A 144,179-nucleotide genomic window follows, 5' to 3' on the forward strand; every position below is an offset into this window, starting at 1 on the left:
AGCAAGTATCTAACACCCCTCCCCTCTTGGATGGAACAATCCTACTAGTTACGTAGTCATGCATGTAGGCAGGCTTTTGGGTAGCTCTGCCTGACTTGCGCAGTTCAGTAGGAGGAGTTTCCTTGGACAGTTTGGACGGACCTGTTTGCTCCGCAGCTCTGCTTGGTGGAAGCTCCTGGAACCTTTCACAGGCCATGGCTGGAGCTTCTAGAGCCAGTTTGCTCGGAGCTCGCTGCAGGCCTGCAAAAAAACCAGATAAGTTTCCCGGTACCCTCGGGCTTGAGCTGGCCATGGAAAGAGTGAGTGTTTGCTCCGTTTGGGCTGGGCTTTGGCTAACTCGTGCAAGAGTTACCTCTGGTTGTCTAAGAGTGGAGTTGGAGAGGCGGCCACGGAGTTGGTTAATATGTCTTCTCCAATTCCCACTGTCCTCGAGCTGTAGGACGTAAGAGCGAGGGCCGGTGATGCCTATCACTGTGGCAGGAATCCACAGAGTTCCCCCGGCGTAGTTGTGAGCGTATACTGAATCCCCTATGCTAAATGTCCGAATCTTGCTTGTGGAGTCTAGGGCCGATGAGGCAGAATATTTGGGGTGTAGCCGGTCTAAGTGGGACCTTAGCCGGCGACCCATGAGAAGTTCGGAGGGGCTTCTCCCTGTAGTGGCACTGGGTGTGATGTGCTGAATTAGCAAATAGTGGTCAACCCGTATTTGCCAATCTCCTAGGCCCATCCTAGAGAGGGCCTCTTTTGCAGATCTGACCATTCTCTCCACCTAACCATTGGAGGCCAGATGGAATGGCGCGACCACGGCATGCCTGATTCCCTGAGCTGCTAGGAAGGTCTCAAATTGCATGGCTGTGAATTGGGGCCCGTTGTCAGAGACCAAGACATCGGGCAAGCTGTGCGTGAAGAAAAGTCTCCGTAGCACCTTGATGACTGCTTCTGGCATAGTGGAGGTCATCAGGACTACCTCTAACCATTTCGAGTAGGCGTCCACAACTACAAGAAATGCCTAGCCGTGAACTGGGCCAGCAAAGTCAATGTGCACCCTAGACCATGGTGCTCTGAGGGAGCTGGTCTGGACTCCTGGCACGATGTGCAGATAGCCACACATTCTTTGATCTCCCTGTCCATGTTAGGCCACCACACATAACTCCTAGCCAAAGACTTCATCCTGACAATTTCAGGATGCCCTACGTGTAAAGCCTTCAATACTGCAATGTGCAGTTTGGGTGGAACAACAACCCGGTCCCCCCACAGTAGACAGCCATTTACAACCGATAACTCATCGCGTTTGGCAAAATACATTTTGAAATCAGCCCCAACAGGCCCCTTGGGCCACCCCCAAAGTTCAGAATTTGCTTGATGGTGGAGTTCTTTGCAGAGTGATGGGCAACGTTACTGGACAAGACATGCCCAGTCTCCAGGCAGTCAATGAGGAGGACTGGCATCTCGGGGGTAGGGTCAATGAGAAGTTCAGGCAGCGAGCAGCGGCTGAGAGTGTTAGCGTGCCCCAAAGTGGAGCCTGGTCAGTGGATGAGACAGTAGGAGTAGGCAGCTAGGAAGATGGTCCATCTGGTCATGCAGGGTGATAATGACACTGGGGTAGTTCTGTCCCCAGCCAGTAAGCCCAACAACGGCTGGTGGTCTGTAACCAGTTCTAAATCCCGGCCACATAAATACTCATGGAACCTCTTTATTCTGGCCACTGCTGCCAAAGCCTCACAGACCAGCTGGCTGTAGTTCTGCTCTGTGGCGGACAAGGTCCTGGAGTAAAATGCTATAGGGGTTTCGGTTCTGTTGGGCATGCGATGGTTGAGGATGGCGCCGACACCGAATGGGGAAGTGTTGCAGGTCAGCACCAATGGCAGGGTCTGGCTGTACTGAACCAGGAAGGAATCCGCCAACTGGAGTCGTTTTACCGTGGCAAATGTGGCTGCCTCTGCTTTGCCCAGGACCACTTTGCATTCTTAGCCAGGAGACAGTGTAAGGGCTCAGCAATGGTGGCTTTTTGTTTAAGAAAGATGCTGCATAAATTAAGGAGCTGGAGGAATGCCTTCAGCTTGGTTTGATTGCGAGGTGTGGGGGTGTCCTGAATTGCTTTGATTTTTTGTGTGGTCAGGTGAATCCCAGAGCCATCGATTAGGTACCCTAAGAATCCAACCCTTGGCAAGTTAATTTGGCATTTCTCCTTTTTGAGATGGAGGCCTTTGTATCTAATTCGAGCCAAAACTGTTCGTGCACGTTTTAAAAGCCTCATTTGCAGCCGATACCAAGATGTCGTTGAAATAGGGGATGACTCCTGGTATCCCCTGCAAAAGCTGTTTCATGACGCTTTGGAACAGTCCAGGAGCGATACTAATGCCGAATTGCAGGCGGTGACATTTGAATGCACCCCTGTGCGTCACAATGGTTTGGGCCTCTGCCATAATGCCATCTACAGGCAATTGTTGGTATGCCTGCGCCATGTCCAATTTAGCGAAAAATTTTCTGGGGCCTAACGAATGAAGGAGGTGCTGTACAATGGGTACAGGGTAGGCACTTTGTTGTAGCACTTTATTTATTGTGCACTTGTAGTCCGCGCAGATGTGGACAGATCCGTCAGATTTGACAGGTGTCACTATAGGGGTCTCCCAACGTACATGATCGACCGGCTTTAGGATTCCCTGGCCTATGAACTTATCAATTTCCCTGTCAGTTTTGGGGCGGAGAGCAAAAGGCACTCTCCTGGGCTTTAGCCTTATTGGGGCTATGTTGGGGTCCAAACTAAAGGAAATTGGAGTCGCCACATACTTACCCAGACCGGTGCCGAAGATGTCCTCGAACTCCTTAAAGATGGCTTCAGCGCCGTCGTCTTTCAAGGCGTTGATAACGGTCACCTCTAGGCCCAGGGCTTGGAACCAATCTAGCCCTAGGAGGCTCTGCAGATTGCCGCTGACCACTGTCACTGGGAGTTTCCCGCTGAACTGCTTGAACTTCACCTGGAAGATACCTTGGCCCACGATGGGGACCTGGTTTCCCTAGTAATCGCGTAGGCGGATGTCAGGTGTGCGAAGATGCTGCTTCTTTAGGCTAGGGATAAACTGCTTCAGGGTAGACCATGGTATGATGGTCAGTGATGACCCGGTGTCAATCTCCATCTCACATGGAGAGTCCTTGATGAAGACTGTGACCTTCAGCTTTTTTGGCTGCCTGGTACGGACTTGGCCGATTGACATGTGGTGGGTGACTCTATTGTCACCCTCTGAGCAGGTGGTGGCTTCTTCCAGGCCCCTTGGCTGGGCCTCTGTTGGCGGTTTGGTGCGCTTCTAGGCTGCCAGGTAGTGGCAGGGAATTCACTCTGGCACACCTTGGCGGTGTGCCCCTTTCGCTGGCAGCGCTGGCAGGTTGTGTCACGGAAACAGCAAGCCGATCTGGCATGGTCTCTTCCGCAGCTAGCGCAAGGCGGGAGACACGGTTTGAAGTTGCGCACCAGCTGGGCGCGGCTACTGTGCATGCAGCAGCTGTTATCTTCTTTGCCTTCTGAGCTCTCGGGCTCTGCAGCCTTGCAGTGTAAGTGTGTACTCTTTCGCGCGTCTTGTAGAGCACTTTGGCGCTGCAGAGTCTCAGTTGATTTGATGGCTGATTCGGACGCCCTGGCTTCGTCCAAGGCAATCTGTAGAGTGAAGTTAGATTTAGCGAGTAACCTCCTCTGTAGGTTAATGTCCCATATGCCGCAAATTATGCAGTTCAGAATCAGCTCGTCCAAGTCTTGGAATTTGCAGTATGCTGCAGCCTTGTGGAGCACCGCAATGTACTCGTTAATTGACTCGCCCTCCTTCTGGTTTCTGATGTTAAATTCATGCAGGCGAATGTGCTTGGGACAGCTTGAGCGCATAGTGAGTCCTTAGCGTCTGCTGAAGCATGGACTGATTGTAGTGGTGTCGGCTCAGAGAGGTCTTTTGCTGTCTCGAACACTTCCCGGCCACAGTACCCGAGGAACATGTTCTTCTTGCGGCCTTCAGAAAGGCCAATGAGGTCGTTTGCCTTGAGGAAATAGTCAAATCATAGCATGTACGAGTCCCAGTGCTCGGTGACTGGATCATACGGAGTCGGTGGGGCATGCATGGTCATTTTGTGTTCAGAGGGCGTTTTGAGTTTGCTGCTCAAAAATGGCTGCTTGAAGCCACGCTGCGCTCTGGGCTGGATGTACTTGCTGGATTGCTACGCTCTTCAGTTTGCCCAGTTGCCTTCCAATCCCATCCTTGTCGCCGGTGTTAGATTGGGTAATGGATAGGCACACACAGGCTTAACGGTAACAACAGCTCTTTATTAAGTACAACAAGTGAGAACAATCCAGCAAAGGTTGAGCCATTTTATAGGGAGCTGTCTGACCCTTCGATCAATAGGATTAAACCCCTATTCCCGCCGGAGCAGAGGATTTTGGTGGAAACCACTGTAGTTAGAACAAGTATCTAACAACCACCCTTTTATCACTTACAGAATCAAGGACAAATTTAAAATGAATTCCATTTTATGCATTGCAAGTGACTGCCTGGTGCCTTTACAATGCCTTGTTCTCACCAATTTGTTACTCTATATTAGGCCTTTTTGGGCAACAGAACCTATTAGTTAAATAATAATAATTCCCCATGAAGCACTAACTTGGTCTGGTTGAGGGACTTGCATGCTCTTAGGAGGGCGAGAGCTATTCCAGAATATTCAACCATACTGGGCAGATCTTATCAGAGGAGCCAGAGACAAAAGCATCTTTCATCAACAAGGAAATTTCTCAAATAGCAGAACAAAAGATCAGCTCTTAATTAACAAGATGATTTTGGAAAACTGCAAGAAGATGAAGACCAACTTGAATATAACTTGGATTCATCTCCCTACCATGTGATTGGATAATCAAGCACCTAGAAATAACAGGAGTAAGTAGAAACATCAAAAGTTTTGTGCAAAGATCAACGGCACAATAGAAGACAAGAATGGAAGGTATTGGAAGAATACCCGAAAGACACTAAAGAAGATGCACTGAAGCTAGTATACTATGAAGGCTTACTGAGTATTGAAGAAACCAAACTGGCCTACAAGAAAGACCAAATAAAGAATAGAAAAGAAACACTGCAAGGCAAAGTATTATATGAACAGTACATTAGAAGAATAGCAGGCCAAGCATGTACAACAAAGACCTTGCAAGGACTAAGAGCAGCAAAGTTTTAATGATAAGCTATGAGCCAAAACTCTATTCCAAGAAAAAACATGAGATATAATATTCTCCACTTCTTCCACCATTAGTGAAGGGCAGAAACTTATGGTGTTGCTATCTATTAATCTGCAATTTACTGTCAAAGTGACCTCATGCCTTGTTTTTCTGCTGCAGTTCTGAAGGACATTATATGATGTTTATTTATTTGAACAATGCATTATTTATTAAAATAGCTTATCTGGATGCCCATCTCACTGCCATAATTCTTATGTTGACTCAAGCAGTCTTGTTTCTGATAACATGCTTCAGTTTGTTGCAGATTAACCCTTGCAATTCATTGTTTACAGAGGCTTGAATGTCCTTTCAAGTGAATCGGTGTTTGCCATAGTCTCTTAGAGCTTTAAAAAAATAAAAAGGGAATACAGCATGTGCATCATTTTACTGCAGTAGGACTTATTTGGGAACTGAGTGTGACTAGAAAAATGATGAAATGGTTTGTCACTGATTTTTTTTAATACAAGGAAAATTAGACAACAAATAGCAATTGTTGAAAAAGCAGCTTGTTGTCCTTGCAAGTGTGTGCATTTTAAGACTTTATATTGTAGAAAATTAAAGTCCTAAAATGTGCTATACTTTGTATAGGAGGAAGAGCCACTATGATACCAATGCAAGAATAAGATAAAGCAGCTTGAGCCCATTCCAAGAAGCTAATTTGAGTAAATGTTTCAGAATTCCTATTTCATACACAGATAAAATGAGCGGGAGGAGCACATTCAGACCAGAGGTGGGTTGCTCCCAGTTCAGCCAGGATCGGGCAAACCGGTAGTGGTGGCAGCAGGAGGCTCCGCCCACCCATGTACGCACGAGCGAACTGGTAGTGAACAAATGGAAACCCACCACTGATTCAGCATCTGAGAGTCCGTTTCTATGGTTGCTACAATAACATTTATATCCCTTTATTACTTTACAAGGAAGTCAAGACAGAAAACATACTGTTGGAAGAAATATCCTTCTGGGTTCGGCTCCAAGTGGGGAAAAAGACACTGGAGACATGGAGGCTGCTTGGAAAGATGGTTTTAATGGTGGACAGGACTTCATGGCTTGAGCCCTGAACAGAAAAGGTGATCACATGCTTCAATGTTGGCGGAGAAGAAGAGAAGGCAAAGGAAGGGAAGAGAAGAGCTGAAGAAGGGCTTGCAGGGATTTTTATAATCTGTTCAGCCCCACCTATCTGTTTCCTGTTCCTGTGTAAGAAATGTATCCTGATTGGCTGTCAGACTCACATGGGCCCATGCAAGGGCAACCCTCTAGGCTGAGTTTTGAATCCAGGTTTGATTGAGTTCAGATGCCATGTGGTCAGTTGAGTAAAGGCTTATTATCATGCCTTCATTCCCATCCCCCCTGGAGCTGAAGGGGAGAACTCTTTATTATGTAAAGTGGACTAGCTTGGCCTTCTTAATGGCCCATTGACAAAGTGGGGATGGGCCGGAAGCTGCAGGAATTTACTTTGTGTTTAAAATGTGTTTCTCCCTTTTTCACATCCAGGAAAATATAATATTCTGCCTTTTCAATATTCCTAGGATATTTCATTTTTCTGGGAGAGGGCTGGGTGATAACTTCCTACTTGAAGTAATAATCCCTCCTCCTAAGTGGCCCAAAGTCACCCAGCAGCCTTTCATACCTAAAGTAGACTAAAACTCAAAAGTCTTCTGATTTCTAGTCCAGCACCTTCACCACTACATCAAACTGGTTCTGATCTCTAGGGCACTATTTTCTTAGGCTAGACTGTTCATGGTGCCCCACAGGAAAGAAAGCAATTCCTTTCCAGGAACAAAAATTTGGGAGGACATAGCAGTGAGGGAGCTGTCTGATGGGAGGATGCGGTACTGTTTTTTGTTTCTTTGTTTGAACTGAACATCTTGCAAGCTGTTGCAAAAAATAAAAATCAGTCCAGAGAAGATATTCTTCCATCCTTTTAGAGTTGAGCTCACATGAGCACAGGAAAGGAACAGTTTCAATGTTTAGTGAAGATATGCTCTGCATCCCACTTTGAATAACTTAAGATCTAGAGTGATACACAACAAAACTAATCTTCATATATATTGCTATATGAGAATTTGAGAGGCGACTGTATTAGTTTGTCACATATGAGTGGGAATGGAAATTGAACTTATTCCACAGAGAAGCAGAAGGTTGGTGCAGTGGTTAGGGTACCAGGCTATTAAAAAAAAGAAGATTATCAATTCTAGTTCTGCTTTGGACCTGAATTCAGATGGGTCCTTTGGCTAGTCCTTCTCTCTCAGCCCAAGGAAGGCAAGGGCAGATCAGTTCAAAAACCTTGTCAAGACAATGGCATGGAATGATCCAGACAGACACACAGGCACAAAAGCCAAAAATCAAATTATTTATAGAGCTTAAGAATAAAAACTCTTTATTTATTTTTTAGAAAAAATTTTTAAAACACAAAAAAACCCATTCTTCATTACATCTTGTAGAAAGCATGTCGATTGGTTACAAATGAATTTTGTTGGTTACTATACATCCTTCATATTTTTAATTTACATTTTAAAATTGAAGATCTTTATGTATTTTACTATCAATGTACCATCATTCTCATTTAGCTATAATTATTTAAATATGCTTTTATCTAGAATCATTTGCACTTGAAGACACAACCACCTACTGGCATTCATTAGCTATTCCTATAAACCTCCAATAATTACCCTTTTATAGCATATTCCCTTTTTTTTCCAACTCACTAAGGCTTATATCTAATTGCTTTTACCAATGAGGATAAAAACTCTTTAGAGTTCCTCTTACTTCTTTTTTTTTTACCTCTATGAGTCATGGGAAGGATAATAATTATTTTAGTAGGGTAGAATGCATGTATAAGAGTGTGTTTATGCATACATTTTTTTACTTTAGGTATGTGGTATGTGACCAATTAACTTGATATTCCTTTTCTTATTGTCAGAGCAATACCTCCTCTGCGTGATCCATTTTAATGATTAATCTCACAGCAACTGTTTGCTTTGAATAAAGAGCATGTTTTTATTTTGCATTAGAGATAATTTTGGAAATAATTCATCAGAATTATTAGTGTTTAATAAAATAGGAACTTTTGTTTGCAGGGCACTATTTAGAAGAAAACAATGCAAAGATTTTACACAAAATATACTATTATATTACAGAATTACATTACTGACTTAGGTAATTATCTAACATCTCTTCTGTTTACAAATTGAGAAGACTCCTTTACTACGGCATGTCTCAACCAGATAATTGAACTAGATAGTTCTTGCTTTACTGAACTGATGAAGACAATGCAGTCTTTCTTTGCACACAAAGCTTACTCATAACAGGAATTATGTCAGTATCAGGACTTGCCTCTTGGGGTAAATCATACAGGAATCACAGCCAGATGAGCTAATTCTACTTTATTGCAAAGCTACATTGATAGAATGTTGAAAGACCAATCCCTCCCCCATCATCTCCTTTACAGCCTGAGAAACTAGGGGAGGTCTCTTCTCAGCCTCATGCCCCCCACCCACTATCCGGTTGCAGGCTTTGCTGCCCTTTCATCTGACTACTGTTAGTCCTTGCCTTACAACAGCTCATTTACTGATCGTTCAAAGTTACAACAGCACTGGAAAAAGTGACTTATTACCGTTTTTCACACTTATGACTGTTGCAGCATCCCCATGGTCATGTGATCAAAATTCAGATGCTTGGCAACTGACTCATTTTTATAACCGTTGCAGTGTTCCTGGGTCATGTGATCCCACTTTGTGACCTTCTGATGAGCAAAGTCAATGGGGAAGACAGATTCATTGAACAACTGTGTTGCTAGCTTAATAGCTGCAGTGATTCACTTAACAATGGTGGCAAGAAGGGTTGTAAAATGGGGCAAAACTCAACAAATATCTCACTTATCAACAGGAATATTGGGCTCAATTGTGGCCATAAGTCGAGGACTACCTGTATCCCCTTGGCAGTGTCTCTGCTCTTTGTCTCTCTTTCAAGATCTTTCCCGGATTCGACCAGCAAGACAGACAGGGGAGGTGTGGGCTCCGAAGAGCCTCACATGAACTCTGACAAACCAATGCTGAGATTCTTTTGGATCAGAACCTCCCTGGGTGTGTGTGTGTGTGTGTGTGTGTGTGTGTGTGTGTGTGAAGAAGAGACAGCATCTCATCAGACCCAGAGGGAATGCAACAGGTCCTTCGTAGGCTGGAGATTTGCCTTCTTGAATCGGCGTCAGGGAAGGCAGCATGGCAACATGGCTGCACAAGAAGCTGCTGGCTTCTGGCCAAAGCACCCGAGCAGGAACGTGTAGGAGATAGAATGAAAAGCCTGGTAAGAAGATTTAATTAACCCAGAGACATACATCAGAATTTGGAAAAGGTAAAGAACCTTGAGAGTATAAATAATATCGATGGAGAAATCTGGATTTTGGAAGAAAGAAAGAAAGAAAGAAAGAAAGAAAGAAAGAAAGAAAGAAGGAAGGAAGGAAGGAAGGAAGAAAGAAAGAAAGAAAGAAAGAAAGAAGAAAGAAAGAAAGAAAGAAAGAAAGAAAGAAAGAAGAAAGAAAGAAAGAAAGAAAGAAAGAAAGAAAGAAAGAAGAAAGAAAGAAGAAAGAAAGAAAGAAAGAAAGAAAGAAAGAAAGAAAGAAAGAAAGAAAGAAGGGAAATCAAGGGTTAAATCACTAACCCCAAAAGAACTACTTGCCTTAAACAACTTGGAGACAGAAAGGAGAAAGCAGAGATGTGACAAACCCATTCAAACACAAGCTTGGAATTTCGATTTGAATTTGAAAAGACTGTCTTTAAAAGAGATTAGGAGGCTTCCTTCAAATTTCTTCTAACAAACATATCTTAAGCAACTGTAATTAATGAGAGGTGGAATGTAACAAGGGGAAAAATCAAGAAAAAAGCACTATTTTTTACTTATAACCTAATCTTGTCTGTGTAACGAATGGAATGTGAAACCTTGAGCAGGAAGTTTTAATTAACCAATTGTCATAAATCAGAATTTGGAAAAAGCAGGCGGCAAAGAGAAACATGCCAAGGAGACTTGCTATGTTTGAGTTCATTCTAATTAATATATTTTAAGCAACTCTAACCAACAAGAGGTGGAAAGTAACAAGGGAAAAAATAAAATAAAATCAAGAGCTGGGAAAATACGAAGCTTTTTGCCGAAGGGAGAACAAAGAAGCAAGATGGCTCCCTCTCTTCTTCCTCTCCACATTAGCTGAATAAGCTAAATTTAAGATGGACCAGAACTCTGAAAGAAGAACTCTATAACTAACTGCAATTTTGGAACTGGACATTATGGAAAGGTGGGAATTTGAATGTCAGTGTTCCAAATATCATCCAGAATTAAATCAGAGTTCAAGACATAACTTTCATCAAAGTTCCAATTTAATAAGACAGACATGTTGGTACACCTGTGGAAACCCAAATCTGAAAGCTTCCTGGATTTCCACCCAGTTGAAAGTTCATGATCTTGTCCCCACACCCACAAGTTCATCACATGGTCCAATCTTCCTCTGCCATGCTGGCATTTCCACCCATCTAGTTCCGGTCAGATGTAGAGATGCAGAGACAAAGAATGACCTTGATTTCTAGAAAGGAATTTTTTATTTTGAAAACAACCACATTCTACTCCTTACTATTCCCCACTCCCAATTCCCCACTATTGAATAGCATAGTAAAGAAAGAGAGAGAGTGTGGCAGGCCAAAGATCCTAAAAGGATTATAACTGCAGGCCTGACATTGAAGAACTACGTGAAATTATAAAAAATATGCATAAATCATTAAAATCAAGTCTAAATAGAATTTTGAAGTTAGATATTAAGGAAGTGAAGGAAGAAGGGGGGATAATGAAGTGGTACCTTGTTTCCCTGAAAATACGACATGTCCTGATAATAAGGCCAAGCCACATTTTTTTGGGTGGACAAAAATGTAAGCCCTCCCTGAAAATAAGCTCCTTGGACAACCATCCCCCCAGCCCACAACGATAGAGCGTACTCCCAAAGCGGCAACTGCCAGAAGACTTGGCATCCTACCTCTGTGCTTTGGAAGCTGCAGAAAAAGCCATGTGGCACCGGCAGCAGAAAAAATGCCTTGGATCTACAGGGAGAGTTAGGCAAAGGAATCGTGAGCCTGGGAGGCGCGTGAAAGGGGAGCAGAAAAGCCGCTCACGCAACCCCCCTCTCTAACCATGCAGAGCCCCATTCACTGACCTAGGGGCATTCTGAAGGCGCCAAGCTGCGGAAGCTGGAGGGCGGCGAACGGGTGCTCTTGCGACTTGATGACACCCCTAGGTCAGTGAATGGTGCTGTGCCCAGCTGGAAAGGGGGGTTGCCGGGTGGCTGCTCATGAGCATGGTCACTTCATGGCTGCTGTGTAGTGCTGCTGCGACAGTGCAACACAGCCGTTCGACCCTGAGGCTGTGCCTGGCTCTTCGGGAGCCCACTTGCAAGAGAGCAGCTGCCCAACAACCTCAAAACAATAAGCCCTCCCCTGATAATAAGACCAAAGCCATATTTTGTGGGTCAAAAGAAAATAAGACCCTTAACTTCATTGGGTTTGACAGTGGTATAGGGAAAATTGAAAAGAGGGGATGTGTCCCAACAAAAGGAAATTAAAATTAGACAAAAGATCTCACTGAGTTTGACAGTGGCATAGGGAAAACTGAAGAGGGGGGTTATGCCCCAATAAAGGGAAATACAAAAGATTTCATTGGGTTTGACAGTGGTATAGGGAAAATTGAAAAGAGGGGATGTGTCCCAACAAAAGGAAATTAAAATTAGACAAAAGATCTCACTGAGTTTGACAGTGGCATAGGGAAAACTGAAGAGGGGGGTTATGCCCCAATAAAGGGAAATACAAAAGATTTCACTGGGTTTGACAGTGACTTGGCAAAATAGAAGAGGTGTCAGGCCTGTAGTTATGTTCTTTTTAGGATCTTTGGCCTGCCACACTTTCTTATAATTTTCTATGCTGTTTCAATAGTGTAGTAGTTGGGAGGGGGGAATAGAAAGTAGGATTGTGGAATGTATTGTTATGGATTTTCTTAGAAGCTCAAGGTCGTCTTTTGTCTCTGCACCTCGACACCTGGCCGGAAGAAGATGGGTGTACATGCCAGCGTGGAAGATGATGATTGGAACATGTGATGGATTTGTGGGTGTGGGGATAGATCATGAACTTTCAACTGGGTGGAATTTCAGGATGTACATCAGAGTTGGAATTTTCCATAGAGGTGCTAACATGCCTGTAGAATAAATTGGACCTTTAAGGATGTTTTGCCTTGGACAATGATTTATTTCTGCATGGTATTTAGAACCCTAACAAGAGGTTGGACATGTCAAAACAAAGAAAAGGGAGAAGACAGGAATAGAGAAGTGGGACAAAAGACTTACTAGGAAGAAATCAGATAATTAGAAATTGTTATATGGGAAATACAAAGCTGAGAAATGTGGTTTACTCCTATATATAATTAAACTGTTGCTAACTGATTGAATATGATAATGGAAAGATAATTAAATAAAGGTTAAAATATATGGAATATGGACAAATATGAAACTGTTATGCGGAGAATACAAAGTAGAGGTATGTGATTCACTTTTATACTGGATAATTAAACTGAGTTCTTAAAAGATTGAATATGACAATGGAAGGACAATTAAGTATAGATTAAAATATATGAAATATGGACATATATAGAACTCTTAAGATGATGAACAAAGTGAGGTGTGTACTGTTTGTTATTCTACATAATAGATTAATGGAATTGTAATAAACATTGAACAGTAAGTATTGTTATTTAAAGACAATTAAGGGTAAGCTAAGTCAAGATATGGAAAAATTGAGGGGGAACATGACATACTTATAATGGAAAATTATTGAGATTTTAGAGACAAATCTACAAATTTGGGGCGTGTAATGATGTATAACTGTATAAATATAATGATGAAAATAACTGGAAATCGAAAGTCTGCATCCTGGCCAAAAATAGGCTGGGTTTATATATATATATATATATATATATATATATATATATATATGTGTGTGTGTGTGTGTGTGTGTGTGTGTGTGTGTGTGTGTGTGTGTGTGTGTGTGTGTGTGTGTATTTGTGCTGATAAAATAAATATTTTATTAAAAATAAAAATATGGGTTTCTGCCTGGATGGTTTTCTGTGATGAGCCGAAAGGACAGAAAGAGGGAGGAGTGAGCTCCCTCCCATGTTTGGTCATACCAGGGGTTGTAACACAAACATATATATATATATATATAGATATATATATATATATATATATATATATATATATATAAAATTCTATATATGTATACTTTTTTTTCGTTCAAAAAAGGAGGAGGATATATGTTAAAATTAAATATATATATTGAAATGGAAGTATAAATACTTCCTCAACATAAAATGGAGCTCGCTCAGAGGCTGAAATACACCAAGTAAATGAGATGAAGAGTGCGGAGCAGAGGAGAAAGATAAGGGAAGAAGAGAGGGATAGGAGAGAGGGCAGGGTGGGGGAAAAGGAGGAGAGAAAGAAGAAGTGGAAAGGGGAGAGAGGAGAAGGAGAGAGGAAGGAGAAGTAGAGAAGGATGACAGAGGAAAGAAAGGAAGTAGGGGGAGAAGGAGAGAGGGAAAAGAAACTGATGGATAGGGTATAAATATGGCGCATGGAGAGCAGAAGAGCCAATAATCATTTTTGAGGGTTGATGATAAGACGAATCAATGTAAACATTTAACAATATAATATAATGTTGGTTATGTAATAGTATACATGTGATTATTTGTTATGAAAATGAAAAATAAAATAAAAAACTTAATAAAAAGATCTTTCCCACATACCATTACAGGATTGACCATTTTTCATTCATTGTTATATTCAATAGTGCAAAGGAAGATTTATTATTGTTTGTAAATTCTATTACACCTCATGTAACTATGGATGCAAAGATTCTGGTTTGACTCCCAAGGCATATAATTGAACACTCAATGGGGTTTTATACTGTTCTCATTAACATAGTGTCTTAATGTCTGTCATTAGCACTTTAAGCAACATTAACATTCTATATAAATGGAATGAAATTAGGATTACTGGTTAAGTGTCCTAATTCTATAACCACAACCGCTTATTAATTTATACAGGATAATTATATACAGGTAGTGACACATTGGGTTTGTTCAAAAAAAGTAGAGATCTTACTTCTATGTCACTTTTAGTATCTTTCTCTCATATATGGATTTGTTCAGTATCAACGGATATGGTGAAAACTGTAATTTTCCAACAAAGCCATTAATGTTCATTAACTATCAAAACTAAATAAAGGCTGGCATTTTGCATACGGTATTCACATAATTTAAGAAGCAAGGGCGGACAATAATATGTTCACAAGAAAAACAAAACCTCATAGTTTTTTGTGAATTTGGAAATAATTTGATTCTAGAGCAGGTGCAATCAGAAAGCTACATAAGCGGGAAGAATTAAATGGGAAGTGCAATGAAGGAAACCTGATGGATTATTGTAAAAGTCATATTTTAAGATTAATTAACAGTTCATTGTTTAAAACAGCACAGTATAATCACATTAAACTTGGGCAGCTTTTGTATTTATCAATGTAGCATGCCCAAAGTCCAGCAACTGCTGTTATAGAAAAGTATGAGAGGTTATTGTAGCCAAATAAGTAGCAATAAATAGTCCAACTAAAGAACCACCAAGACCACCCCCACTGATAGGGCAAGGCATTATAATATAAATTGAGAGCAAACCCCACTCCTTACTAACACTGATGATGTTACCTAGTTTGGTAAAGAAACACCTGCAAGAAAATTACCAAGCTGAGACACCCCCCCCCCAGTTTAATACTGAGCTGCAAATATTCTCTTCTATTGATAGAAAACTGTATTTTATAAATAACATTGTGTTACTGTATATTACTGCAAGGAAGGCTCTTCAGGTGAAGTGAGGCTTATAATGACTGACAGTGAAGCTGTCATCAGTGCCATGCTTAACATTTTAGAACGAGCAAAGAGCATTCAAGTCCTCTCAAATTCACATTCCTCAATACAAATTCTATGGAGATTCTCGGTTATCCAAGTCATGGTTATCCCAAAGGTGGTTTTTCAAAAGGCAACTGGACTTTCTGTGTGTGTGTGTGAGAGAGAGAGAGAGAGAGAGAGAGAGAGAGAGAGAGAGAGATGTTTTGCTTCTCATCCAAGGAAGCTTCTTCAACTGAGCAGCGAAACATCTTCAAAGAAAAACCAGATACTCCAGTTGCCTCTTGAAAAACCACCTTTGGATTCCTCAACCCATGAACATATCCACCATGCAGCTTACAAAGTGCGATCAAATTAACTTGACTCTCCGCATCCGGCTTTAAACATCAACTGCTTACGAGCTGCACTCATCTTTTTGATACTTTACAACTAGGAGACAGGCACACACGTGTCTAGCACAGCATCGTAGGCTGAACTCGCTTTCCTTCTTCCCCTTTCCAAACCATCGTGGAAACATTGCTCCCGCAGCCGGTATTGTCGACCCAACCTTCCTTCCACCAGTAGGTGTTGCCCTGATACCAGATTGTAATGGAGAAACAACCGCATTCCCGAAATCCGAAGCTACAGACCCATCACGGTCAGATTCCTTTCCTGTAAATAGTGTCGAATATATTACTAATATTCAAAGACATTTCAACTGTCTAATTATCGTCGAACGGCCTCAATGGTCTATATATAAAGATGCTTCGTTGTTCTCCGGTCTTTGGGGGGGCTCCGGCGAAAGACGGCGGCTCCTAGCCTTCCACCCCAGGGCTCCCTTTGTTCTCAACACAAGCTTAGCTGTCTGGGAAAAGAGACCGATGAGCACGAAAAGGAAGGCCAAAGCAAGGTGTTTCGGGCGGGACGTCATCGCAAAACATAGACGACCTAATGTCACCCCACTGCTAACACCCACCCCAGATGGATTACGCCTTTCACTGTAGTCATCTGTAACTATTGAGGGCCGCTACTCGCCCTTCGCTTCAGCAGCTTTGGCCCGCCCCGCCTTTCTCTCCCAGTTCCTTTTCGCTTCGGACGACAATACAAGTTTGTGAAGCGCCAACTGGACGGGGCAGGCGGAGAGGCATCCCCCCCTACCCTACCCCCACCACTGTTGCTGGCCGCGGAGTGGATAGGTACCAAGCGACTCCCGTCCACATAGCCAGGTGCCCCGGAGCACGTGCTCTCCCGCCTACAATGCCCCGCCCTCCATGTTGGCAATTGTCTATGGCGGGACCGGGTTGGGCCGGCCGGGGCGGAGAGTCACATGAGCGGCTGCCTGAACTCGTCCTGCTCGGTTGGCGAAGAGCTTTGCCTGGCGGGGGCGAGGCTTCCCATGGCCGCCAATTCCTGCTGCCTCCCCCACTGGCTAGCCACAGGTTTGAGGGAGCAGCGGCGAAGCGACCACCTGTGAGGAGCATGCGCGCCACGAAGGTAACCTCCCTCGTTGAAGCTTCTGCGGCTCTGTCGTGGGGGGGGGGTTAGAACCTCACCCCACCCCAAACGTTGCTGCCATGAGGAAGTGTACACGAATGGATGGGTCGTTCTGGGTTGTGTGAGGGGGTTGTGGGTTAGCCTCTAGCCAACCGTGAAGCGGGGCAGCCCCTCTCTTCTGGAATAATTCGCCTCTTTGGCCAGTTCAGAGTTAGACCAAGAGTTGTCCAGAAGGGAAGACTCAACCAAGTACCCATTATAAGAAAATGACCTTGAGTAGGGGGGAACACCCCTCATTTTCTGCCTCCGTGTCAGAGAGATGATGGTCCAAGTGGGGCAAATGTTAGCTGTAAATTTCCGCCTATTCATTTGCTTGCCAGAAGGGATGGGGTCACAGGTGCTGTAGAAGATCAGGTAGACTGACCTGTTGGATGTCTTTCTTTCCTTAAAGGGAAGATATGCTGCCTCAGTTGAGGAAGCAACTGCTGTAAAGTATTTTTCTTTGAAAAAAGATTTTTTTTCTTTGAAAAATACACTGTATCCGTTGTTTGGCCAATCCAGGTAGCTGGCTCTTGGTTTTGGATTTTAAAATTTCATGAGTACCCTTAATATATAAATGGTAAATATTTCCCCCCCCTAAAAGCTTCTTCTGACCATGAAATCACATCTTGGGTTCATAGCAAATATGAGTAGGCAGACTCATGGCAGAAAGGGACTCTTGAAATGTCTTACCAAATACAGTCAGTCCTCAACTTAGGATCATTTGTTTAATAACTTCAAAGTTATGATTGCACTGAAAAAAGGAATTTACAGCTGGTCCTGCACGTTGACTGTCACAATGTCACCGTAGTCACATGATCAAAATTTGGGCTCTTGCCAATATATATTTACAATGGCGGCAGTGTTCTCAGGATCAAGTGTTCATCATTTGTGAACTCCCCAGAAAGCAAAGTCAATGGGGCAAGCTGAATTTGCTTAACAACTGTGGCAAAAAGGAGATAAAATTGGATGGAAGTCACTTTTAATGATTGCCTTGTTTAGCCATGGAAATTCCAGTCCCAGTTGTATTTGTAAGTCAAGAACAACCTGTATTATCAAGATACAGCCCTGCAATTTAGTTGTGCAGACGGCACAAGTTGTCAAATTAAAAGGAAAAATATGGGTCAACGAAGGATTGTGGGGGTGTATCCATGAATTGTGGTAGGGTAAATCTTTCTTTGCCTTTGTTGTGGTTTTATAATGCTTGTAATTCACAGGAGGCCTTTTCAACATTATTGAAGTAATTTTGAGCTGCATTTAGCACCAATGTGGGGAATTGAGCAGGAATGTCTTAAAATTTTATTTGCTAGGATTTTTAATTTGGAATCACACTGATTGGAACCTCATTGTATTGTTACCAATTTTAATTTTGTTTTTATGAAAAATTACCAGTTTAGCTGCTAATCATATGCTTCCAAGTTATCAGTATTATATACATCTTATCTTTATTTGCTAGTTACTCAGCAGCTTAAAAAAATAGCCTATCAGTATACAGCTATTATACAAGATGTTAAATACAGTGATTTATTTCATTAATTTAGTTCTTGCAAACACTGGAAGCAATTTCATTTATGAGGGTTTTGCTTATGGGGATGATTTACCAGTTCTTAGTACAGGGCTACATAATTATTCCTATTTAGGTGAACTGAATATTGCTTAAATGAACCTTCTTACAAATGTTAAAGTTGTATTTCTATTTTAAAAAATAAGAAAATATGATTTTAAGTGATCAGTGCTTTTTGTAGTTTTCAATCCAGGACTGCTATTTTGTCACAATGTCAGAAATTCTTTGTTACAGCGTTTCTTACAATAACTATACAACAAGCTCTTTGGCTTAAAAAAAGAAGATGCTTAGTCCATGGAGACATGAATGTAGTCCCTATTTACACCTTATGAAACCAAATGTGTGCTTTCTTGTGATCACACAACAGGGGACAGTCACCGAATCTGGAGAAAAGATGGAGGTACTTTAAAGAGTGCAGATAGGTGTTATGTTCATTCAACTTCTGGGCTCCAAAGCACCTTTTTGTCTTCACACCTAAAGAACAACCCAGTTTCTTACATGGGACAGAATATTTGGCAGTGCTTCTTAGTGGTGTTAAATTGCTTAATGTTATATGACTTTTAGAGTTACAGGCACCTTTTCCTATGAAAATATGATCATGATCAGTAAATATTAATGCTGCACACCTGGTATATTACAAGATTATTGAGTGAATTATGTTCCTTACCATGTTATAAATTCTGTGCCATAGCATAAAACCAAGAAAGAAGGTGTAATAAATAGTTCAATCTGTGCCTTACAGTTAACATTTCTTTTTTAAAGGAGGATGTTCTGTGAAATCCTAGGAAATGTATCTAGTCTCTTTAAACTGTTTGCTTCAACAGCCTAATGGAAGAGACTTTCTGAAGATTGGGACAGCATTTTTTTTTAAATTTTGAGCTTCTACCTGCTATGGAACAAAGTGAGAATCAACAAGGATCCTCATCAGAGATTCAAGATGAAAGCAAAAGCAACACAAGACTTTTGCCTAACCTGGCTGCTGCTGTCAAAGGGGAAATAAAGAAATATGCAGTTACAGATGACTATAAAATCTCTAAACGGGTTTTGGGCCTTGGTATTAATGGGAAAGTATTGGAATGTTTTCACAAAGTGACAGGACGGAAATGTGCTTTAAAGGTATGTAGCAGATGATTCATCGTGATTTAGCTGTTAATTTTCCTTATTTGATGTCTAGGCTAAAAGCAATTGTTGAGGCCTAGGTAATAAAGTATTCATATTAGAAATTCTAAATTTCCTTCCCCTGGCTTCTACTGTCCAGAGGTGTTTCAATTCACAACAAGCACAGCCATAATTCATAGCCAGCAGAGTCAAAGGTTACTTTAGCAAAACCAATGGAATATTCAGATTCCAGGATTCCTTCAGATCAGCATCTTTTTTTAAAATTTAGAACTGAGCCCAAAGATAATTTTGTTTATAGACACTAAAACAAATGCTGTTGCTTGCTTTTTTTCTGTGATAATTAAAATGCCAGCAATTTCTTGTGGAGGAATTAATTTTGAAAATCTGTATATTAAATTAGCCCATGTTAAGAAATAGAAAATGGTTGAAATTGCTTTTAGAGAAGCAAAATGACAAAATGTAATAGTTTTTTTTAAATTGCCTATAACATTTGTTTGGAATAAGATTTGGTTGTAGTTATTAAATAATTTCTGGTACTTTGGTTAGAATACTTACATTCATATTGACAGACTAAATATTGTGCTGCATTATACATGGACAAGTGACACTGAGGTCAAAATAGGACCATGATTAATAACTCAGCTAGATCCTTCGTGATAGTTAAGAATAATGAGAGTAAAATCTGAGAATGTGTACATTACGCTTTTATGAAACTTAATTATAAATAAAATGGCCCTCAGCTGTTAAGTATATGCAAACATAAGTTAAAGTTGTAACTGTACTGAAATATAAAGCAGGATGAATAGAGTGGGAATGCAGATTTACATGTTCTCTTACAAGTAACCCTATTTGAAGTTTAAGGTTTTGGAGAAAATTGGATAAAGCAAGTCATGAAGAGATGTAACTTATTACACGTTGCCCTTTTATGACCAACTGTGTATCTGGTAGACCAGTATGTATCATGAATCCTTTTTCTTACTGTATTACTCAATCTTAGTAATCTCCAATATTTGAGTTTATTTGCCTAATGATAGAACAGTGAGGCAGGTTCTATTGATATACTCCCTATCACACTCCTCAAGTGTTTCCCTAATTGAACTACAAGGGATTGTATTGATACCGGTTCACACTATCCTGGCTGTAGGTAGGATTTTAAAATTTGCACTGTATCTTACCTTGGGAGGTTTAGGAGCCAGATTTCATTCATGTCAAGCATCAGTATGTCAGTGAATATCTGACTATTTGTGGCAGGCTTTACATTCTATACTCATAGTTGTCATTTAGCATATAGGCATCTTTATGAAGGTTCAAAAGTATGGGTAGACTAATTTAACAATAGTAATTAGGACAGGATTTTTTGTTAAGTGATGTACTCATAAAGCTCTATGTGACATGATCACATGACTTAGCAGTATCAGTTCTGTTGGTTCCCAGTTCCCATTGTTAATCTAGGACCTCATGTGATCTTCTGACTTCCTGCTAGCTTCCTCATTGAATTTGCTTGTGGGAATGCCAAAGGAAAGCTTGCAAATCAAGTTGCATGACCAAAATCTTGATTAGTTGATGAATGCCAGATTGCATTATGACGGCTAAAACGTTGAGGACTAGTTGTAATTACTGTTTTTTAAATGTCATTGCAAGTTTGAACAGTTAATGAACGAGTGGCTGTTAATTGAGGACAACTTGTACTTAACATTATCATCAACTGATCACCATCAAATACGATCTCTTAGGTTTATGTGGATTGAAATGTCTGTAATAGGGAATTGTTACACTTATTCACAAATGAACTGTGAATTAAAACTAGCAATCTTATCTCAATCTTCAAACCTGATTAATCTGTGAAAAAAAGGAATTGGTGGTTATGATATATTGATTGGGATCTTGAGCTGAATTTTCTTAAATTTCCAGTAAGTTTTGGGTGGTGACATATCTTAATAAATTGTGAAATAACAATAGAGGAACTCACCTTTGTAAATATCAGTTAGAGCTATTTTAAGATCTTTACTATATAAGGGCACTAAACAAAATTCTATAATGTTATTGTTTTTATTTGGTAAAGGGAACTTTGCACACTGAGGGCTGGATAGAAAGAAAAACTTCATGAACTCTAATATTTTAGGTTTGCCAGATACTTTATAAGAAAAGTCTTTATTATTAGCTTTGATTTAATTTTTTTCTTAGTAAAACTAATAACAGATGACTGAAGTGCCACTTTGCATAATTTAGATGGATGAATTTAATTTGTATTAATTGAAAGTAAAGATAAGATGGAAGTGTGGAAAGAGGCCAGCTATGAGTTCATTTGGTTGATGTCCACCATTACTTAGAAAAGCTGCTCATTGGAGATTATTTATAAATTGTTACTGAAATATTCGGAAACTGATCAAGTTAAACATTGTATGCAACAGTGGGAATTCCAGGGGAAGAAGAATATTTAATTTATGGTGATATTACATTCAGACTTCTTTTTCCATTGATACAGTTAGTAGTTATTGGTATAATTGCACCTGTGTTGATTGCCAAACTAGATAATTATGTTTTAAAAGATATTGCAATAATCAAGTTGGTTTATTTTTTAAAAAAGTGATGCTGAATTAAATTTAGCTTATAAGGCAGTTATAGGCTATACTTCTGCACATGGACTTCTAAAGTTTGAAGTTGTTCTATTGATATCTCTGAATGGGATAGCATACCCCCAAGTAGAATCGATACATAGTCTGGGAGTCAAAATCTATTGTCTGTACCACTTGCATCTTGTTTCTCCTAGGCCCGTGATCGCGAACCTATGGACCGCGTGCCAGAAGTGGCATGCAGAGCCATTTCTCCTGGCACGCGGAGCCATCACCAGTTCCTCTTCTGGGTTCGGGCGCAGCAGCCAGCTGGTCTTGACACGCATTGGCGTGCCAGAAAGCAGAAGTGGAGCCGCCCGGTGCGCATGTGCACGCCAGGAAAATGATCTTTTTGTTTCCAGGGTGCACATGCGTGTCGGCCATTTGGTGATCTGGTTCCTGGCACGCATGCACACCAAAAACCAGCAACAGGAAGAGCAACGGCTGCGCGTGCCAAAAGACACAGAGAGGGGTTCCTGGCCATCGCTTCTTAGTAGAGCTGTGGTCGGGGCTTCCCTCCCTCCCCCGCCTGAGTGGGCTTTTTGCATAGAAGCAACTGGGCAGCCACCGGCCGGAAGAAGCAGTGCAACAATCGCCGTTACCAGGGGCGAAGGGGTGGCAGAGGCGAGAACGGGCGACCGCCGCCCCTTCGTCTCTTCACCAACAGCGGCTATTGTGCTTCTGCTTCCAGCTGGGATTCTGGCGGAGGAGCTGCTGGCGGGGAAGCGAGCTACCTGCATCAAGAGGCCGCCAAGGGTCTGGCAGAATATATTCCGGCTGGAAGTGGCAGCACTCCGGACCGCGGATCCTCATCAGAGCTGCAGGCTGGAGCTCTGAAGACGTCTGCTCGGGCAGGGGGGGACGCTTGTCCTTGCCATCGCTACTCCTTTGCTGTTGTGCTGCTTCTTCCAGCCGGGATATATTCTGCCAGACCCTCGGTGGTGTCTTTATGCGGGTAGCTCACCTCTCCGCCAGCAGCTCCTCTGCCAGCATCCCGGCTGGAAGCAGAAGCGCAACAGCCGCTGTTGGGGAGAGGATGATGGGGCGGTGGTTGCCCGTACTCTCCACCGCCACCCCTTCGCCCCTGGTAACAGCAACTGTTGCGCTGCTGCTTCCAGCCGGGACGCTGGATGAGCTGCTGGCAGGGAGGCGAGCTACCCACATAAAGACGCCGCCAAGGGTCTGGCAGAATATATCCCGGCTGGAAGTAGCAGCGCTCGGGTCTGCAGATCTTCATTAGAGCCACGGGCTAGAGCCGTGCAAGTAGCCCGCTTGTGAGGGGAGGGAGGGAAACCCTTGCCCATCCTTGCCACCGCCACCCCCTCACCCCCAGCAGCTGTCACAGTGCTGCTTCTGGCTGGGATGCTGGAGCAGCCAAAAGAAGGAGAAGCTGCCGTGGGGGAGGTGGGCGGGGCAGACACCGATTGCAAATGCTTCTCCCCCAGTGCAGTCCGAGAGACAGCAAAGAGCCTCGGGAGGGTGGGGGAGGTTATTTTCACCCTCCTCAAGCTCCTCAAAAGATTCTCGAGCCTGGGGAGGGTGAAAAACAAGTCTATTGCGGGCCAAAAGGGAGGGGTCACACGCATGTGCAGGGTGTGTTTGCGCGCATGCGCAATGGGGGGTCGCACACATTGCATTATGGGTATGGCACACCTATGTACGACCCCCTTGCGTTCTCCCCGCTTTTGGCACGGGAGCCCAAAAAGGTTCGCCATCGCTGTCCTAGGCGCTGCTTGGAGTGTCCAAGCATGGGTTAACTTCAGCTTGCTGCCCAAGGACTGAGTTCAAAGTTTGTGTAGCCACACCTCCTGCTCCCTTTAGAGGCCCAGTTTAAAAAACTCAGTCGCCCTAAAAGGACGCAGTTGGGGAGATCCAGTTCTTGGACAGCAAGTTGGACTCTCAAAACAGTCTAATGTAGCCTTTTTTTTGTTGTTGTTGTCAGTGGACAGTTTATGAAGCATTAGGTTTTATTATTATTTTTCCCTGCAAGTGAAAATTTCTCATATAGCCTTCCTGACGCACGGAACAAGCAGCTTGGAGCGAGGCTGCCTTCCATGACCACCGCGGTTGAGTCACCACCGGGAGGCTTGTCAGCGGCCGCTGGTGAGCTCAGGGGTCAGGTAGGAAGGTTAGGGAGCTCCCAGAAGCTGTCAAGAATAAACGGACAGCATCACGTCCCTCGTGTGTCAGATCTGGAAGTCCAGGTCAGCGCCTCTTGTCACGCTAGCCCAGCTGCTGGAGAAATTGATCTCGTGCATCGCAGTGGTTCCCTGGGCACGACTGCATGCATGGGAGCTTCAGTGGTCCTGCTTCCGATTCAGCGACGCAAGGCCAGCAACTAGAAAAGGATGGTAAGAGTTCCTCCACCGGTGCTCTGGTCACTCAGATGGTGGCAGACAGCGGTGCTGAAGAAGGGGTCTCTCTTCAAGGAACCAGAGCGCCTGGTCAAAACAACAGATGCCAGCTTGTATGGTTGGGGCGCCCACCTGCAGATGCACATGACGCAGGGCAGATGGTCTCCGGCAAAGCTCGCCCACAACATAAATTGGCTGGAGCTCAGGGCTGCCAGGTTAGCCCTGTGCCACTTCCGGCAGTTCATCGAAGGATCCCATGTCCTCCTATTGACGGACAATATTGCCACCAAGGCTTACGTCAATCACCAGGGCGGAACTCAATCGAGGGCCCTGATGTTGGAGGGAGAAGCCCTGGGGCGGTGGGCAGAGCGTCACCTTCAGTCCATAAGGGCGGATCACATTTCGGGGAAGGAGAATGTGACAGCGGATTAGCTTAGCAGAACGACCATCAGCAATTTGGAATGGTGACTTCATCCATCTCTGTTTCACCAACTGACCCAGAGGTTCGGTCTTCCGATGGTTGACCTATTCGCCAGTCCCGAGAACACGCATCTCCCCTAGTTCTTTTCAAGATTCCAATGTTCTGGCGCGGAAGGGATGGACACTCTTCGATGCCGCTGGCCTCCTGGCCTGTTATATGCATTTCCGCCCCTCCCACTGATACCTCAGGTGATCAGGAAGATCCTGCTGGAGGGCGCCGAAGTACTGCTGGTCGCCCCGCACTGGCCAAGGAGGTCCTGGTTTGCTGACCTTGTCAGGCTGTCAGTGACCAAACACTGACACATACCTCAGGAGCAAATCTCCCTCAGCCAAGGGGTCATCCCACACCTGGACCCTCAATGGCTTCAATTAGGCACTTGAGGGGGACCTCTTGAGACAGGACAGCTTCTGTGACAAGGTCATCTATACCATCCAGGCGACCTTCTACCGTGCGGATCTATGACGCAACTTGGGCTATCTTCTACTCTTGATGTTAGTCCCATCACATCAATTGCACAGCAGCGACAATCCCACAAATTCTGGACTTCCTCCAGGAGGGGTTGGACAAGGGCCTCGCCCCCAACACCCTTCAGAGACAGACGGCAGCCCTATCCACCATCTTGTCCAGGAACGATTCTCAACCGCTCAGCAGACATCCAAGGGTTCGCAGTTTCCTAAAGGGGGCTACCAACCTATGCCCTCCGATGGTACACCGTTACCCAACTTGGGACTTACCAGTTGTATTGCAGGCCTTAACATCAGCGGCATTAGAACCAATTCGCTCTGTTAGCCTACGACATTTGTCGTTCAAAACCGCCTTTCTTGTAGCCATCACTTCAGCACACAGAATTTCGCAGTTAGCTGCGTTCTCCGTTAGGGAGGACCTCTGTATTATACACTTGGACAGAGACATTCTGCAATTGGATCCAGCATTTCTACAAAAAATTAACAATTTATTCCACAGAATGCAGGAGGTCATCCTCCCCGACTTCTGCCCGCACCCCAGTCATCCCAGGGAGCGCATCTGGCGCAAATTGGATGTGTGCCACGGTGTGCGGGTGTACAAAAAGAGGACAGCTTCATTTCACAAGTCAGAATTGTTCTTCATATCATTCCAGCCCATCTCCATGGGCAGGAAGGTATCATCTTCCACCATAGGACGTTGGCTGCATGCTTGCATTAAGCTGACTTATGGGCAACAATCCAGACCTGTCCCTCCTTGTATAACAGCACACTCCCCGAGGAGTGCCGCAACTACGGCCGCCTGGACCACTCAAGCGCCTATTGAAGAAATCTGCAGGGTGGCTACCTGGTCCTCGCTGTCACCGTTCATTCAAAATTAAAGACTGGACTCTTTTGCCTCTGCAGAGGCTTCATTTGGAAGGAGAGTTTTACAGCGAGTCCTCGCGGCTCCTGCTAACCAGGACATTCCTTCTTCCCACCCTGGGACTACATAGCTTGGGTATGTCCCATGCTTGGACACTCCAAGCAATGCCTAGGAAAATGACCGTTGGCTTACCTGAATGGTCATTCTCTAGGCGCTGCGGGAGTGTCCAATCCCGCCCTGGGGTCTCCTACGGGTGCGTGAATTATCACCTCCATGGCATAGATATTACTCCTTACAGCATCCTTCCAGGTCTCATACCTTCGTTTTTAAAACAGAGTCTCTAAAGGGAGCAGGAGGCATGGCTACACAAATTTTGAACTCAGTCCTTGGGCAGCAAGCTGAAGTTAACCCATGCTTGGACACTCTCACAGCACCTAAAGAACGACCATTCAGGTAAGCCAACGGTTATTCTAGATCAAACAGTTCTGCCAAAAATTTCCTTTTTTATAATGAGTTTCAGAGTCATACAATAAAATGCAAACTAATAGAAAAGGAATGACAAAACACTGAATGTGAAGAAATCCTGTTTTTCCCAATATAATTGCAGCCATTTCCTCTGGTCCTGTAGAAATAAGTTGAACAGCCTGAATCACTAAATAATTTGGTCAATTTTGGTTATCCTGTTTGTGAAGTATAGCTGTTGCTGAAAGGAGAGTAACCTTATACAGCATCCCAGATGTAGACCATTAGAGCTTTATAGGCTATACTTCACCTTGAAGCATGGTGGAATGGAATCAACAACAGCACCAAGTGGTGATGTGAACATGCATTCTATATATTTGCAATACAGAAAAGCTATTGGTTCTAATCCACTTATGTTAATTTGTTCATAAATTTTATAGAACTTAATTGGATACATTAATCACACGATAGTATCTTAAGCCATCTTTATTTCAGTAGACTTAGGTAAGGGCCATCGCTGTACAAGCCACTGTTGTCTAATAATCTTTTCTAATTAGAACATAGATTCTTTTTATTAATTCATAGAAAAATTGTTAGTACATAAAACGTTAAGAATTTACATAATGGATAATGTAAAAAGAAGACTATGGATTTCTAAATTGTTATAATATAATCATTACAAAACAGATTGTAGGCTTAACTTCCATTTCTAGATTTTAAACAAAGTTAAAATGGGAAAGGTCAGAGGCAGGACTACAATTATGTAAAATTGAAGTGAACTTTATATATTATCTTAACTGTAACAGATCTACCAACAGCCACATTTAGGATATATACTGTTTTTATTATTTGTGTCTATATTTACTTTTCAGCACATTTTCCTCTATGCATCATGTATTTATGTTACCTGATGATTAAATTACTTGATGATAATGTTGATAATGATGATAATGATGAAAATAACAATTTTCGGGGAGAGGGGGTGGTCTAGAAATCAAATCAAATAAATAAATAAATAATAGCAATTACTAGTATTCTTACACCAGAAATTTTCACATTTGTGAGAAATTTCACATTTTCACTTTTATCTTTATATCAATTAATTGCACAAGTCAACCACAAATATAATTAATATATTTTCTCAGTTACATTTTCTGCTAGACAGTTTTCTCTGTCCTGGAGCCTTGATGATTACACTTCAATATCCAGTTATTTTGACCCCAACTATCTGTAAGTTATATATTCTCCAGCTTTGAAACCTTACATTCTTTTCTTTAAAAGCAGACTCAGCAAAATCTCCTCTGGTAGCCGTTCTGTGTCATCAAAAAGTGAACATAAATAATAGCGATTGCAGTTATTGAGGAAACACTCAAGAAATCAAGAAGAGTAAAATTGCCGTAGTGAATGGGGTACATTTCATTCCTAGAGGTTCAAACACAGAAAGAGTCAAGCAAAAACTGACTGGGTATTTAATCCTGGTTGTATATAGAGGCAATTGATGCTGAAGAAAATCAAGGAACCAACTAGGAATGACAGTTCCGCTTTCAGTTTGAGAGTTTTGTTTTTAAAAAGCAAGGTATAATCTTTATTTTGTCTTTAGTCTAATGTCTGGTATGAAGAGTAAGCCTTCTCTTCCCTGTAGACTAGCTGAAAGCCAAGTAAGAAAAGAAGCACCATTCCTTAAAAATCATCCAAAAAGAGGTGGCAGTTTTTATACTACGCATTAGGATAAATGAAACTAAACTCATGTTGGATGTTACTGTATTTTATTGCCAGTGATCAGGGTTCTTGTGGCTTTGTTTTAATTTTTTTTCTTGATCTCAGTCTCTTTGTGTGATGAGTGAGATCTTAGGCCAGTGATGGCGAACCTTTTTCGCCTCGGGTGCCAAAAGCACATACGTGCGCGCTATCACACGAACTCGAGTGCCGACCCACATAACGTAATGTCCCCGCTCACCTGTGTGGACCGTGCATTATTGCACAAGGCTTCCTCGCCACTCCCTGCTCTGGCTGCTTCCCCTTGGCTAACACCCAGTGAGGGGAGAAGTTGCTCTGCCACTAATGGGCAGAGATTGGGGTGGGGGTGGGGGAATGCTCAAGTGTGCTCCTGTGTCAAAAAACCTTCCCTTATCATTCTCCTGTGTAAAGATTGGGCTCTTTTTACAATGGCAGGTGTGAGTCCAGTTGCTAAATTCTCCCCTTCTATTAAAGAGGATCCTGGGCACTACAGTCAATAGACAAATGAGGAAGGGAGCGGCTGGCACAGGGAAAAGAAAAGCAGCAAGAAAAGAAGAAAAAGCAGCTTTTTCCCCTCAAGGTGGCTGCTCTGTTCCCCCCCTCCCCCGTGCTAGCACAGAGGATCCTGCCTGGTCCCTGAAATCCAAAGGGAAATGAGGAAGAGACCAATCTGCATGAGGGAAAGACAAGTAGCAAGGAAATAAGGAAAAGCAGCTTTTCCCCCCTCAAGGTGGCTCCTCTGTTGCCCTTTTCTCCATTTCAGCACCACTCCATGGAGCCTGCCCCACCCCCCATCGCCCAGGTCCTCGCTTCTCCCAAGCATTTCTTTGCCTATTTAATTTCCACTCCGTAGCATTTTTCCATCGTGTGTCTTGCCGTTTTGGACAGGAAAACAAAGTTTGTGGGACTAAAAAAAACTCCTTTCAATCAATCAATTCCAACTTTGCGAGATCTCTTCCCCCTCCCCAAGTTGTAATTGATTGAAGTTTTTTTTAGTCCCACAAACTTTGTTTCTCTGCACACGATGGCAAGAAACGCGATGGAGCTGGAAATCAGGTAGGCAAAGAAATGTTTGGGAGAAGCGAGGACCTGGGCGATGGTGGGTGGGGCAACCTCGATGCCCTAGCACTGAAATGGAGAAAAGGGCAACAGCAGCCACGTTGAATGAAAGAAGCCTCTTTTCTTCTTTCCTTACTAGCAGGGGGGAAGGGGGAACACAGCAGGCAGCACGGGGGAAAGAAGCCTCTTTCCTTGCCGCTTGTCTCCCCCGTGCTGGCAGCTCTCTCAGCGATCGGGCAGGATCCTTTTTAGTAGCAGGGGGGAGGGGGGAACACAGCAGGCAGCACGGGGGAAAGACAAGCGGCAAGAGAAGAGGCTTCTTTCACTCGTGCTGGCAGCTCTCTCCCTGTGGATTCAAACGATTGGGCAGGATTCTTTTTAGTAGCAGAGGGGAGGGGGGAACACTCAGGCAGCACGGGGGAAAGACAAGCGGCAAGAAAAGAGGCTTCTTTCACTCGTGCTGGCAGCTCTCTCCCTGTGGATTCAAACGATCGGGCAGGATCCTTTTTAGTAGCAGGGGGGAGGGGGGAACACAGCAGGCAGCACGGGGGAAGGAAGCCTCTTTCCTTGCCGCTTGTCTCCCCCGTGCTGGCAGCTCTCTCAGCGATCAGGCAGGATCCTTTTTAATAGCAGGGGGGAGGGGGGAACACTCAGGCAGCACGGGGGAAAGACAAGCGGCAAGAAAAGAGGCTTCTTTCACTCGTGCTGGCAGCTCTCTCCCTGTGGATTCAAACGATCGGGCAGGATCCTTTTTAGTAGCAGGGGGAGGGGGGAACACAGCAGGCAGCACGGGGGAAAGAAGCCTCTTTCCTTGCCGCTTGTCTCCCCCGTGCTGGCAGCTCTCTCAGCGATCGGGCAGGATCCTTTTTAGTAGCAGGGGGGAGGGGGAAACAGAACAGCCAGCAGGAGTGAAAGAAGCCTCTTTCCTTGCCGCTTGTCTTTCCCCGTTCCGGCAGCTCTCTTTGCATTGGGCTGTTTTTCGCCCTTTGGAGGCTTCAGGAAATCCTCCGGAGATTAAAAAAAACTATCGAAAATCAGCTGGCCAGCGGGTGCATGCGCACTGGAGCTGACAGGGCAATGCCTCGCGTGCCCTCAGAAATGGCTCCGCGTGCCGCCTGTGGCACGCGTGCCATAGGTTCGCCATCACGGTCTTAGGCTAAAAAAGCAATTGAATAGTCTTCCCAGAAGCTAGTATTCATCTCGTCTCCTTTTCCCCCTTTCTCTTTTAGTGCGCTACAACTTTCTTCTAGTTTTTTTTAACCTTGATATATATGTTTGTAATAAAGACTTGAATTCTTAAGTGGTATTCATTCTGAAGAAAAGAATCAGCCTCTAGTGCTTGGTTTCACATTTAGGGAACTTCTAAAGGAAGGAAAGTCACACGTGTCTCTTCCTGAATAAACTAGGGCAGACAGTATTTATTTGGAGAAAAGCAGCTAATACAGTGTGGGGAAATAGAAGCATTTCTGTAGTATTGTTGTGGCTGGAGTATTTCGATACATAACTCTAGTGTCCGGTGGAGTAAATTGAAATACCTTATTCATTCTGCGATTCCCATTACATTTGCTTTAATTTATTTTGGGGCATTACAAATATAGGATTTGGAGGGAAATATTTATACAGGTGGTTCTCTTTTAACAACCAGTTCTTAAAGTTGTGGCCATTGCAGCACTCCCATAGTCACGTGATTGTGATCTGGCAACCAGCCAAATTTCCAGTCTTCTCAGCATCATAGTCATCATGATTTGCAATCTCCCCTGCAAGCAAAGTCAGTGGGGAAGCCAGCAAGAGATCAGAAGTTACAATTAGAGGAGGTCCTCATTTAATGACCTGCCTAGTCCTTTCTTAATGATGGTAACTGGGGGATTGCTGGAACAGCCATTGTTAAGTAGCACAGCCATGTGATTTACTGCTTTATACTGCATTGCTTAGTGATGGATATTCTAGTTCCAATTACTATTGTTAAGTGAGGACTACTTGTAAAAAATTGTGACACTGTGCATAACTGTGCTGAGATTCTCTTAAGTATTCCTGTTATCTCAGGTGACCTCTTTTTTGAGAAAGCTGAGGTATAACAGAGTTCCAGCCTCATCCAGTTTTCTCCACCCAAGCTTTTGTGTTCTTCACAGATGGCGTTTTACGAAAAAATATTTTGTCTACTATGTGAACAAAATTAAAGCAGTCTGGATCTGGACAGATGACTCAAGGGAAAGTTATAGTTAAATATGTGATTTTAAGATTCTTCAAAAAGCTTTCAGGAAGACTTACTCACAGAGCCATATGTTACTCATTCAAACTGCTAGTAACTGGAAAGTCCCTGTCATGTCCAATAATTCCTATTAATGGAACTCCTCAACATTTTGGCTAATCACTTTTGTCTGGAAATGTGAACATGGTATCTCTAAAAACACTGTAGGAACTTCAATAGTTACTTTAGTTATTTTCTCAAAGTGTTTAAGTTGCTATGCTAAATATAATAAATTAAACTATTTATAATGCCCTTCTTAGAAATGGTGTTAACCTATTTCCATGCAGTTGAAATGCCACATGCATTGCTGCCATATTTTAGAAAATTAAAACTGGGTATTTGGTTTTAAAACAGATTATTTGAGAGGCAATGCTTCCAATGGAAAGAATGCTCAGATTAAAAGGGCAAATTGTATGTTTTTCAGAAAAAACTATTTTTCTATTATTTTTCTAATACCATACATGTGATGATTAAATAAACATGAAGAAAGCATGTGTATATTCCAAACTATAATTTCTCTCAGCATCAACATTTTTTTAGAAGTGATAATGGTAGATTTCTTGAATGCCTGAAGTGTGCTTTAATTTTATGAGATCAAAACTTGCTCCCTTTCAGAAAGTTAATGTATTGTGAGATAATTACTTCTTGTAACATAAGGTACTTTGTTCTGACTAGTTTTATTCTGATGAGCATGTCTTCTCCTGTTAGGTTACCACTGAAATCAAAAGTGAACTTTCAGTTGCTTTACAGTACATACTAAAAATTCCCACAATTTTAATATATAAAGAATGGAGTAAAATCTAATTTAAATAAGGGCGCCTTGATACTCTCTGGGTTTGGTTGTTTTCTTGCAGAGGTTTTACTACCCAAACTAGGTAACATCATCAGTGCTAGTAAGGAATGGAGTTTGCTCTCATTTTATATTCTGGTGGCTTACCCTGCCAGCATTGGTGAGAATAGTCTTGGAGAGCTATTTACTGTTAGCTTGTTTGGCAATTCTTTGATTGGGAGATTGTTTGATTCTTGCTTGTTAGTCTAATGTTAATCTTGATGTTAATCTCTGCTCATTTGGGTGTCTCTTTGTTCCCTTTTTGGCTTGTTGATTGTCTCTTTTGAATAAACAAGAATATTATTTAGATGGAACACAAATACACTGCAGCAACCTGGAACATTTGAAAGAGGAAAAAGATCATCTGTGCAACATCTTCCAACAAAACATATGTCCACACAACTTCAACAAAAAAAATGCTTGCACACTCAATCCAATATAGAACAACGAATCAAGCTGTGGAAAGGGTAATGTTGCCATGCATCAAAAACATCTCAGAAACCACCAACCAACAATTACAATCATACGGCATCAGCATACAACCCAAATAAAGCCCTTCAAAACATTGTAAGTAAACCAAAAGACTCAGCAGACAGAAGAAAAAAGATTAGTCACCTACAACATATAGTGTAAAAACTGCAATAGCCACTGTGAAGAACAAACAGGCAGAAGACTAGCAGAGCACATCCATGAACCCCAACTAGCAGTTTAAAGACATGATGAAAACTCCATAATTTCACAACATGGATAGATTTAGCCATAAATTTCAACTGGGAACCATCCTAGACCAAGTCAAGTCTAAAAATGCTAGATAATTCCTGGACAAATCGGCCATCAACAGGCATATAGACATAAGCAACATCTACATACCATCCAAAAGAGATCGTCAACATGCCAAAAAGGGAATAAAAAGACCATGGCCTCACCAGCAATCCACGCTCAAATGAGCAGAGATTACACCAAGATTAGCTTTAGATGAACAATCAAGAAGCAAACAATACTCTCTTCCGGTTCCGGCAGCCACCAGCGACGAGCAAGTGTTTGCTCGCTCCGGCTCCTCGGTGGGCTTCCCCACTCCTTGGGGGGCACAGGACGCCCCGGAGAGGCGTCCTGCCAGAGGGGCGACATCGCAGGGGATCCCTGGATCGGCGGTGGCCGGCGGGAGGTCCCCCGCTTCGCCCAAGGCACCAGGGAGCAGATCGGAGGACGCGTGGGCGTCTCGCTGAATGCTGCGCGGAGAATGAACAAGCAGAAGGAAGCAGCGGCGGTGTGGTGAGGCGCATACCCTCCTCCACTCCCTTTGTTGAATTGAACTTTTCAGCAGTTTAAAACTTTTTCTTTCGACTAACTTGGGAGGCGCGGCTGGAGGGAGGGGGATTTCCCCCCCCTCAGATAGGCGGCTTGGAACAATTTTGCTCTCAGCCCCAGGGGAAGGAGGAGGGGGGAGAGCCAACCAATGATGCCACACCCTTGCTTAAAGTGATTTTCTTTGAACTTAACCCCATAATATATTGATGATCTGAAAACTTTGGGAACTTTGAAAACTTTGTTATGCCTCTAAACCCGAAGCTGGCAGGGCAAGATGGCACACTTCCGTTGTCTTCATGACAAATTCAGGTTTCATTTAAAAATTCAGGTTTCCGGTCTTTGTCTCCGTGCTACTCAGATAAATCTCTTGTGAATTCCTACTCTTTGAACTCCCTGGGGTGAAAAATTTTACTCTACTGCCAGGCTGATTAGAGAAATTCTCTCCTGCCTGGACCCTCTGCCTCCTGGACTCATCTGGCTGCCCTGCCGACCTAGCTGTCCATTCTCTACACTGACTGAGCTCTTTATTCTATAAACAATGTCTCCTAAAAGACCACCTCCTGGAAAGCCTGGCTTTGCTACCTCTGCCCCGACATCAGCAACTTCCAGTCCTGCTACACAATCAAAGATAACAGACCTGATGCAACCTAAAAGTACAGAGATGGATTTGCAACAAATGCTTCAGCAACTTCTACAGGGACAAGAGGAAATTAAGAAACAATTAAAGGAAATGAAAGAAGAAATTAAAGAGAATCAAGCCCAAATTTATAAGAACTCACAGAGACTGGACCTTGTGGAGGGTGGGGTGGCAGAGATGAGGGAGGGGGTGGAGGCGGTGCAGAAGGGAAACAAAGAACTTGATACCCAACAAATGAAAACAGAATTTGAGAGAATGTCCTTTTATCTTAGATTTCAAAACGTGATAGAAGCAGATGATGAAAACATAAGGGACATCATGATAAACATCTTGGCCGAATATACCCATAAAGAAAAACAACAGATGGAATGGGAGATAGATCTGGTTTATAGAGTGAACTCAGCCTATGCCAGAACACACAATGTACCCAGAGAGGTACATATTAAATTCCTCAGAAAAAGCACAAGAGACGAAATTCTGGGTGCACAAAGGGGGCAAGCCTTGACATACCATGATAGGGAAATAACCATCTTGAAGCAGATCCCCAAGAAAGTTAGGGAAAAAAGGAAAAATTATTCGCAATTAGTGAATAAATTATACCAGAAGGGGGTGTGGTTCAGATGGTTGATGCCTGAAGGTATGTTAATATTCTGGGAGGAGACAAGAATTAGAATCAATACACCCATAGAGGCACAGGCCTTTATGGAAAAAAACAAAATACACCTAGAAAAAACTGAAGATCCTACAACGGATATGCAGGACACGGGAGGGGCCGGAGCTCTGCCGGCGGGGGGAGATGGGGCAATACCAAGAAAGCTCAAATCACAAAAATGAATAAGAAAATCTTCTTGACATAAACTGATCGAAAGTATTAATGGAATTAACGTGGACTATATACTACTATGTATTAAATTGATTGAAAGTACCAATAGAATTAATATGCTGACTATATATGACTATGTATTAATGACTTCTACACAGATGTATACTATGAGTTTGGAGGGAGGGGGCGCCTACCACACTTTGCAACTGCCAAAATTTGTATACTTTTTCCACTACCTTTTCCCTTGCAAATCTTAAAAAAACCAATAAAACTTTGTTTAAAAAAAAAAAGAAGAAGCAAACAATACTCCAATCAAGGAACTACCAAACAAGTTAACCATAAACCAAACAACCACCAAGACCACTCCCACCAACTTTGACAGACAAGCCACTAGAACAAAAGCAAATCCCACTTTCTACTAGCATTGATGATATTACCTTGGTTGGGTAATGAAACAAATACCAAGTTCAGAGGGCATCAGAGACCACCTCATTTCAGCATTGAGACACAATATTCTCTAGTTTAACTATTGGAAAGATTGCAATGTATTTAGAAACACTGACTGGAAATGTGTGCTATTCAGTCTTTTGAAAACTATATCATAAGTTATAATCCACATGTCATTGTTCAATAATATATTGGGAAATACATGTTTACTTTGATGTGTGAAGTAGACTTCAGAAATAAAATTCTCTGATAAAGTAATTATGTACATATATTGTAGAAACATAATCATATATAAAGCAGCTTTTAAGTGTCTCTCTTATAATGATAGGTAAATATGTACAGAACATACACTGTTTCCCTGAAAATAACACCTCCCCGGATTATAAACCCAATCGGGCTTTTAACCACATGCACTAAAATAAGCCCTCCCCCCAAAATAAGCCTTCCCTGAAAATATTGCAACATAGCAACAGCCATGGGGTGACCATGCTGCCGCCTCCTGCACCTCAAAAATAAGACCTCCCCCCAAATAAGGCCAAGTGCTTATTATGACAGTCAAAAGAAAATAAGATCCTGTCTTCTTTTCAGGGAAACGTGGTAGTATATTTCAAAGTGCATTAAAATGATCATTTTATATCTTCTGTTCTACCATTGTTTTACTGCTGTTGGAGTAAATTCATTTATTATAAAAGAGTTTCAAAGGTGTTAATATTTTACTGATGGGGTAAGGCTTACAATGCAGGGCAATGTCTGCACAGAATTTAAAATTTTGTCTTCTGGACACTATCCTGTATATCTAAAATCACCAATTTCAATTTTTCCTTTATAATGCACAGCTGGAAATATATCTGGTGTTCAGATACAATTCTGTTTTGCTACTTTCTGATGATAATATGGAAGCCATTTAATGAAGTAAAATTGGTTTGGACTGGACGGGGTATTATTTATTTGAGTGCTTGTAAATTGGCTTGTTCAAGAGATCACTTGAATAGTTTCTTTGATTATCCTTTTAAATGGTAGTGGTTGTCTTTCTCTTTGGTTTTAAAATGGTAGTTCTTGTTAAAGAACAATCATGTAAGTAAGTGAATACTAACTCATCAAAATTTGGTAAGTGGAAATGCAGGAATTAGAAAAAGGGGGGAGGAAAGTACAGCATAATCATAATGCATCTTTGTAATACAAGCTGGGTTAGTGCTGCTCCCTTTCTGAGTCATTTCCAAACTGCCAACAATCTGAAACAAGTCTGTCTAGATTTATGACATAACAAAATCTCATTAAAGATTGCAATATTATTTTATGGCTTGGAGGCAATTTTTAAAAGCATTGAGTTACATTTTGCTTGTTGACTCTGTATACAGTTGTGATGATTAATGTTAGGGTCAGGGTTAGGGTTAATCTAAACTAATTCTGTTTATTGATACCCCTGTTAGATACTAGTTTAACAAAAAATTCCTGGGTGTTAAACCACGGTTTTGGAAGGTGGTTTTGTTTGTTGTATTAACTGCAATTTCAGGTGGGGTTGCTAATTTGATTAAAAAGTAAATCTGGAGCTGAGATGGATTAATGTTTTTGCCATATAAACTTGCCTCAAAATTATTTAAATGCTATAAAAAGGCAAGTGAGAATGCTTCCACATCTGAATTGTTAAATATGTGCCATGACATTAGAGCAGCCTACGGTTTGAGTTATAAAATGTAGCAAATCAGACTTATATACATATATATGTTTATTTAGAATATGCTTGCTGTGTTGTTTTTTGCACAAATTAATATTGTATGAAGTATGGTAGTAAGCCTTTACAACTAATTCTTCCTGATTCTAGAAACATCACAATGTTTCTAGCTTGGTGGATCCAGAATAGGCATAGAGTATCCAGTGAAAATTGAATAGGATGCAGCCTTTTTATTGAGATGGAAAATTGCAAGAACGTTTCCTCTTTTACCAGTTTTCCTTCCTCTAAACTATAGATACCTGGGATTTGGTTGTCCTTGCAATTTCCTTCATAAATGAGAAAGCTTTGCATCATCCTAAACAGTAAAACTATGGTGCAATTCTCTTGCATTTCAAATTGTATTTTCAAAGTGTTGTAGTTCAGCATGCAAATTAGCTTGGCACAGCCTACGATTCTTCTCTTTGGCAGTATATGCAGGCAAATCATTTTTATTGAATAATACTGAGAAGTGGCAAATATATTTTTAATAAAATTGTACAAAATGCTTACAAAACTATGTGAAAATAATATATTAAAAGATCAGTGAGCAACAGTGAATGAAGCAGTTGAATAGCAGATTTCCCTTAAAATATTTTTTTAGTTTGCTGTATGCAAAGAAGTTATGGATACAATACAATACAATGTTTAGCATCAAGGTAATCATTGGATTTGGAAAATTGTAATCCCATTCTGTGTTCAGTTACAGTGGCTCCCCCCCCCTTGCAGTAAATATACAGAAATAACAGATGTTAGTTTAAGTGGATAGGGTATCTTAAAGTACCCTGAATAACATTTGCTCCCCACAACTCATTTCCACTATGCTATTGGCTTTCAGTGACCTTCAGTTTTTGCATATTTAAGAGGAAATTTACATAATTTACAAATTCAGATACTCTAAAATATATCAGAAACAAAGAATGATATCTAATTAAAGACAGCCTCATTTTTAAATCTCTAATTAACTCTTCTCATATCTATAGATCTAGAAAAGTTTCTGTAGGAGATAACACAGACAGACAGATTGTTGTAATTGACAAGATTAGAATCCATATCTACCCCCTCATAATCCAACACTATAACAACAATATCACAAATAGGCAGAAGCATTCTTTAAAGCAAAGGCATTTTTACTTCTTTCAGTAAGTTTCATTTCTTGTAGCACACTAAAAACACTATTTTTTTAAATCAGCATTTGTATACCCTAAAACTTTGACATCCATTTTCCCATCATCTGTAAACATTCTACTAAGATGCACATCTTTATCTACCTACTCTACTTCTTTTTTCAATTTATGTATGTATGTATAACACTCTCCATATTTTCCTCCATAACATGTATATGTAAGATAACTGGAGATAAGATAACTAGACAGAGAGTGACTAGCCCAAAGTCTCCCAGAGAGCTTCTGTGGCTAATGGGGGAATTGAACCTGGGCCTCCAGATTTCTATTTTAGCATCTTGATAGCTTGAATAAATAGGCTAACAGGATGAAATCTATCATTCTTCACAAAGACCAAGTTCCTCATTTAGGAATCGGAAATCAAATTTTGTAAGTGTAGATTTGGGCCACATGGCTTGGTAAAAGTACTGTAAACAAATTTTGGAACAGTGGTTGATTTTAAACTGCAGAACAACAGCAAGATACAGATTCCAAAAAGGCAAGTGACATTTTAAACCATGTTAAAAGGGGTTCAGTTACCAAATCACTGGAAGTCATTTTCTGTTTTCTTCAACTTCTATCAAACGCCACTTGAAAATCTGAAAACAGATTTGGAGAAGGGTGTTAAGGATGATTAGGGACTAGAAATGAATGTTATGAATAGAGATTGAAAGATCTGGGATTTTCTGATCTGGAAAGGGCTGAAGGGGAATATTCTTCAAACACATGAAAGAAAGTTACAAGAAGGCAGAAAAATCTGGCTTTTGTTATATGTGAAGTTACCCAGAGTCAGTAGAGGTAGGTGGCCTAGAATTTGAAATATACTGTATTTTTCGGAGTATAAGACGCACCTTTTTCTCTCAAAAAAGAGGCTGAAAATCTGGGTGCGTCTTATACACTGAATGCCACATTTTTTGCCTCCCGAAATCCTGCCTCCTTCACCAAAATGGCTGTGCAGAGCCTGGGGGTTGGGGAGGGCAGAAATGAGCAAGAAACAGGCCATTTTTTGCTCAATTTTGTTCCCCCAGCCCCCAGGAGCACTCTAGAAGCCTAAAGGCTATTCATGCCTTTAAAAAAAAACGGGCCCGTTTTCACGAAAAATGAGCCATTTTGGGGAGGTCTGCAGAGTGCAAAAACTTTTTTTTTAATTTGCCTCTTCAAAATCTTGGCGCATCTTATACTCCGCTGTGTCTTATACTCCGAAAAGTACAGTAAATGAATAAGTTACAGAAAAACCTCACAGAAAGGACACTTTGACTGTGGAACCGATGAGCCAGAACTAAATGGATAAATGAACAGTCTTCTATTGCAGGTGCTTTAACTGGGTTACTGTACTGAGCAAGGCCCTGTCCAGTCCTGATTCTAAGTTTCACGTGCTTCCAAAATTTTAATCCTAATTTTCTTTTGAGACCCATTTTTTCAGAAGGCTTTCAAAATTCCAGTTTCCCACATGTTGCTTTCAGATAGTTGGTTAGTGTGGCTTTCCAAAAAAGAATCTGGTTGCCACAGCAACTCATTTGTTAATACCAAAGATGTCATGGTTTGAAGGGGGTGGGTGGGTTTCTCTAGTTTCAGCAAAAGCTTCCACTGCCTCCATGCTATATTATAAGGTACCCATGAACTGCGGCAAGTAAAAGTCTTTATGGGTATTTCCCCGCTTTTGCTTTAAAACAGTTTATAATCTTGTTTGGAAGGAATCTGGAGGAGATACATTTTGACTCAGATTGAGTTAATGTGTAAAACTCAGCATGCTAAGAAGTCTGGAGTTTTTCTTGGGCAGGTCAAATTCAAATGGCATTAGATATAATTGTATGCAACTGTCTCCCCCGCTAATCTGCATGATTATTAAAGCAGGAATTGGATTCAGAAGTTACCTGCCCATGAATTTAGATTGTGGCTATATTTTAACTTTTCTGAAATACAGAGCAGTCTTCCTGGGCCTGGTAAGAGATTATGCAGATTGATCTGGAATATGCAGGTCAGGAAAGACTGATAACATGGAAAAATACAACTGGCCAGTCTTGCAATGTTCACCTCTACCGTACAAATAAATTCACTTCAGGATCTAAATTCTGAGTTTTAGTGGCAACTATTCTTACCCTTCCCATTTATTTTAATTTACTCTGCAGAGTACTAAATTTGCTCATAGTATTGTCTCCATATATAAAATAAGTTTAAAAAAAAATCCCTGGCACATTAGAAAAGCATACACTGTCAGATAAGGAACCTTGTTTAATAGCTCAACTGATGGTTTGCAGTTTTTGCTGCAGAAGTTCTTAATTTAGGAATATAAAAGTTGCATTGTGCTAAATCAGACTATTTACAATGCAATACAATAGTAAAGTTGGAAGGGACCTTGGAGATCTTCTAGTCCAACCCCCTGCCTAGGCAGGAAACCCTATACCATTCTAGACAAATGGGTATCCAACATCTTCTTAAAGACTTCCAGTGTTGGGGCATTCACAACTTCTGGAGGCAAGCTGTTCCACTGATTAATTGTTCTAACTGTCAGGAAGTTTCTCCTCAGTTCTAAGTTGCTTCTCTCCTTGGTTAGTTTCCACCCATATTTATACATGTACTCCATTAAAGTACATGCTATTCTGTTTTCATACTAATCTGTAGTGTTTCAGGCAGAAGCCTTTTCTGTCTTCTGTTACTTTATGGGTGTACAATATAATACTATAATAATGCTTAGTGGCCATGTCAAAATAGAGTTCTGGATTAAACATGCAAAAGGACAATATAATAAAATAGACAATTGTTATCATGCTTTTAATAGATAAAAAGGATCAGAATGCAAAAGTACTGGGTGGCAAAGTGTAAATTAAACAACAAACATTAAAAGCATAATATTTTATGGTAATTCATATAATAGAAGTTAACCATTATAAAATATACAATATGAAACCACTTTTATTATCCATTACAAATCCAATGAAACAGAAGTAAACAATAGATAAAAAAATGAAGTTTGAGGCTAACACTCTCAGCAGCAAATAGTTTCCATTGAATGTGACGTTATTTCAAAAAATATTAATATTGTAAATTTACTTAAAATTGCATATGCTAAGTTTCATTTGGTTCTAGAGCTCAGGAACCACACTACCCCCTATAAAGGAAAAGGGATTTATTGAGGAAAAAATAATTTATTAAATATATGAAAAATACATCATTGGAGTAAAATTTAAAATATTACTGTATATACAGGTTAGTGTAAAAACATATTGGTAAACGTTTTTTAAAATGCAATACATGTGCTTTAGAAAGTGAAGTGCAACTTTTAAAAATACATGATTTATAATATGCTGTGATTTTTTTTCCCAGTGGCATTTTCCCCATGACTCACGTAAGCAATTTCGGTAAGCTAAAGGATGTCACAGTAGATAAAATAAAATGATCCATTTCTAACTTTTTTGCAGACCATAAAGACAAACTGCTACGTAGATTAATTTTACAGAGGGATTTAAAGACTTAACTCTTAAACCTTATGTTATATAGTAAAATTAATGTGTATTAACAATTCTGTAGGCATTTATTCCTATTAGGTTAAGATGATAAACACGGTTCTAGCAGGAATTATTTTTATGACAATTACAATACGTGGAAACAAATTCTGCTAGCGGAAAATTCTACTACTAGAAGTGATGTGCTATTTCGATACTATGCAAATATTAACACTAATTTGGCAAATAATTTTTATTTACTCCTTCAGTGTCAGAGTTTATACTTCTCTGTCATCATAAAAAGCTTAAACCAAGTAATCTGTGGAAACATATCTTCCCATATTCTCAAATCTAGATGAATAAGACTTTCATCAAAAAGTCTTCTCCAGTTTTTCCCACACTAATGGGGTATGGAGAGTGCAAACAAAAAAAATGTTATTTTCAGAAATGGCATCCTGTTTCTGAATCTTCCTCTCCAGAAAAGCTTGTTTGGTACCTGCATTTATAGTCTTTTTGGTTTCAGGCAAAGACTTTTGTATTTTCATAAACATTTAGTAAGATCTTATCTACAAATCTATCACAACTATTATTACTGTAAATCATATATTTTGTCAAAAATTTACATATTTTTGTTCTATATTCTATTTATATTTTATTTTTATTATGTATGAGCACTGCCGAAAGTGTGATTGATGAGCAATTAAAACAAAACTCATAAAACATAAAAAATGTCTAAATGATTTTCCTGGATATGTATATGTATGTGTGTATATGCGCATGCAGGCGAAGTTTATATTTACATCTGTACGAAGAAACCTTTGGGATTTTATAAATTTATAGAGTGCTCTGCTTTCATGTAATTTTAAATGATTGATGTGGAAATCTTAAAAACCCAAAGGAAAACATAAAACAGTTGTGGCGCTTTGCAAGTCATAAGGATTTGCATAAAAAAACCCAACAAAAGAGTTTTAAAAATTGGAACTTGCACCAGTAGAGAGACTCACAGAGTATAAGATATTCAGAGGTTATTTAGTTCAACCATCTTATCATTGTAGGACATTGATGGACTTGTAGGACCTTTTCGGCACCGAATGCTGAAAATGTAGCACGGAAACATCACGCATGCACGCTTGTCAGGGCTACACTAAAGAAAAGCTGAACTTCTGGGTTCTAGCATGCATACACACCCAACAATCAGCTGGCTGGTGCATATGCAGAGGCTGGTTTTGGCACTGCTGCCAAAGGGATCATACTCCGGAAAAGCTGAATCTTTAGGTTCTGGCATGCATGCGCCCCAACAATCAGCTGGCTAGTGCAAATGTGCACATTTGTTTTTGGCACTGCTATGCGCACGAAGGACAGCTGTTCATTGTGTGTGCATGCGCAACAGAATCCCCTAAGACAAACAGGCAAGGCCAGGCATGCCAGGCGGCTTTGTATGCCACTTTGGGCACGCTTGCCATAGGTTCACCATCATAGTTGTAGGATGTATTTTTGGAGAGGTGTTTACCCAGATTCTGTGGACTTTCAGTAAAAGAAAACATGGCATTTCATGAGATAACCTGTTTTACTGATTGAAAATTTTTATTCTTAATAAATTCCTTCTTGAATATATATTTTGAATTCATATATTTCATTCTAGTTTCAACTAATGCTTCTGGTCATATCTTCTAGTGCAGCGATGGCGAACCTTTTTTGGCTTGCGCGCCATAAGGGGGGAAGCGCAGTGTGGTTGTGCGCATGTGTGCCGCACCCATAATGCAACACGCGACCCCCATGCGCATGTGTGCATGAGAGGCGCTCCCCCCCATTTTGTGCATGCTTTTTTCGCCCTCTCCAGGCTCCAGAGGCTTTATAGGAGCCTTGGGAGGGCGAAAACAGCCTCCCCTGCCCACCCTCCCGGAGGCCCTCCGGAGGCTTCAGGGACTCAGGAGGCTTCGTTCCTGAACTTCCGGGTTGCCCACAGGGCTGTTTTTTTGCCTCCTGGGGGGGGGCGGTGAGGCTCTTTTCACTCTCCCCAGACTCCTATAAAGCCTCTGGAGCCTGGGAAGCGCGAAAAATGGATTTTAAAAAGGCTGAACTCAGCTGGCCAGCGTGCGCATGCGTGCTGGCCAGCTGACAGGGCAACACCTCTTGTGCCCTGACAAATGGCTCCGCGTGCCACCTGAGGCACATGTGCCATAGGTTCGCCATCCCGGTTCTAGTGGGACAGGGACTGAACCTGTTCCCTCCTTTATATGACAAACCTTAAGATACCTGAAATCTACTATCATATATCCCATCAGACTTTTCTTCTATGGTCCATACAATTCCTTATCTGTTCCTCATAGGGTTGTGATGGTGAACATATGGCACGTGTGCCACAGGTGGCATGCGGAGCCATATTTGGTGGCACACCAGCCGTCAGCTCCAGCACATGCATGCGTGTGCCAGCCAGCTGATTTTTTGACCTCCCCAGGCTTCAGGAAAGCCTCTGGAGGCTGGGGAGGGCAAAAAATGCCCTCTAGTGGGCCAACCAGAAAACCAGGGGAGGCCATTTTCGCCTTTCCCAGGCTTCAGAAAACCCTCCAGAGCCCTGGGAGTGGCCGTGAGCACATGCATGGGGGGGTGTTTATGTACGCATGCACAGGTGGGTGAGGAGATTGAGTGGGCATGCACACTAGTGCGTGTGCAATTTTGGCACCCCGTAAGAAAAAGGGTTGCCATCCCTGTCATAGGGCATGGTTTTTCAGGCCCCTCACAGCATTGAGGCCTTTTCTGAATTTCCTTCAGTTTGTTTGTATTCTTTTTAGATTTAGTTGCCCAGAATTATACTACAACTTCCAGATCTACAACTTCCCAGGTCCATGTCTTTCCCCAATTTAAAGATAGGGACAACATTTAGTCCCCTCCAGTCTTCTGGGATCTCACCAGTTCTCCAGGTCTCCAAGATTATAGTCAGTGATTCTGCATTAATTTTCTCATTATTTAGGGTTGTCATTCATCTGGCCCTGGAGACTCAAATTTATTAAAATTCAGTCTATCCTAAACTGCACTTCCCTCTTTCCACCATTATTGTGAACCCTATTCTTGGTCTTAGTCTTAGTTGTTACTACTACTACTACTACTACTACTACTACTTATTATTATTATTATTATTATTATTATTATTATTATTATTATTATTATTATTATTATTATTATTAATGTTAATCTTTGGTGAGATTCACAGCCTTTGGGGCTGGTTGGTAGCTCAACATCTCGAGTCCTAACCAAGGACCTAGGAACTGTTAAGGTAACGTCGGAGGATCTAAGTTGTTCCAAGTAGGGTGGTTTTTTTGTAGAGTCAGAATGTTCAAGTCAGGTAAATTTAAAATTTTCAAATAGCGAGGTAGCCCTTTAGGTATTGCTCCAAGGGCTCCAATTACAATCGGGACAACACACGATTTCTTTTTCCACAGTCGCTCAACTTCAATTTGCAAGTCCCGGTACTTTGTGATTTTTTCTTGCTGTTTATCTTCAGTTCGTGCATCTCCAGGTATTGCAATGTCAATGAACCATACTTTTTTCTTTTCAACTATTGTTATGTCAGGTGTGTTGTGGGCCAAGTGCCTGTCAGTCTGGATTCTGAAGTCCCACAAGATCTTGACTTTCTCATTCTCTAAAACCTTCTCAACCTGATGGTTCCTGTGTTTTTTGCTGTACTCAAATCCAAACTTTTGGCACAATTTCCAGTGAATAATCTTAGCAACGCGGTAATGGCGTAGGTAGTCAGTTTGTGAAATTTTGCTGCACCCGCTGATCAAGTGGTTGACTGTCTCATCTTTCTCATTACAGAGGCGACATTTGCTGTTGGTGGTAACGTTGAATTTTTGCCTTCATGCAGTTTGTGGCTAAGGCTTGTTCCTGAGCTGCCAAAATAAAGCCTTCTGTTTCTTTTTTCAGTACTCCTAATCTTAACCAGTTCCAAGTTAGTTTTTGGTCAGCTTTGCCTTCAATACTTTCCAAGTATTGGCCATGCATAGCTCTGCTTTTCCAATTTTCAGCTCACTTCTCAATTACTTCTTTCTTATATTCAGCTTTTAACTTAGTTGTCTTCAAAAGGCCTCCTTTATTTACTTCCTTAATCATTGGTTCTTCACTTTTCTGGATGTAATCATTCAAGCTGTGTCTTTCTTCTTTCACAATCTGCTTTACTTGTAGGAGTCCTCAACCACCCTCTGCTCTTGGTAGATACAATCGGTCAACATCACTTTTAGGGTGCAAAGCATGATTCCTTGTCATAAGCTTCCTTGTTTTTCTGTCCAAATTGTCCAACTCCATCTGGGTCCAGTCAATTATTCCTGCAGAGTATCGAATTACAGGTATAGCCCAGATATTTATGGCTTTTCTGATGTTTCCTCCATTCAGTTTGGACTTTAATATCTTGCGAATTTGTCGAATGTACTTGGCTGAGGTTAATTCCTTCACTTTATTATGCATTACGTCAGAGGCCTCTAAAATCCCCAAGTACTTGTAGCCTTCTTCTGGTTTTACTGCCTTTATCATTTCTTCATTCTCAAGTTGTATTCCATTATCTTCTAGGACCTTGCCTGCCTTGGTTGCCATTGTTGCACTTTTGTCAATTCCAAACTGCATACCAATGTTTTGGCTAAATTATTTTGTACTTTCAGTTAATAAATTCAGTTCAGCTTTTGTTTTACCAAACAGCTTCAAATCATCCATGTACACCAAGTGTAAAATTTTCAGTCCTTTCTTTGCAAGTTCGTATCCACAGTTCACCTTCTTCAAAATGGTTGTTAGTGGTAGCATTAAGAGTATAAAAAGTAGGGGTGAAAGGGAATCACCCTGGAAAATGCCTCGTTTAATTTCAACTATATCTATTGTTGTTGTTGTTGTTTGTTTGTTTGTTTGTTTGTTTGGATTTATATGCCGCCCTTCTCCCAAAGGACTCAGGGCGGCGTACAGCATTAAAAAACACATATTACAAAAGTTAAAAGGAAATTAGAAACAATCCAAAAAACAAACCCAATTAATATAGCACTAACATTTAAAAAATTAGATAAATTAACAGGCCAGGCCGGCTTGCTGGAAAATATTATTATTATTATTATCTTCTAACCCATTATTATTATTGTTGTTGTTGTTGTTATTGTTGTTGTTGTTGTGACACATTCTCTACGTGGAGCTGCCCCTGAAAACAACTTGGAAGCTACAGCTGGCTCAAAAGATAGTGGCATAAATAGTTACGAGAGCACCTTGATGCATTAGTTTGTGAGCTGCCCTGGTTATTGGTGGGTTCTCTCCATTAAAGATGCTGCAAAGTTCTTCATGACACAAGGCCCAGATACCTGCAGGACCTATCTGTCTCCAGTTATCTCTATCTGTTACTTAAGCAGTATTGTCTGACACGACCCAGAAAGCATGACCTGCGAACAGCATTCTATCCAAGATCCAGATGGCCTCAACCCAACCTGTCTTGCAAAGGACGTTGAAGACTATACCACCTTCCCCAATTCTGGGTTGGGAGGTTGATAATCTTGTTTTTCATCCTTCGGTGAGTCTAGTAATCAGGTTGCTGTTGAACCAGATTCATTTAGACTACAGTCATCAACGTGAGTGTATAAAGTTGTCCAGTTCTGTCCATCCTTAGAAACTTGAAAAGCCCAATTTCTGAGAGCAGATCGAACCACGAGCATGGCGCAGGGTGTAAGCTGATGGTATCACCCATTAGGGGTATCTCCGTTGGGAGACAGAAAATAGCGCAGCGGAATGTACAGCTAGAGAGAAAGAATGTTGCTAGTAGAAAAAACACATGAATAGAGTTTCAGACACTGCTAGTAAAAAACAAGTAGCTTTACTAATAATAATTGCTTCACAAGCAGTAATAGTAGATATATGTCCAAACACAATTCAAAGAACAAACAATTGCTTACAGTCGCAGTTCACGTTCCAGTCATCAAGCGAGCAAGTAGTTATCAAATATAGGACAAGCAGAGAGAGAGAGAGAGCTTTCCTGACTCCCTCTTATTGTAGAGTTAATTACAGCTGATAAGTACATTCACCCATTTAAAGCAACAATGACCATTTGTTATTGTATATAGATATATGTTGCCTACCCAACACTAGGAGTATACTCCCAACAATCCATATCGATTGTTTTTAATTTTTCTGTTTGATTTGAAGTTGCCCAGCATAGTACGTTTTCCTGTGCACCGCTTGGAGAGTCCAAGCAATGGGTTAATTCAGTCTGGTTGCCCTGGATACTGAGGAACTTTTTTTCTCCCTTTAACCACACCTCCTCGTGTGATTATTGCCAGAATTAATTTCCTCACTGCCCAGATCGGATGCATATTTGAGTTCAGGCTATTAATCCTTGGCTTGGACTCTCCAAAATTTTGGGAAAACCTTTTCCTCTTCAAAACGAACTTTTCTCCTTGCCTTTTTATTCTTCTGCAATCAACATCAGCTATCTCGGAGACCAGGAGGTAAGCGTGTGTGGGGGAGGTTTTTTCTCCACAGCCTCGCACTCGTGCAGGCTTGGAAACTTGCCGCTTGCTCCCAGAGCGCGGCAACAGCGGCGAGGGGGTTTTTCCTTTATTTTTGGCTCGGTTCCCTCCCCGGTTGTTATTTTCCGGCCTAGTTTTTTCGTTTTTTTGACTCCCCTGCGTTTTTTTCCATCCCTCAGCCGCCGTGGAGCAACGAGCGGCCCGGATTGATCCTGGCTGCCGCTCTCCTCTCCGCCCAGCTCCTCGCTGTTGCGGTGGCCATTTTTAGGCACGAAAAGTTCGCGCCTTTAAATTTAGGCCTCTGCCGCTCAGCCACGCTCATGCAGGAGGCCGCTTGGTGGCTACAGGGCCTCGCCGGGCTTGCCCAGCGGACCCTCGGCCACCACTCACTGGACATCAGCGGCGCTGGTAATTTGGCCACCACGTGTCCTTTGCACTGGCACAGGGAAGAATTTTTTCTCTATCCTTAAGATCTGGCCAGGCCTTCGCCCTTTTTTTGAAGCTCTAGTTCCCTGGCCTACTGGCTTCCCTGTCTCTCCTGCAGGGGTTACTGCAGCCTGAGCTGCGGGCCCACCTCATAGCTCAGCCTCCTGGGTGTCCATCCTCCCATTTGGCTACTAGTGTTAGGCTGAAATGGATTTATTAAGTTTTCCTATAGCTGTATTATTAATCATAATTGTCTTTTTTCTTTATGCCTTTCAGTGTAGCCAGTCGAATTCCGCTGCAGCCTACCCGCTTGCCTGTGTTTTCTGCATCATCCTTGTGCGGTCATTGGCATGGAGCTCCCCCTCCATCAGGTTCCCTTGAGGCTAGATCCGGCCCATCTCAGACCCCTAGCAAGGATCCCCCTTCCAGTAGGGGTGGGAGTGTGGGCAAGGGCGTCTCAGGGGACACCCATAGGCACCCCGTCAAGGCCCCGTCTGCAGCTGAAACCAAGGACGCTGAGAGGCGCCAGCGGGCCCTTGATAAACAATTTGAGAAGGCCCGGCGCCAGGCTGGGACAGGGTCCTCCCCAGAGGTGGCCCCCGTTCCCCCATCCAGAGGTGATATCTTGGCATTGCTGAATGAGGAGGTAGAGTCTCAGGATCTGTCCCCGGACAGATCACTGGCGGAACCAGCTTCTCCTGCCCCATCCTGGTCATATGAACAGGACCCAGTCCCAGAGGGTCACACCAGGGCTCCCCCGGCTGGGGGCTCCCACTACCACCTCCAGGACCCCAGGGACCCGGAATCAGATTCTGATCAGGAGTCAGAGCTGTCACCCCGCGTGCAGGCCTTGGTCGATCGTGCTATCGCCAGAGGCATTGCTGAGGGCCTCCAAAAGCACTCCCCCTTCGGGGCCAGGGACCACTTCCCGGGGCCCGCCGGCCCCTCCTCCAGCCAAGCGTGCCCGCCATCCGTCCCTTGAGTCATCCGTGGTCAGCGAAACCTCCGCCATCGAGGACGCTGACCAGGACGGCCTGGAGCTATCTGAAGACGAGGGCCTCCCCCCAGACGCCCCTGCCTTTTCCGGACTTTTCAAACCCACTCTCTTTAAGTCCATTCTCCGCAAGGCCAAACTAGCTACCAGGGTAGGGATTAAACCTAAGCCGGTCCAACCTTCGGCCGATGCTGTTACCGAAAATCCCAATGCGGCCATGTTCGACATCCCGGCCCCCCAACAAGAGCTGGTCCCGGTTCCAGGCTTATTCCTGGACGTAATCCAACGCCAGTGGGCCCAACCAGCCACCTTGTCTTCCCCCAGCGGGGCAGACAAGAAACTTTACTCTATGGACCCCACCTTGGAAGACCTTTTGGTTCTCCCAGCCGTGGAACCACCTATCACTGCCCTCACTTCCAACTCCTCCCTCCCTGCAGAACTGCTGGATGGGCTCAAGGCGGAAGATAAGAAGGCGGAGAGGGTATGCCATAAGGCCCACCTGGCGGCTGCCTGGGCCATCAAAGCCTCCTCTTCCGCCTCCTTTTTTAACAGGGCTTCCGTTATATGGCTAAGGGAACTGTTGGCCAAACTCCCGGCAGGAGACTTGCGCCTCCGCCAGGATATTTCAAAAATTATTGCGGCCTCCCAATATGCGGCGGACGCATCCCTTAACACCTCTAAATTTGCTTCTAGAGCCTTGGCGGCCAATGTCACCTCACGCCGCCTGATCTGGCTCCGCCACTGGCAGGCGGACCAGAAGCATAAGTGGAAGCTGGCCTCAGCCCCCTTTAAGGGCGCCAAATTATTTGGGGAGGCGCTTGAGCCTCTCCTCATTGAATCCAAAGATAAAAGAAAGATTTTACCTTCCACCACTAAAAAGCAGGACCGCAAGTCCACTCCATACCCCAGGAGGCAGCCTTTTCGTGCCTCTGAACCCTCTACCTCTACTTCCTTCTCCCCGCCCTACCGACCGGCCGGTCAGTCAGGGGACAGGTTCCAGGACAGGTCCTCCTTTAAGGACAGAGGTAGACAACAATTCGGCTTCCGTAAATCCAACTGCGGAGGTGCCTCCAACAGGCCCTTCCGCAAATCTAAGTGACTGCCCGGGCCTGTCACCCATAGGGGGGGCGCCTCCAGCTATTCGCCCACCATTGGGCCCAGTCCCACGGAGGACGCCTGGGTCCTCCAGATTGTGAGGGAGGGCCTATCCCTAGAATTCCTATCCCCCCCTCCCCGGAACTTCATCCGGTGCCCCACTCCTTCCTGCCCTCTGAAGAGGGAGCTTATGAACCAGGAGATTCGCCATCTCCTGGAGATAGACGCGATAGAGCAGGTCCCCCCCCGACCAGGAGGGGAGGGGGTTCTACTCCATCCTCTTCCTGGTACCAAAGAACTTGGGGGGCTGGAGGGCCATCTTGGACCTAAAGAACCTCAACAGGCACATTGCCTACCGGAGGTTCAAGATGCAGTCCCTCCAGTCCATCCTGTCGGGGATCCGTCAGGGAGACCTCCTTACCTCTATCGACCTCAAGGAGGCTTACCTACACATCCCCATCCGTCCCCAGCACAGGAGGTTCCTGTGCTTCTTTTATGCCGGCAGGCATTTTCAATACCGGGCCCTTCACTTCGGCCTGTCGTCGGCCCCCAGGACCTTCACCAAGGTCCTGGCAGTTGTGGCAGCCCAACTGAGGCGCAGACCCATAAGGCTCCAGTGCTACCTGGACGACATCCTGATCCAGTCGTCGTCCAGGCAGCAGGCCTTGCGGGACCTCCGCATCACAATGAGAACCCTGAGGAGCCACGGGTTTTCCCTAAATCTGAAGAAAAGCCATCTGGTTCCCACCACCAGACTTGTCCACCTGGGGGCGGTCATAGACACTTCCCTGTGCAGGGTCTTCCTATCCCAGGACAGGCTAGACAGCTTAGTGGCCATGACCCGCAAGGTGATGCTCGTGAGACAGGTACCGATCGTCCTCCTGTCACAGCTGTTGGGAAAAATGATCTCTTCCATCTCGATCGTCCCATGGGCTCGCCTCCACTCCAGAGCTCTCCAATGGCTCCTCCTTCCTCACCAGAGGGCCTCAAGGAGCAACTCGAATCGACTGGTGAGCGTTTCCCCAGCAGTGAAGAGATCGCTCCGCAGGTGGACGTCCCCTGCGCTCCTCAAGGGCCACCTGTTCAAGGAGCCCAACCGGTTAGTGGTCACCACAGACGCAAGCCTCGCCGGCTGGGGGGCACACATGGGTCATCTAGTGGTGCAAGGCAAATGGTCACTCGCAGAGAGCTCCTGCAGCATCAATCTTCTGGAACTGTGTGTGGCCCGCCTAGCACTCCGGCATTTTCGCCAGGACATTCACCATCAACATGTCCTATTGATGACGGACAATGTGGCCACCAAGGCCCACATAAACCGCCAGGGGGGCACCAGATCCAAGACGTTGATGAAGGAAGCGGAATCCCTGGGGCGCTGGGCGGAGAGGCATCTGGCATCTCTTCACTCCGACCACATTTCGGGAGTCGACAACACCCAGGCGGACTGGCTGAGCAGGACCACCATAGACCCGGCAGAGTGGAAACTGGATCCGGCTCTGTTTCGCCAGCTGTCCCGCAGGTTCGGCACTCCCGCGGTCGACCTATTCGCATCCAGGGAAAATGCTCAACTTCACCGCTATTTCTCCCGCTTCCAGTCCCCGGGGGCGGAGGCGACGGATGCCCTTCGCTCCCCTTGGCCCCGGGGCCTACTTTATGCCTTTCCTCCTCTGCCCCTGATTCCACAAGTCATCCACAAGTTCATCGCGGAGGAGGCGGAGGTACTCCTCGTGGCCCCGCACTGGCCCCGCCGTTCGTGGTTCGCCGACCTGGTCAGCTTCTCCCTGTCACCTCCGTGGAAGATTCCTCCAGACCAAGTCTCCCTCAGCCAGGGGGCCGTAACTCATCCAGAGCCCCAATGGCTCCAATTGGCCGTCTGGCACTTGAGGGGGACCAGCTGAGGCGCGAGGGCTTCTCAGGGGAGGTAATACACACCATTCAGGCAGCTAGGCGACCGTCAACCACTCGAATCTACGATGCCTCGTGGGCCTCCTTCGCCAGATGGTGCGACGCCTTACGTTTAGACCCGGTGACGGCTCCGGTCTCCCGCGTCCTGGACTTCCTACAAGGGGGCCTTGCCAAGGGCCTCGCTCCAAATACCCTTCGACGACAGGTGGCGGCCCTCTCCACTGTTTGGGCCGGTGACCCGGTCTTGCCCCTTAGCAAGGTGCCCAGGGTCCGTTCCTTCCTCAAGGGAGCTTGTAACTTACGACCTCCCACGGTCCATCGTTACCCCACCTGGCAGCTGTCCGTGGTTCTGCAGGCACTCACCGCTCCACCCTTCGAGCCTCTCAGCACTACGTCGCTACGTCATCTTACACTCAAGACGGCATTCCTCATCGCCGTGACGTCAGCTCGTCGTATTTCAGAACTGGCAGCCCTGTCGGTTCGCCAGGACCTACGTACCGTCCACCCAGACAGGGTGGTGTTGAGACTGGACCCTACCTTTATTCCAAAGGTTAATACTTGGTTTCATAGAACGCAAGAAATTGTGATTCCTGATTTCTGTCCGAGACCGTCTCATCCCAGGGAACGACAGTGGCACATGTTGGACGTGAGAAGGGCGCTGAAAACATACATCGCCCGCACCTCCGATTTCCGGAAGTCGGAGTCCTTATTCGTGTCATTTCATCCAGGTTCCCTGGGCAAGAAAGTCTCCTCTTCCACTGTTGGCAGGTGGCTGCGCGCCTGCATCGCCCTGGCCTACGAAAGTCAGTCCAGATCGGTGCCACAAGGCATCACTGCGCACTCCACTCGCAGCGCGGCTACCACGGCGGCCTGGGCCACCCAGGCATCAATACTAGACATTTGTAAGGCGGCTACGTGGTCCTCCCCGTCGCCCTTCATCCGTCATTACAAACTGGACGTTTACGCCTCGGCTGAGGCGTCCTTTGGCAGGAGGGTACTTCAAGGGGTCGTGTCTTCGACCGAATCCCGGGACTCTGATTCTGCCCACCCAACCGGACAATAACTTGGATATGTCCCATTGCTTGGACTCTCCAAGCGGTGCACAGGAAAATGACCATTGGCTTACCTGAAGGGTCCTTTTCTGTGCACCGCGGGAGAGTCCAACCCACCCTGGTCTTCGGCCCGGGGATTCTTTCCTCTTTTCAACTGAAGACACCTTAGACGCCTTCGCTCCATCCTCTCGACAGATTGACCTTTTCGGCAATTAATTCTGGCAATAATCACACGAGGAGGTGTGGTTAAAGGGAGAAAAAAAGTTCCTCAGTATCCAGGGCAACCAGACTGAATTAACCCATTGCTTGTACTCTCCCGCGGTGCACAGAAAAGGACCCTTCAGGTAAGCCAATGGTCATTTTATTGCACTTTATCATTTTAATGTTCTTTTCCCCCTTCTGGTTATTTTTTTTTTACAATCTAGAGATACCTGAGTTGTAGATAACTACATAATTTATTAAACAAATCAAATCCTACCATAAAACCAAGAAACATAGTACTAAAAGCTATACAATAATAGCATTAGTGCCTTTTATACATGTTTGTAATAATCAAAGTGCCTTATAAGTATTGAGCCAGTCTTTTGAAGCAGGTAACTGTTGCTTGCTCTCCCCCCCCCCCCCAATTTACAAATTTCAGGTTTCCTTGAAATACTATAAATCACTGAATGGGTGGCCCTCAAAATCAAATAAATAACTGATTAGTATTTATTTTTCTTGTTAACTAGGAATCTTGATATTTTATCAATTGACTTCATTGTTATGAACTTTTTTTTTGCATGTCTATGGAGATTCTTAACTATCAAGGTCATAGTTGTTCCAAAGGTGATTTTTTTTAAAAAAAATGACTTTTTTTTGGTTATTTTTCCTTTGAAAATTTTTGCTTCTCATCCAAGAATCTTCTTCAGTTCAGTTTATTTTGTGTGTAATAATGTAATATTCCTATTCTGGTTTGAAATTGTGACCTACATAAACTGTTTGAACATTTTAATGTAATATTTCAAATCCAAAAATCATCCTCAAATGTGTCAAATAATCAAATAATATAAAGAGCTATGACTATATAATTCCCTGAAAATACTGAGACTCTTGAAGTTGCATTTATTTCTGTATTATTAAACATTTTATATAGGCATCACCATTAGACCCTCCAATTGTTTATGATAAAGATGTCACAATGGAACATAACTTTTTTTCCTTCCAAAATTTATTATACCAGGTAAGCTTGTTGAAAAGATTAAATGGGTTGGATTTCACTGGAGGCTTACTAAATTTGGAAAATGACACAATGTCATTCCACAGGGTTTCCAAAAGCACTTTGAGAAAGACAGACAGATAGGAAGGGACTGATGAGAAGGCCAATTCATTTAGAAACTGGCAATTATGATGGTTCAGTATGGAGTGGAAATTTCCTTCGCTGTCTGAGTACTATATTATTTTTTCTATTGTTGCTAAGGTATTCAGTATTATTCTACTAAGTGTGAAACATAAAATGAATAAGGAAATTGGAGTAGCTGGAAAACATTCATTCTGTTTTATGAATTTAGCAGATGCGCTTGAAGCCACATGGTTATTATTAAAGTACTTTTCTTTGATAAAGGAGTATAACTATCTTGTCATATAGTAGAACAATTATAATTTGTTATTAATGGATTTTATTGATAAAAGATTACTAAATGAATACATGCACTTCCAATATAAAAGACTACTTAGTTATTTCCAGCCCCTATGTATCTTTAACTCTACATATCTTTATGTAGCCAATGAAAGTAATTCATGGAAAACTATAAGATATCAGAATTGGCCATTAAATCTACTGTACAGAATTTGGATAATTTATTTCTTCCCCACAGAATGGAAAATAGTGATAAAATTATACTCATCCAATCTTTTGCGTGAAGGATTTAGTACCATTTCTCAAGCCATATATGAGTAAATACAAAGAAATAAAAAACAATATGTCATGTTATTATGACAGGTCTACAAGAATAAGCCAATCTTCTATTTTAAACTCTTCAATTTTCTTTAATTTTGTCCTCAAAAGAATTATAAAGTAGTGTATCTGTGGCTCTCATGTTTCACAAAACAGCATAAAATCTGTTAGAGGAGAATATCTGTAGCCCAGGATAACTGTGGGATCCTTGGCGCTCTCTTGGTGGTTTTCTTGTAAACATTTCATTAGCAAACTAGATAACATAATCAGTGCTACAAGGGAAATGGGACTTACTTTTATTTTTTATTACTCTTATTTTTATATACTACTGGCTTATCTTGTCAGTGTTAGTGAGAGTGGTCTTAGTAATTCCTTGATTAGGCTGTTGTTTACTATTATTAACTGTTAGCTTTCCCCCCCCCCTGCATTGGTACTTCCTTGATTGGTGTATTGTTTACTTCTGATTGTTGATCTAGTATTAATCAGTGGGTGTTGATTGCTGTGGCGAGGTGTTTTGATCTTGTTTGTTTTTTTGGTTTTTGGATTGTCATTTTTGAGTGGTATGTTGTTTATCTCTATGTGCCTGTTGATTTGTCTGAGTGCCAGGCTTCCAGGAATTCTCTGTCACTTTGGGACTTGGCTTAATCCAGTGGTTCTCAATTATTTTCTGTCATGCCCCCCCTAGGAAGAAGAAAACATTTCGCGCCCCCCGCGCGACTGTAAATAGTATCATTTGTCTATAAAATTGTTATAAGTACACCTCTGCATAACACTGTATCCTTATTAACGTATAAGAGACGTTAATTGTAGGGTCCTATCAACAGGATCAAACAAAAATACAGTCCAAATGTTTCCTATAAATAGGACATGTTATGAACTTTATTTATTTTTTTAACTTGTATTGTCTCTTTATTTATCCTAAATAGACATGACAGAGTAAAAAAACAAAAGGAGAAAAATATTTTAAACTGCAGAGATAGGTCTGAGTAGTAAACCAGGCACTTGGTCAAAAGATCCATTGGAGGAGATTGCATCTTTCTGGACCCAAAGAGTCACATGGATATGAATGCAAATCCAGACATGCTGCTGTGTCTCCACACCTCCTTTTATGACACAGCACAGAAACATACAGATGTTTTTCAGTCTCTATAAGGTACACACCACTGTGGCCAAAGAATAAGGAACAAGAGTGACTGACTTACATTCATTCTGCCACACACTCCAAGAGTCAGGAGACAAATAATAGCAATAGGGTAATAAAAAATATTGCACTTAAATTTGAAAGGAAACTCAACAGGGAGACATTCTCACAGACACGGTATCCCACTAGAAGGCTTCAATAAATAAACTAAGCAAGGATAACACCCACCAGAGATTTTCAAAAGACTTGATAGCAAAAGCTTTTGCTCCTGCTTCCCCTCGCCCGCCGCGGCCAGTTGCAGGGCGCGGATCCCGCTCGGAGAAGGCGGAGCGGCAGCTCCTCCCTCAGCCAGGAGCCAGCGGGGGCTGGTCGGACAGGCAACTTTGGCGGGAAACTCCAGTCCGCCGCCTTCGCCGCCGCTGTTGCCGCCTTCGCCGCCAGTTAGCTCAGAGGAGACGCGAGCGAGGCCACAAAGACCTCTTTGGGCACCGGCGGCCGCGGCCCCCTCGTTTGCACCAAGATGGAAAGGGAGCCTTCGCGCCCCCCTTTATGGAGCCTCGCGCCCCCCCCTGGGGGGCGCGCCCCACTATTTGAGAACCGCTGACTTAATCTAACATGCTCACAGTTTCCCAGTTGAAACTACAGTTAAGTGTCCATGTGCTGTGAAATGAAGGAGTTTTCATCATGTCCTTTGACTGCTGGTTGGTGTTCATGGATGCTCTCAGCTAGTCTTCTGCCTGTTTTGTTCTACATGGTAGCTATGTGTTTAGATGACTCCTGTTTTGTCTTTTGCTTTTCTTAGAATGCTTTGGAGGGCTTTAGTTGGTTTGTGTGTTATGCTGATGTCATGTGGTTGTAATAGTCTGTTGGTAGTTTCTGAGATGTTTTTGATGTTTGACAAAGTTACCCTTTTCACAGCTTGTGTTTTTGTGCTATAGTGGGTTGAGTGATGAGACACTTTGTGATAAAGCTCCATGGATATTCACTTCATCGGAAGATACTGTATAGATGACCTGTTTCCTTTTTCTGACATTCAGGGTTGCTGCAATATATTTGTGCTCATGTAAATAGCGTTCTTACACAGCTTCTCTTGTGGGAGGTTGGGTTGTTACTTGGTAGTGGAGCACTTGATTGGCATGGGTGGCTTTTCAGTAGTCTTATATTTCTAATTTGCCATAAGAACAGGTAGTCCTCGACTTACAACAGTTCATTTAATGGCTGTTTAAATGGCACTAAAAAAAGTGATTTTTCATACTTAGGATCTTTCCAGCATCCCCATGAATATGTGATGAAAAGTCAGGTATTTGGCAACTGGTTCCTATTTATGACACTTGCTGTGTCTTGAGATCATGTGATCACAGGCAAATTCAAAGCTAGGTTCACTTAACAACCTGGTTACTAATTTATCAACTGCAGTGATTCACATAACAGCTGAGGGAAGAAAGATAGTAAAATGGGGCAAAATTCACTTAACAAATGTCTCACTTGACAACAGATATTTTGGGCTCAGTTGTAGTCATAAGTTGAGGACTACCTGTATTATTGTTTTCTTTTTCCCTTGAGAATTTTGTTGATAGTTTTATGTGTTTTCTCTAGTTGGTTCTTTTTTATTATGACATAGATGTCATCTACATAAAATCTATTAATTTTTTTCCCCGTTAGCTGGATTACATGTTAAGAGCTGAGTTGAGGACAGACTATGTAGTTGTTGAATTATTTGGTATCACCCAAAGGAGATATTTGGACCATATAAATAATCTACATTTTCCATATGGTTCCCAGAATCATTTATTTTAATGTTTAAGTGAATAATAGCAAATGTGGTTGAAATGTTGGATTTTTATGGAAAGTTTTTTTTAATAACATTTGTTATTATATTTTATTTTATTATGTTTCTTACTGTATTTCTCTGTTCTCAAGTAATGTTATCGAAACAATAATGAATCCGATAGGGAACTGCAGCTGCATGGCTTAGACAAGCATTCTTTGTGCAGGTTAAGATGGAGTCATGTTTACCAGTTCCATAGCACATCATGTTCTGGATAATGACACCAGATGGCTTAATGTGGCTTTTACAGTAGAAGGCTGTACATTCGGAAAGTTATTATTTGTGTAAGTGGTTGCTATTCGTTGAGAACGCCAGCAGAATGCTCAATAATGTTTCTACCTTAATTCACATTTACAGAGGTTTTTATTTCAAACGGTACTTTAAAAAGTAAAATGTGTTCACTATATATATAAACTACTTCAGTCGCAACTAACTTTGAGCAGTACATACAGTCTATATGAAAAAGTAAGTACACCCCCCCATGTAAAAAAAAATTCTAACATAGATGGACAAATACATTTTATGTTCATTCAAACAAAATATAAAGATAACCCTTCTTTGGCAGATTTATTGGAATGTTTAATGCCATTGTCATGTTGCAAGCTCCATTTTTAGTTGAACTTCAGTCTTCTGACAGAGGGTCTTATACTACTCTCAGGCACCCTCTGGTACAATTAAAATTTCATAGTAGGTTCTGTGCCCAGGCCCTAATGTGGCAAAGTAGCTTCAAACAAAACATTTCCACCACCCTGCTTTATAATTAGTATCAAGTTCTTCTAGTGAAATACTGTCTTTAGTTTCTGCTGAACATATTTTCTGGTACTACAGCCAAAGAATTATTTGCTTTTTTTGTCCAGATCGTATTGTTCCAGAAGTCCTGTCTTTGCTTAGGTGTTCATGAGCAAATGTTAGTCTTTTTCCTGATGTTCTTTTTGGACAGTTCCTCGTAGCGCAGCGATGGCGAACCTTTTTTGGCTCGCGTGCCATAAGTGGGGGGAGCGCAGGGGGGTCATGTGCGGGCGTGCCGCACCCATAATGCAATGCGCGACCCCCCCAGTGCGCATGCGTGCACCACAGTCGCTCCCCCCCATTTTTACATGCTTTTTTCTTCCTCCCCAGGCTCCAGAGGCTTTATAGGAGCCTGGGGAGGGCGAAAACAGCCTCCTCCGCCCCCCCTCGTACACCCTCCGGAGTCCAGAAGTGACTTCAGGTTTGCTCGGGGGGTCGTTTTAAGTGTTCTGAAGGCTTCAGGGACCGTCAGGAGGCTTCCCTGATGCCTTCGAAGTGCTCAAAACGACCCTCCGAGCAAACCGGAAGTCACTTCCAGTTTGCTCGGAGGGTTGTTTTAAGTGTTCTGAAGGCTTCAGGAGGCTTCCCGAACTTCTGGTTTGCCCATAGGGCTGGTTTTTTGCACTCCGGAGGCTTCATGGAAGCTCATGAAGCCTCCGGAGGGCCTCAGGGGGGGTGGGGAGGCTCTTTTCATCTTCCCCAGGCTCCTATAAAGCCTCTGCAGCCTGGGGAGGGCGAAAAATGGCTTTTAAAAAGGGTGAACTCAGCTGGCCAGCGCGCACATGCACGCTGGCCAGCTGACAGGGCAGCGCCTCACGTGCCCTGACAAATGGCTCCGTGTGCCATCTGTGGCATGCGTGCCATAGGTTCGCCATCACTGTCCTAGCGTATCTCCCATGTAGATCTAATTTGTGAAACCTCTTTTTAATGGTAGACTCATGCATTTTGGTATCAATAGTGGCAAGAAATACCTGTTGGTCATGTGACACCATTCTGGGATTCTTTGAGACCTCTTTCAGCATCTTGCATCCTGCTTTTGAACTGAACTTGGTGTGATGACTTGCAAGGTGGAAATTGTTGGAAAACTTCTCCCCCTGTACATATATCATCCAGGAATGATTGATGTCCAACTATTTGGCAATCTTTTAAAATTCCTTCTCGTTATAGATGCTCTTCACAGGGATATATAAACCTTCCTTCCAAAATCCTGAGTTTAATCTAGGCATACTGATAGCACACACCTCAACAACAAAGAACAAATCAAATTAAATGGCTGAGGTTTAAATAAGACAGGTTTCTTCCAGGTCCTCTTTAACAATGTTCTTACCATTCACACCTGATACTGGTGTGGTGTACATAATTCTGATTTTAGCTATTTGAGGTAAGGATAAATGTAGCGTTGTGCTTACTTTTCCCATATGAGAAATTTGCATTTAGGTTTATTTAAATTACAGAGTGGATTACAAAGTGCAAATAATGCATGATATTTGTTGAAAGGAAGGTCAAATATTTGTATGTTGAAATATGCTGAAAAAGTAAGAGAAAATCAATGGGGTTTTTCACATGACTATACTCCAATCATAATTGGGTTTAAATACACTACAGCAATACAGATAGTCCTTAACCTATGGCCACAATTGAGCCCATCATTTCTGTTGTTGAGTGAGACATTTGTTAAATGAATTTTCCCCATTTTATGAGTATTCTTGCCATAGTTGTTAAGTAAATTGCTGCAGTTGTTAAGTTAGTAATATGGTTGTTAAGTGAATCTGGCTTCCCCATTGACTTTGCATGTCAGAAAGTCACAAAAGGTGATCAAATGATCCCAGGATACTGCAACCGTCATAAAAATGAACCAGTTGCCAAGCATCTGAATTTTGATCATGTGACTATGGAGATACTGTAGCAGTAGTGTGAAAAATGATCATGAAATCTCTTTTTCCAGTGCCGTTGTAACTTTGAATGATGACTAAATGAACTGTTGTAAGTTGAGGACTATGTGTACAGAATCATCATTAACTTTATTGCACCAACGAAAGACAACGAAAGATAATCACAACCTCCAGAGGTCCATATGCATTGTAGTCTTCCAAGGCTTCCTGGACCAACCAAAGGCTATTTATAGCATAATAGTACACTGATGATGTTACCTGTTGGGTAATGAAATGTCTGCAAGCAAATACCCAAGGCTAGAGAAGCTGCTTGAATCCTGGATGGGAACACCATGTCATAGGAAGGGGGTTGCAACAAAGAAGGACTACTTTGGGGCCCCTAGAGATAATAGGAAAATTAAAAGACTCCCCTCCCCCTCTCTTCCGGATCATGTAGAGTGTGCAGATATTTACTGGAAGCAGTAAGTCCTGAAGATAACTGAGGACTTAAACTATATAGGACTTTAAAGGTGACAACCAGAACCTTGAATCATACTTGGAAACCCACTGGCAATCAGTACACCAGTGGGTGTACTTTTTAAAAAAATGAACAGTAATCTACACACACACAAAGAAAAGTATTGAGTAAAAAGCCCAAAGAGGAAAAGACACATTTAAGAGGGTTGAGCAGTAAGATTGGAGAAATGTTTATGTTTTAATGCACTTATTGCTAATGGTAGGCTCAGACTTTCAGTTTTACCCATGTTTAGCCAGGGTTGTTCTTTATTTTCTACCAGCATTGTTTGGGCATACTTAGTTCTTAGTATTTGAATCTGTTCGTTATTATTTTAATTATTGTTATCCACCCAGAATTGCAGGAATGAGATGACCAGACTTATAAATCATATACATCAATATTAAAGAAGAGCTGGATTTTAGTGTGCTTGTCTTATGGAGAAGAATGAACATTCGGCTTGCATCAATTTGTTTGCTTTTCTTTCTTCCCATATGATTAACTGCCCTTCTGTACTCCTGTAATCCAGAAGGCATGGTGAAGTAAGCAGATTGTTTTGTCACTAATGCTTGGAAAATTGGATTCATCTGAAGGAAGAAAAAAAGCCTTTCATCCTCCACTTAATAAAAAACTTTAGACTGGAATGGGAAATAGAGTGGATATTTTAGCAAGGTTGCAGAAATTATAGGCTTCAATTCTTGACAGGAAAAATTGCACAGAAAAAAATAGAGCATGGCTGCATCATAACAGTTAAATACATACTGTTCTCGTTTATGAAGAATACCAGACATAGCTTCCTGGAGGATGGGAAGTGGAGGTATTGAACATCTATCTTTTCTTCCAGCTAAATTTTTTTTATGTTAAGTCAATTTGACAATATTCAGATAAGAAGTTTAAACAATGAAAAATATTGGGATATTCTTTGGCTCTGGAGTATTTTTTTTATCTCAGGTTTTTTTTAGAATTTCTCACTATTTTTAAATGATTTTTGATGTTTCTAAATTACCAAGAGCATCTGTAGCTGAAGTTTCTTTCACTTTTGATTTGCAACCCTCTTTGTCATTTAAGTAAAGACCCCTACTGTGGTATTTCCACTGATCAGGAATCCAGCAAAGGTGACTCATGCAATAAGCAGAGTGGCCAGTCTTAATTTTCTTCGTTCTTTATACTGGCAATGGTTTTTATGGCAATATTGATTGACTGATTATGGGCTATGACGTTAATGTTAACTCATAACAACCACATAGACCATTTCCATAAGCTTTGATCTCCAATCTGGCTCTCCGGGTCTTTCAAATGTGCACACTTTGTTGAATCCATTGTCTTTGCTGCTGATTGTCACTTTCACTTTCTCCCTACATTTCAAACCGTTAGGTCTTTGCATTATGAATTCAAAGTTGGATAATTTTAACCTGGTCTTTGTCCATCAAGTGAAAACTCTTAGTTGACTTGTTCAAAAAAAAAAATTTCTTTTGTTTTCTTGACTAACTGTTGTATTCTCAAGAGCCTTCTCTAACATCAAAATTCAAAAGCATCAATACTAATTCTATTCTATTTCTACAAAATCTAACTTTTACTTCCATAGACTGAGGAAAATCATTACCTGTATACTTCTGATCTCTGTACTTGTGTGGTGAGTGCTACATGAATTGATAAACTATTGTTAGATTTGTTATAGTTACCTGACACCAAAAGAAAATGAACTGCCACATTAATATTTTCACTTTCAAATTTTAAGGGTAGTTGCTGTATTTGTTGTCATTAGTTCGGTTTTTATATTAATATTAGTTCCATTTTTTTCACAGTGCTTCCTGATTTTCATTTTTTGGGCTCCTAAATAATTTGGGTTTTTAGCTATTAGAGAAAGAGATATATTTGGAAGGTACTGTTTCAACAAGCAATAAAGATGCAAATTTGATTCATGTGCCAGTCAATTAAGAGAATAGTGCTGAGGGCAGATTCTATTAGCTTTGTTGCAGTTGTGTTTCTGTTTAATTGGGGAAATAGAGTAAATGATTGCACTATTTACAAAGAGTGTAGAATAAGTAGATTAATTTATATCTTTGTTGACCTTTTACTAAAGGAAAATGAAATGGGGAAATTCAAGACATGCAGATGCTGTTAGAAAGGTATGAAATTTGGTGGAACATTCTACAGAGTTAGAAAAACAACCTGATAACTGGATCCTCCTGCCCACAAGACAGTAGTAATTTGCCTCTTTTCTACCTTGTGATGGATCTCATTATGGTAATAGTGTGTAATAGCAGCATCTCCCTTTTAAATGTGTTCCCACATTCAGATTTATACATTTGTTGCTTTAGTAGGCATGGGAAGTGCCAAATGGTTCTGGTATATATTATGGATATTTATTTAAATAAAGATACACACAGTAGATTGGAATAAGATTCATATTCAGATCTGTATCTACATTTACCTTGTACAATTTGTTGCCCACTAATACATGCATGCATAGCTACGGCAGATTTAAAGCCAACGTAGTATAAGAAACCAAACTGTATGCTCTCTTTCAATCTCCATTTTCTCCCAAAGCTCTCTTTAAAATTATGTCCTTACTTTGTTTTCCCTAAAGTGCTATCTAAATATTCCAAACCATCTGTGCTACTTCATGTTTCTACCCTTCTCACATCCTCATTCTTCAGAATGTTTCTTTTTAACTTCGGAGCAAGTGTATCTATTCAGCATTTTCATAGAGTTCAAATTACTCAGTTTACAACAGCCCTGGGAATTACGGCAAATGGAGTTATTTTTAGGATTGATCTGATTATCAACCTGAGGACAACTTAACCTCCTTGTAGACTGTACATCAGAAAGGAAGCAAAAAACCCCAAACAAACCTGTTTGAGAACTTGTGTGCAAACTACCGTAATTGCATCTTTTAGTCACTGCTTCAGATCTCATTTAATGAACATTCTAGTGCTTTCAGGATAGTAATGTCAGAGCCCCAGATTCGGTTGCCTGCTTTCAATATTGGGTTGTGATATTTTTTAATGAGCACTGAGATCATGTGTGATATGTATAGTACAGGTAGTCCCTGACTTACAACAGTTTGTTCAAAGTTAGCAATGCCACTGAAAAAGTGACTTCTGTTTTTCACTCTTATGACCGTTGCATTATCCTCATGGTTCATGTGATCTAAAAATCAGATGCTCAGCAACTGATTCATATCATGTCCTGGGGTCATGGGAATTTTTGCAGACTTCCCACAAGCAGATTCAATGGAGAAGCCAGATTCACTTACCATGTTACTAACTTAACTGTCTCATTTAGCAACAGAAAATTTGGGCTCAGTTGTGGTCATAAGTCGAAGGTCTAGTACCTGTACTAGAATATGCAAAGTAATAATGTTGAGATTGCTGAGCAATCAATATCTGTGTCTTTGATCTGGGTAAAAAAAATATGGGTTTTTTTCCCAGTCCCTTGCTCAATTCATTTTTTCTACTTGTAAGGTAGTTCATTTCTGGCAATTTGAAAATGAAATAAAGAATACTTTGGAAAAGTTTTTAAATAAGGCTATGTAGAAAGATAAAATGTGAGAAAGATGTTAAAATAGTCCTGCTCGTGAACTTAGACCAGGTGGTTAATATATTTTGATCCAAGTTTCCCAAAAACAAATGATACAGAAATAAGATACAGAAATAACCCTAACTAAAAGTACATAATAGAAACGACACTCTCTCTCTCTCTCTCTCTCTCTCTCTCTCTCTCTCTCTCTCTCTCTCTCTCTCTCTCTCTCTCTCTCTCTCTCTCTATATATATATATATATATATATATATATATATATATATATATATATATATATATATATATATATATATATATATATATATATATATATATATATATATATATATATATATATATGCTGGTTTTGTTGTATTCGGGTCTTTTCCCGTGTAAGGTTGAGATTGTCTTTGCAACGTTTCGGCAGGATCACACCTGCCATCTTCAAGCTGTGGGCTTAAAATGGGAACGGAGCTGCCGTCTTTCTGTAAGTCTTGGTGGGAGGGGATGGGGTGGTGGCTTTGTTTCAGTAAGTGGAATGATTGGTTGTGTGGTTGTATCATGATTGGTAGATTGGTGCTGATTGGTGCAGGTTGTGTGTGCATTGTTGTTTTGTATTTTAACGGCTTGGGTGGTGGGTGGTGTTCGTTTGTTGGCTAGGGCTGGTTTCCAGATGTTTGGTAGGCGGGAGGTATCATCACGTTTGTTCATGCTGTGGGGGTGTTTCTCTATTTCGATGGCTTCCATGATTATTCTCTTGTGAAGGTGTTCTGTTTTGGAGATTAACCTGGCTCCTTCAAAGTTGATTTCGTGTCCTGTAGCTTTAAGGTGCTGGAAAAGGGAAGAAGTTTTTTCTTTTTTTCTTACTGCATTTTTGTGTTCTGTGATGCGTGCATTTATTCTCCTGTTTGTTTGCCCTATGTATATTGCTGGGCAGATTTTGCATGGTATTTCGTAGACTCCTTGGTTTTCTAGCTGGATTTTGTCTTTGGGGTTTCTTAAGATGTTGGCTATTTTTTGGTCAGTGGTGAAGGCTGTCCTGATATTGTGCTTGTGGAGAATTTTGCTGATTTTATCTGTGGTGCCTTTGATGTAAGGGAGGAGGGCGATGCCATTTTCCTGTTCTGTATCTTGGTTTTTTGGGGGAGTCTCCTTTTGGATTAGGTTGGTGATTGTTTTTCTTTGGAATCCATTGGAGATTAATACATTTGTGAGTTTGTGTAATTCAGTTTTCAGGTGGTCTTTGTCGGCTAGGCGTTTGGTTCTGGAGATGAGGGTCTTGGCTACAGAGTTGATCTGTGCAGGGTGGTGATGGGATCCACCTAATCCAGCTAGAAAACCAAGGAGTCTACGAAATACCATGCAAAATCTGCCCAGCAATATACATAGGGCAAACAAACAGGAGAATAAATGCACGCATCACAGAACACAAAAATGCAGTAAGAAAAAAAGAAAAAACTTCTTCCCTTTTCCAGCACCTTAAAGCTACAGGACACGAAATCAACTTTGAAGGAGCCAGGTTAATCTCCAAAACAGAACACCTCCACAAGAGAATAATCATGGAAGCCATCGAAATAGAGAAACACCCCCACAGCATGAACAAACGTGATGATACCTCCCGCCTACCAAACATCTGGAAACCAGCCCTAGCCAACAAACGAACACCACCCACCACCCAAGCCGTTAAAATACAAAACAACAATGCACACACAACCTGCACCAATCAGCACCAATCTACCAATCATGATACAACCACACAACCAATCATTCCACTTACTGAAACAAAGCCACCACCCCATCCCCTCCCACCAAGACTTACAGAAAGACGGCAGCTCCGTTCCCATTTTAAGCCCACAGCTTGAAGATGGCAGGTGTGATCCTGCCGAAACGTTGCAAAGACAATCTCAACCTTACACGGGAAAAGACCCGAATACAACAAAACCAGCATACCTACACCCGTGAAAATCTACGAAAACATATATATATATATATATATATATATATATATATATATATATATATATATATATATATATATATATATATATATATATATATATATTTACATCTGAATACTTAAGAAGGGATAGGGTTTGGTCATGCATGGAAGCTGGCATTTCTAGGCCATTTACTATTTTAAAATGCCAGTATTTTTTAATTAATTAATTAATTATTAAATTTATTTGCCACCCATCTCGTTTCAAAGCAACTCTTCTTTCAAGGGTACTGTATATAAATTTGTGGTCATTAATAAAGATTGTATCCAGCCAACAGAGGAAAATTGTCAAAGTGCTGGACTTGTTGCTTATAATGCCTCTCTGAGCTTTTTTACTCCTTGTCACCCCCATTTATCACTTGTATAAAAAAATGAGCTTTGCTCTTTGATAGCTTGCCTACTCTTTGAAATCTCTTAAAGACTCTCATAATGAATTTGTATTTCTCTTTGATTTGTGTTGTCACCCCTTTCAGGTTTCTGACATAGCTTCTTCTCATAAGACCTTTGGATGAAACCAATTGCCTGTTTAGTCCGCATCCTTTTACCAGAATGGCCAGCCAATTGCCACTGGAAAGATCACAAGTAAGCCATGAAGGCAGTACATCTCTACTGCTGTTCCCCAGTAACTGGCATTTAGAGTTTTCCTGGGGGAGCAGATAGTCATCACAACTAGTATGCATTACAAATTTATATCCATAAGTATGTCTACATTTGTTTAAAACAATCCAGTTGATGGGTAATCTCACATTTTTTCATAGCAAGCTGCATTTAACCGTGCATTTTGTAAAGTAGTATAGTTGTTTGTGCATTTCTTGTCTAAGCAGGCTAGTAAACACTTTCACTCCCAATATCTAGAAGAATTATGCTGTATAGTAATAGGTCTGCATTTCTTCTATGGGCCAAAACCCTTAGAGTATTCTTTATGTTTTCTTTGCAGTACAAGAGGTATATTGTCTCTCATAGTACTTAAATCCCTGGCATGTGCAAAATGGTGAGGGAATGGCATTTTCTTATTGGATTTTTATTTGATTTAATTTATATGCTGCCCATCTTGCTATCCTAGCTATCTAGGAAGCTTACAGTGCAATAAAAACATAAGAAATTTTAATATATATTCTTAAATACAAGAACTTTGGCAACAATAACAGAAACAGAAGGTTTACATGTACAAACTATGTATGATCTCCCTTGAGAGCACAGAGAATTTTGGCAGAGATAGGGAAGATATGCTGTTCAGTCAAAGTCCTGGGGTTGTTTTCCTTGGAAAGATGATTTGTTTTACTTATTTCATAACTCAATAATAATTGATTTACTTATTTCATATCTCAATAATAATTAAGACTGTTATGCTAACAGCACATGGGGGAATTCTTTGCTAAATTTTATATTGCCCTCCTTGCCTTTATTATGTTGTGAGTTGACTTATCATTCCCCTGGGCTCACATTTTATAGACATAGGATACTAGTTTGCAATTTAATTTTATTTTCACATTACATCAATATTTTAATTAGTAAATTGAGGTATTTAGACTTAATAATTAATATAGTCTTTGAAAATCCACTTTGTAACTTAAGGTGGCCAAACAGTTTTGGTTTTTTTAACATCTTTGTCCCTAATTATAGGAAGACCTTTTGAACTACCTGGTTCAATGTCTCCCCATCAGCTTTAGTTGAAAGCAGATTGTTTGTGTGCTTGTGCACTTGATATGCATATGACCATAGGGTACCAGAGAAATGGAGATTGTGCATTATTTTATTTTGCTACAGTGTTATACTGTTTTGTATTCAGAAGGCCTTCTTTCTTTTCTAGCTAATGTTCCTGGAGGCTAGAAGAATTTGATATACAGGCTCTTTTTATCCTTACTGTTTTATCCTTACTGTTTAGAAGCACCGGTAGCAAAGTTTTTGCTAGGAATAGGATCTAACACATATGTCAGAATGCAAACTTCATCAAATAAAGTTTAGATCACAGGAATTAGGTTACTGGGTTTAGGCATGTCAGCATCACTGGAGATGCATTCTACAGGTTTTGCTTCTTTTTGTTTATAACCAATGGTTTTATTAACGTTTTTGTTGCAGAGATTAATAATCTTATTCAAACACAGGTGAATTGAAGTGTCCATGGAGTGCAGGAGATGGGAAGACTTTTTTGTTACTAAGTTGTATTGAACAGTTTTAAGATGTTGTTTTAGGAGCTTGAGATTGTTATGCCTACTATGAAACATTAGAAATTTAGTTTTAATCTCTCTCTTCCTACAAATTCAAGTCAGTACTTATTAAAGGTGCTATTATAAAAAAAATCTCCACTAAAAATGTAATGCACTACTTTCTTTTCTGCTAATATGAACAAAAAACGTTCTTGGTCCAACTAAACCTTCATTAAATATGAATTGGAAACTTGGGAACAAAAGCTTGCAGTTTTTATCCAAGCCGGCTTAAAATTATTATTTTTTAATAATCCTGGTTTGAGTAAGGAGTTGCATTGTGTATACTACATATTTTGCTTCATTGTGGTAGCTGACTGACATTATCCTTTTACTTGAAACTTTGCACAGTCACCAAGAATAATTTATCTGCTTTTTAGATGGCCCATATGCACATGGATGCCCACATGCCCCTACTCCTTCAGTAGTGATCAACAAAAATCCGCTCTTAAGCATAACAAGCACTCCCAAACTCATGCAAATAAACATGTTTAGAATTGGGCAGTTAATCATACATTCATTTGGAATGTTTAACCGATTACTCATCTATGTGGGAATAAATTAATCAGCATCAGGAGATATTTTAGAAGGTGAAAAACATGCTTAAAATATCCAGCAATACTGGACTTTGGGTCATCTATCTTGTTTTCCCCAAATCATCTCGATTTCTCCCTTCCTAGTATTTTTCCATATCTGCAAGAAGAAAATAGAAGACGGATGAGGTTTTATCCCCACAGCTTATGTTCTGATATTCTCCTCTTCTCTCTCCCATTTGAAAAGTGTCCCAAGAATAGAATGATTGAAATATCATATATCTGATACCTGAGCTTCCCAACAGATTATTCAAGATCAGAAAAATTATCCTGTTCAAAATAAGCAGTAATGTTAAATAGGATCCTCTGTTGGGAACTGCAGCACTTAGAGAGAATAAATCAATCGGCTCTTCCTCTATTTCTCAAGTTGTATTACTGAATCCAAGAGATTTCACTGCACAGTCATTGCAAGGACTGTATAAATCAGAATCTCTTGTAGGAAGCAAAGTTTCATGCAACTTTATCAAAGATAATACTACAATACCTGCAGTAGATACTTCTCTTGTTGTTCACCTTATATCATATATTTTTATGTTTATATATTTTTATGTTTATATTTTTATGATATACTGATAGTTTTTGTCATCATGTATTTGTTGATTATGTTAGTTTTTGCAGCTTTACAGAGGTCATTTGGAAGGTAAAAGAAGAAAATAGAAAAGGTATTATGTCTTCCAAATAGGTTCTATAAAGACTCTATTATCAAGCACATTAGAGATTGTACATTAGAGGACATGCTATGAGTGGTAACATAGTCAGGTTTCTTGGGCCACTTGTTAGTTTAGGTATATGTATTTGATGATGGTGTGAATATATATCAGAAGAATGTGTGTGTATGTTTGTACAAATTATGTAATCTTTTCTAAACAGTAATAGCAGTTCAACAGTTGAACCAATTATCCAAAATGATCAGAGTAGACAGAGAATTTGGGGGGATATTTTAATTTGGATTCCTTCAGTTAAGATTTCTCTCCCCCTTCCCCCCAATAAACAAATTCTTTCTCCCCCACCCCATTTCTCCTTCCTCTTTGTAACTCCCTTTCCAAAATGGTAGCGAACAGGTTGTGACACCCTTCTGTGAGATATATTTTAGGTATTTGAAGACCACTTTCAGTTCCCAGGATTTTCCAGTCAGATTGCCGACACCCCTCCCCCCCCCCAATAATATTTTCTCAAAATTAAACATTCTTAGGTCTTTCGGTCTTTCTTCATAGGACATAATTTCTCTTCTCACTTCTGGATCCTCATTAGAGCATCACCTAGAACTAACAATACACAAGATGGGATCTGATCAAACCATTAAGAAGTGAATTACTTCTAGTGAATTGGAAACTGTATGTCTGTGATGTAGCCTAAATTGTCATTTGTTTTTTTTTTAATATTTCCATCACACTACTGACTGATCTAGTTTCCAATCCAATATCTTTTTAGTCAATACTATTGCCCTCACCTTATGTCGTATATTTGATTTGCTTTTCTTAAAAGGTAAATAATCTTGCATTTGTTTTCATTACATTTTATTCAGTTAATTTCAGCCCATTTCTCTAACCTAATTTTTCCCAACCTTGTAGCTAGTATATAACTGTCATGCTATTTAGAGAATTCTGAGTACTGAAGTCCATGCATCTTGAAATTACATGTTGGGAACCAGTGTTCTTACGTGCCAGTATTGTTTTGAATGTTAGTTTTATATTTAGGTTATAGGTTTATCATGCTACTGATAGTAGTCTTAGGATATGATTTTACAGCTATGTATTCAGCTAAGTACTATATTTTATAGTCAGCTTTTAAGCGTAGTGCTAATCAGATCATTAAAAGGTATTGTATCAAATCATGTTGAAATCAAGATGCATTGTGTCTTCGTTATTTTGACAATTCAGTAAATAACTTACCCAGTCAAAAAATGAGATTAGTTGCTAGACTTGTTTTTGATAAACCCACACTGATTGTGTAAAAGACTGTGAGTCAATCTTTTGATTATGGTAATATATATTTAAGAACCCGCACTTTTGTAATATGTTTATGAATCAGTCTCTTTATGATCTATTTACGAATTTTCCCAGATATCTTTGTGTCACTTTTCCTCCCCATGCCCTCTTTTATTTTATGAAGACAGAAACTTGACAGATCATTATCTAGTTCCTTCCATAGGCTACAATGCAATCCATCTGGTGCTGAATACAGCTAAAGTGGTTCAAAGTAAACAAGCATTTCTTGGATATGACATGTGAATCTCAAGTTTCAATTGTTCCCTTTCACTCTTCACAGTTTCCTATTATACAGACTTTTTTATTAGAAAAGACTTGATTAAAATATCAGTTGAATAGCATTGACTTTTTAAAAATTATTCCACGGTATCAAATAAATGACCCAAGAAATGATTTTATAAGGAAACACAGCTGCTTGTTTTTCTCTACATATATACAATATTGGGTGATCATCTGACCTTTTCATAAAAATATTATTGACTTGAAAATTGCAGTTAAGTCTTCCATTCCTATGAGCATATACTATATATTCTAATGTAAAAGAGAAATAAGCACCATTTGGTCACCTTGTGACTTAAAAAGATCATAGCTTAGAAAGATCATAGCTTAGAAAGAGCATAGCTTTGTTTATCCCTGCATCGTGAATTTTTAAAGAAACCTTCCTGTCTCCTGCACCTATCTTCCCTTCCCCCAAAACACAAAACCCACAACTAACAGTGGGTGGTGAGGAAACAGATCTTGGGTTAATGGTAAATAGTTCAATGAAGGTGTCAACACAGTGTAAAAAGGCCAAGTACATTCAAGATAATAAGAAACAATAGTGAAAATAGACACAACCTCTGCTGTCTGTCAGTTTGGTGACTTCAAAAAAGGGTTGGACAAATTCATGAAGGTCACAGGGGGTCAGCAGCTATAGTTTTGAGGGCAGTGATTGCCTCCGAAGCCATCTGCTAAGACCGTGATGGCAAACCTATGGCACTCTTGCCTGAAGTGACCCATGTCGCCATGTCACCTGGATTATTAGTAATTCATTTGTAATCAGAAACATGATTTCATTGATATCTAAGTCTTTCTAGAAAATTTAATCATCTGTCAGGCTCCATAGTTTCTTTTCTTAGGCAGCTATCACATCATTTGATGCGTCCTGACACATCAAACAAACAACTCCTAAATCCGCATAATTGTCAGTGAAGACTGTCAGCTTCCTGTGTTGAACTGAATCTAAATATATGCACCCAATTTTATTTATTTATTCAACTTACATGGCCATCCATCTCAACAAGGTACTCTGGTGATTTTCTATTACCATAAAAATCCAGTCCTTTCAGAAAGCAATGTGGGGAAAGCAAAAGAGAATAGCTTGACTTTTTTCCAGTGATGCTGCTTCTGATTCCTACCAGGCCATTAAAGTATAATTCAAAGTATCTTTTTTTTCTGAACATTTAATTGATGCTTCTAAGCCAGAGATGGAGAGAATTATTAAAAGAAATCAGTGGAGGGGAAGGATCAAGAACACCTCCCTCCCTTCACCTCCACATTAGCTTTCACTCCATTGCAAATTGTCCACGTTCTACAGCTTTCTAAAGTACAGAAGAAAAGAACTTGCTTGAATAAGTTATTTTTTCAATAATTAATGAACAGAAGATTTAATATAATGCCTCAGATTATTAAAAATTTTAAATTTATGCTTAAAAACTTATCCTCTGGTAATTCCCAATAAAAACGGTCTTTATTTGCACATTCCAAAGTATCATGTGGAGTGGAAAATTATTAGCCTTAGGATATTGCAGTTCCCTGGATGTTGCAGTTCTCAGCACTAATAATATTTTAAAATATATTTCAGAGTAAAAGTGCTTTACGCTGCTGCCTCTCCTATTCCACCTACTTATTCAACCCAGTATATATTTTCATTTTAGTTCAAGATGAATTTATTTAGACTAACTTTGAAAATATTAGCACTGCCACTCAATCTCGCATATCCCAGATAATCAGTAGCATCATTATGAAATTCTAGATTGAATTCTGTGGACCCTTAATATTAATATTCCACCTAACAATAAAGGTAAAGGATTTTACTCTGCTCGGAGTTTTACTCTGCAGGTCGTAGCCAATTTTACGAGTAGTGCTCATCTCCGCTTCTTTAAGCCATTGAGTCAGTGCTATCTGAAGACATTTCCATGGTCATGTGGCTACCATAACATAACACACATTTTAGGGTGTGTCAAATTTTTCAACTTTCAATTTCCAAACATTAGGGGTGCTCAAAATTTGTGACATGCCTTGGGGATTGTAAATATTTTTGGTTACTTTAATATAATTTAGATGTCCTTGGTAAGTAACTACATACAAATCATAACTTTTCAACATTTTGTTTGTTTCATCGCACAAAGCATACAGTGAAACACGGAATACTGTTACTTTCCCACTGAAGTGGTACCTATTTATCTACTTGCAATTTACATGCTTTTGAACTGCTATGTTGGCAGGAGCTGAGGCAGGTGATGGGAGTTGACCCTATCGTGCAATGGTAGGTCTCGAACTGCTGGAGTATAGACCTCCAGTATCTTTTAAGCCACTGAGCCCCGCATCTCTCTGCCTAATAGTAATGGAAATATATTTATGCCTATAAGAGAGTTACCTGAATATTGTAGTAAGTACATCTAATTATAAAAGGAGGCTTATCTACCTATAATACATGCCAAATGTAAGAATTGATATACAATTATGTTCACAGTCGCTTTGAAAATGCAAACTTTAAAATGGCAAAATTCTACTGCACTTACATGATCCTGCAGATCCATGGAAATGCAATTGAATTGATTGATAGTTGTAAAAGTGCTTTGTAAAGCACTTAAAAAAATCTATATGGAATCATGTCTGTGCTTTCTTGTAGGAAAGGTTATAAGAAGCACTTTTCTTCTTTGGCCAATACAAGCAAAAGTACTAGAAACGCAATAATATAGCGTTAGAACAAAATATAACAAGAAAAAAAAATTAAGCAACTTAAATCTTTGAACTGTACCAGAACATTTTTATGTTCATCTTTCTCAGAAAAAGTCTGCTCTTTTGAAAGATAAAGGAAATACCAACTGCTTCATATTTATTAAGAATAGGGTCAGTTTCTTTTTTTGGTTTTAACAAAGATGATTGTTTTAAAACTCTGTTTTGCATCTCTTTAAATATCATAAAACTGTGATACATTGAATGGGAGTAAGGCTACAAATGTATATGTAGTTACTGTAGAATCAACCAGTGGTGGGTTCCTACTGGTTTGGACTGGTTTGGCCAAACGGTAGTGGTTTGGTGACCTGGGTCGCTGGAACTGGCAGTGACCCAGGCCTGCCACGCCCCAAACCAGTTCCCGTTTTTCAGTTCTGTGCATGCGCAGAACAATTTTAATTGTACTGCGCATGCGCACAGTGTGCATAGAAGCAAACTGGCAGTAGTGCCTTCCGGAACCCACCCCTGGAATGAACTGATTGGCCACTTTAGAAACTTCTTCCAAATAAACATGCATAGGAAAATGCATGTTAAGATTGCAAGAGAGAGAGAGAGAGAAAATGAAAAACAATTACTACTATTTATAGTATATGTGTTATGTGGTGGAGGGTTAAAGGTGATGTTACATCTCTGGGCATACAAATGAAGCAGAGCTATCATTTGTTTTTCTATGATATACTTGACTACTGTTTGAAAAACTCCCTCTGCTCTAGATTCCATGCTTACTAAATGACAAACAAGGAATTTGTCGATTCTGTTTTTGCTTTAGTTTTTGTTAGAGGGTAGCCGCCGTCTACAGCTACACACACAGCTACATTAAAATCCTGAAATGTTTTACAGGTACTTCTACCATTTTCTATTAGGGCTTTCCCCCCCTAATTAAAAGTCATTTTCTTTAAAATACTGAGAATTCAGAACAGGCATTTTTTGCATATAAAAAAGAAGATTCATAGCTGTAGAGTTACCTTATATCTTGATTTGTAGAAAGGCTAGAACCACCTTCATGTTTTAAAGCTCCAAATCTAAAGATGATGGTCAGTCTGAGTTAGTGGGGAGAAATTATGGTCTCCCTGAGCTTTGGGGATTTTCCCCCCCTTTCCTTTCCATTTAGGGCACAGTAAGACATATTTATTTATTGCCATTCTATGCCACTATGATCAGAAATCTCTTTTGTGATTTTCTGTCTCTCTCTCTCTCATTACATCCCTGCCCCCATCTATGAACTGTATCTTGTGATGATGGATATATATGATGGATATGAAAAATTATTCTGATAGCAAATTTATGGATGCTTCAAAATTAGGTTTGGGAGCATATACAACAGCGATGGCAAACCTTTTTTGGCTCGCGTGCCATAGGTGGGAGCACAGGGGGGTTGTGTGTGGGCGTGCCGCACCCATAATGCAATGCGCAACTCCCCCCCAGTGTGCATGTGCTCACTACAGCTGCTCCCCCCATGTTTACATGCTTTTTTCGCCTTCTCCAGGCTCCAGCGGCTTTATAGGAGCCTGGGGAGGGCGAAAACAGCCTCCCCCGGACGCCCTCCGGAGGCTTCGGTCCCTGAAGCCTTCGGAGTGCTCAAAACGATCCTCCAAGCAAACCGGAAGTGACTTCCGGTTTGCTCGGAGGGTCGTTTTAAGCGCTCCAAAGGCTTCAGGGACCGTCCGGAGGCTTCCCTGATGCCTTCGGAGCGCTCAAAACGACCTTCCGAGCAAACTGGAAGTCACTTCCGGTTTGCTCGGAGCGTCGTTTTAAGCATTCCGAAGGCTTCAGGGACCGTCCAGAAGCTTCCTTGACGCCTTCGGAGCGCTCAAAACAACCCTCCAAGCAAACTCAGAGGATCGTTTTGAGCGCTCTGAAGGCTTCAGGGACTGCCCGGAGGCTTCCCTGACACCTCCAGAGGGCGTCCGGGGGGGCGCGGGGGGCTGTTTTCGCCCTCCCCAGGCTCCTATAAAGCCTCTGGAGCATGGGGAGGGCGAAAAATGGCTTTTAAAAAGGGTGAACTCAGCTCGCGTGTCCTGACAAATGGCTCCGCGTGCCACCTGTGGCACGCGTGCCATAGGTTCGCCATCACTGATATACAATATTAGGGACTAAAGTATCAGAATGAAGGCAGTGACCCTTGGAAAATATGAGGTTAAATTACCATTTAGGAAGTATAGTCATAGAGTCAACATGTATTTAACAACCCTTATTTACTTAAAGATCCTGGAATGCACTTCCCAATTGCCAAGTATTGTGTTGAGTAAGGTAAAGAGGAAGAGAAGTAAATCCTTTTTAACACTGTCAAACGCCAAGCTATAAATTGCTTCAAACATAAGTAAATCCTGTTATGGGAAGTCCTTTAGCCATGACCATATTTGAGCTTGCAATTTCTGCGATAGTCATAAAAAAGATGATCATGTGACCATGTCCAATTGTACAACATTTTTTTTGCAATGGTCATTATATGACTGCAGTGTCCAGGAAGCAAATGCCATGGTTGTGAAGTGAATCTATTGCTCACTATAGGTGTTTTTTTGTCCAGAAACTGGAAGAATACACCAGTTTCTGAAAAAAAAACCACCCTAAATTGCATCACTGCAAACAGCCATAAATTTGGGCCAGTTGCTAAGCACATAGAATGCAGTTACATGACTCGGGGTGGAGGGGGCAAGAACAGACATCGAAACCTAGAATCCAGGTTGTAAGTCCCCTTTTTGAGGTTCAAGGACTATCTGTGTTCTCTTTGGCTTCACTCTACATTGCTGTTACTTATAAACCTATTTTGGGGCTAGAATATATACATAATTGACAAATGTTATTTTTGTGTAAAGGGATGAGAAACAAAATAATTCCTATATTTCTGCCACCACTTTTAACATTACAAGCATGATTTTTAATATTTTTTTCTCTCCAAATACCTATTAAATATATACTGGCTATCAATTCAACCCTTTCAATACATACTTCAAATTGGAAAAGGATACATGATCTCAAAATACATTTAATTTCAATTTGGAAGAGCAACAGATAAAGGCCAACAGTTTAAGGTTATAAAGTCCTCAATTTACAACAGTTCATTTAGTGACCATTCAAGATTACAACGGCACTGAAAAAAGTGACTTGCGATCACTTTTCACACTTACGACCATTGCAGCAACCCCATGGTCACATGATCAACATTCAGACGCTTGGCAACTGGTATGTATTTCTGACACTGTGTCCCAAGGTCATGTCATCCCCTTTTGCGACCTTCCGACCTGCAAAGTTAACAACCATGTTACTAAATGCAACAATTCAGTTAATAACTGGCAAAAGGTCATAAAATGGGGCAAACTCACTTCACAAATGTTTCACTTTGCAACATAAATTTTGGGCTCAATTGTGGTTGCAACTTGAGGACTACCTATATTTCATTCTAGTGTAATAAGGGCAGTGCTTTAAAAACTCTTTGTTACCAAGCGTAGAGCAGCTGCCTAATCTGGTACCCATAATTTTGGGAGAAAAATTAGGAGTAATGAAGGAGTCCAACTGAATGAGGTTGACAATTTTCATTCCCGTTAGAGCAGGGGTGTCCAAACTTGGCAACGTTAAAACTCGTGGACTTCAACTCCCAGAATTCCCCAGCCATGCTGGCTGGAGAATCATGGCTGGGGAATTCTGGGAGTTGAAGTCCATGAATCTTAATGTTCCCAAGTTTGGACATCCCTGCGTCAGAGCTTTAAGGGCAGCAAATTCAGATGGTAAATTTAAAAAAAGTTACCTTAATTGTTACTCCTTCCTATCTCTTTACAGCTCTTATATGACAGCCCAAAAGCACGACAGGAAGTGGATCATCACTGGCGAGCTTCAGGCTGTCCCCATATTGTCCATATCTTGGAAGTTTACGAGAATATACACCATGGGAAGAGATGTCTTCTAATCATCATGGAGTGGTAAGCCTCTCCCTCATTAGTTTTATATTTGGAATCTTCAAGACGATGATTAGATCTCAGTCATACAGTCTCTTTAGTATAGAAAACAGTGGTGAGTTGTCCATAATTCTCAAGAGTGATCAAAGCTATTTTGGAATTTTTAATTTTATTTTTTTATATATCTGAAAATCTTGGGGAAGGAGTTGGGTTTCTACTGTACAGGTAGTCCTTGACTTACAAATCTTGCAAGTTTGCCAGATGGATGGCATAGGGAACAAAGCTGTTACAGAATCTGGTAGTCCTGCTAGAAATATTCCGAAGCCGCCTCCAGTTACAACAGCACTGAAAAAAGTGACTTATGATCATTGCAGCATCCCCATGATCACGTGATTTACAGTTGAATGCTTGACAACGGCTTCATATTTATGATAGTTGTGGTGTCCTGGGGTCATGTGATCATCTTTTGTGAATGTCCGACAAGCAAAGTCAATGGAGATTCACTGAACAACCGTGTTGCTAATTTAACAACTGCAGTGATTCACTTAACAAAAGAGGCAAGAAAAGTTGTAAAATGGAGCAAAACTAACTTAAACAAATTTCTCACTGAGCAACATAGATTCTGGGCTCAATTGTGGTTGTATGTCGAGGACTACCAGTATATATTTTTTTCTTTTACCATTGTCTCTGTGAATGACTATTGGGTCATTGGAAAGTAATAATCTAAATCAGTCCAAATATCTTACTGCAATTAAATTCCACTCTCCCCACCTAATGCTCTCATTGATCAAAGCTAGTCTGTAGTTGGAGTGGCAGTAGAAAAATCTATATGAAGAGTTCCCTGTTTGTTTTTCCATAGTTCATCCATACCAGTGGTGGGTTCCAACCAATTTGGACTGGTTCAGCCGTACCGGTAGTGGTTTGGCGGCCTGGCTTGCTGGAACCAGCAGTGACCCAGGCCTGCCACGCCCCTGAACTGGATATCCAGGCAGCGCCATAGGCTCCGCCATCTTGTTTTTCAGTTCTGCGCGTGCGCAGAACAATTTTAATTGCACTGTGCATGTGCGCACATGTGCAGTGTGCACACGAGCGAACCAACAGTAGTGCCTGCTGGAGCCATACGTATGTAGTAAGAGATGGAAAGGCAACAGAATTGCCTTGAGAGTTTATCATCATCCCATTTTTCTCAGTAGCCAGTTTTATGATTTGAAAATAGCTCTTTACAAGAGATGAGGATAACAGCATCTTCTGGGAAGCTTCTCTATAGATAGCGACGCTATCTGATCTGTTTAAAGTATAATTAATGTATTTATTCTTCTTCACTAATACTAGGATAGCTGATTAGGGTTGTCTCCATGGCTAGAGGGAATGGGACGTATTGCCCTGAGGAGTAACACAGATTGCTGTAAGGCTTTTTGAGAAAGGTGTTATTTTCTTTAGCTTGGGTGAAGACACAAGGAAAGGTGTTTGAAATTTTTGTACAAAACTGTAAAAGACACAAGCATTATAAATGTTTTATTCAAGATGATGTTGTATACAATAGAACAGAGGCTCCTAGGAACATATTCTGTATTCTTATTCTTGCATCGTGAATATAAATATAGTACAGTGGTACCTCAGTACTCAATTGGTTCTGGGAGACACAACGAGTACTACAAACAACAAGTACCAAATAAACCATGTGACTAATGCGTGACCCTTTGTTTCCTCTGGAAAAGGTTGCAAGTCATAAGGTAGCCAACACCAACAAGTTCTTGCTTGCACATCAAGAACCAAATAAACAATGAGTACCAGGACAAGATTTTTTTGTCAAAATGCATTGAGTAAAAAATATGATGAGTTTTAAAGCAGTCGAATACAGAGACACCACTGAATGTTTCTGTTGAGATTTTCTCTTGAAGTACAGTAACATTCATCTGTTTGAAACATAAATGACATTGACTTAGATGTAAAATATACTGCAGTTGATACTTTTTTCATGCTATGGAAAGAAATCTTGCCAAGTATTTTCTAAAAAGTCTTGTACGGATATGATGAGAGATGGTGAACAAATTAATATAGTTGATACTATTAGCTGGCTGCCCTGGCAGACTGTCCAGAAATTGAAAAAGTTGCAGAAGACGAGAGTATATTCAAAGGAATTTGTAGCTATTCTCATTTATGACTAGAGAAGGCTATAAAGCACTGTGAAGTGGTATATGCTGTAAATCTAAGTGCTATTGCTATGTATGAAAATAACTGGTGTGGAGGGAAAGATCAGGGTCAAGTCAGAATCAGTGAGGGACAGAGGCTAATCAAATTCCTCTCATCCACATTCTAAGACTTATGTATCTTTTTTCTGAACTCTATATGCATCTGCTCAAATTCTCCTTTTCTCCTGTTGGAAGAAATGTCCATCTGGGTTGAGTTCCAAGTGGGGAGAAAGACACTGGAAACATGAAAGCTGTTTGAAAAGAATGTTTGATGGTGGACAGGTTTGAGGTCCTGGCCAATTGAGCACATGGATGAGAGAGAGAGAGAGAGATTTATTTATATCCTCTCTTGGGCCCTGCCTTGGAGCTTCCTGTTCCTGTGTAAGGGCAGGTATTCTGATTGGTTGTCAGACTCCCATGGGGCCATCAGGGGTAACTTTGTAGGTTGTCTTGAGTCCCAGGCTTGGTTGCATTTTGCTGGATGATGATGTAATGAAGAGGGTTTTGGGCAATTCCTATTATGGCTGAGGGCTAATCCTACCTTTGTTGGATCTTGGATGAGGGTATTTGCTTATGAATAGACCTAGCCATCTCTTTATCTCTTAAGTGCTGACATCTGCTGTAGGCTATTGAGGAGGGTGTGGACTATTAAGGATGAGTCTGCTTCCAGCCTTAAAAAACATTTCTCCATTTCTCATCCAGGGAAATATAATATTCTGCCTTTTTAATATTTCCTAGAATATTTCATTCTTCTAGAAGATGGGTGGGTGCTAACTTTCTACACTCCATAAGAGTTTTCTTTTTAGAATCTAGATTGGACCAATTTTATATTTCTCTTCAAATACTCTCCAACCTTTCAGTTGCTATTACTGTTTTATTTTCTGTTTCCAGAATTCTGATAGCATCAAAACTAGAGAAATTACTTTTAGCCGTCCTGCAGTACTGTCTATTATGCTCATTTCAAGTAATAATAGTAGTGATTCAGCTTTCTCTAAAAAGCCCACACGTATATTAAACATCAAGCTTTAAAACCCATTGTGTATTCATTTGGTTTCTTTGTTATCAAATATATCAGGGAGGCACAGGGATGAGCAGCCAGTCATCCAGTCACAAGTGGGTGATTTATTGAAGCAATGGTCTTGCTGCTAAACATTTAAAATCCTATTAAAGACAGCAGGATTTAAGTAGTCTGCATGCACGACAAATAACATATTTAAAAATATTTACGAGATAGACCCCAGACAGCTGTGTGACTCCAGATACTGAATTTTATTCCCTAGCACTTTTATGATTCCAAGCCCATGAAAATACATTCTGGGAAATGTGGTTAGCCATTACTGGAGGGCATAAGTTGTTACTTATAAAATGTAATTAGTGGATAAATAAACATAGCCTTACAGTAGTCCAGATTAAGGTCTTCCAGCCATTACTAAAGGTGAAAAGCCATGAAAAATATTTTTTCCTGCCACTTTCTTGATTATATATATATATATTTCATCTCCTCCCATTGTAGAGAGACTTCCTTTGTGCATTGCTGTACATTGGATAGGAAATTGTATAAAGGGCATGGCAGTAGGGCAGGGATTGGCAGTACCGCTCCCTCTTGCAGTATTTTTAAAGCACAGGCAGGTACAGACAAGGTATAGTTTGATGTTCAGAGTTTGAGAAGAATCACCTTTGTTTTATGCTTCAAGGGAAGAAAGTTGCACAGCCACCCCAACTGCTCTTCAACTTTCCCAACTGCTGTTGTATCTAAATGTAGTTCCCGGATGATATCAGGAAAATATTCTTAGCAATTTGACGTGCCTGTAGAAGACTAGCGTGGAAGACATACTTGCCAGATATCCAGCCACTTTCTTTGTAAGCAGGAAAACTGGATGAATCAGAAGTAGGTGATCCAGAGGCTACAAAAACAGACAAGCATAGCAAATCCTTTAGAAACCTTTCAGCAAGGTTTAAACATGTGGCGACATGATTTGAGGTCTTGTTGTATGCTATAAGGTTAGAGCAGCAGCCTTGGGCTTCTATGACAGATTGGTTCGAGAAACACACAGCAGAGAAGATGAAATGGAGAAATAGTATTACCTATAACCATGATAGCAAACCTATGGCACGTGTGCCAGAGGTGGCAGGTAGAGCCCTCTCTGTGGGCACGTGTGTCATCGCCAGCTGGCCTTCTGGTTTCTGGCAATCACATGCCCGCTGGCCAACTGGTCTTTGTGGGGGGGGGGGCGCAGTGCTGGAAAACGACCTGAAACCGGTTCAAAAAATGGCCTGAAACCGGTACAAAAAATGGCCTGAAAATGACCAAAACAATGCCTAAAAAGCAGGGTGTTTTTCAGGCCAAAACTGGCCTGAAAATGGCCTCAAATCGGCCTCAAAAATGGCCAAAAACAGGCATGTGCGTGCCAGCCAGATCGTTTTCGAGTGTCTGGTGCTCCAGCACGCACAAAAACCAGCTGGCCGGCACGCATACGTGTGCTTGAAACCTGAAGACCAGCTGGCCCATCCTCCGGTGCATGAATGTGTGTTCCAGTTTGGGCACTTGGTGCCGAAAAGGTTAGCCATCACTAACCTATAAGAATTGAAATTAGGCGAAATTAAGCTTCTGTGCTTGCATTTCGAATAATCTGTATCTTGTTCCCAACAGCATGGAGGGAGGGGAACTCTTCACTCGAATCCAGGAGCGAGGAGACCAAGCTTTCACAGAAAAAGGTAGAAGACCAAAGGTTTTTATGGATACATTTTTGGAAGTTAGTATAGGTAATCCTCAACTTACAACAGTTCATTCAGTGACTGTTCAGAGTTACAATGGCACTGAAAAAAGTGTCTTATGACTGTTTTTCACAGTTACAACCTTTGAGCCTTTCCCATGATCATGTGATCAAAATTCAGATGCTTGGGAACTGGTTCATACTTATGACCCTTGCTGTATCCTGGGGTCATGTGATCATGTTTTGTGACTTTCTGAAGTTAATGGGGAAGACATTAAGATTCACTTAATGATTCACTTAACATCTGTGGCAAGCAAGGTTGTAAAATGGGGCAAAACTCACAACGAATATTTGACTTAACAACAGAAATTTTGGGCTCAGTTGTGGTCACAAGTCGAGGGCTACCTGTATCTAGATAAACTCTTTATTTCTTATTATTGTAAAAGAATTCTAATCAAATCAAAATTGGTAACTCTTTCAAAGCTTCTGTAGCACTTCTGATTATTTTTATTTCTAAATGCCTGAAAACCCAGAGAAATATAAATTTGATTGGGGGTCGTGTGCATTGTTGTTCATGAAAAACTATCTTAAGTTTAAATAATGAGGCTTTCACATTATGGATTGAAGCTTCACCAAACACTGCAGTGTTTATTTCAAAATAAACATAAACAAAATGTGTTTGTTTAGTCATTTAAAAAATTGTTCAGTGTATTGCAGGTATGTAACGTACAAGATTTCATGTCAGCGGTATTACCTTTTAACCAAAGGACTGAGGAGCAAAAATGTCATTGATTGATTAATTAATTATTTCATTAATAGTCATTCTCAAAGCAAAACACAAGTCTTAGGGCTAATTTTATGCTTTTCTCCCCCTGACATAAACAAGCTGGTTGCTAATTAGAAGCAGTGTATCTTTGAGATACAGCAAGAATGTTAATGTGACCTTTCTGTAAAATAACATTTCTAGAAGCCTCTGAAATAATGAGGGACATTGGAACAGCCATCCAACATCTTCATGGGATGAACATAGCTCATAGAGATGTCAAGGTGAGAACTACTATAAATGTGTTCTAACTATGTGAAAAAATTAACACAACTAAACAGTTGATTTGCATAGGCCTGTTTCAACACTGAGAGAAACAGCTTGAATCAAACATTTAAGTCACGCTCTTGGGCGGGAATCCAAGTATCTTTTAAATTCAGTCCATTTAAATAAGATGCAAAGAAGGCCTAATGTCGATTTAAAACTGATATACAAGATTAAAATGTACTGATATTTAAAAGTAAATTTTGCTCTAGCTACAAACCAAACAGAATTAAAAATTCAGAAGAGATTAGTACCAAAAATTATCCTGTTCATCTTTGTGTTCTTTTCTTTAATATTCAATTCCAGCCAGAAAACCTTCTTTATACATCCAAAGATAAAGAGTCAGTGCTTAAGCTCACAGATTTTGGGTTTGCTAAAGAAACAACCATACAGAACGCATTGCAGACTCCTTGTTATACTCCTTACTACGTGGGTAAGTTTGGATTTTTCCTATCTTCTGGTTTATTCATCTTGGAAATCATTAAATTATTACACTTTCATAAATGCACTCAAGGCACCAATCCAGAATTAGAGGGAAGAGCCCCCTGTGCATAGTCACAACAAGATAGTTCATTTTCATTGTAAGTATTTGGCTTCAGCAAGCAATGTAGTGTGAAAATTAAGAGTTTTATGGGACTTATAGGCAAAAAAAAGGCTTCTGTAACAACTGACAAATTACCATATTTTTCAGAGTATAAGACGCACCTTTTTCCCTCAAAAAAGAGGCTGAAAATCTGGGAGCATCTTATACACTGAATACAGCATTTTTTGCTTCCCGAAGCCCCACCCCCTTCACCAAAATGGCCGTGCATAGCCTTTAGGTGCTTTGCAGAGTGCTCCTGGGGACTGGGGAGGGCAGAAATGAGTGGAAAACAGGCTATTTTTTGCTCATCCCCCCCACCCCCCAGAGCACTGAATAAGATTCCTAAAGGCTATGCATGCCCATTTTCTGGGGGGAAAACAGGCCCATTTTTCATAAAAAACAGGAGTTTTTTGGGAGGTCTGCAGAGGGCAAAAACTTTTCTTTTTAATTTGCCTCTTCAAAACCTTGGTGCGTCTTATACTCTGGTACGTCTTATACCCCGAAAAGTACGGTACATTTTGGATATAAATTATGGAAGGATGGTATGAGCTGAGATCATGCAATCAAAGCAAAATTGCCCGGTGTTCTAGATTTCTTATGGACTTTGCCATTATTGGTGGCATTGGAAATAAAGCTTGGGATGTCTATTTTTGATACTCCCCATATATGTACGCTTTCATGTACACTAGTTTACATAAGTAAACTATATAAAGTATTTGTTACTGCTGATTAGATTAGTACCTACATTCAGTTATATACTAACCACTTATTTAATAATAAGGAAAGAATAAATATTAATTAGCATATAACCAACATCTGAAAAACTAACATTAACAATTCTTTTGTTCCCTTTTTCAGCACCAGAAGTACTTGGTCCTGAGAAATATGACAAATCCTGTGATATGTGGTCTCTTGGTGTCATCATGTATATTCTGTAAGTGTAAAATTTTTATAACAAAACAGAATTCTGATATGTCACTCATTAGCTCCTTATTACCGTAATGCCACTAGTAAATCAGAAAAATTAGTCATTACTCATTCTGTCAGAAGAATCAGCAGCCATCTGTGACTCTACATGGGACCAGGGAGAGAATATATAGTAATCTTCTAGCAGTGGTAGATTCCGGATCCCGTTCCAACTGGTACGGTTGGAAGGGGCCGGCGTTACCCATATGGGTGCGTGGTGTGCGCGCACATGCACGCAGCACATGCATGGATCATGCCAGCAATGCCTCCGTGAAGCTCCAGCTGCTTGGCGGAGGTGCCGTACGCGCCATGTACGTGCATGGAAGTGCCAAAGGCTTAAAGGACAGGTAAGGAGCTCGGGTGGGTGAGCCCTCTGGAGCACCGTACCGGAACAGTACCCCGTGCTCCGGGCAGGCTCCAGTTTGCCCGTACCGGGGCGTACCGCCTGCAACCCACCACTGTCTTCTAATTACCAGAAGCTCATCTATATATGTCCTTCTTTTACAGTTTGTGTGGATTCCCTCCATTCTATTCTAATACTGGCCAACCCATTTCCCCTGGAATGAAAAAAAGAATTCGGATGGGGCAGTATGGATTTCCAAATCCTGAATGGTCAGAGGTATCTGACGAAGGTAAATGAATGTTGTGCATCACTGATGGGTTTTTAAAATTGCAACTTTTAGTTGGGTAACCTATGTGCTCATAGAGACCTTCAAGATACAAGATTGTCTGGTGGTTAAGGCACCAGGCTTGAAAGCTGGAGACTCTGAGTTCTAGTCCGGCCTTAACCATGAAAGCCAGCTGAGTGACCCTGGTTTAGTCACTCACTCTCAACCCAACTCACCTCTCGGGGTTGTTGTTGTGGGGAAAATAGGAAACAAATGTATGTTGGGTATGTTTGCCACTTAATTTATTTATTTATTTATTTTCTTAGATTTTTAGACCGCCCCTCTCCCAAAAAGGGACTCGGGGCGGTGTACAGTCAATAATAAAAACATTCACAATAATTAAATACGGTTAAACTGCATTTAAGATACATTGGAGGAGGAAATAGACTGTGCTAAGAAATAAATAATACTAATCTTAAAACATCATAAATAAAACCCCAACCCTAAAATAAAATAAATCCCTGGGAGGTACAACTAAGAAAGTGCCAGGCCAGCTGATTGAAACAGGTGAGTCTTTAACTTTTGCCGGAAGGAACGGAGGTCGGTGGTAGTTCGAATGTCTGGGGGGAGGTCATTCCAGAGGGTTGGGCCCATCACAGAGAAGGATCTACTCCTAGGTGTCGCCCGCTGGCATTGACTAGCAGACGGCACCAGGAGGAGCCCCTCTCTGTGTGAGCGAATAGGTCGCAGGGACGTGTGTGGTAGGATGCGATCCTGCAGGTAACTAGGTCCACTGCCATGGAGTGCTTTAAAGATGGTAATCAATACCTTGAAACGCACCCGAAAGGCCACAGGTAGCCAGTGCAGCTCGCGCAGGAGAGGTGTTACGTGGGAGTAACGTGTACGTCCCATAATAGCCCGCGCGGCTGCGTTCTGAACTAGCTGCAGTCTCCGGATGCGTCCCAAGGGAAGCCCCATGTAGAGAGCATTGCAGTAGTCCAGGCGAGACGTCACCAGCGCATGAGTGACCGTGCGCAGGGCACTCCGGTCCAGTAGGGGGCGCAATTGGCGCACCAGGCGAACCTGGTGGAACGCCCCCCGTGCCACGGCTGCCACATGGTCCTCCATTGACAGCCGGGCATCAAGGAGGACGCCCAAATTGCGCGCCCGCTCCACAGGGGACAATTGTTCGCCCCCTATGGCCAGCGATGGAGTCAGCTGGCTGAACCGAGGTGCCGGTAACCACAGCCACTCGGTCTTGGAGGGGTTGAGTTTGAGTCTGTTGTCCCCCATCCAGACCCCGACGGCTTCCAAACACCGGGACATCACTTCGACAGCCTCGTTGGGGTGGTTTGGGGTTGAAATATACAGCTGAGTATCATCAGCATAAAGATGGTACTCAACCCCAAAACCACGGATGATCTCACCCAGCGGCTTCACATATGCGTTGAACAGGAGAGGCGAGAGGACCGACCCCTGTGGCACCCCACAAGTGAGTGGCCTCAGGGACGATCTCTGCCCCCCTGTCAACACACATTGCTTCCGGTCGGAGAGGTAGGAGCCGAACCACCGCAAAACGGTGCCTCCGACTCCCATCCCCTCCAACCGGCGCAATAGGATACCATGGTCGATGGTATCAAAAGCCGCCGAGAGGTCTAATAGGACCAGGATAGAGGAGCAACCCCTATCTCTGGCCCTCCAGAGATCATCAACCAACGCGACCAAGGCTGTCTCAGTGCTGTGCCCGGGTCGGAAGCCGGACTGGCGCGGGTCTAGATAGTCGGATTCGTCTAGGTGTCGTGGGAGCTGCTGCGCCACCACATTCTCAACAACCTTCGCCAAGAAGGGGAGGTTGGAGACTGGACGATAGTTAGCTAGCTCCATTGAGTCGAGCGCAGGCCTCTTGAGCAAGGGTCTCACCACCGCCTCTTTCAAGGCGGTTGGTAGATATCCCTCACTCAGTGAGGCGCTCACCAGGCCCAGGAGCCAGCCTCGTGTCACCTCCCAGGCTGCCAGTACCAGCCAGGAGGGGCACGGGTCCGTTAAACAAGTGGTGGGTCGCAGCCGTCCACGCAGCCTGTCCAAATCCTCGGGGGCAACAGAGTCAAACTCCTCCCAGAATGGTCTCTCAAGACTCGCTGTTGGCGGCTCGTCTGGTCCACTGACGGAGGTCCACCCGCTCCGGATCTGATCGATTTTGTCCTGAAGATATTCCCCAAACTCCTCTGCTCTACCCTGTAAGGGTGTCTCCCGCGCCCCCTGCGATAAGAGGGAGCGAGTCACCCTAAACAGGGCGGCAGGGCGGTTATCCGCGGACGCAATAAGAGCAGCACAATGTCTACGTTTGGCTGCTCTTATTGCCACAAGGTAAGTCCGCAAATAGGCTCTTACCTGTGTTCGGTCAGATTCGGAGCGCGAGGATCTCCATCTGCTCTCTAGACGTCTCCTGTGGCGCTTCATCACCCTGAGCTCCTCAGTAAACCAAGGAGCCCGGGTGGGTCGGTGTCGCAGGAGAGGTCGCAACGGCGCAACCCGGTCCAAGGCCCCAGTCGTCGCCCTATTCCAGGCAGTCACTAGGTCCTCGGAACGGGAGCGGGACAAGGCTACAGGTATTGGCCCAAGCTCCGTCAGGAATCTATCAGATTCCATCAGGTGCCTGGGGCGGTACCAGTTTATAGAGTCTGGTTCCGCCTCCTCGCGGTGGGGGATAGCGCCAGGGAAGTCCAGCCGGAGGGATGAGTGGTCTGACCATGACAAGGGCGTGATAACTAAATCCCCTATTCCCAGATCACTCGTCCACTGTTCAGATACAAAAATGAGGTCCAGTGTGTGGCCCCCTTCGTGAGTGGGGCCCTGCACTAATTGGGTCAGGTCCATGGCCGTCATGGAAGCCATGAACTCCCGAGCCGCCTCGGAAGCCGCTCCCGTTGACGGCAAGTTGAAGTCCCCCATGACCAAAAGTCTGGGAGTCTCAACTGCCGTCGCTGAGATTAGCTCGAGGAGCTCGGGCAGGGCTGCTGATGTATAGCGAGGAGCCAAGTATACAATCAGCAAGCCCCACTGCCTCCCTGGGCCCCAACTCACACCAAGGGACTCACACCCGGGTATCTGAGGAACAGTGAACTCCCTCGGCTTTAAACATTCCCGCATAACCACCGCCACCCCACCACCCTTACCCAGGGCCCGAGGCTGATGGAATGCTCGGAAACCCGGTGGGCACATTTCCACGAGGGGTAAACCACCCTCGTGGCCCAACCAGGTCTCCGTTATCCCTGCAAGGTCTAGCTCCCCCTCTGAGATCAACTCATTAATGAGGGGGGCCTTGTTGGTGACAGACCTTGCGTTGCAAAGCATCAGCCGCAGGCCCTGGCTCTGTAGCACCTGTCCACCTAGACTGCAGGGGTTGGTACAAGCGACCGGGCGTAACCAGCAGCCGCGGTCTCCCAACCGACCTTGGGATCTTATCCTGTCCTCGCATCCCCTCCTCCCCGCAACCGTTGTAATAGGACAACCCTCTGCTTTCGTGACCTTTGTATTCCCCCCCTCCACCGCGTCCCCGTCCTTCCTGGACTCACCCGTCTGTCCGGCTCTGGCCCTCCTCCCGATCTGGTTAACCCTCCCCCCCACCCTGGGACCCCCTAAAAAAGATAAAAAACACTTTACTAAAAATCCCCTTAGCTTCCGATTCCTGCACCTCTCGGGGTCCACGAACCCGTCCTCGAGGAGTTATTTGTAAAAATAATGAAGGATAAAAACAAATAAAAGTTGGCAAATTTCATGAAAGCACATGCCTAACTCATAAACAGTGTAAAAAGAATGACCAGAAACCAAAAAATTAGACAAATTGAATTAAATGCCATTTCTTCAAATATTATTTTAATACTAGAGAGAAATTTAGATGTAAATTTAAATGTAAACAAAAATGTATTCCAGGTAACAAATATCATATTGCTCTACCAGTATGCCTCTTCATATCTGGTTTTCTTTGTAATTAGCTTGTAATTAGTTTGTCTAGAGCAGGAATAGGCAACATATGGCACTCTGAAAATTGCTACCTGACCAGCAGTGGTGGGATTCAGCCAGTTCGCAGCACTTTGAGAGAACCGGTTGTTAACTTTCTGAGCAGTTTGGCGAACTGGTTGCTGGAAGAAATCACTAGGGCAAAGAACCGGTTGTTAAATTGTTTGAATCCCACCCACTGCTGACCACTACCAACAACTGTCACTATTTCCCATGCTTTCTAAGAATTAAGAGCTCAGTAACGTCTGGGATAACACAGCTTGCTTACCTCTAGATTAGTAGTAGAATATTGACTACAGTTTCTGCTTCCAGAGATTCCATATAACAAATAATCTTATATAGACATGTTCAACATTTGTAAATGCTCAAAAATGCATCATCCTAAAATAATTTCTTCCTGCTTGGAGCCAAGTTTGCCTCATCTGGCCTAGCAAATCTAGTCATATTTTTGGGGCCCAAATTTCTGAACTGTTCCAGACTTGGCTACAGTGGAATGACATGTCCCCTCAACCAATGGAAATGGGTTCATTCAAGAGCAAAGAATCTTTGGCCTTTCGGATATTGGTTATGCTGTCTGAAACTGAAATCCAACAACATTTGGAGAGCCATAGATACCCTATTGAAGCTTAAAGAAATCAGAGAAGTGATGATGAGAATACCAGATTGGAGGAGGGTGTGATCTAACGATTTCAGTTTATAGAGCTCTCTAAGTCCACATCATGTTTTTTCCTCCCTTTCAAATTTCTCTCCTCCCTATAGAATTAAAATATTGTAGCAGTTAGGGTATTGGTGTAAAACTGAGGAGAACTGGATTTATTTGTCAAATTTATATGCCCTTCTCACAAACAAATAACTCTCACAAACAAATAACTCTAAAAACAGTTTAATTAATAATCAATAATCCAAACAATTATCATTATTATATTATTAAAAACATTTAGAAACTATAATAAGCCATGAAGATTCATACTGTACCTTTTCTGGCTGCTAACTTTAGAGAAGAAATCACTATGTATGGTCTTGTGCTTCTGGGTGAAAGGCAGGATATAAATGGGAAAAGATAAGTAGTTCTTAAATATAAGAATATGAATATGACATATTCATTCTACAGATAGTTATAGGTGCCATTTTTTCTAATTTGACAGAAGAGGAAAACTGATTAGGGTGCATGGATATTCTACAATATTTTTCTTGTATCATTTTACAAGCTCTTACTGCTTACAGTAAGTTATGTTTCCATGTGTATTTTTTTTCTAGCCAAGCAGCTCATTCGTCTATTGCTGAAAACTGACCCAACAGAGAGGATGACCATTTCTCAATTTATGAATCATCCCTGGATTAATGTGAGTCCTGCACAATGGTGTGCCTGTGTCTAGGTGTGGGTACTAAGCAGCCTGCTGAACGATTTAGCATATTACTAATTGAACTAAGGCTCTATCTGTAAAAACGAATATAATTTCTCCCTCACAGTATGAGGGAAGTCTTGGAGGGGAGAGGGAAAAAAAACTCCCTGTGAGTGGCAGTCAAGGACACTACACCCCCAACCCAACTGCTCTCAGCTAGATTTAGCTTTCATTGCAGTGCACACATTCTCTTTCTCTTATTTATAAAAAGCTACATTACCTCATCAACGTAGGACTTATTATTAGACCTCCAAGGCACCATCGTGCTACACAGTGTTGATATGAATAGAGACCTCCTGCTTTGGGGGCGTTCTCAGTTTTTGGCAGAGGACTGGGAAAACTCAAGATAGGGAAGGGGGAGGCTTAAGCACAGCTCTTGCTGAAAATCACGCCAGAGTTGTTTCTGATGGAGATGCCAACTAACTAAAAGGCTCTGGGAGTGTTGAAGTAGACTCCGCTCTGGAGTGGAAGAGAGAGAGCAAGCTGCTACTGAAGCTATGAGTTTCCCATCTGCATACTGCCAGGCAAAAGACACCAACCTTTTCTGTACCGGATTCTCAGATCTAGCAACGCACTTCAAATAGCTGCTTTAAAAATGGATTCATATCGTTGCCAAGAAAAATCAGACTAAAGAGATTAAATGCCTTGTGAACTCTTAAAAGAGACAAAGTCCAGGAGAGCAATTTGAGTGCTCCATAGAGCAAATGGTTAAATAGGGAGCTAACTCTCATTTCTCTCAGCCCAAAGGAAATGTAGGCTGAAAAGGGATCTCTGTCTCAATAAGAAAGGCTCAAAGTTAAGCGGACCAATGAGTTGAGCATGTCTGTGAGGAGAAAGTCCTGCTTTCTTTCCGGTCACCAAAGTTGAAACTGATTTATTAAGTTTTAAATTTTTAATTTCTAATATAAACAATTCTGGAGAGATTTGGACTCCCTATCTCTATTACAGAAATTCTGTTCTAGCACCTGCCGTTCCTTTGAGCCAGAAATTTAGATTGAACCACATTTGGAAACACTGACATCGGTCATAGTGCAGAAGTGATTAATTTGGACATAGGGATGGCAGTTGATCAAGAAGAACAAGTGTAAGCTTAGCCTTTGATTCAAATATTGTGTCAACCTCATGGTGGGCTTTAAGTAGAATACACAAACTAAAATATAAGTGTAGCTGTGTTAAGAGCTGACAGTCTGTTCTATTTCTCATTCAGCCATGTGGCCTTTAAATAAAAGTATTTTAAAAGGAAAATGGGACCTTGATGTTAAAAGCCGCAGAATTTCATACCGAGATAGAGGGGTATACTAAATTATTTTATGAAGAATATGGTTTTGAGCCTTATTAGGAGGTTTGAGATTTACTTGGGGGGGGGGAGGTCTATCTGGAAGCTGAGAAACAGAAGGGAAAATGTTGTGCTTTTTCCTTTTACTGCAAGCTTTCTCCTCCTTTGACAAGTGTTTGCTGGGGGAAGTGGGAGGAACTCAAATGTGATTTTCTCCTCTAGTTTTTACCAAGTTAATTGCCACAGTCTTATGGAAGTTATGCAATTTTGTGATTATGAAAAATACGACTGTCTCCCAAAATGCAGCCGCCTACACTCTTTCTCACATAGCTTAGGAGACAAGTTTCTACATTTTGAACACGACTTCTTTTTTTAAGAGCAGCTAATGGTTAGTGTGTCAGCAGTCTGTCCCAAGAAATCATCTCTATTGATTTGCTTCTCTTAGCAATCCATGGTGGTGCCACCAACCCCTCTTCACACTACTCGAGTCCTGCAAGAAGATAAAGACCACTGGGATGAAGTGAAGGTAATCTTTGTGCATGTGCAGAGTTGGGTGGAGAGCTTCCTTTTTAATGGGTGGTTGGAAAACAGTGTTCTCTCTAATTATTTATAACCCCACGGAGTGCGAAATAGCACAAGAGTTGCTAAATCCTATGCAGATAATAGATTGAAAGAATTTCTATGGTTAGGCATAGAAAGACAAGCAGGGTTTTAGTGCCGGGGTAAGTGTTTATTTTTTTAAATAGACTTTAGCCAAAAATGTCTGCAGTGGCTAAAGCCAAGATTTTTACTCTAATCTTTCTTTAGTATGCCTTTTGGAGCAGGAGTTTTGGAGGTTTTTTTTTTGTTTTAAATAAACGTGCTAGATATGTCCAAATACTTACCGTATTTTTCGGAGTATAAGACGAACCTTTTTCCCTCAAAAAGAAGGTGAAAATCTGGGTGCGTCTTATACACTGAGTACAGCATTTTGTTGCCTCCTGAAACCCTGCTCCCTTTGCAAAAATGGCTGTGCATAGCCTTTAGGAGGCTTCCAGCGTGCTCCTGGGCGCTGGGAATGGCATAAATGAGCTAAAAATGGGCCCAGGAAGCACCCCATAAGCCTCCTAAAAGCTATGCATGCCCTTTTTGTGACAAAAATGGGCCCGTTTTCACGAAAAACGGGCCTTTTTTGGGAGGTCTGCAGAGTGCAAAAAAATTTTGTTTTTAAAGTTGCCTCTTCAAAATCTTGGTGCATCTTATACTCTAGTGCGTCTTATACTACGAAAAATACATTACAATCATCTTTTCTTTGAAAAACAATGGAAAATTGTACCATTGATGTTTTTCCAAAACTTCTGGGGGCTACAAGAAAAGCATTTATAAAGCATTTATAATGTGCTTTGTGAGGTGTCCATCCTGACTGAGGCAGACCCAACAAGAATAGGTAGGTTGGGCTTTCAGATGTTTTGGACTTTAAATACCCACTTCACTTTGCCACTAGTATTTTTTTAGAAGTTTTCCTAATGCCAGGTTGCCTTTGACATAGGAAAACATTAAACTTCCGAAACACATAGACAGCATTAAAGATATTCTACTTCGCTGAATGTTCCCTACAGAATTAATTTAGTTCTCAAGGGTTTTTTTTGTCCCTAATATGTAATGTTTAATCCTACATACGAATTGTTTTATTCATTACAATCTACTACATTGGGTATTTAATTTTTGCAGGGGGACGGGACTCTAAAGCTGTTACTCTTGCTCAAGATCGATCCTTCTGTAGACATAACAGGAGACAGACTATTTTTCCTTAAAATTTCACTGTTACTTCTTATGTATTTTAGGAGGAAATGACTAGTGCTTTGGCGACCATGAGAGTAGACTATGATCAGGTAAAAATTAAAGATTTGAAAATATCCAACAATCGACTCCTCAACAAACGGCGTAAGAAACAAAAACAAGGAGGCACCTCATCTGCATCAGCTGGCTGTAACAACCAATAAAGACCAGAGAAATAAAATGAAATAATTAGTTGAATTGAAATCATCACACAAAGGATACATAACTGAAACACAAATGTGGGTGATGAGAACTTTTTATTTCAATGCAACTGGGCCTTTTTCTACAAAGAATTTTGTTAATCATTCTATTACATTTTAGTATACTTTACATAAGGAGCTGCAACAAACCTTAGAATATCAGTGAAGTGTGGATAAATAAATACTTCTTGTGGTAATGCGGGTTCAGTGCTTACAAAAGCACAGTCACAACAAGCAATTCTAAATCCCTTTTTTCATATAAAGCAATTAAGAGCATCCATCTGCTTAACTCTCAAATGAATTCATAAGGACATAAATGTGCTTAATTTAGACTGGATTATGCTGAATCCATTCAAGAGAAATAGAATAAACCATGCATAAAGCAAAGGAGTAAAAAAAAAATCAGGTTATTACAAGAAGCAATCAGAGAGTTATGAAAAAGTAAGTTTTTCATATATTTTTGCTTGATTTTCATTGTTCATTTCTATTGTATTTAATGTTCTTATCAGGTTAATGCTCTTATTTTATACACTGTCCATCTGTATAAGGAAGCATTGCTTTTTTAGTCTTTGGGAAATATTTACAGTTTAATCCTTAAGGGATTAATACAAGCCTACGTCCATTCTTACCTTCAGATCATGTAGGTAAAAACAATGTAGTTAGTCACGTGTGAAGTGGGCACACATTTTTTTCAACCACAGGAAACTTCCACTGGCTGCCTTGTAGGATCCACATAGCGAAACAGGTATGAGTGCAGTTGCTACATTTTATGATTTAGATCAGTGTTTCTCAAACTTGGCGACTTTAAGTCCTGTGGACTTCAACTCCCAGAATCCCCCAGCCAGCATAGCTGGCTGGGGAATTCTGGGAGTTGAAGTCCACAGGACTTAAAGTCGCCAAGTTTGAGAAACACTGATTTAGATGTTCCATTTCATTGTTTACATGTAGGCCATAATTTATTTTCATCACATATTTTTTCAAGTGTTTACTTTTTTAAATTAAGTATCAGAGATTAATATATAGCATTAATCAACCAAAGTATCATTGTTTGTCAGCATCCACAACTTTGCACAAAGATTTTAGCTGAAATTTTATACAGTTCAGAAGGAAATGAATCCCAGATGCACTATGATTTTTTACTAAAAGAACCACCAGGGGGGCACACTTTTTACATTCTTTTCCAGCCGTGAAGAGCTTCCAGGGGTCTGGAGTTGACATGGTGGCATCATCAGAGAGGACAGGGGTAGAATGATTGTCACCCCTCCCTTCTTGTGATGTTGTTTTTAAAAACATATTAAACCAACAGGCCCTACTTCACCTATTTTATTAATATTCATTTTATTTAGCTATTGATGAATTTCCATGAGAAATCTTGGGAAACTACTACCAGGAAATAAATTGCCGTTTCCCTGAGATAATGTATTAGTTTGGCTATTCTGTGAACTGGGAGATATAGCACTTTCCTGTACTGTCCACATATTAAAAAGTTTAAAACATGGGCACATGCCATGAGTGCTTCTACATTCAAAGCAGAAATGTGCAAATTTGACACCCACACACGTTACTACAGTTGTTTTTACGTATCATATATTATTTCTTAATACCCTGTAGATTAGGGTGGATGGGATAGCAAAAAATTGAAGTCACTCAAGTAATTTGTGTGGACATTTTTTCAGAGAGTTTAGATATTTCAGTATGGCAATATATGCAACAAGAAAAGCAACTGTGCCAAACACTAAAGGTCTCAAACTGGGGTGTATTTTTCACACAGTATCTCACAATAACCTTGTCCTGTGAAACCTGCATTGCATATCAATTATCTTTATTCAGATCATTTCACTGCCCAAACATTTCCTTTGAAAAGGGATATTCATATTCCTATACCGATTTCCCACACATGCAAGCGCCCCTGGTCCTCTAGGTAGAAGGTGAGAATTGATCCAGACCTCCCTCCCTCTCAGCTTTCATTTGTGCTACAGTTTTGGAGATGCTAACGAACAGCAGGGGTGCTTGTTTATGTTACTTCTCACTTCTAACACTCAATACAGGAAAGAGGAATCTTTTGATGGCCTCCGTGTTTGTCAGAGGGCTCAAGGGGGAGATGAAGTCTTCTCCTAAATGGTACTTGCAAAATGGCGAGATGATAAATAATTGCAGATGAATTGTTTTGTTTTTTACCTTCTCCAAACTAAGTCTGCTGCACAAGCCAGGAGACCAGAGATAGAGGAAGAAAATGTGTGGCTGTTAAACCAAATATATATATATTGGTGACTTTGTATTATATCCTTATTCTAGAATTATAAGGATTAATCTGCAATGAAGTAAATTTCTATTAATTACATAGGTGCCTCTCTTTGATTTGCAAGCATATTAAATTGATGTTAAAAGCACTTCAAACTGTTTGTGAAAATTAAACATTTTGCAGATATTAATAAAATGGTGCTTCACCATTTTTTTTTCTTAAATGGACCTCGCTCTTTTAATCTATCTTCTTTTGTGATATTTTACTTTCAGTTCTAGGATGGCAGACTTTCTCTTTCTTCTCCCCTTCGAAGAATGTGAAGCGAACTTAATTTGAAGGCATCATTTTTGTCCATATGTTATTTGTTTTAATATTCAATTTAACTAAATTTAGAGCAACTGTAAATTAGCAGTAGTCACTAGGTGGCAGCACTTAGCCAACCTTGGCTGCTCTTAAAAAAAATAAACATGGTTGGATCTGGTTAGTACTTGAATCACCAGGGCTAGAGGGTAGATTTGGAAATTGGGGGGGGGGGGGCAACTATCAGAAGAAGGCAATGACAAACATTTCTGAAATGATGGCAAAAAACATGAACGTGTGTCTGTAGCCACTAGAAGTCAAGCATGACTTGAGGATACTTTAGTATATGAGACTAAATCATAGCAAAAGGCTTTTTTTAAAAAAGCAAAAACTCCAACCCTACCTACTCTTAAGGTTATTCAGACTCCACAATTACCCAATATTTACCAAAGTGCCATAATTCACTGTCAGATGACATGTTTCACATTTCCTGTATTTCTCAGAGCTAGTGCCAGATGACTTTGAGAACAGCTATTACTCCTTTATCGCTGGTGAACTAGATGGACATAAGATCTGACTTCTGTGCAGTACTTTGGATTCAATCTCCAAAAAGGTGCTTTGGAGCATGCAGACGGCACTGTGCAGGGCACCTTAAAGCAACAAGTGCTTTTCTTGAGATTGAAGAGCAGATGCAGGATCCTGGGAAAATATGCATTTTTAAGATGTTGCAAACAGGCAACTTAGTTGCATTAGATGGCTCTCTAAAGCTGTTGCCCATAAAATTATTTGCTGAATCAGTCTTGCTTCCAAGTGGAATTATTGATCCTCTATGGATTTCTGGCTAATTTTATTACTGTTTTAGCCAATTAAAGAAAACTATATAATTTTTGGCAATCTCCCCTTTGCTTGCTTTTTCTTTCATTTGAGTGTCAGATTGAACCTTGATGTGCAGCAATTCAGTCCTAAGTGAAGTTACATTTTACTACATCTGACATTTTGAACAATAGGAGCAGGGGTGAAATTCAGCAGGTTCTGGAGAACCGGTAGCAGAAATTTTGAGTAGTTTGGAGAACCGGCAAATACCACCTCTGGCTGGCCCCAGAGTGGGGCTGGAATGGAGATTTTGCAATACAGTATCCTTCCCCCAGGAGTGGGGAGGGAATGGAGATTTTGCAGTATCCTTCTCCTGCCATGCCCATCAAGCCGTGCCCACAGAACTGGTAGTAAAAAAAATTGAATTTCACTGAACAGGAGCACAAGGAATTGATAAAGAGGAAGTTGTTATAAATCTCACAATCGCAAGAGAAAAGTATGTGAACAAACCCACAAAACGTTTGCAAGGCCTCAAGGAAGAGGCTTTCTCTAATTTCTTATGGGGAATAATATACGATACGAAAAACCGATGTTGTGGCCCTAGAAACACTGCAGAGAAGAGCAACAAAGATGATAAGAGATCTGGAAAGGAAACCATACAATGAATGGTTAAAGGAACGAGCTATGCCTAGATAACGAATTAGGGGTGACATGATAGCTGTCTTCCAGTACCTGAAGGGAAATCATAGAGATGAGGTCCAAAGCATCTGAAGGACATGAAGCAACAAGTGGAAGCTCAATGAAGAGAGATCCAACTTGGAACTAAGGAAGCATTTCCTGACAGAGCAATTAATTAGAACAGCTTGCCTCCAGGAGTTGTGGGCGCCCATTACAGGAGGTTTTCAAGAAAACATTGGACAACCATTTATCTGGGATGGAATAAGAACTCCTGTCTTGGCCAAAGGGCTGGACTAAAAGATGCCCAAGGTCTCTTCCAGTCCCAGAATTCTATAATTCTATGAACATGGGGAATATCCCCCATGAACACAGTAAATATTATAAGATAAAGTATAGGAAAACCAGTTGTTACTGCTCTTTGTTTCAAATCTTATAACTATCAGAAAATATTGCATTGATCAAGAATGGCAAAAAACGTGATAAACATAATAGGTACTCCATTAGTGAAGGCTCAAGATTTCTTAGAAACACACTGACAATTCATCAGGCAACCATTATTTTCTGAGAAAGGATATAATCTCAGAGGAAATTAAAGTCTCTAAGCAGCCTACATGCTTATGAAATGGGCCAGGTTTTCTTTCATTTTGTTTCTGGAAAGATATATGGCCACGGAATTATCTGTTCTCCAACTTTAAACTTCTCTAAAAGGTGTCCTATCTCTTCTACCTTTCTTCAAGTATGCATGATGCTTTTACTATGATTAGTAACACTTCCTTCTAAAACACATTTTCTTTTACAGTATGTGAACCCCCTTCTATGTTCTGGATATATGTTGAGCACCTTTCTGTTTAGGCTATGAACCAAGATAGCACTGAATTGAATTTAACTCCTGGCAACTGGATGAACAAACGCTTGCCATTTTTACTATAAAATTATAGCTTTCTGAGAACATTCTAGGTTTTTTTTTAATCTCAGCCTCCCACCTCCATTGTCTTCTTCCATAGCCTACTAGTGTAATTATTTATTTATAGTCCAACATGCATTCATACCAGATGCCAAAAGTATATGCTTCTTCATATTATTGTTCCAGTGGAACAGCCAGTCTTTATTTGGACCATGACTGAGTGGCTGATCAAGAGTTCAGTGGGTAATTTGTTTGTGCCTGGTCTCTTTCTGTTTGATCGGTGATATATCGTTTGTTCTTTATTTTCTACTGTAATCACTTTGAATATGTAATTTTTCTACAAATGTTTTCCATTCTATAATCCTGTCTGTAAAGGGTTTCAATAGTCTATCTTCTATTAATCTTATTTGCCTCTTCCTAGATTCATTCTGTGACTATTAATATTCTTACCTTAACCTGTACATTTTCTGTGATTTCTGTGATCTTCTTGAAAACATCCTTTTTTTTTATTAATGTGATATTTCTTGATTATATACTGTATTTTTCGGAGTATAAGACACACCTTTTTCCCTCAAAAAAGAGGCTGAAAATCTGGGTGTGCTTATACACTGAATACAACATTTTTTGCCTCCCGAAATGCCGCCCCCTTCACCAAAATGGCCGTGCATAGCCTTTAGGAGGCTTGCAGAGTGCTCCTGGGAGCTGGGGTGGACAGAAATGAGTGAAAAATGGGCCACCTTTTGCTCAATTTTGCCCCCACCCGCAGTCTGCAAGCCTCCTAAAGGCTGTGCATGACCTTTTTTGACAAAAAATGGGCCTGTTTTTGTGAAAAATTGGCCGTCTTTTGCTTGTTTTTGCCCCCACCCCCACGAGCATTCTACAAGCCTCCTAAAGGGTATTCATGCCCCTTTTTGGGGAGGTCTGCAAAGTGCAAAAACTTTTCTTTTTAATTTGCCTCTTCAAAATCTTGGTGCGTCTTATACTCTGGGGCGTCTTATACTCTGAAAAATACGGCATATTTCCATTCTTTTTGCTTGATATTGCTTTGTGTCCCTGCTGTTCAAGCCTTTCATCCTTTCCTGATTATGATAGCTTATTGTGAAAGCTACTTATATACAATATAAGCCCATCTCAATATTTCATCACACATGAACGCATCACAATATTCCTTTATAGAGTAAGTATTGTTATTAAAAATGCAGAAAAAGCAAAAAGTATTAAACAAAACAAAGAAAAGGAGATAAAACAAAAGGAAATCTAACCAAGTCTAATTTTTATCAGATCATTTGCTATACCTCTGCAGACCACTCTGTCCTTGGAGATCATTCTTGCTTTCACCAAATCCATACACTGATTCATGCACTGCATTTTATTCTTTAAGCTCATCTGTCTGAGAATCTTATAAAGTCCATTGAATGCTGGAACTGAAGATGACACCGGAATGGAGGTTAAAAAACAAAACAAAAAAACTGCAGAAAGATCCTCAATGTCTGAATGAAATTAATTTGAATATGGATTTTAAAATGACCGAATATAACAGTGATATGGAAACTAATAATATAATCTAATAATTAAAATATACAAAAATAAATTGGAAGAATGACTTGGATAATTTTTCTATATTGATTTCCAAAAGAGACTTGTTAATGTTTGAAGGATTTTGTGAGGGGGGACAAAATAAATAAATAAATTTGTAGGGCATTATTTGAAAGGATTAAAGCAAAGATGGTTAAAAGAGGGAAAGAATATAAGTTTGGTTTATTTGATCAAGGTTAAAAAAGATATATTGCTCTCCAGTAACCCTTAACAAACTTTTGTTGACCAGGACTGAATGATGAGGCTTTAAAAGTTTTGATTATAAATGTGAGGTGAAATGTGGAAAGATCCTTTGTTATATTTTAAGAAAAGGTTATCTGTTACTAAAAGAAAATATACTTGTGATGAAGGAGGAAGTTATTTCTTTATATATTTTTCTTTACAATATTCTTGTTCTTTTATGCACTTTCTATTTTTCTTGTTTTAGTTGGTATTAGCTTCTATTTTTTCAAATATTCAATGAAATTATTCCCCCCAAAATAGAATTAACTTGAATTAATTTCTTTTTCTTTTACTTTTTACACTTCCATTTAACATTTTTTAAAAAAAAAACCTATTATTTTATAATTTTTGACTTTCTAATGTTCTTTTACCTGTCAGACACAGATTAAACCTTTTGGCCTGTCTACATTTGGTCACAGCTGGCACTAATAGGAGGCAATACTTTTCATAACATAGCAGAGAGGAAAGGAAAAGGACGCAGCAGTATATAAATGTTCTTTAATAGAATTAAACCAAACAAAAAACAAAAAAAACTCAACAACAGCAACAACCCAGAAATATTTATAATACAGGGAGGCACCAACTGTAAGTAGTAAAACTCCTATACTTATCTCAGATTAAACCTTTGGAATGAGATTTGTAAGAAGAAAGTGAGAGCTAACCATTTCTGTGGTTTTCCTCTATGCTACAAAGAGTGTGGCTGCCAGAAGGGGTCTGTTGCTTTAACATTTTCCCTATGCAGACTATCAAATTAGTTATGTAGCTGCCCTTTCTTTAAAAGAACACAAGAACATAGATTTTAAAGACAACTAACATGATATCCTAACAACTTCTATTGACGGCAAAGTTATTTATATTCCTGAACAGTTATCAGAAATAAGACCACTAAAGGAGGAGAGGGCATCAGCCAAGAGGCTACGAACAGGAAGACTGGATTCCTACAGACTAGTTTGGTTGCCCTCAAGTTACATTTAATAGCATACCAGAAAACTATGACCTGTCTGGTCATCGTTGCAGAGATATTTTATACCACATTCTCAATGCATTCAATAATGACAGAACATCTAATGGGCAGCCTTCACTGGAAAAGTAAATGTTAAAAATTCAGGGAGCTATTCAGAAACGATGTACCTGCCTTGAAAATAGCTTGTGTTCAAAACGTATTGCACAGTCAAACAGCAGGAGTTGATCACAGGAAATGTTTTGTGACATTTTGCATTACGTCATAAAATGTTTTATAAAATTTGCCAAATCTCAATTCCGTACGACTCATGGGTTCTGGGTTTTGCAACAGATTCTGTAAGTTAGCCAATTTGAGGTACGTTAGTTCAACAATTGTAGCCCTATGTTGTGCCATTTTGCTCCATTAAAGGTTACACGCAAACAAACAGGACAGTTTTAGTAATACAATAGACAATCCATGACCTGTTTGGTCGTTGATTCAGAGATATTTTATTACCAGATTCCTTAATGCCTTCAACCATAGCAGAATTTCGAATGTATTGCCTCTTCACTGGAAAACTTCTTAAAAATTCAGGGAAATATTCAGAGATGTATCTGCTTTGGAACTAAAATCGCGTTGAACTGCATCGTTCAGTCAAACATCAGCACAGGAAATGTTTTATGGCATTTGTAAGTCACCTGGAGCCACCGTGAGTTGGGCAGCTATATAAATTTTCTAAATAAACAAATAAAAACACTTCATTGGATTGGATTGGATTGGATTGGATTTATTAGATTTATATGACGCCCTTCTCCCAAGGACTCAGGGCGGCGTACAGCATTAAAATATACATAGTACAAAAGTTAAAAGGAAATTAGAAACAGTCCAAAAAACAAATCCAATTTATATAACACTCACATTTTAAAAATTAAATAAAATTAACAGGCCAGGCCGGCTTGCTGGAAAAGCCAACTTTTTAGGGCGCGTCGGAAGGACCGGAGGTCAGGGATTATGCGAAGCTCCGGGGGCAGCTCATTCCAGAGGGAAGGTGCTCCCACAGAGAAGGCTCTCCCCCTGGGGGTCACCAGCCAACACTGTCTGGCCGACGGCACCCTGAGGACGCCAACTTTGTGGGATCGTACTGGATGGTGGGAGGCTATTGGTGGCAGTAGGTGGTCTCGCAGGTACCCTGGGCCTAAGCCATGGATGCTTTAAAGGTCATAATTAGTACCTTGAATCGCACCCGGAAGACAACCGGTATCCAGTGCAGGCCGCCTAAAAGGGGTGTAACATGGGAGCACCTAGGTACTCCCATGATAACCCGCGCGGCTGCATTCTGGACCAGCTGAAGCCTCCAGGTGCTCTTCAAGGGCAGACCCATATAGAGAGCATTGCAGTAGTCCAGGCGAGAAAGGACGAGGGCATGAGTGACTGTGCACAGAGCATCCCGATCCAGGAAGGGGCGCAACTGACGTACCAGGCGAACCTGGTAAAAGGCCCCCCTGGTCACGGCCGTCAGATGTTCTTCTAAACTAAGCCACGTATCCAGGAGGACTCCCAGATTGCGAGCCTTCTCTGAGGGGGCTAAATTTTCTCCCCCTATCCTCAAAGATGGAACAAGATGCACAAATCGGGATGACGGAAACCACAGCCACTCAGTCTTGGAGGGATTGAGCTTGAGCCTGTTCCTCCCCATCCAGATCCGCACAGCCTCCAGGCATCGGGACATCACATCGAGGGCATCGTTTGGGTGGTTTGGGGTAGAGATGAAAAGTTGGGTATCATCAGCATATTGATGATACCGTACCCCAAAACCACGGATGATCTCGCCCAGCGGTTTCATATATATGTTGAACAGTAGGGGTGAGAGAACCGACCCCTGGGGCACCCCACAAGTGACGCCCCTGGGGGTCGATCTCTGCCCTCCAGTCAACACAAACTGCGACCGATCCGACAGGTAGGAGGAGAACCACCGTAAAACGGTGCCCCCCACTCCCAACCCCGCGAGTCGTCGCAGTAGGATACCATGGTCGATGGTATCGAAAGCCGCCGAGAGGTCTAATAGGACCAGGACAGAGGAGCAGCCCCTGTCCCGGGCCCGCCAGAGATCATTGACCAACGCAACCAATGCCGTCTCCGTGCTGTACCCGGGCCTGAAACCCGACTGAAACGGATCCAGGTAGACAGCTTCATCCAGGTACTGGGGAAGCTGATGTGCTACCACACTCTCGACAGCCTTCGCTACAAAGCGAAGGTTGGAGACCGGACGGTAGTTGGCTAAAGAGGCTGGGTCCAGGGAAGGCTTCTTAAGGAGGGGCCTCACCACCGCCTCCTTCAAGGCGGTGGGAAAGAACCCCTCTCTCAATGAAGCGTTGGTAATCGCCTGGAGGCAGCCTCGTGTCACCTCCCGGGAAGCCGAAACTAACCAAGAGGGACACGGGTCCAGCACACAAGTGGCAGCACTCAGTCTCCCCATAATCCTGTCCATGCCCAGTCAGAGTCCAAGCCTGTCCGGATCTGAGTGATTTTATCCTGCAGATACTGAACAAATTCTTCAGCCCTACCCTGCAAGGGGTCTTCCCCAGTTCCTTGGTTAAGTAAGGAGCGGGTCACCCTAAACAGGGCGGCTGGGCGGTTATCTGCGGACGCGATAAGAGCGAAAAAATATTGCCGTTTTGCCGCTTCTATCGCCACTAAGTAGGATTTAATATGAATTCTTACTAGTGTTCGATCAGATTCGGACTGGCTGGCCCTCCAGCCACTCTCTAGGCGTCTTTTCCGGCGTTTCATCTCCCGGAGCTCCTCGGTAAACCAGGGAGCCATCTGGGATCGACACCGGGTCAGAGGGCGCAAAGGCACAACACGATCCAAAGTCCAAATATTTCATATTGTGAAATAAACTATTTTGTAATTTTTTAATGTCATATTTTATAAAATTTGCCAAACTTCAATTCCCTGGGAGTCATGGGTCCTGGATTTTGGACACATTCTGCAAATTAGCCCAATTGAAGTTCCTTGGTTGAAAAAAACGTTGCCCTATGATGCAGCATTTTACCCAATTAAAGGTTATAGGAACAAGCATTTTAATAGTATATACAGTAACTAGATAGAGTATACAGGCAATAGGCATTTTGGGAGATGAAAAAAGTCCATCACCCTCTCTTTGAGTCAGCTCTTTTGCTGTGAACTGCATTTTGTTGATCTTTTTGAACCTGCATGAGTGCCAAGCAAATTGGGCCTCAAAGTATATACTCTTTAATTCCTACTGTACTATTTATGATAAAACCCTTCGTTCATAGTTTCCCCAGGCCAAGTGTTTCATGATGAAAGACTAGGTATTTCGCTGGATTTATTTCTCTAGGATGGTGCTACCTCTTTCAACCAAGATATGCCAGTGACAATTCCCCACCAGGGGATTGAGCTTCTAAAGTCCTTGAGAGGAAACTGCTTAAATAAACACTGGGGCATAAAGACATATAAGATGCCTTTAGAAGAATAAGAAGCAAGGTTAACTGAGATATTTGGAATCTTGCCAAGAGAGGAGAGGTGGACGTAATTAAAAATGTAGATGAGGTTAGGCAGGCATTGCTAGCGCTTTGTGCCACAGCAGAACTAGAAGTCAAGCTACGGTTTGAATAGGACAGGGGTGTCCAAACTTGGGAACTTTAAGACTTGTGGACTTCAACTCCCAGAATTCCCCAGCCAGCATAGCAAGTCTTAGAGTTCCCAAGTTTGGACACCCCTGGAATAGGAACTTGACTTGAGGAGGATATTTCTGACACAACTAGTGTCAACTATTAAAAATCCCGGGTAAGAAAAATCACAAAACGCTGATCCACTCAACACTGAATCTTCTATCAGAGATACCAGTATTATCAATATCACCAATCCCCATGTTGAGATCTGAAAGAAACATAGAGCTCAGAGCTTTAATGATGTGTCCATTGGCAGAGATTTGACTATGTCTATCCCAGTAGATGTGCCAGTCAGAACTCAGATTCAAGGGTTTGATGTTTTGGCAATAGAAGCTTGCAAAACTATCACAATAAATCAGATGTTTTTAGAATTTAAAAAAAAAGTTTGGTCTGATAAGCATTTTGGAAACTTTTCTATGAATTAATTACAATAACAGCTTGTTAACAGAGTTTTGAAACCTATTTTTTTGTTCTGTTGTACTATTATTGTTTTTCCTACTTTGTCACTAATATATAGAAGACAGGTCAACATATTGTTAATAAATTTAGAAGTTTAAAAATGTTGGGAGGGACTGTTTCACAAGGGGTGGGAACTAATGTAGTAATATATTATTCAGTAGCCAACCAGAGGGGACAATATGTGCATAATGTGTTGTTGTTTTTGATGCACCTTTTTAATGTTCTGATTGCTTTGTGTTTTGTATTTTTTTCTTTTATATCTTTTGGTATTTTAATTTAGTTTTGTATTTTGACTTTGTTCTGAATGCATCTCTAGAGGAATCACTTTACCAAGGGTCAGCAAAGGACCAAGGTACAATGTGGTGAGAGTATATTTGATATAGCTGACTACACCTCTTTGTCTTTTGAATGGTGCACTATTTGGAGATTGCCCAAAAATATGGAGATCATATTTTTAGATGAGTGGGCAGAAGGTTAGCAGATTACAGGCCTTCTCCTAAAATCTTTTATCATATCTTCTAAAGGTGGAGATGGGAAATCACATCCAGAGAGTGACTATCATCTCCTGGTGTTAAACACACTATTGCAAAATGAGTTAGTGGAAACAGAGGCAAAGTATACCCAGAATTTGGAGGTTGTTAACACTGCTGCAATCTGTGTGAAATAAAAGGTTAATGTTCTAACTGAATGATGAAATGTTCAAGATTTTTCAGAAATGTTCTCAGGACGAGCTGCAAACGAACTGCAGAAATGCTAGATAAAACTCTACAATCGGCTGATCAGAAAATTCAAGCCAATCTTTCCCACAGTGAAGAGGAAACATTCCCTTTGTCCAAATAGTAAAGATCAGCAGTGATTTGACTGCGAATGTCAGCAGCTTAAGCTGTAAATTTAGGGCAGCTTATGTTGTTTATGCATTTCACTCATCTAAAGCCTATTATCAAATCCTATTTGGCCCTAAATCACAATGTAAATCAATTCTCGGGAAACGAAACAAGGCTTTGCATATTGACCTCAATTATAATTGTGATGATGCATACTTTGATTTCAGCACTGTAGATGAGTGGTCTCCAGTTACTTTAGCAGATGTGATCAAATTGATAAGAGTATTTTAAGTCTGGAGTGGCCTTCTGTAATGATCTTATGTTTTTTTAAGTGATCAAATTGAATTGCAACAGGCAGAGGCCCTTGCTGGCATCTATTTACATTTATTGATCAAACAGGCAAATAACTAAGAATGAGGTTTTAGCAGTAGCCGCTTTTTATAAGGAAAACAACAAGGAAGATCCAGTTAAGTACAGACTTATCAGTCTGTTAAGAGTTACAAGTAAACACTATGCAAAGCACCTAAATAAAATTTCAGGCCTGAATGGAACGAGAAGAAATTTGAGGAGATTAACAAGTCAGCTTTAGAAAATGTCAATGAACTATATATAACATTTTGTTTCTGTACAAGATTCAGAAGTATGTGCACAATTTAAAATCCCCTTTATGTGTGGTATTCCTGTACTTCAAATTTGCCTTTATTTTATAGATGGAAATATCCTGTGAGATAACATCATAAATAACACTGTAGATCAGAATTGTCTTTGTTCTAGAATCTATACACTATCTGCCCCTGAGAAGCAACAGCCAAGGGCCACTTTTTGATTTGATACCCCTATGGAGAGGGATATGGCAGTGGTGTTTTCTAGCTCCTGCCCTGTTTAATTTGTTTATTAATTCTACGATCAAACCAGTGAACAGCTCTGACTGTCATGCCCCCAATTTAGCAGGCCTCAAGGTCCATACAAGTTACTGGTGTAGGCTTTCATAGCTGATATCTGTTGGGGAGTTTCAGCTTTAGGTGTTTAGTAACCTTGGTCCTAGACAACCATGAGCCGGATGACTGAGAATCTCCATAGACTTTTAGCTATGCACTTTGAGATGAACACCCTTCAAATGGCATGGGGATATGAATGGATTTCCATAAAAACTGCAGACTACAGGAACAATTTGCACTTCAGTTTGAGATGCAAACGACACAGACTCATCCCCAACAGCATGCGCCTGTCTTCAACTGTGAAGGGACGCAGGGCAGAAAACATCCAGTAGCCAAGAAGGCTCCATACCTATTTGCACTTCTCAGGTGACCTATTCCATTCTATTCTCTATATTTTTAATTCACCCCCAAGTGGCCTCAATAATACAACCGTCTGCAAGGAATATAAATACTTTCATTCCCCACCATCCAGTCTGAGCTGAAGAAGCTTCTTGAATGAGAAGTGAAACATCTTCAAAGAAAAAAAAAACCCAGAAAGTCCAATTGCCTCCTGAAAAAGCACCTTTGGGACAACCATGGCCTGGATGACTGAGAATCTCCATAGACCTTTGGTCCTAGACAGCAGATCTTTCTGATGTTTCACTTGCAACTGTGCGTGGCTTCTTCAGGGTGTTCAACTACACACAGCCTACCCTATACATTTCATACATGCCCATGTCAAATGGAGTAATGAAACAGCCCAACGTGTATTCTATTACTATAGTATCTGTAGGGACACTCATAACACCTACCTCAGCTTCATCAGTGCACTGGAAGAACAGACAACTTTTATATGATTTTACTTGATCTGGACTTCAATTTCCTACAATTCAGCTTCTAGCAACATACTGTGCAGCAGGAGTAAAAATGTACCAATGCAAGGTCTTCCATAGTTATTACTCAATTTACTTCTGAGTGTTTTGATGTTATTTGATGTTTTGTTTTATCATTTTTTGTAGTATCAAAGTGTTTATTTTTGAAAAGGCAGGTAGACTGATTTTTGGGAGGAAGAAGAAGCTTCACCAGTTGTATTGGATGGTGTGGGAGATGAGTTTCTTCACCATCTTTTCTCTCATTCTTACATTCATTATTCACCTGTTTATTCTTTATCCTATCTTTTCATGTTTTACTGCACAAGCTTCTTACAGAACATATTTCTCTTTCATTCAACTACTACGTTTTTCTTGACCTACCTAAATTTCCCTTCTGTTCTAACAAAGGAGGCAGATGAACCATTTCATAAACATCTATTCTTGCTTCTTTTGCCAAACATTTATTGCCTTGCAATACATCACATTTTGCCCATTGCCTTCTACTAGGAGTTACATGTCTTAAAATTTTTCCATCCATTTTACTTAACTTTCTATCCAGATTACCATTTATCTGACTTTCCATTTATGCCTAACCTGCAAATTCTATTTTCTTTGAAATGTTGGGGCTTCTCTCCATTTGGGTTTTCTTATCCCATTCCTTATCTCTTCCCATAGGTTATCACGTTCTTTGCTTCTGAGTGTACTAAATATATTTCTTCCTCAATCCTATATAGGTAGTCCTCGACTTACAATCACAATTGAGACCAGAATTTCCATTGCTAAGCAAGTTCGTTGTTAAAAGAGTTGCAATTTTATGACCCTTTTTGCATCACACACACTTGTTAAGTGAATTCAGCGTCCTCAAATGACCTTGCTTAGCAGGAGCCACCTGGAAAGGATGCAAATGATGATCAAGGAGCCCAGGACACTGCAACCTTTGTAAATATATGCTGGTTGCCAAGCACCCGAATTTTGAGCACGTAGGGATGCTGCAGTGAGAAGCATGAGGATCGGCTGCAAGTCACTTTTTTCAGTGTGTCTGTAACTTCAAATAATCATTAAACACTTATTTTAAGTTGAGGAATGTCAGGGTTCCAAGTAATAGATCCATATCTGTAGTCTGACTACATTTTCCAACTCAACTATAGCCACACTGCATTTTTAATTAAATTTTCTAATTGAGTCTAACGTTAATAATCCATAGAATATTCCACAAACTAGACCTGAACTTCCCAACCAACACCCACAAAACACCTGGAAGGTCCCACATTGGACAAAGCTGTCTTAAAGGGAATGTATGTTTCCTGTGCTTCTCTGTCTTATTTCCTTCATATTGGTCTACTTGCAAAGTCACTGTTTCCCCAACGTTCCTTGGCAGCTCACTTCTCCCAAAACTATATTACATATGAAACTTACATTCAGAACAGTGTACATGCCATTACTAATGTCTAATATTAATTATAAACCAATGTCTTGCTTTTTCATCTCTTAATTGAGGAAAACCAGCAGGCAATCCTGGGATTGAATTTCCCTTAATTCCTTATTGCCCCAGGGTTGGCTGTCTAATTAAAAAGCAGCTCCTAACTTGTCCAGAGACTGAAATAACAAGATAATCACACTGCCTCTCCTCTGTTAGTTTAAAATCCTGTCCCTATTTCAGAACAAATTATTTTTTCCTCTTTCAATCCAGTGCTACAACTGAACTTTGATTGGATGCATAAACACAATATGGCTTGTTATCTTCAGGTGTGATAGAAAGACTCTTGGAATATGCTGATTTTCAGATACCATTTACTTCCTAATTACCATTGAGTTAGGTTTTTAAGATGCCTTTTGCACATCTGGAAGAAATGTGTCCTCTGTAACCTCAGACTTTTAAATAGCTTCTGCAGAATAAACACCTTCAACATGCTGTGACAGCAATCCCTGCCTCCCCACTCCACCTTTGAGGCGTAGGTCTCTATAAATTAAAAATAGGACCTGACATTTCCATGCGAGCAGGTGGTAAAGTTGCCTTCTAGGAAACACTGAGGCTAAACTAACTCATCACCTTTGATCTTTCAGTCACAATGCAGATCTCCAGTAAGTGAATTGACTAATTAGTGATCTTAGAGAAAGAACAGATTTCTGGTAGGATGGATGGATAGATAATCCTTTATCTTCTACTTCTTCATATCAGTAGTGCCACATTTGAGGAATCTCTGTGCAACATACTTTGAAGGGCTTCCAGGAATCAAACTGCTGTGTTCCCCCTACTGCTTTTGCTCTCTCCCTCTAATTCCTCATCCTTCTTTTCCCTATTGCTTCTGTGTTTTGTCTCTGTAAGCATCCATTCAATAGCCCCCCCCCTCCTCAAGGCTACTGCCACCTATCTTGCTTTCTCTATTCATCCACCAGTGACTAAGAAATGCTGCACTAGCCAATTGGTTACTGTCCTAAATGCACAGCTTTCAGTTAACTGCAACCTTCAGTTAGCCAGTACAGGGATTTGTTGAGGGGGGGGGGCATTTAAGGGCCATCCTAGTCCTTAGGTCCTTAATCTAACCATATAGCTCATCCCTAGCAGTGTCACTCTTTGTTTTAGTAACTGACCCAATATCTGAAAAGCCAATTTCAAAGTTTCAAAGTATACAGTTTCAAAGTAAACCTTTTATTGACTAGTTATGATTATTGAAAGTTATAAGTCATGGCTGCCATATAATATTGACTAAATTTCCTTAAATTCATCTCCAGAATATCGAGAAAACAAAAACATTCCAATATGAGGGGAGAAGGGTCAAAAATTACCCGATCCTTATAAGAGTTCTACCTTTACTCTGTCTTATATATTTTCATGACAGGCTGGATGCATCCTCTTTTGCTAGCACCCAGCTACCCTGCAAATCGTGATGCAGCTTGGACTGTAGGAAGAACGTTATCCCAAGAGCAGCAGGTGACGAGGGGAGCAAAACGATGGGCGTCCAGGTTGGAAACACTGGTCACAGCAGTATCCTTGGTTTTTTTTTTTAAAGAAAAATACATTGGAAGGGTTGAATACGTACATTCAGGTAGTCCTCAATTTACAACAGTTTATTTAGTGACTGTTCAAAGTTACAATGGCACTGAAAAAAATGACATGACCGTTATTCACACTTACAACCTATGTAGCACTCCCATGATCATGTGACCAAAGTTCAGATGCTGGGCAACTGGTTCATACTTACAACTGTCGCTGTGTCCCAAAGTCACGTGATCACCTTCTGTGACCTTCTCGCAAGCAAAGTCAATGGGGGAAGCCAGATTCACTTACCAACCGGGTTACTTAGATCAACTGCAGTGCTTCACTTAACCACTGTGGCTAGAAAGGTCATAAAATGGGGCAAAACTCACCTAACAAATGTCTCACTTAACAACATAAATGTTGGGGTCAATTGTGATCGTACATTGAGGACCACCTGTACCTCCAAATGCCAAAGACTCTCTTCTCCAAATTGGAACTGTCAGGAGGAGAGAAACAAACTATATTTGGATTAAAAGCTTATCAGAAGTATTGTTAAACTGATGGAGAGGCTCAAGGTCAGAGGAAAAAAAGCTGGCCAGACAGCTGGCAGGTTAATCAATGAGGCTACAGTTTGAAATCACTCCAGTGCTTGATGAGTGATGCTGCCCTGTCATAGCTCAGCCTACTTTACACAAATGCTCTGGGATTAGATTAAAAGTAAGAGGAGGCATCTCAACTCCTGCATAAAAGGCAAAAGAATGTTGCCAATCAATAATAGCAACACAATCTGAATATTATTAATTGAGAAGGTAAGGCAACCAGCTTTGGACAGCAGACATGCCATTGGCTAGGGATGGGCAATATATGGCGTTACAGGTTGCTCCATTCCAATCCCAGTCAGCCCTTGGGAGCATGTTAAAAGATTTCCAGGAACTACAACCCAATATTCGAAGCTTCCCATACTGCACAGAATGATGTGTACCTGTGTTGATTACAACTCGTCCTGCCCTAGATTACCTTCATTGCTTATGTAATAGCCTAACCTGGTGGACTTCAGGTTAGGACTATAACTGTTAGAAAGATTACCAATAAGAATTGACTTCACACAAGAGAAAGCTGGGTTAAATGTTACAGAAAACAAACATTTGATTTCCATTGGAATTTTAACCAGTAATTATGCAAAGTGACCTGGAGGAATATTGGGTTTTCAGCAAGCAGGACAGAATTGATCAAAATTGGCTGAAATAGGAAAAAAACAATCTGAACATTCACATACTGTAGCTGCCTTATATCTTAATCTGCATGTGTGGCACAAAGAAACTATGAAACCAGCAGCTTGCTCTGATGTTACCACTTTACAAGAAAGTCAAGGAAATGGTTGGACCACTAATGGGAGAAAATGGCAAGAAGGTAAGAGGGAGAAAGGAGAACTACTTAATTCCTTATTTACATCTGTCTTTATGCAAAAGGAAAAAAATAGTCCAACCTGTCAAAAGCAGCACCATGTCAGATAGAACAGGAATGCACATCAAAATAGGCAAGGAATTGTTAAATGAATACCTATCCACTTTGGATGAGTTCAAATCTCTGGAACCACAAGGTATACAACCCTGGATACTGAAGAACTGGCAGATATTATCTTGGAACCATTTAATAAAATATTTCCGAGCTTCTGGGGCATGGGAAAACTGAAAAGAAAGTGGTTCCAATCTTCAAAAATAGGGGAAAAGTGAATCCAGGAAACTACAGACCAATCAGCTTGACATCAATACCCGGGAAAATTCTGGTAGTATAAGATAATGAAGCAACAGATTTGTGCACAATTAAAAATTAACAAGGTGATTACTAGAAGCTAGCATGGGTTGTTAAAAGCAGGTCATGCCATGCAATCCCTATCTCCTTCTTTCATAAAGTGACTAAATTAGTGGATATTATATATTTAGAACTCAGTAAGGCATCTGATAAAATATACCACAGTCTACTTCTTGGTAAGATAAAACAACATGAGACTAGACTGCACACCACCAGATGGATTTGCAGTTGGCTGACCAACCACACTTAATGGAAATACATCTACATAGAGGGAAACATGCAATGGGATACCTCAAGGTTCTGTCTTGGGTCAAGTGCTCTTCAACATCTTCATAAATGACCTAGAATCCTTCATCTAGGTCCTAGATGAAAGGACTGAAGGGTAGAATCCATCAACTTTACAGTTGACACCAAGCTGAGGGAATAGCTAACACTTTGGAAAATAAACTCAAAATTCAGAAGATCTTAACAAAGCATTAAGCCTTATCTAAAAAGATGCAGTTCAGTGATGAGAAAAGTAAGATCCTGCACATAGACAGGAAAAACCAAATGTATAGGTACAGAAGAGGCAGTACCTGGCACAAAGGTAGTGATTGTGAGAGGGATCTAGCTGTCCTGGTGGATCACTGCTTAACTATAAGTCAGCAGTGTGCTGCAGTTGCCAAAAAAACTATGGCTGCATCAACAGAGGGAAAGCATCAAGACCAAAGGAAGTAATAGTATTGCTCTTTACAGCACTAACAAGATCACACGTGTCTGGTTCTGGTCATCACAATACAAAAAATATGTTGAAGCCCTAGAAAGAGTGCAGAGAAAACAACAAAGATGATAAAGTGTCTGGAGGCTAAATCATACAATGAACAGCTAAGGGAACAAGGTATGTTTAGCCTAATAAAAGCTTAGCGGGTGACATGATAGCTGTCTTCCAATACTTGAAGAGGGAACAGGGGTCAATTCTCCATATCACCTGAGGGCAGAACCCGAAGCAATGGATGCAAGCCCATCAGAGGGAGATTCAATCTGGAATTAAGAGGCATTTCTGATACAATTGATCAATGAAACAGCTTGCCCCCTGAATTTATGGGTGTGAAGAGTGGACAACCAAGAGTAAATTGTATAAGGACTCCTTGGGCAGGGGATTGGACTAAAAGACCTCCAAGGTCCCTTCCAACCCTATAGTTCTGTTTCCCCATTTACAGTGGCAGAACCTCTTCCTGACAGAGATTGCATTGGAGCACATGTCCTCTTGCCCTCCTTATCCAAGGATTCTGCTACTGATGTCTAAGAAGTCCATTCTCCTATATATTTAAACTAATAATGTGAAGCAATGCGAATAGCATTTTGAACCCCAAGCCCTGTGAATAACTGACCTTAGGTGGGATAGAAAAAGAAAATACAATATTGTAACTGCCAATGCCTTTTTCTCTCCAGGCAGGCTGCCAAGCATAGCTGAATATTACTTAAGATTGCTTAGTAAAGGATTTGGAGTAGCTGAGGAATCCCCCTGTTGCTATTCTGTTATGGAGATTGTCTGTAGCCTGATGGTCACAGGAGGCTAAGCGGTCAAAGGAATAAATCAATCAAAGCTTTCTTGTTCCCTGAGTGGCTATGAAATGGATTTTTTACTCAATACTGGCTGTGTTCAGATTAATGAGAAACATTCTCTTTCAGTTACATTAATTGCCAACATAAATAGTCTATATGAAAAGTAGCCTTCTATATTTTAATAAGGGATATTGCTGCATCCAATGGTTGCTCCAGCTAGGTTGGACACTTTAATAGTGAGTTCACTGCGTTTCTTCCAAAATGTCTGTTCCAAAACCGCCAAGACTACTGATCTTAGAGCCTCTTCTAAAATTGCTTTTTATCAGTCGGTGACCAAAGGGTAAGCAATCTGAAAGCCAGACACATCATTGAAATATGAAAAGAGTGAATAGATCTGAAAAAAAGAAACTTCCTCAAAAGGTAAAATTAGACTAGAATGTATCAGTGGAAAAACAGATCTGGCAAATACCTTGACTTTCTCAAACCAAGGTTAAAATAACCTTCAGGGATATTTGTAAATAAATACATTCTACAAAACCAAACGATGCTAATAAAAATAAATATAAATTATAGGAAGTGGCTAGGCTCATTAGTTAGGCATTTATTTATTTTTATTTATTTTAAAAAAAATCCTACATAGAGCACTGTCACAATATGTCTGTCACAAAAATTGTTTTGGGTGAAATTTGATTTTAACTTATTGTAACGGAAAGAGAGGACACTATATATGGATAACATCAGTGCTAGTGAGTTTGGGGTTTGCTGCCTGTTTATAGTAGTTTGCCCCATCAATACTGATGGAGGTGTGATTTTTGTCTTGGAAAAAACCAAGAGGTGAAACCAAGGAACTGAAAATTAAACTATAAGCAGTGGTGAAATTCATTTTTTTTTACTACCGGTTCTGTGGGCGTGACTTGGTGGGCATGGCAGGGGAAGGATACTGCAAAATCTCCATTCCCACCCCACTCCAGGGGAAGGTTATTCCAAAATCTCCATTCCCACTCCACTCTGGAGCCAGCCAGAAGTAGTATTTGCCAGTTCTCCGAACGACTCAAAGTTTCCATTACTAGTTCTCCAGAACTTGTCGGAACCTGCTGAATTTCACCCCTGGCTATAAAATATCATTTTGTTCCTTAAAAATGGAGGGGGATATGTTTTTATGGAAAGTTTATGGCAGGTGTTTTTGTATCTACCCAGAAATGGATCTTGGCCTCAATCAATTTTGGAGTGTAACTTCAATATGTTATGCAGTCACTGAACAAAAGGCAAATTGTTAGTATGGCCTCAATATGCCATGAAGACTTTGAACCAAAGGCAAACTGTTAGCAGAAAAGGCTATTGGGGAAAATCATTGTACAACTACTTTAATAATAATTGTAAATTTATTGCACTAAATATTCTTGCATTAATTACACTAATGCCCATGCACCTTCTAGTTGACCACTTTACTCTTTTCATGGGCAATGTTATTATGGATAAACATGTATATTCTGTAAATATAATCATGCATTTTCCACTAACTGTACAAAGATGAATCTATTTTATATAATTACAGTAAACAAATACTAAAAAAACTCCACAATGTTTATATATACTGCTAATAGTTCCATATTCAGCTTATTTCTAACAAGATATAATTTTACGAGCAATGTTTTACAGTTGGCTGCTGGAAATATTTATTGCAAGCTGCCAATTGCAAGCCAAGCACAAAGCTACAAAGCGATGTGTTAGAAAGATGCAGCTTGGAAGAAATAAGTCTTCAAAGAGAAGCAAAAACACAGGGCCACACGCGTCTTCTATCTTGTTACCCGCTATTCCCCTGTGGCTACATGAAAAGGATGTCATAGGCAAAGCACATCCAAAATAACACTGCACCATTTACTACTCTGTGCTCTTGCTGGGAGAGAAAATTTTGGCAGTTAAATCTGATACTTTTAAGCCATCTTCTTTAGTAGAAATATTTGTTAAATTAAAAATTAAATGACTTCTTCAATAGCACAACTAATAGGTAGGTTATATACCAAAATGTAAGACCAAAAGAACTGTGCATTGTTTATTTCTGGAAAAAGATTACTCTAAATTTTACTATGTGCCATACCACTCACAATGGACTAACACTTGTGTGGTGTATCTGTGTGTGTGTAATTTTTGTTAAGAATTTATAGCAGTAAAATATGTAGCAGTATGTATACAGTAGTACAGAAGTAAAAACTAATACTAACTAAACTCAAAGCAAGAAAAGAGATTAGAAAAGTAGTAAAAAAATGGAAGGAAGGAAGCAAGGAAAAATTAAAGAGTAAGAATAAAGCAAAAATAAATATATAAAGAAGTGACTTCCAAACTTCACCACAAGTATATATACAAATTTGATAACTCTTCACCCTCTTAAAGTTATAAACATTTCTTCATTCCATGTTTCATCTCTTATTGATAAACAAATCTATAAAACAACATTTTCAGTCCTGGTGACAACAAAAAGTCCATAAAGGATAGCCAGAACTAATAACATATCTCATTTGAACTTTAATCAAATACACCAGTTTTGTTGTTTCTATATTGGAACAATATTTATTCTATATTTATTTTGAAATCTGGGCTTTTCTGAAAAAAGTGAACAACTGTTATGGAAACCCGAGTCCCTGAGTTATTGCAATATGCTTCCTTCTATGTATCTATATATCAAGATGCTTCATAGTTGTTTGGATGATAAATTTATAGAAAGCTGAGACAGGCAGCTATCACCAATTATGCAAGATGATCTCCCCACAAACTTATTTATTTATTTATTTATTTATTTATTTATTTATTTATTTATTTATTTATTTGTGCTTCTAGACCGCCCCCTCTCCCAGAAGGGACTCAGGGCGGTGTACAGTCCATAGAGAATATCACAAAAATACAATAAAAAATTAAATATTAAATATGTACAGTTTGGAGGAGGTTAAAATGCAATTAAAAGAACTGTACAAAGCTGAATAAATATAATTTTTTAAAATCCCTAAAACGGACACAACAGATTAAAAACCCTAAAATAACCAGATAATAATACATTTGCCAGGAGGGACAGTTGTAATTATGCCAGGCCTGCTAATCGGAACAGGTGAGTCTTCAATTTTTGCCGGAAGGAGCGGAGGTCAGAAGTGGTTCTAATGTCGGGGGGGAGGTCATTCCAGAGGGTTGGGCCCATCACAGAGAAGGCCCTACTCCTTGGTGTCGCCCGTTGGCATTGCCTAGTGGACGGCACCAGGAGAAGTCCCTCCCTGTGTGAGCGAATTGGCCGCAGGGATGTATGTGGGAGGATGCGATCCCGCAAGTAACTAGGTCCCGTGCCATGGAGCGCTTTAAAGATGGTAATCAGCACCTTGAAACGCACCCGAAAAACCACAGGTAGCCAGTGCAGCTCGCGCAGGAGAGGTGTTACGTGGGAGTACCTCGTACTCCCCATCACAGCCCGCGCGGCTGCGTTCTGAACCAACTGCAGTCTCCGGGCGCGTCCCAAGGGCAGCCCCATGTAGAGAGCGATAGGCGAACTGATAGGCTGCTGGTTCTGCATGGCTGCTCATGTTGTATTTCACCAAAGATGTGCTTTGAATAAATTCTGTTATGGAAATGATAAGTGCACTAATGGTAAGATTTTCACTTTAAACAAGGATTAACCACTTCTTATGGATCATATATGTCTGCTATCAAGGCCTAAAGCATTTAGTCTGTGTGTAATACAACATTTAAACATTTAAAACAACATTTAAAACTAAATCTTTTAACAGTGTTGTAAGAGGGGGGGGGGGAGTTTAAAACATAAATCCTTCTTATGTCATTTAGAATCTAATCTTTTATTTTTCTTTCAAATCCCTCTGGCAAAGAAAATCCTAATTCTTCAAAAATAAGACACCGGCAGATTCCAAAGCTGAAATGATACTTTAAATCTCATTGCACAGCATATAATTATTGATGGATTTTTATTAAACAGTTTAAGATTATTACATTTTTCCTTAGCACTTTTCCGTCAATTCTATTTATTATGAAATTCAACTAATATAAGAAAGCACTATGATGATAAAAGAATGACTACGGCTTTCTTTTATGAAATTACAGAGCTTGTAGCACATATTTTATCAGGGCAAGGCCTTTATGCTGTAACTAAGAAACTGAACTACAAGAAATATTTCAGTATTTTTCCTGCAATGTGCAACACTGTAATAATATAGTCTCAGTCTAAATAATGCATATTAATTCCTCTGAATGCTGGAAAATGCCATATAGTGTTATTATTTATTATTCACTATTATAATTAGCAAAAGCAACTAATGGTATTGAACACTCATGCCTATGTCACCATTCAAAGTGCTCCCTCTTCTGCATCTCTGTTTGCTAAGCTGATTAAAAGCATTCTGAAAAGATATTTTCAGCTATGGGAGTGACTTAGAGGCGTGTTCCTGTGTCTTCAACTGTAGTGTAAATAATAGTGCTTTCTATGCAAAAGACTAGGTGACTTGCAATCATGTCCAGCCCTGTAGTTATTATTGCAAGAAGAGTTTGCAAGAAGCCTACATGCCAAGTTCTATATATGGTTCTTTCAGCTAGGACTTGTCCCTTTCAAAATTTTACCTTTCTGTGGTTTGGATATATTGCCTTTGTTATCCTAGCAATACAGGTAATATTTCAATGTTTTATAAAACATGCTTAGCAAGTCCATTATATTACTAGGATACTTCTCATTCTAGGGGCCTGGAAATTTACCTAGAGACTGTGGGGTAAAGCAGTAGCACAGCCAATGCAATTATCTGGAATGTGTTGTTGAAACCATGATATCAAGAGGGAGAGCAACAGAGAGGACCAGACTTTAGAAGAACAGATTGTGATGAATTTGACGGAAGCTAGATCAGATCCAACAGTTTAAATCCTTAAGGAAAAAGGTGTAACGGAAGGACGGGTATTTCTACAAAGAGATTTTGGAGGTGCAGACACAAAGAACACAAGATTCCACTGAAGAAGGAACATGGGGAAAAAATTGAAACAAGCCTGGTGAATGCTTCGAGTTCTCTAAAATACTGAAGAGCAAAGGAGAAATGGAAGGAGGGGAATATAATCAAATGATAATACAAAGATACGTAGCTCAGAAAAGCTAACTATGAATTAGGCAGTAGTTTTGTAAAGGTTCCTTGGATATTTTAGCAATGAAAGAAAAGCCAAACATTGTGTTAGCTTCAATGTGAAATGGTGACAGTGAGAAGGCAGAAATACTTAACCCCAGGGTGCATGCTAGGTGGATTACATACTACAATATTGAAGGAATTAGCAGAGGGGATTGCAGAACCATGATTAGAATTCATGAGGTATTGATGAAGTCTCAGAACAATAAAGGAGAGCAAATATCACCCCACTTTCATGAAAGGGAAGAAGGAAGACCAAAACAGACGTATCACTTTGTGGTAAGGCCACACTTGGAATACTGCATTCAGTTCTGGTCGCCACGATGTAAAAAAGATGTGGAGACTCTGGAGAGAGTGCAGAGAAGAGCAACAAAGATGATTAGGGGACTGGAGACTAAAACATATGAAGAACGGTTGCAGGAACTGGGTATGTTTAGCTTAAGAGAAAGAAGGACTAGAGGAGACATGATAGCAGTGTTCCAATATCTCAGGGGTTGCCACAAAGAAGAGGGAGTCAAACTATTCTCCAAGGCACCTGAGAGTAGAACAAGAAGCAATGGGTGGAAACTAATCAAGGAGAGAAGCAACTTAGAACTGAGGAGAAATTTCCTGACAGTTAGAACAATTAATCAGTGGAACAGCTTGCCTCCAGAAGTTGTGAATGCCCCAACACTGGAAGTCTTTAAGAAGATGTTGGATAGCCATTTGTCTGAAACGGTATAGGGTTTCCTGCCTAGGTAGGTGGTTGGACTAGAAGGCCTCCACGGTCCCTTCCAACTCTACTATTGTATTGTACTTTGGTTTCTATTCTGGACAAGATCTTCAAGCAGATTATCATGCAGCATATTGGCTAGGCGTGACTATATTATTAATTGCCCTAGAGCTGCAGAAATAGGACTAATATATTAAAACTATAAGGAAGGAGGCTCAGGTTAGAGATCAGCAGGAACCTCCTGACAGTACAAGTTGTTAGCCAATGTAACAAGTTGCTCTTCACTAGATGTGTTCAAACAGGCCTGATGGTCATCTGTAGAGAGCGGGGGAGGGAGTGCTGGACTAGGTGACTTCTATGATCCTTTCCAACTCTTTGACTCAAGAAATTTTGATAACAAATTTCACCCTTCTGTTTTTGTTGTTCTCTCACCCTCATTTCTGTCTGCAACCACCCATTTTAAAACTGTCTCAAACCTAATACACTGTGCTAGTTAACTCCTCTCAAATAGTTTAGAATGTCTCACCCAGAAATGCAAAATTATATGTCTTTATTTTTTTTTTGATCCACTACAATTCCCAATTGATTATTTCAAATAGGAATTTATATCCAAGTTCATTTTTCCTACAAGTACTTGGTAATTGTATTGCCTGAATACTATTACAAATATGCACAATGATTCTGGCATTCTTTCTTATGGTTGACTGAGAGAACCATCTATTTGGAAAAACTAATTCCAGGAGGAGGTTGATGTAAAGAGTAGGCAGGTGGAGAGGGGAGCAGGTTGGCAATTCTAGAATGAGAAAAGAGAGAGAGAAACACCTTTTGGAGCCTTCATATCTAGGATGAAGTAAATGATTTCCTATCTAATAAGTAGGATGACCACTATGTATTGCCCAAGTAGAAAGGAAAAGCATAGTTAAGGAAGAAGTAGAAAGCACTTGCATTTGCATATAATGTGCATGTCGTGATTTAATTTATATATATATATATATATATATATATATATATATATATATATATATATATTTGTTTTCGTAGATTTTCACGGGTGTAGGTATGCTGGTTTTGTTGTATTCGGGTCTTTTCCCGTGTAAGGTTGAGATTGTCTTTGCAACGTTTCGGCAGGATCACACCTGCCATCTTCAAGCTGTGGGCTTAAAATGGGAACGGAGCTGCCGTCTTTCTGTAAGTCTTGGTGGGAGGGGATGGGGTGGTGGCTTTGTTTCAGTAAGTGGAATGATTGGTTGTGTGGTTGTATCATGATTGGTAGATTGGTGCTGATTGGTGCAGGTTGTGTGTGCATTGTTGTTTTGTATTTTAACGGCTTGGGTGGTGGGTGGTGTTCGTTTGTTGGCTAGGGCTGGTTTCCAGATGTTTGGTAGGCGGGAGGTATCATCACGTTTGTTCATGCTGTGGGGGTGTTTCTCTATTTCGATGGCTTCCATGATTATTCTCTTGTGGAGGTGTTCTGTTTTGGAGATTAACCTGGCTCCTTCAAAGTTGATTTCGTGTCCTGTAGCTTTAAGGTGCTGGAAAAGGGAAGAAGTTTTTTCTTTTTTTCTTACTGCATTTTTGTGTTCTGTGATGCGTGCATTTATTCTCCTGTTTGTTTGTCCTATGTATATTGCTGGGCAGATTTTGCATGGTATTTCGTAGACTCCTTGGTTTTCTAGCTGGATTTTGTCTTTGGGGTTTCTTAAGATGTTGGCTATTTTTTGGTCAGTGGTGAAGGCTGTCCTGATATTGTGCTTGTGGAGAATTTTGCTGATTTTATCTGTGGTGCCTTTGATGTAAGGGAGGAGGGCGATGCCATTTTCCTGTTCTGTATCTTGGTTTTTTGGGGGAGTCTCCTTTTGGATTAGGTTGGTGATTGTTTTTCTTTGGAATCCATTGGAGATTAATACATTTGTGAGTTTGTGTAATTCAGTTTTCAGGTGGTCTTTGTCGGCTAGGCGTTTGGTTCTGGAGATGAGGGTCTAAGCCCACAGCTTGAAGATGGCAGGTGTGATCCTGTCGAAATGTTGCAAAGACAATCTCAACCTTACACGGGAAAAGACCCGAATACAACAAAACCAGCATACCTACACCCGTGAAAATCTACGAAAACACACACACACACACACACACACACACACACACACATATATATATATATGTATATATATATATATATATATATATATATATATATATATATATATATATATATATATATATATATATATATATGTTGTATTTGTGCTGATAAAATAAAGGGAGACTAGTATAGATCCATTTCGAGCTATTTAGCTCTCATCAGCTAGCCATACCCTTACTGGGATTCGAACAAATACAACACAAATATAAAAAGGCAACATTAAAAATAAAAATATGGGTTTCTGCCTGGATGGTTTTCTGTGATGAGCCGAAAGGACAGAAAGAGGGAGGAGTGAGCTCCCTCCCATATTTAGGCATACCAGGGGTTGTAACACAAACACACACACACACACACACACACACACACACACACACACACACACACACACACATATATATATATATATATATATATATATATATATATATATATATATATATATATATATATATGTTGTAATTGTACTGATAAATAAATAAAGGGAGACTAGGATAGATCTATTTCGAGCCAACTAGCTCTCATCAGCTAGCCATACCCTTACTGGGATTAGAACCCGGGCTGTATATATCTTAGGCAGGAGTCTTGACCACTAAGCCACAGGTTCTCTTCCTTATCAGTTGAGCCAGGGAAATAGGTATGTATTTGTGTTACAACCCCTGGTGTGATATATATATATATATGTGTGTGTGTGTGTGTGTTGTAATTGTACTGATAAATAAATAAAGGGAGACTAGGATAGATCTATTTCGAGCTAATTAGATCTATTTTGAGCTAATTAGATCTATTTCGAGCTAATTAGCTGGTATTTAGTCATACCAGGGGTTGTAACACAAATACATATATATATATATATATGTGTTGTAATTGTATATATATATAACTGATAAGGAAAAGAGCCCGTAGCTTAGTGGCTAAGACTCCTGCCTAAGATATATACAAGAAAAAACTTCCTCCCTTTTCCAGCACCTTAAAGCTACAGGACATGAAATTAATTTTGAAGGAACCAGGTTAATCTCCAAAACAGAACACTTCAACAAGAGAATAATTATGGTAGCTATCGAAATAGAGAAACACCCCACAACATGAATAAACGTGATGATACCTCCCGCCTACCAGACATCTGGAAACCAGCCCTAGTCAACAAACGAGCCTCATCCACCACCCAGGCCGTTACAACACAAAACAACAACGGACACACAGCCAGCACCAATCAGCACCAATCTACCAATCATGATACAACCACACGACCAACCATTCCACTTACTGAAAAAAAGCCAGCACTCCACACCCACCCACCAAGATTTATAGAAAGATGGCAGCTCAAACCACACTTTAAGCCGAAAACACCAGCCTGAAGATGGCGAGTGAGACCTTGCCAAAACATTGCCAAGACAATCTCAATCTTACACGGGAAAAGACCCGAATACAACAAGACCAGCATACCTACACACGTGAAAACCTACGAAAACAAACAAACACACACACACACTGTATGTATATGCCTTTATATCAGTGCTGATTCCTGATCCTCCAGTCTTCTTGGCAAGATTTTTGAAAGTTATTTGCCACTGTCTGCTTCCTTGGACTGAATGAGAGTGACTGACCCAAGATCAGCCAGCCGGCTTTGTGCCCAAGGCGGTACTAGAACTCCACTGTCTTCCAGTTTCTAGTCTGGTGCTTAACCACTAAACTAAACTGGATCTCTTTTGGCTGAAGAATTATTGGAGTTGAAGCTCACTCCTCTTTCATTGTTGAGGTTGAGAAACACCGGTGTAGAGCATTTGGAAGAATGTTTGTGTGAGCAAAATTCCCCTTGCTGAAGGAGTAAAGTAGCTGTGCTTACTGGACAGCTCACCAAGTGCTTCCCAAGCTGCCCTTTCCTGTGACCTTCGTGAGACAATTCTTGCATTGTTGCTGGTGAAGCGGCTGAGCTTACATATATGTCAACAGACAGTTTGAGCCTTTCAAAGGGCATGACTATTTTATTTTATTTTTTATACTTTATTGAAAAACAGTTAAATCAATAGCAAATCTTAACGTACTTAACGAGCTAATAACTATAACAACAATATATTTACAGTAATTATAATAATACAACCAAAGGGTTGTATTCATCATCTGGTGGAGAGTTCGCATTTTTCCAGTATTTAGCATATATTATTCTTGCTGCTGTCAATATATGTAACACTAAGTATATGGTTGCTTTGTCATAACTTTCCGACAGTATACCTAAAAGGCATCTTTCTGGTTTGAACTCAATATGTTGCAGAATTATTATTTCTGACCAATTATGAATTTTCTCCCAGTAATTCCTTGCTTTCTTACACGTCCACCACGTGGTAGCATGTTCCTGGAATTTGGTTACATTTCCAATATTTGGCGGAGGTGCTTTTATACATTTTGGCCAGGCTTGCAGGCAGCAAATGCCGCCTATAAAACATTTTGTAGAGGTTTCTTAATAGGCCGTGGCCATCGGTCAACTTGTAGTTTCTCTCTTAAATTTGTAACCATTTTTCTAGTTCTAAACTGTATCCGAAATTCTTTGCCCAGGCAATCATTGTTTCTTTAACTTATCTCTTCTTCCATTTTATAGTTCAGTAAATAATTGTATATTTTAATCGATTTTTCATCCGTCCCCATTAAAATTTTATTTACACCCCATAATTAATGTAATATCTTTTTCGTGTCTTGATTGGAACTGAAAATACGACCACCAGGATAAGTCCATCCCCTGACTGCAATTGTTGTCTGGATTTAAGATCACCCCTTTCATCTAAAATATTCTTGTAACATACAATTTTTCCCCAATTTATAAGATTTGGATATATTATTGCCTCCATTGGAGAGAGCCAGACTGGTACTTCCCTATAATGTTGTAGTTTATTTTTCCCCCAAATGTTAAGCAACACGCTCCTCACATAATGCCTTTGGAAATATTTATGCGCCATATTTCTTCCATACCAGAGGAAGGCATGCCAGCCTAATTGCAAGGGGCATGACTATTTTAATTGTTTGAGGCGGGCTGTGTTGCATTAGTTAACACACTTGGCAGAACACCTCTTTGCAATGTTTTGTACTATATTAATCAAGTTACAAGAAAACTCACTGCATTACGTCTCATGTGCTCCAATGACCTCTGTGTCTATTTGATTTCCTAGAGGTGGCTCAAGGTCCTGCTGCTTCCCCTTTGAATAGTCCTGAGACATTTGGATTGGATAACCTTTCAAATAGAGCAGTGTTTCTCAATCTTGACAACTTTAAGATGGGTAGACTTCAACACCCCAAATTCCCCTACAAGAATGCTGGCTAGGATATTCTAGGAGTTGAGGTCTACTACCCATCTTAGTTGGCAAGATTGAGAAACACTGAGTTAGAAGAGGATGCCTTCAGATAAAGGACTGTACTTTTAATTCAGACAGGCACAAAAACCTCCCAACATACCAAGACAATAAGGAACAGCATTAGACTATCCCTTTCCCGCATTGGTATAATAACAAGATTATCCTGCACTACTACTATAATTCTATTTCTCAGCAGGTATGAAAGTCATGAATCTCAGAATCTTCAGGATCTCAGAAAATTATTAATTTTAAAGATCTGTTACAAAAAGCTATCTTACATGTTACCTTTGCTTTTTTGCTAGTCAGATTGCTGCCCAATTTTACCAAAACAAGGAGCAGAAAAGCAACTACCATTCTTCACCTAGACTCTCTTTTTAATGAAACCTGGAAATCGAAATTGTTTTTTATCTGTGCATAGAAGCACCTCCTTTTGTACATTTTTCCCAAGCCTAAAGAAGGCAAAAGGAAAAGTAGTACCTGGAGGAATTATTTGTGTGAAGCAGAATCACAAAAACAATAATAAAGGGACAAAACTTAATAAATGTCTTTAAGGTGACAAATAAGTGAGAAAAAGGAGAGCAGACTACATTAACCTACCATTCATTACTTAGCTGGCTTTTTATATTGCAAATATTAACCCTAACTAATCTAATTTTAAAGGAAATCTAATAATTTCCTCTATAAATTTTAACAATGGTTTGCATCCGACATAGCATCCCATATTACAGTTTTCCCCCCATTTAATTGGTTGAAGTACCTTACATACTACGTAAGAGCAAAACTGTCATGTTTACATGTGTTTCTTTTCATTTCTCTGTTTTAAGCCGTCTGGAGGAGCCCCATGGCAAAATAGATGGCAAATAAATTTAACAAACCAATAAATAAATATTGAAAATTGGTGTCTTCCAAAGATATCTGGCTTGTGGCCTTGCAATAATTCTTTCTCTGGCATTCGGCATTCTTATAAAAAGTCAAGTATTCCACTTCAGTAGATTAGTTTACTGCAAATACAAGCCACTTGTATTTTCAGTAAACTAATACTTCTAAAAAGATTCTACAAAGCCAAATAGTAGCTTCTACAAAGGAAGAGAGGGAAGGAGAGGGAGAAGGAAGAAGGGAGGGAGAGCGAGAGAGCAAGAGATCTCAAGCTTTTAGATCCTAGATTGATTTATTTCACTGTTTTGAAAACAACTGCCTGCAGTCAATTTCTTCTGGGGCTTAGTAGGTTGCACTTGGCCAATGTTTAGAAACCATTTGGTCTAATCCCAAGTTCCTTATTTCCTTCCCGTTACAATCTTAAAAATAATCTGTTCAATGATTTACATTCTATATAAAGGCTCAGCTTCAGTGCTTAGCGGTTAACAGATTTTTGTACCTTATGAATCTCTCAGCCCCACCTCGAAGAGGATAGGTATGTCTTATATTGAGAAAAGGTGATGGAAAGGTATGACAGCACACTTCAAATATCTCACATTAAAGAAGTGTCAATGTTTGTTTTCTGTTGTTCTCAAATACAGGTCACAGAATAATAGATTTAAGTTATAAAAAGTGAGATCCCACTGATAGGAAAAGCTTTCTAATAGAAAGAGTGTGGAATGAAGACAGCGGAATGAATTACTCAGAATGGTGATGGGACCCTTTTCATTACATGTATTCAGAGATTAGGCAACCTTTTCTCTGGGAAAAAGCACAAGATTGATTAGGTTAATAATTTTAAACTGCTATCTTATCCTATCCTTATTTGGAAGGAAGCTTCACTGAACCCAATGGGAGATTTCTGGGAAAATATAACATTTGTAGACTATAATCTTTCAAGAACGTCATGTTTCATGTATTTGTATAATACAGCATATACATATTTTATTTCTACAATGATCCATAACTCTCTTCCAGAAAATCAGATCCTCTATTTTATACCAAATAGTTTTTTTTATCACAAATGAACAAAAGCTTATTTCTTTGCATTTTCTTGACACTATGCTAGTTTAACTATAAGATATATTTTTATTAGATGGTAGAGAAAAACTGCAAGAAAAACAATTAGTGCATACAAAAAACCAAGTCACACTTCACTGAAACTTTGCAACCAGCCTGGTTCTTGACAGGAGCTTACCACAATCTCTCTGGACAAGACCCATCTGATTCCATACAGAATTCTGTCACACTTTCTGGTCTAGAATTTGGAGCGGGGTGGCGGTGGGGGGAGAAGTAATGGGCATTCTAAAATTCATCATTCTTCATCTTGCAAGTATCAGTGCTAAACCTGAATCCCTATTATCCATTTTAAATCTTTTTTAAATGAGCAAATTTCCTATTTAGTTTAATACACTGCATAAACTCTATACAGCTTCTGCAAAATAATGCTTCGTAAATTGTGTTAAGTTTCTGTTTCCATAATCTTGCACAATGACCATGTTCAGCATGGGTTTGTGGAGCCCAACACTTCTGGAAAAGCATTAGACAGGAGATAGCTGAGCTCTGGTATGGATGCCAACCTCTGCAAAAACCCTAATGGATTGCCTATAATTATGTTTATTTTAAATATGAGTGGAAATAAAAATCTTTTTTTTCAAAAGTAGTACATAAATCAAAGTTATCTAGCCTAAATGTATGTATAGTCTATGACCGTGATGGTGAACCTATGGCTTGCATGCCACAGGTGACACATAGAGCCCTCTCTGCGGGCACACCAGCCGTCGCACCAGCCCAGCTCCACCACACATACATGCACACCTCCCGCCAGCCAGCTGGTCTTTGGGTCTCTGTTGCGCATGCGCAGGGGGTGGGGCACATGCAGGGGGATGCACATGCACATGCACAGGGGGCAGGGCACATGAGCAGGGCCACTGTGTTCCGTTTTGGCTTCCAGGTTGGTGCAGAAGGCCTTCCATGCCCAAAACAGGGTGCAGGTGGCACACACAGCCCCCCCCTCTGTTTTGGGTCTGGAAAGCCTCCTGCACCAACCTGGAAACCAAAAATGGGCAAAGGGGCATATGCGGGGGAGTCACACGCTCGTGCATGGGGGCAGGGGGCACACAGGGGGGGGTTGCACTCGCAGTGCATTATGGCTGTATGCGTGCACTTTTGCCATACAATGACAAAAAGGTTAGCCATCATTGGTCTATGATATTAAGATTGCAATTCAGTTCCACAGGATGGGGGGAAAACATAAATTACCTTGATTCTGGTGTTTTTCACACTGGGTCTAGTAATCAGAAGTAAATTGCTCATAGTACTTGGTGTTTCTTCTGCCTCCCAAATTGCTAATTCTATGAACCTCTTACAGATTTGTTTTTAGAAGTGATATTTACAGGACACAAAATATTTTTATAACTCAGTGTTGTTTTTTTCTTTAAAGCTGTAAATCTTTTGGTTAATTTCTGTAATTATTTTATTAATTACTGTAATTCTTTTAAGATATATGTTAACATACATACTGTATGCATTTCTTGACTATTTTAGAACTCTTTTATTTAATAAAAATATTTTTTATTTTCAAAACAAACACAACACATAAAATCTTCCTTCTTTACATACTGTAGAAAGTGTATCAGTTGGTTACAAAAGGCTTTCGTGCATCTCTTCCACAGTCATCAAGCATAATTCATATTAACTCAAGTATTTTAACTCAGATATTTATACATGTTACCATCATCATACCTCCATTTTCATTTGACTATAATTGTTTAAACATCCTTCATCATAAAATATACCAAGATTTAATACATAACCACATACTGGCATTTCATTTACTATTTCTAAAACCCTCCAGTAACACTGAATCCTTATGTCCTATTCTAGATAAACATCCATAATATTTAATAACAAAGTTTTCTAATCCTCCTTTCCAAATCACTGTTTACAATTTACATCCTGTTTCCTTATGTTGTACCCATACCTGTATATACGTTATCATTATCCCTCCTTTGTTTAACTATATCCTGCATCATAACATTTTACCCCTAATAATCAAGACTTAACTGTGTCTAACCTAGTTCTTTTTTATTAACCTTTATATATAATCCAAAAGGATTTCTAATCTTCCTTTCATGGGTACCATTCAATATTCATATCCAATTATTACTTATCATAACACTACACATTGTATACATTATTATCATTATCAATTATTTATTTAACTATATCTATTGTCACTAAATTTCACTAAGTTTAACTAGTTTGAAATTATACTCTTCCATCTATCAACCTGTATCTTTCCAGTAGCAAAACAGTCTCATATCTTCTGCCATTTGTGGTGTCAGTCCTCTAATCATCTCCTTAATCAACTTTGTATGGACTCCTCTTAGCAACTCCTTGCTTATAAAATCTCTCATGTAATTTCGATGCCCTTCTTCTGTTTCCTTAATCAGCTTATCTTTGATTGTCGGTAGTGTTATCAATGAAGTTGCTAATAAAATTTCTCTCTTTAAATCCATAAATTCTTTTGTTTTTTCTTCTTCTGTCTCTTGTCATCTGGGGTAGAGTTTCCCTCCATTTAATTCCTCTTTCAGTATTCCACTCTTCCCATTTTCAGAGACAAACCAATCACCTTAAATATCAGCAAATTTAATTTCTTTAGTCATTTTCCTCTTTGATTTTTAGGATTCTAACCACCACTTTTTCCACTTGATAAACATCTCCAACTTCTTCATCATATTTTACTGTTAGATGCTCTAAGTCTTTCAACTTCTTCTCTATCTTCTGAAATGTGTTTGATAATTTCTGTATTTCTAAGAATATCTTTTGCAGACTTAAAGTTTCTTTCTGCTGTTGAAATTGTGCCATTCTCTCCAGCTAACAAACACTGCTACTCTAGCTTGGAAGGTTTTAACAAGATTAAGCATAGATTCACAATAAGGTTTTATTTTCACTTTTCTCTGGTTAAAGATATACTTTAAAGGGGCATCTGTATGCTTTTCTTCTTATCACTCTCTACAAACAAGCAGTGAGACCTTGGAGTGCCAAGTCAGGATAATCAGTGAGAAAAGTAAGAATGTTTCGTTTCCACTACACAAACCTCCAGACTCTGAGTAGTAGTGTTATTGTTGCAATTTTCTTTGTTTCTTTTTGTATCTTTTTTGTATTTCAAGTTAAAAAAAAGTCTGATTCTTGAATGAGTTAGAAGAACACCCACAGTAATGAAAGAGGAGAATTTTAGTCCATAGGTTACAAAGAATAATAAAAGAAAAAAAAATAGAAGAAAACGTAATCCATTCATTTTAAAAGGCTTGCATAAATTCCATCCATGAACATAGCATTTAAAAAGTAAGATAACACAATGTCCAAAACCATTCCAAACTTAATTCCGCCACTTATTTCTTCTGTTCTCCAATTTAAATTATTTTTTAAGTTTTTTATAGGCAGTCTCTTTTAAAACAGTAAAAATTCCTCACCAGCTGGAAACACTTTCTCTTTCTATATCTTTTGTTTTGGAGCTGCCCTGACTTCATCAGCCTAATGGCTGGATTTTTTGTCTCCGGCTTGAAGAACTTCTCTTGGATTGATCAGGGACTTTGTGATGTCCCTGAGATCAGCAAGACGTATTCTTCCTGTTCACCATCTCTGCGGGACGGTTTAGGTCCGATTGGACCACCCAGCGGCAAAAGTATCAGCTGCGGTCTCGGAGCATCGAGACCGCATGGCCGTATCGTCGCGACGTTGGCCCCTCCTCCGACTATTTTAGAACTTTTGATAAATTAAATTAAGCAAAAGATATAAAATAGCCATAAAATAGATAACAGATAAAATTCATAGTAATTCACTTCTAGGAAAGATAGTGCTGATTCATTGATATACATACATCCCCCCTTTCCCGTATTTTAATGATTGTTTTAAATGCTTGAATAGAGAAGTTCTGGTCTGGTCTCTGAGTCTCAAATGTACCACAAGAGTTGTAATCCTAATTAATATTTTTTGGATAATAATTATTAATATCCTTGGATTGTCTTAAGTGGGCTATTCTAAATAATGATATTAGTTTTATTTTTCTATGAAACATAACCTCCAGTTATGAATAAAAAGGCACAAAGCTATCAACAGAAATTCTAAGATAAAGGTGTATAACCTTCAATGCATTTATCTATCATAATCTAAAGATAGTCATTTATACTCTTAGAGAACTTAGAACAGCACCAGAGGATAGTAGAGTAGAAAACAAAGAATTGGAGAAAATTTCAAAGCATCAATATCTGAAAATCAAAATGTGAAGATTATGGCATAAACAAGTCATGGTTGTACCAATGGTTATTGCCATACTGGGTGCCATAAAACAAAAATATATTATTAAAAATCTTGGATGGTAGATTCGTGATAAATGTTCTGTCTGCCAATTACAGACACCACTGCTTGGATCTGCACATATACTATGCCAATATATTATGACATCTTAGGTTCTTGGCAAGAACCTGATGCATATTAAGCCAACACCATCTAAAGAGAATTGGAAGCTGTGACTTCACATTGCTGTAAGTTCACATTGTTCTGAATATATAATAATAATCCCCCAGCGAGCCACTGCCTTGACATGGGTGTGAGCCTTGTGTTCTCTAAGGAAGATGAGAGCTATGCCAGAGATTCAACCATGCTGGACAGGTTTCAACAGAGTAAAACAAAGACCGTCTCTCATAAACAATACAGTGAGATGTAATTCAAAGAAACCTATACTGGATAGATTGTTGCCTGAGGCAACAAGGACCACAATAGGTTTCTGGAGTTCCTGGACATCTGATGACAACTGGGCTATAGGACTTAGGATTGTTGCAACCAGGGCCGGGAGCTGTGGACTATTGGGAGAAACGATTTGTACCTGTTGCAAATATACAAAGATTGAAAACAAAAAAATAAAAATAAAGAGCCGAGGTGGCAGAGTAGTTAGAGTGCAGTACTGCAGACTACTTCAGCTGACTACTAGCTGTAGTTCACCAACTCAAGGTTGACTAGCCTTCCATGCTTCCAAGATGGGTAAAATGAGGACCCAAATTGTTGGGGGGCAATATGCTGGCTCTGTAAACTGCTTAGAGAGAGTTGTAAAAGCACTATTAAATGGTATATAAGTTTAAGTGCTATTGCTATTATGTTAGTACAAATGAATCCAATATGAATAGGATATCTGAAAAGAATGCACCAGTTCTAGAAAAAGCAACATCCAGAATCAAAAATAAAAGAGATTAGCAGATCCAAGGTTATTTGTAATATGAAATATAGTATCCATAGAAGCAGAATTGAAAGCCCCTCTGTGATGGAGATGGGTGTTATAGATATCTAGATAAATAGATAGATAGATAGATGATAGATAGATAGATAGATAGATGATAGATAGATAGATAGATAGATAGATAGATAGATAGATGATAGATAGATAGATAGATGATAGATAGATAGATAGATGATAGATAGATAGATAGATAGATAGATAGATAGATAGATAGATAGATAGATAGATGATAGATAGATAGATAGATGATAGATAGATAGATATTATAGACAGACAGAAATCGACCTGGATACGAAGACCAGAAAAATAATGACCATGAATTATACCCATCACATACGCAGCAAGGTTGACAGACTCTATGTACCAAGGAAAATAGGTGGGTGAGGAATGTTATAAACACACCAGGCAGTGGAGGAAGAAAAGTGCACAATGGAAGAATATCTGAAGAACAGTGAAGAAGATACACTAAAGCGAGTACACCATGAAGGATTACTGAGTTCTGGAGAGACCAAATTGGCCTCAAGAAAAATCAAAGGAAGAAAAGAGACATGGTGAGGACAATACATAAAAAATAGCAGGCAAAATAAATAACAAGACTGGCAATGGGTAAGAGCAGGAAAGTTGAAGGAAGAATCAGAGGGACTGTAGAAGACCAAGTCTTAAAAACAAATGCATATAAAGCCAGAATTGAGAACAAATGCTGCCTTTGCAAAGAAGCTAAAGTGGACCACCTGGTTAACTGCTGCAAGAAGATTTCATAGACTGACTGCAAATGGCATCGTAAAGTAGCAACAAGGGTTCACTGGAATAGTTGCAAGAAGTACTGTTTTGCCTGCCAACAAAAACTAGTGGAGCCACAAAATACAGAAAGTAATAGAAAATGAAGAAGCTAAAGTGCTCTCGGACTTTAAAATTCAGACAGGCACCTGTCACATAACACCCCAGACTTATCAACTGTCGATAAGAAAGAAAAATAGGCTGAATAGTGGACATGGCAGTACCTAGAGACAGCAGAATACAAGAAAAAGAACAGAAGAAAATCACAAAATACACCAACCTACAGCTAGAAGTAGAAACATCATTCAAGCAATTAATACCCAAGCAGTTTCTGTTATTCAATATGCAGCAGGAACAGTTGACAGGACCCAGGTGGAACTTGTTAACTTGGATCAGAAGACAAGAAAAGTAATGACAATGCACTATGCTTTGCACCCAAAATATGATATTGATTGGGTCCATGAGCAGAAGATGTTAAATGACTCCTTCAGGTGAAACAAACTGTGGAAGAAGGAAAACATGGCTTGAGTTATTACATTAAGAAAAGCAAAGAATCTTTGCTAAAGAAAGCCAATCATGGAAAGTTCTTGAAAACAATGAAGGTGATGGCTGAATATAGAAAAGAAACAATTGAGAACCAATTCGTTAATTGGAAGAACAAACCGATGCATGGTCAATAGAAGGAAAAGCTGATTAAACACCCACATGGTATTGGTTAAAATCAGAAGGATTAAAGAAAAAAACCTGAAGGCTTTATTGTAGTGGCCCAACAGCAGGTTTTGCCAATTAATTGTGTGAAGGTGAAAATTCAACATGTAACAACAGCAAATGTTGCCTATGTAGTGAAAAGGATGAAACAATTAACTATTTAATTTGGTGTTTGAAGCAAAATTTCACTTCAGAAACTGATTGCAAGCAACATCACAGCTACATTTCCACAATTATTCATTGGAAACTTTGTCAAGAGTTTGAATTTGAATCAGTGGTGGGTTCCTACCGGTTCAGACGAACCGGTAGTGGTTTGGCAGCCTGGGTTACTGGAACCAATAGCGACTGAGGCCTGTCACTCCCCCGAACTGGTTCCCCGGTCTCTTCTCCCATCGCCAGCATGTTTCTGCGCATGCGCGGAACAGTTTTCAGTAAAACTGCGCATGCGAGCGAAGAGAGCAGTGCGCGTGCAAACAGCCTCAGCAAACCGGTAGTAAACCGGTTAGGATCCCACCATTGATTTGAATGTAGTAAAAACTACTGGGATCATCAAGTTGAGAACATTTTGGACAATTAGCAAATTAAGCTTTATGGGAGTTTAAAATCCAAAGACAGGCATTTTGTTCACAGCATGCCTGATATAAGAGCTATTGTGGGGGGGTTAGGGAAGTCTAGCTTCATTTATGGTAATGCATATCAGGTAATGCTGGGATTGAGGAAAAAGAATTGAAAAAAAATTACAAAATATTGGGACTTGCAGATCACAATTGAATGCTTACCAAAAAAGATCTGTTGTTATATCAATTGATGGGAGCCTTCAGACGGATATCTAAACAACTTCCTTGATGTCTGAAAATGCTGATTGATTAGACCTGAACACCTTAATTCTATTTTAAAAAATCACCTTGGTTGGATCTCTCTATGTTCTTAGACACTATTTTAATAATTCTTAAGAATTAATTAGGTCCTTGGTTAGGATTTGGATAGATAAGTTTCCATCAGTCTTACATTGTAGATCTAATTGTAGATTACCAAGATATAATTTATTAAACTAATCTTAGGCAGCTGTCTACAAACCACAGCTTGTGTTGGATTATATCCCCCCTTCTTTTGGAAGATGATGGGGATTATAATTCATCTAGAAGGCAATCGCCATAGGAAAAGCTTAGATTTTTAACCATCTTACAAAGGCTGCACTGAGCTTCTTGAATGCTATAAACACAATCAAGGTGTATCTTTTAATATCTATTTATATATTTCAGTTTCTCATTTTACTTACAAAGTTGTAATATTCAATAATTCTTATAAAGAACAATTGATCAAATAAATCATAATAAATAACATTCAAATTTTTCCATGTCCTCAAAAATGATTGCCACATCTTTCAGGAAAGTGTTCATCTAAGGAATAAAAATAAATACATTTGTAGGCTTATAGTCTGAATCCGCTAAATCACTTCTGAAACTAAAATAGGTCAGTATCATTAGTTCTTAACCCACAGAGAAAGGTGTTATTATTCTTCTGAAATCGGGGGCTACATTTTGAACCAGAAAAATACTAGATATAAGGTCTCTTGCGGAAACCACCAATAATGATGAAGAGAAAAAAAGAAAATTATTTGACCTGTGCTTTTGGGGGGATGCAGTGTGGGTGGGAAAGACATTTCAAAAATCATACTAAAATAACTTGTAATACACATGAAGACAGTTAAGTTTACTGAGTTTTCTTACCCAGTTGTGTTTTATTGAAAATACACGAACAACACTAGAAAGCATTTTGCATTAAAAATTCATGTAAATTATTTTACCCATCTGCACTGAAGCAAATCTTTCATCAGTTTTGAAGTATCCCATTACTGATTTGAGGCAAACATGGAGACTAAGAGCTGCTGGTAAATGCTGACTTTCCGTGCTCTTTTTGGTTTTTTAAAAAAACCTTTGCATTGAGAACACAGCCTATTTGTAAGAGATCTGCATGTTGTGTGGAGAATTTTGTCTCCTCTTTCAGGAAGTTGAAAAACAGAAATCTTAAAAGAAAGGAAGTCTGGTACAATTACTATTTGTTGGATATTACTGTCCAATGGATAAGGGAATCCCAGATAAGATTAATATTATCACTCAGTCAAAAAGCTCATTGATGTCAGCCTTGATCTCTCAATCTACTTACCTTACAAAATTGTAAGATGGAAACTGAATAAGGAATGAAGAGCCAAGAACACAGATGTTAAAAGTTGCTGTGGCAAAGCTGAATGAGGCTGGAGAGCTTTGAAATTCCACAAGAAATGCTGCTGTTTAAATATGCCTTGAGATGTTTTAAGCAGACATTATGTCCAGCAAATTTGGATTATGTAAAACCAGCAAATATGTTTCTGAAAGATTTATTTATTTCTTGTTAGCATAAATGCCCCACTCACCAAATGATGGCTAACAGAGAATTAAAACATCTCCCCAATACGAAGAACCTTTTTATCAGAAGAAAAAAGAAAACATAAAGGGCCACTTTTGAATTTTTAAATTGCAATGTACCAACAAAGGAGGCATGCGAGGTTAGTGAAATAGGTTTTTTGCCTACCAAATCTAGCAAGTAATTTTCTGACATATAAACAAAAATGTGATAAAATAGTGGGGAAAAAATTATTGTGAAAGATCTGTATACATATTTTCTCCTATACAAGATAGATTACTGTTATGTAATTTAAGAGGATTTTTAAAATTTGAAATATTTTCATCAGTTGTGATATTAACTGAATACAATAAAAGAGTAAAACAGGATCTGAGATATTGATTCATATCAGAAGATAGATATAATCTACCAGTGTGACATGATGGACACTATAAGTATAGTTTGTAAATATATTAAGATATAGTTTGATGATTGAAAAATTCAAAATGACGTATTTGTCTCAGACAGGTAATACGAACATTTTTTATGGCAGTGATTTCATTCTGGTCCTTCAATAATTGCAAAGGAAGGAAGGAAGGAAGGAAGGAAGGAAGGAAGGAAGGAATTTTAAATCCTTAGAAAATATTGACTGACTAGAAATTGTAGGTGAGTGGTGAGTATACACTATAATTTGTGAACATGTATGTGTGGAAATAGTTTGGTGTAGTGGTTAAGGCATCAGTTCTAGTTCGGCTTTAGGTGCAAAGATAGTTGGACAATCATCATCAGTTACCTGAAGAAAAAGTAACTTAAAGGTACACATTTCACAGATGCGATATACCATTATATTTTCTACTTCTATACTTTAACCAAAAAAACATAAATATTGTTTTTACATGTACTTGTATTTTACTTGCATGGATACCAGTTTCTGGTCACAAATTAGAGGAATGTTGTTGGCTACTATAATATTTCTTCTGCCTAGAATATGTAGCAGCAAACAGTGTTTGTCTAGATATAGCTTTAAAAATATAGGGCCATCTGCTGAATGGACTACCTGTAGTCATTCAGTCTTAAGTGTTAATGATTGCAGTTAATGATATATTTTAACACAAATAATTTTCTTGCAATTCTAGACAATTTAGAATAATTATACAGTGTGTGTGATAGGCACTGTAGAATATATAATTTAAAAAAATCAAATTGTAATTGGTTTACATTTTTTAAAATCATCATCTATTGCAGTGATTTTTAATATACTGTTAACATATTCACCTTAAATGTATTCATCTGTTAATACATTAATGTATTTCTTACACATTAGAAAAGAATGGCAGGAATGCAGGATGGTTTAATTCTGAACATTGATAGGATATGGCTTACAAGCATTACACCTTACATGGTGCAATTTTTAATATTTTTAATGTAAAATAATAGTGTGGTTTTACTATTTACTATTGTAGCAAATAAGAGGATAATGCATCCCATTAAGTGCAATGCCATCTGCTGTGACCAGGTTAACAAAAATGCTGAGAAGGGTAAGAGGTACACCGCTGAAAATGGTTAGAATTAGAATGCAAAAATGTCAATTTTCTATTCATTGATTCAATTCACAAAGTAAGAAATAAAAGTGTTTCATCACATAAATAAATTAGCCTAAGTTACATCAAAATAAGTCTGTTTCAATAAGTATTGGCAGGGATTAATAATATGAACAATGATATATATTTTAGGTGGCTTTGTATTAAAAGACTTTTAGCCTGGCATTCCTGTTATTATATTATGCAGTATATAAATAACTGAAATTGATTCATACATTTCCTGTAGGTAACTAAACCAATGTATTTCTGTTAGTTTATCGACAGTTTCAATGAGCTTTTATAATAAAATGAAACTTGTTGTGTTAGTTAAGCTTGTGTGAATTTGCATGTGTGGTTTTATGTTTATTAACTTCCAGTAATATTAATATTAATTACATTTATTATTCCCAAATAAAACTCCTTTTTAAAAAAAAGTTTTGAGAATCTGTAATAATAAAATAAAATAAAAACAATAAAATTTCAAATGTTTAAATACATTCTAAGAATATTTTATAAAATCTTGCTCAATAATTTTCAAAATAATTCTAATAAGTGTAATTAATAACTAGGTATGCATCAAAACTACAAAGTTACACATTCATTACTGGACAGTACACTCTAGTTCTATATATAAAGTTAGCTAAAATAATCAGCATTAAACATTTAGTACCAGATGCAACCAAATGCTATAGTGTCACTTACATATTTATTTTTGGTCTTAAGCATCATTGATTCTACTGCTAGTCTAAACCGTAAAGTGCCTTTTCTTTCATTTGTCTAATCCATATCCTGTTGGCTGGGCTCTTATGACCTGTCATCATTGTAATTGTCAAATAGTACTCAGATTGGAGCGTTGGCTTACCTGATACATTCATTTTCTGAAGAAGTGGAGACAGCATCCTTGTGTGGATTATTCTCATGTATCATCCAATAGAACTGAGTCTGCAAAGTTTAAATCTCTTCCTGCTGAGATTCCCAGCTTTTTTGACGGACTAATATGCATACAGACGTGCATGAAAAGAAATGATCTCTCCCTAAATAACACCCTAGACCCTAAGGATGGGGCAGGATGCTGTCTCCACTTCTTCAGAAAATGAGTGTATTAGGTAAGCCAACACTCAATTTTCCTGACTTAGTGGAGACAGCATCCTTGTGTGGGACATACCAAAGCCTGTCCAACTATACGGGTGGGAAACTGTCCAGGACGAATCCTTCTGACTAAACCTGACCTGTTGGAAGATGCTCCTCCCAAAGACCGCATCAGCCGATGCTTACCTGTCAATCCTGGAGTGTCGGATAAATTTGGATGGAGACGACCATGTGGCCACCCTGCACACTTCATGCAATGGAGCCCGTGTGCCCCAGGCGTCTGTAGCAGCCACATTACGTGTCGAGGGAGCCATAATGTGATCTGGAATGGGCTGATCCTGAGAAGAATACGCCCTTGCAATGCATGTCCTGTTCCACCCGCCTAATGAAGAGGAGGACGCTTTGAGGCCCATAGAGCCCCGTTGAAAAGATACAAACAATGCTTCTGTGCAATGGAAGACCGACGTCCTGCGTAAATAGATCTTCAGAGCTCTTCGGATGGCTAGGGTGTGCCAGTTGCGTTCTAGGCAATGGGCTGGCTCAGGACAGAAGTTGGGAAGCACCCATTCTGCGATGAAAGATGGAATTTACCTTAGAGATGAATGCTGGATCCACACAGAGGACCACCCTGTCCATATAGAAAGTGCACAGATCCTGTCGCATAGAGAGAGCCGCCAGTTCCGAGATTCTACAAATGGACGTGGTTGCCATCAGGAACAAAACCTTTTTCGCGACATGTAGAGAAGTGTCCCGCAATGGCTCTAACAGGGTCTGGGTGAGGGCCTGAAGGAAAGATCCCATGCAGGATAGCGATGCACGGTGGGCCAAAACAGTGCTCCAGAGGCTTCAAACGGCACAGAGAAGCTGATCCCAGCTCTCTGCACTTCCATGCGTTCAGAAAAATGCCCTGCTAGCCACTGCCGCTGAAACGGCCTCAAACCAGTGCTTCAGAGGCTTCAAACTGTGCGTAGAAGCGCTCTCCGTGCTTCCACGTGTTCAGAAAAACGCCCTGCTAGCACCTGCCATTGAAAAGGTGCTAAGACAGCGCTCCGGTGGCTTCAAACGGCACGGAGAAACTGATCCCGGCTCTCCGTGCTTCCACGCATTCAGAAAAAACCCTACTAGTTGCCCCCGCTGTCGCACTCCCCGGGGCCCGCTTGCAACTTACAGGGGCCTCTGCACCTGCAGATGCCCTCCCATGATTGGAAGCCACCTGCGCTGCCTGGTTCAATGCCTTGTGGTGCTGTTTCCTCAAGGAAGTCAAGCTGCCTTGCAAGGAAACAACTGGGGAAAGCTAAGAATCTAAAAAGAAAGAAAAGAGTAAATAAAAACACAAGAACAGAAGCAGAAAAGGAAAAATTAGCACAGTATTCAGGGAGAGATCAGAAGCACGTCTTGTTCAAGTAGTAGCTGAGTCACAATAGCTGGGGATTTCAGCAGGAAGAGGCGGGACTTTGCAGACTCAGTTCTATTGGATGGTACATGAGAATAACCCACACAAGGATGCTGTCTCCACTAAGTCAGGAAAATTGTAAAACCCAGTAATGGAATAGTTATAAAAATATAACTACATAACCAGTGATGTTTTTCTGCTGTTTGCCATCATTCTCAAATTATACATCCGTTCCGATATGTACCAATTGACCTTAGCAATTGAGTATTTTCATATGGTGAGACTTGATGTGGTGATGGCTATGGCCTATATTTTTATATCACTTCTTCTATTTCATTTTTCCTCATTTTCAAATAGCAAGTATGTATCATATTTGAAATATTAATTATTTAAAATACAATGCTCATGCTTTCTGTTCATATTAACTTACACTTAATTAACCTTAAGTTCTATAATCAAACATAAAGGTAAAGGTTCCCCTCACATGTATGTTTTAATTGTTCCCGACTCTAGGGGTTGGTGCTCATCTCCGTTTCAAAGCCTGAGCCAGTGCTGTCTGAAGATGTCTCTGTGGTCATGTGGCCACCATGAGTAAATGCCGAAGGAGCACGGAACAGTTACCTTTCCACCAAAGGTGGTCCCTATTTTTCTATTTGCATTTTTACATGCTTTCGAACTGCTAGGTTGGCAGAAGCTGGAACATGTAACGGGAGCTCACTCCATTACGCGGCACTAGGGATGCCGAACTG

At 40.4% G+C, this 144,179-nt stretch overlaps 1 protein-coding gene across 1 annotated transcript; it reads left to right on the forward strand.

Moving 5' to 3' along the window:
- Positions 1–16,441: 16,441 nt before the first annotated feature.
- On the forward strand, positions 16,442–96,956 carry MAPKAPK3 (MAPK activated protein kinase 3). Its single transcript, XM_081936777.1, has 11 exons — positions 16,442–16,684; positions 19,112–19,403; positions 79,158–79,297; positions 84,116–84,180; positions 85,147–85,226; positions 85,573–85,699; positions 86,708–86,783; positions 87,323–87,447; positions 92,701–92,786; positions 94,568–94,648; positions 95,946–96,956. Exons 2-11 carry the CDS (start codon positions 19,179–19,181, stop codon positions 96,102–96,104), a joined length of 1,164 nt encoding a protein of 387 aa, XP_081792903.1. The 5' UTR covers positions 16,442–16,684; positions 19,112–19,178; the 3' UTR covers positions 96,105–96,956.
- Positions 96,957–144,179: the final 47,223 nt, after the last annotated feature.

The sequence above is a fragment of the Natrix helvetica genome (assembly GCF_964273705.1).
Source record: "Natrix helvetica genome assembly, chromosome: 1".
In the NCBI taxonomy this organism is placed as follows: domain Eukaryota; kingdom Metazoa; phylum Chordata; class Lepidosauria; order Squamata; family Natricidae; genus Natrix; species Natrix helvetica.

Bases quoted from the DNA above. Each gene is read 5' to 3' on its own strand.
- MAPKAPK3 (XM_081936777.1), top strand. From the start codon at position 19,179: ATGGAACAAAGTGAGAATCAACAAGGATCCTCATCAGAGATTCAAGAT. The intron at 86,784-87,322 runs GTAAGTGTAAAA...CTTCTTTTACAG, and splicing joins GGTGTCATCATGTATATTCT to TTTGTGTGGATTCCCTCCAT. The intron at 94,649-95,945 runs GTAATCTTTGTG...TATGTATTTTAG, and splicing joins ACCACTGGGATGAAGTGAAG to GAGGAAATGACTAGTGCTTT.